The 143,371-nt window shown below is 51.8% G+C and overlaps 2 protein-coding genes across 4 annotated transcripts in view; one reads left to right on the forward strand and one right to left on the reverse strand.

The window, feature by feature from the left end:
* Positions 1–30,327: 30,327 nt before the first annotated feature.
* On the reverse strand, positions 30,328–118,341 carry SLC45A4 (solute carrier family 45 member 4). 3 transcript variants are annotated; one of them, XM_037803634.1, is made up of 8 exons: positions 118,318–118,341; positions 73,638–74,259; positions 42,000–42,188; positions 39,535–39,714; positions 37,770–38,842; positions 36,770–36,869; positions 35,490–35,701; positions 30,328–32,044 (listed from the first exon to the last, which is right to left on the reverse strand). In XM_037803634.1, exons 2-8 carry the CDS (start codon positions 73,873–73,875, stop codon positions 31,700–31,702), a joined length of 2,337 nt encoding a protein of 778 aa, XP_037659562.1. In that variant the 5' UTR covers positions 73,876–74,259; positions 118,318–118,341; the 3' UTR covers positions 30,328–31,699. The 3 variants fall into 3 exon arrangements, with proteins under 3 accessions (XP_037659562.1, XP_037659561.1, XP_037659563.1); XM_037803633.1 differs by lacking the exon at positions 118,318–118,341 and adding an exon at positions 91,628–91,733; XM_037803635.1 differs by lacking the exons at positions 73,638–74,259; positions 118,318–118,341 and adding an exon at positions 62,174–63,073.
* A 24,663-nt stretch (positions 118,342–143,004) lies between these two features.
* LOC119508914 (translation initiation factor IF-2-like) overlaps positions 143,005–143,371 on the forward strand; it is a 4,231-nt gene continuing 3,864 nt past the window's right edge. The window contains exons 1-2 of the mRNA XM_037802621.1: positions 143,005–143,039; positions 143,230–143,343. Of these exons, the coding sequence (XP_037658549.1) occupies positions 143,005–143,039; positions 143,230–143,343 (149 nt within the window). The remainder of the gene's footprint in view (positions 143,040–143,229; positions 143,344–143,371) is intronic.

The following is a 143,371-nucleotide window of genomic DNA, read 5'->3' on the forward strand; positions in this document are numbered from 1 at the left end:
AAGTTCTGGTTTCAGAATGGCTTTCTCCCAGGACATTCCTCTCTAGCAAGCTTGCTTCTCTTCAAAACGTCACTCACAGCTGCACTCCGTTCAGTCTCTTTGAGTCAGCATGTTTTATATGGCTCCACTGATCAAGGCCCACCCTGAATGGATGGGGTCACACCTCCATGGGAGTATCCCACCAAAGTCACCACCCACAGCTGGGTGGGGCACATTCCAAGCAAATCTAACCAGCACCAAAACATCTGTCCCACAAGACCACAAAGATAATGGCATTTGGGGGACACAATACATTCAAACCGGCACAAGATGCAACAAAAGACTAGGAAACCAAATCCAACTGCACATTAAAAGGATCAAACACCATGATCTAGTGGTGGTTCAACATAAAATGAATGTAATGTACCACATTAAGAAAGAAAAAGAACACATGATCATCTTGTTCGATGCAGAAAAGACATGTAACAAAACCTAGCACCCATTCTTGAAAAAAAAAATGCAGGAAGCTAGGCATAGAAGGGAACATCAACATAATAAAGGGTATATATGAAAAATCCACAGCTAAAATCATATTCAATGGTGAAGACAGGAAGCTTTCCTCCTAAGATCAGGAACAAGACAAGGACATGTGCTATCACCTTTGCTATTCAACATTGTACTGGAAATGCCAGGCAAGATAAAGAAATAAAGAGCTCCCAAATTGGAAAGGAAGAAATAAAACTATCCCTGCTCACAGATGGCAGGATCCTACATATAGAAAATCCAAAAGAATCTGCAAGAAAGTTACTAGAGCTAATCTCTAAATTCAGCAAACTGCCAGGGTATAAGATCAATACATAAAAATCAGATGTGTTTCTATATACTACCAATGAACAATCTGAATAGGAAATCAAGGAATGAAAACAGCTCCATTTACAATAACTGAGAGAATCAAATATCTAGGAATACACTTAACCAAGGAGGTAAAGGGATTTGTATCTAGGGAACTACTAATCATTACTGAAAGAAATTAAAGCAAACCTAAATCAATAGAAATCTATTTCATGCTCATAGAATGGAAGGCTTAATATCATTAAGATGTGCTGGTTTGTATATACTATGGCCCCCAGAAAAAGCCATGTTCTTTGATGCAGTTTTGTGGGGGCAGACGTATTAAGTGTTGATTATGTTGGAATCTTTGAGTGTTTCCATGGAGATGTGACTCAATCAACTGTGGGCAAGACCTTTGATTGGATAATTTCCATGGAGGCGTTATCCCACCCATTCAGGGTGGGTCTGAATTAAATCACTGGAGCCATATAAAACAGTTCACAAACAGAAGGAGCTCAAGAGCAACTGAGATTGACATTTTGGAGAGAAGCTGCAGCTAAGAGACAGATTTTAAAGATAGCCGTTGGAAGCTGACACTGACATTTTGGAGAATGCCATTTTGAAATCACAACCTGGAAGCAAGCTGATGCCAGCCACATGCCTGCCCAGCTAACAGAGGTTTTCAGACGCCATCGGCCATCCTTCAGTGAAGGTACCCGATTGCTGATGCCTTACCTTGGACACTTTATGGCCTTAAGACTGTAACTTTGTAACCAAATAAACCCCCTTTATAAAAGCCAATCCATTTCTGGTATTTTGCATAATGACAGCATTAGCAAACTGGAACAGATGTCAAAATTCCCCCTAATGATTTATAGATTTAACACAACCCCAATCAAAATTCCAAATGCCTTCTTTGCAGAAATGGAAAAGTTAATCATCAAATTCATATGGATGGGCAAGGGACCGCAAATAGTCCAAAACATCTTGAGAAGGAAGAAAATAGTTGGAAGATTCACATTTCCAGATTTCAAAACTTATTACAAAGCTAGAGTAATCAAAAGAGTGTGGTACTGGCACAAGGCAAATATATAGATCAACAGAATATAATTGAGAGCACAGAAATAATCCCACATATCTATAGGCAACTGATTTTTGACAAGGGAGCCAAATCAACTCAATGGGGAAAGAATAGTCTTTTCAGCAAATAGTGCTGGGAAAACAGGATATCCACATGCAAAAGAATGAAAGTGGGCCTTCACCTCTCAGCATACACAAAAATTAATTCAAAATGGCCACAGACCTAAGTATAAGAGCTGATACCATAAAACCCTTACAAGAAAACATAAGGAAATAGCTTCAGGACCTTGTAGTAGACCATGGATTTTTAGACTTTATTCCAAAAAGCATGAGCAACAGAAGAAAAAATAGATAAAATGGACTTTCTCAAAATTTTAAAATTTTTGCATCAAAGGACATTATCAAGAAAGTGAAAAGAGAAGCTACAGAATGGGAGAAATTAGTTAGAAATCATATATCTGATAAGGATTTAATATCCAGACTATATAAAGAACTTTAACTCAACAGCAAAAAGACAAACAGCCCAATTTAAAAGTGGGTCAAGACTCGGGCAAGATGGCGGCATAGAGAAGAGTGGAAGCTAAGTAGTCCCCCTGGAACAACTACAAAAAACCAGAAACAACTAGTAAATAATCCAGAATAACTGCGGGGGGACAAACGAGACCATCCACTCATCCTACACCAGCCTGAATTGGGAGGAATGCCCGAGAACACAGCATAAAATCTGTAAGTAAAACCTGCGGAACCAAGTCGTGAGACCCCCTCCCCCATAGCCCAAGCTGCAAAGCCGTGTGGTGCCAGAGAGAAGCTCTCTCCCAGCAAGCGAATATGGCTCTGCTGAGCTCCAACTGGGGTTTTAAGTAGCGAGTGTAAACTGCTCACTACAGGTACGCATCCCCAAAAAACAGACAGAGGCTATGGGTGACGACTAACCTGGGAGAGCCGGAGGGTCACCTTGGACTGGGTCTGAAGGGGACTATCTGTTTCTTTTTTGGCTCAGTGGAGAAAGCCCCAGTCATATTCAGTTTCCAGGGCTGTGACTTGGGGAAGGGCGGAGACAGCACAAGCAGAGAGTGAGACCATTGAAATGCTAATGACCTCCACCTGGGGGGTCTGTCTTCTCTAGGAGGAAAGGGGTGGGGCCCTTTCCATTCAGAACCAGACCCCAGAGCCTGGGGGAACACGGCCATACCTCCTCACACCAGTCAAGAATTATAGGCTAACAGGCGTCACCTGCTGGGCAGAAAAGCACAGTGACCCGAGGCATCAAAGGGTGGAGCAATTTTCTAAGACACACCTGCAGGGAAACCAGATACTGAATATTTCTTCCCTCTGGGACCTGAGCCTGTTCTGGTCTGGGAAAACCTGATTTGGATAACCAAGGAAACCATGCCTAGACAACAGAAAATTACAACCTACACTAAGAAAAACAAAGTTATGGTCCAGTCAAAGGAACAAACGTACACTTCAACTGAGATACAGGAATTTAAACAACTAATGCTAAATCAGTTCAAAAAGTTTAGAGAAGATATTGCAAAAGAGATAGAGACTGTAAAGGAAGCACTGGACATGTATGCGGCAGAAATCAAAAGTTCAAAAAAACAACTAGAAGAATCTATGGAAATGAAAGGCACAACACAAGAGATGAAAGACACAATGGAAACATACAACAGCAGATCTCAAGAGGCAGAAGAAAACACCCAGGAACTGGAGAACAAAACACCTGAAAGCCTACACGCAAAGGAGCAGATGGAGAAAAGAATGAAAAAATATGAGCAACGTCTCCGGGAACTCAAGGATGAAACAAAGTACAATAATGTACATATCATTGGTGTCCCAGAAGGAGAAGAGAAGGGAAAGGGGGCAGAAGCAAAAATAGAGGAAATAATTAATGAAAATTTCCCATCTCTTATGAAAGACATAAAATTACAGATCCAAGAAGCGCAGCGTACTCCAGACAGAAGAGATATGAATAGGCCTACGCCAAGACACTTAATAATCAGATTATCAAATGTCAAAGACAAAGAGAGAATCCTGAAAGCAGCAAGAGAAAAGCGATCCATTACATACAAAGGAAGCTTCATAAGACTATGTGCGGATCTCTCAGCAGAAACCATGGAGGCAAGAAGGAAGTGGTGTGATATATTTAAGATACTGAAAGGGAAAAACCGCCAACCAAGAATCCTGTATCCAGCAAAGCTGTCCTTCAAATATGAGGAAGAGCTCAAAATATTTTCTGACAAACAGACAATGAGAGACTTTGTGAACAAGACACCTGCCCTACAGGAAATACTAAAGGGAGCACTACAGGGTGATAGAAGACAGGAGTGCATGGTTTGGAACACAATTTGGGGAGATGGTAGCACAACAATGTAAGTACACTGAACAAAGGTAACTATGAATACGGTTGAGAGAGGAAGGTGGGGAGCATGTGAGACATCACAAAAAAGGAGGAAAGATAACGACTGGGACTGTGTAACTTGGTGAAATCTAGAGTGTTCAACAATTGTGATAAAATGTACAAATATGTTCTTTTACGAGGGAGAACAAGCAAATGTCAACCTTGCAAGGTGTTAAAAATGGGGAGGCATTGGGGGAGGGATGCAATCAGCATAAACTACAGACTGTAACTAATAGAATCATTGTATTATGCTTCCTTTAATGTAACAAAGGTGATATACCAAGGTGAATGCAGATAAGAGGGGGGGATAGGGGAGGCATGTTAGACACTTGACATTGGTGGTATTGTCTGATTCTTTATTCTACTTTGATTTAAGGTTATTTTTCCTTTTGCTGCTTCCTAGCCGTCATTTTTTTTCCTCTTTCTTTTGCCTCTCTACCTTCTTTGACTCTCCCTCCTGCCCTGTGGAAGAAATGTAGATGCTCTTATATAGATAGTGGTGAAGGTGGTGAACACATAAATGTATGACCAGGCAGAAAACCACAGATTATTTACTTGGGATGGAATGTATGGTGAGTGAACAAAACCATATTAAAAAAAAAATGGGTTGATGACAAAACCTCGAGGGCAATATACTGAGTGAAATAAGCCAGACACATTAGGACAATTATTACAGGGTCTCACTGACAGGAACTAATTATAATATGTAAACTCATAGACATGAAATATAAGGTACGAAGATATAGGACGAGGCTTAAGAATGGGGAGTGGTTGCTTAGTATAAGCAGGATGTTCAACTAGGATGAACATAAATGTTTGGAAATGAACAGGGGTGTCGGTAGCAAGATGTGAGAATAACTAACAGCGCCAAATGGTGTGTGAATGAGGTGGAAAGGGGAAGCTCAGAGTCATATATGTCACCAGAAGGAAAGTTGGAGGTCAAAAGATGGGAATGTATAAAACTGAATCCTATGGTGGGCAATGTCCATGATCAACTGTACAAATACTAGAAATCACTTCCATGAACCAGAACAAATGTATGACAATGCAATTAGAAGTTAATAATAGAGGGGCATGTAGGGAAGAACTATACACCTATTACAAACTATATACTACAGTTAGTAGTATTTCAACATTTTTTCATAAACAGTAACAAACGTACTATATCAATACTAGGAGTCAACAATTGAGGGGGGTTGGTTAGGGATAGTGGAGGATTAGAGTTTCCTTTTCTTTTTTTCTTTTTTCATCTTTCACTTTATTTCTTGTCTGGAGTAATGAAAAGTTTCTAAAAATTGAGCAAAAAGTGTGATGGATGCACAGCTGTATGAGGGTACCCAGGGGCAAGTGATTGTACACTTTGGATCTTTGGATAATTGTAGGGTATCTGAACAATCTCAATAAAAATGAAAAAAAAAAGAAAAAGAAAAAAAAAAAGTGCGTCAAGGATTTGAATAGACAGTTCTCCAAAGAAGATATTCAAATGGCCAGTAAGTATATGAAAAGATGCTTAATATCATTAGCCATTACAGAAATGCAAATTAAAACTACAAAATACCATTTCACACTCACTAGGTTGGCTTTTCACTGAAAATAACAAGTGTTGGCAAGGATGCGGGGAAATAGGAACCCTCGAACACTGTTGGTGGGAAGGTAAGATGGTGCAGCCACTGTGGAAGACAGTTTGGCGGTTCCTCAGAGAGTTGAACGTAGAATTACTGTATGACCTGGCAGATTCACACCCCAAAGAATAGATGTATACCCCAAAGAACTGCAAGCAGGGACTTGGTCAGATATTGTACAACAATATTTTTTGCAGCATTATTCACAGTAGCCCAAAGGTAAAAGCAACCCACGTGTCCATCAACAGGTGAATGAATTAAAAAATGTGGTATTTACATGTTATGAAATATTATTCAGCCATAAAAAGAAATGCGTATTGGTACATGCTACAACATGGATGATCCTTGAAGACATCATGTTGAGTGAAATAAGCCAGACACAAAAGGACAAATACTGTATAATTTCTTTTATATTAAATAGTTAGAATAAGAAAACTCATAGAGACAGAAAGCAGTATATTTGTTACCAGGGGAAGGGGAGGAAGGAATGGGGAGTTACTGATAAAGGAGTATGAGTTTTGTTTTGGGATGATGAAAATAATCAGGAAACAGTGATGAAAGTTACACTGTATTATCAATGTACTTAATGTCAAAGAATTGTCCACTTAAAATTATTTTTATGTTATATTTTACCACAATTAAAAATGAACATATAAAAATGGGCAAAGGACTTGAATAGACATTTTACCAAAGATACAAATGGCCAATAAGCACATGAAAAGATGCTCGATATCATTAGCCATTAGGGAAATGCAACTCAAAACCACAATGCGATACCACTTCATACCACTAGGATGGCTATTAATTGAAAAATGGAAAACAACAGGTATTGATGAGAATGAAGAGAAATTGGAACAACCGTCCATTATCAGTCAAATATAAAATGGTGCAGATGCTTGGAAAACAGTTTGGTTTTTCCTCAAAAAGTTAAGCATAGAGTTGTCATATAGTCCTGGTAATTCCACTCCTAGGTGTGTACCCCAAAGAACTGAAAGCAGGGCCTCAGACACCTCTTTGTACCCCAACATTCGCTGCAGCATCAGTCACAACAGCCGAAAAGGAGAGACAACCGAAGTGTCTATCGACAGATGGGTGCAGAAACCAAATTTGGTGTTCCCATGGAATGCTCCCCAGCATTAAAAGGAATGACGTTCTGATACATGTCAGTACAGGATGAACCATGAAGACTTCACGCTGAGTGAAATAAACTCAGAAAGGGACATACATTATATAATTCCACTTACATGAAATAGCTAGAATATGCAAATTAGAGAGACAGACGTGGGTGAATGAACAGAGAGTTAATGCACAGTGATGCGGAGTTCCTGTTGGGATGATGGGAAAATTCTGGAATCATGACAACTTGGTAACCCACGAATGTGACTAACCCCACTGGATGGTGTGATGAGGGAGGCTGAGAGGAGAATGCTTGTGTTCTGTATGTTTCCACCCAGACTGACTGAAGAGAGGATCCTGGACTGGATCTAATAATGGAGGAGGAAACGTCCAGAAGAGTGTGTTATGGGACATATGAAAACACTGGAAGGCAGGCTGTAAGCTTTCTATCAGTGTTAAATTTCTTGAAGTTGATCGCTGTACTCAAGGGAGTTACATAAGTGAATATCCTTGTTCTGGAAATGCACATGGCAGTATTCAGTTCTCAAGGAGCAGGATGTGTTCCACCTACTCTCAGATGTTTAGAAAATAGGTAGATAGATAGGTAGATAGGTGGACAGATGGGAGGAATGGTGGGTGGGTAGATGGATGAATGGAAGGAAGGAAGAAGGGGAGAGGGAGAGAGGAAAGGAAGGAGGAAGGAAAGAAGGAAGGAAGGAGATGGTAGGAGGGAGGGAGGCAAGAAGGAAGGAGAGGAAGAGAAGGAAGAAAGAAAGAGGGAGGGAGAAGGAAAGAAAAGGAAGGAGAGGGAGGGAAGGAGGAAGGAGAGAGAGAAAGAGAGAGGGAGGGAGAAAGAAGGAAGGCCTCTGCAGTCGTGGTGCCGTGAGTGCCCAGCTCGTGTGCTCTGGTGGGCGATACGCTGAGGGGCCCCTGGGTACTGCGTGCCCGCTGCTGAGTGCCGGGTGCCACCACAGGCCTGGAAGATGCAGGACTACATACACCCCTCAATGCAACCTGCAGGGCAGGGATTATCCCCATTTTACACCCAGGAAGGTCTGGCTGAAGTACCAAGAGCAAAGCGGGAGGCTGAGGGGCTGGAACTCGGCTGTTTTCCCCGAGAGGACTCCGAGCGCTGGCCTTACTCGGAGTGAAGCCGTCCCTGACACGCGTGTTCTGGCCTTTATGAGGCAGTGGCGGGGGCAGGCAGAGGCCGGCAGCCTGCAGACAGGTTGGCTGCCCTGCCTGGCTTGGGGAGGACCCTTGGGTGTGGGTGAACTCACTTTACTTTGGTGACAGAGAAGAGTAAATGTCACCAGCTCTGCATCTCTACCTGACGTCAAGACGGTATAATCTGTGGCCACAGTCCCTGGACTCTGTGGGTTGGCTAGGTTTGGTGGCCATCAGCCAGGGGTGGAGGCCAGCGCTGTGTGCAGAGATCCGAGGGAAGCACGAATGACACAGGTGCAGTTAGCTGAGCCTGGGCAGCACTGACATTTCCACACGGACACCAAAAAAATATGTGATTTACCAAAAAGAAGACAGGAAAGGAGGAACTGAGGAAAAAAACAGATGCAACAAATAGAAAACAAAGCAAGATATAGAGTTAAGCCTGACCATATTGATAATTATATCAAGTGTAAGTGGACTAGAGACTCCAATTAAAAGGCAGAGACTGTCAAACGGTATAAAAAATAAGACCTAAGTATACATACATCACATACAAGAGATGCACTTCAAATATAGAATCACGGATGGGATAAGAGTAAAGGATGACAAAAGGTATATACCAGGCAGTGAGCACAAAAAAATGTACTGGCTGTGTTAATATTAGACAAAGCAGATTTCAATTCAAGGTATATTATAAGAAATAAACAGGGATATGCATACTGATTAAAAGCTAAATTCATCAAGAAGACATAATAGTTTTATATGTTCATGCACTTAATAATGGAGATTCAAAATACTTAAAGCAAATATGCCAAAACTGTATGGGGAAATAGACAAATCTACAATCATAGTTGGAAATTTTAACACGCGTCTCTCAATAATTGATAGAACAAGTAAATTTTTAAAAATGTGCAAGGATAAAAGAGATGTAACAACACTCTCAACCAGCATGACCAACTGGCATTTACAGACCCTGCACCTGGCAGCGGCGGAGGGTCTGTTCTTCTCAAGTGCACAGGAAATGTCCACAAGCTGAGCCACGAGTGGATCCGACAAGAAGCAACAAAACATTCGGAAAGACTGAACTCTAACAGAATGTGTTCTCTGACCACAATGCAAGTTAATTAGAAATCAATAGCAAAAAGATACCCAGAAATCCCCAAATTAAAATTATGTTGGAAATTAAACAACATATTTCTAAATAGCCCACGGGTCAAAAAAGAAGTCACAAGGGAAATTAGAAAATATTTTGGACTAAATGGCAGTGAAAGCACAATATATCAAAATTTGTGGAGTACAGCCAAATCACAGCTTAAAAGAAAATGTATATCTTTAAATGCCTGTATTAGAAGAAAGGTTTAAAATCAATTATCTAAGTTTCCACCATAAAAAGTTAGAAAAATAAAAGCATATTTAACCCAAAATAAAGGAGGGAAATAGTGAATATAGACACAAAAGTCAGTGAAATGGAAACAGGGATTCAACAATGCCAAAAGCTGGTTCTTTAAAATAACTGATGAACTCTAGCAAGACCAATCAAGAAAAAAATAGAAAACACAAATTAGCTACATCAGGAATGAAAGAGGGGCTGTCACCCTCCATCTTAAAGTCCTCACAGGATAGGGGTAACAGGAACAACTTTATGGCAGTAAAATTGACAATTTAGATGAAATGTATCAATTCCTTCAAAACCAGCTTTCTGAAACCAACACAAGAAACAGAAAATCTGTGTAGTGCTGTATCTACTAAGGAAACTGACTTTGTAGTCAAAAACCTTCTCACAAAGAAATCTCCAGGCTTGGTTTTGTTCATTAGTGAATTGAATAATACAATTTCAGAGAAGCTCTTTCAGAAAAATGGAAGAGAAGGGAATACTTCTGGACGCATTTTTAGGAGACAGCATGGCCTGTACCAAAACCCAACAGGAAAAGAAAATTACAGCTCACCTCCGCCGGTGAAGAGATGCACAATTCCTAAGCAAAATATCAGCGTACTGAATCCTGCAACGCTTTCAGAGGACAGCGTGGCACGACCGAGTGGGGACTGTCCCAGGAAAGCAAGGAGATTGTAACATTAGAAAATCCAACAGTACCCTCCAACATATTAGCAGAATAAAGAGAAAAACCACAATGATTCTCTCATTAGGTGCAGAAAAAAACATCTGACAAAGTTAAAATATTCATGGATGATAAAAACTCTCAAAAAACTAAGAAGAGAAGGTGTCGTGGGTTTAACCACCCCCCGAAAGGAACCCTGGTACCTGCAAGTGTAGCCTTCTATGGAGACGCCTCTGCAGGTGTGAGCGGGTTAAAGTGGGCGGCCCCAGGCCCCCGGGCGGTGTCCTGGGGAGGAGGCGGAGAAAGGGGTGCAGCATAGCCGGGAAAGATCCACCCCACAGCCCTGAGGGGGTGGGCCCCCGACACCCCCACACCCTCAGAGGGAACATGGCCCCCGACATCCCACACCCCTCAGAGCGCGGGCCCCGAAACCTCCACAGCCCTTGGAGCAGGGCCCCCGACACCCTGATTTCGACTTCGGCTCCAGGCTGTGAGAGAATACGTTTCCGTTGTTCTAAACAACCCGAGCTGGTGCTCTGTCAGGGCAGCCCCAAGAAACTGAGGCAGAGGGGAGCTGCCTGCAGCCCACAAGGAGCGTCCACGGGAAACGCGGGAAACACAGCAGACAGCCTCCAGACCCCTGGGGACGATGGTCCCTCCAAGCTGGGGAAGAGGTGGGACGCCCAGGACGCGGTGGAGGGTCTGGCGAGGGCACGACGATGGGACGTAAATCCCAAGGCCCCGTTTTAGTACAGACTCAGGAAGCACCACGAGTGAGGCCATGGGGTCCAATCACTGCATCTCTACAGTCTAACAGCAAAAAATTAGAAAGCAAAAATTCAAAATGCCACTTACGGTCACATGAAAAACACACCAGACATGCAACGAGGTGAATGGATCCTGTACACAGCATTTTGAGTGAAGTACACCAGAAATAAAGGCAAACACTATAATGCCTCACCAATATGGACTAACTACAATGTGTAAACTCAGAATTGAACCTTAGAACAGTCTAAGAGGGGAACGATTATTGTAATGGTCCCTAGATCATAAGCTCTTACAGCAGTCACATCTATTCCTGAATTGTAATAGCTATCTCCAAACTCTGAGATGCTGATCCCTTAGTATATAACCTGAGTGGTCTCTGGAACATTGGGTGTCTGTGTGACACCTGAAACTCAGAGCTAGAGCTCGGCAGATATGAATGTCAGTATTAGTGCATACAGCAACTGTTAAAAAAAAAAAAAAAAAAAAGCTGAAAAAGAGCCCAGACTTCAATTAGATATATAAACGAAGAAGATCTCGTTAGGACTAGGGCAAACCGGGCCAAAGGATAAAGGTCAAAACTGACTGTGTTTTAAAACTTCAACTTCCATGTGAGCCCAAGGGAAGAGATGTCTATTTGGTGCAGGATCTATATTTTCTAAACAGTATAACTCTACAGTCGGTTTGTTCAAACGCCACAATTACATGGAACTTTGAATAAGAATTGAGATAGGGTGGGTTAGTATAGGTTAGAGTGAAATAGTGACACATCCCAAAGTAATTTGGGCAGAGAATAAAAAAATATTTACAGGGCCCCCTGAGGAGCTGGGGGAAAGTGCGGAAGTGTTGGGGTTCCTCACCTGGACTGGTGTTGATGTTGTCACAAACATTGGGACTGGTGGTTTGATGTGCTGAGCCCTCGATCATGGGACTTGCCCTTATGAAGCTCGTTACTGCAAAAGAGAGACTAAACTTGCATATAATTGTGCCTAAGAGTCACCCCCTGAGTACTTCTTTGTTGCTCAGATGTGGCCCTCTCTCTCTCTAACTGAGCCACCTCGGCAGGGGAACTCACTGCCCTCCCCTCTACATGGGACCCGACTCCCAGGGGTGTAAATCTCCCTGGCAATGCAGGATATGACTCCCGGGGATGAATCTGGACCTGGCATCGTGGGATTGAGAACATCTTCTTGACCAAAAGGGGGATGCAAAATGAGACGAAATAGTTTCAGTGGCTGAGAGATTTCAAATGGAGTCGAGAGGTCACTCTGGTGGACATTCTTACCCACTATATAGATAACACCTCTTAGATTTTAATATATTATTATAGCTACAAGTAAATACTTGAAACTATCAAATTCCAACCCAGTAGTCTGGACTCCTGAAGACAATTGTATAACAATATAGATTACAAGGGGTGACAGTGTGATTGTGAAAACCTTGTGGATCGCACTCCCTTTAGTGTATGGATGGATGAGTAGAAAAACGGGGACAAAAACTAAATGAAAAACAGGGTGGGATGGGGGGGATGATTCGGGTATTCTTTTTTACTTTTATTTTTTATTCTTTTTGTGATTCTTTCTGATGTAAGGAAAATGTTCAGAAATAGATTGTGATGAATGCATAACTATATGATTGTACTGTGAACAGTTGATTGTACACCATGGCTGATTGTATGGTATGTGAATATATTTCAATAAAACTGAATTTAATTTAAAAAAAACATCAAAAAGGAGTACGTTTAATGAAAAACATGAAAGACCTGTTACTGAAAACTCATAACCACTGCCGATTGAAAGGAAAGACCTAAAAAGATCCAACAGTTATGTTCATGGATTCAAAGACTCAATATTGCAAAAATGCCAGTTTTCCCAAATTGACCAATAGATTCAATTTATCCCCAGTCAAAATCCCAATATGGATTTTTTTTTTTTTTTTTTAATTTTCAGACCACTGTTTTAATTCAAGAGGAAATGTATATTTTCTGGCATTTGGTATTCAGAATAAGACGAAATGTTTTCATAATACAATTTTTTTTGTTAAGTATCAAAGCAAGGCAAGTGATAGAGTGACTGTTCTTTCCAAGTTTTACAACAAGACAGCTTTTTAATCCTATGAAAGGATAAGGAAAATAATTCAGAACATGAGAGAAATGTCATTCTTTCCATATCTCTTTTGTGAGGGCCCGATACACAGATAGTTAAACTTTACGTAAATGGGAGAAATGCTTTTCCTGTGAAAAGATGAGCCACACATTTCTTTTTGGATGGCTCCCTTCATTAATGAATTCTAAATGATTCCATTCACATGGGAAGTTTTAGCCCCATGCTTCTTTTATTTTTTCATTTTTTATCTTCATTTTATTGAGATATATTCACATACCACACAGTCATACAAAACAAATCATACATTTGATTGTTCACAGTACCATTACATAGTTGTACATTCATCACCTAAATCAATCCCTGACACCTTCATTAGCACACACACAAAAATAACAAGAATAATAATTAAAGTGAAAAAGAACAATTGAAGTAAAAAAGAACACTGGGTACCTTTGTCTGTTTGTTTGCTTGTTTCCTTCCCCTATTTTTCTACTCATCCATCCATAAACTAGACAAAGTGGAGTGTGGTCCTTGTGGCTGTCCCAATCCCATTGTCACCCCTCATAAGCTACATTTTTATACAACTGTCTTCGAGATTCATGGGTTCTGGGTTGTAGTTTGATAGTTTCAGGTAACCACCACCAGCTACCCCAGTTCATCAGAACCTAAAAAGGGTTGTCTAAATTGTGCGTAAGAGTGCCCACCAGAGTGACCTCTCGGCTCCTTTTGGAATCTCTCTGCCACTGAAGCTTATTTCATTTCCTTTCACATCCCCCTTTTGGTCAAGAAGATGTTCTCCATCCCACGATGCCGGGTCTACATTCCTCCCCGGGAGTCACATTCCACGTTGCCAGGGAGATTCACTCCCCTGGGTGTCTGATCCCACGTAGGGGGGAGGGCAGTGATTTCACCTTACAAGTTGGCTTAGCCAAAGAGAGAGGGCCACATCTGAGCAACAAAGAGGCATTCGGGAGGAGGCTCTTAGGCACAACCATAGGGAGGCCTAGCCTCTCCTTTGCAGCAACCGTCTTCCCAAGGGTAAAACCTATGGTAGAGGGCTCAACCCATCAAACCACCAGTCCCCTATGTCTGTGGTCATGTTAGCAACCATCGAGGTGGGGTAGGCGAATATCCCTGCATTCTCCACAGGCTCCTCAAGGGGGCACTACATCTTTTTTTGTTTTTCTTTTTTTTTTTTACTTTCCCTTCTTTTTTAAATCAACTGTATGAAAAAAAAGTTAAAAAGAAAACAAACATACAATAAGAGAACATTTCAAAGAGACCATAACAAGGGAGTAAGAAAAAGACAACTAACCTAAGATAACTGCTTTACTTCCAACCTGTTCCTACTCTACCCCAAGAAAGTTATCTAATATAGTAACATTTCTGTGAACTTGTTCCTACTATATCCATCAGAAATTAACAGACCATAGTCATTCCTGGGCATCCCCAGAACGTTAAATAGCTTATCTGTTCTTCTTAGATTATTGTTCCCCCTTCCTTAATTGCTCTCTATTGCTAGTTCCCCTACATTCTTTTTTTTTTAATCTTCATTTTATTGAGATATATTCACATACCACGCAGTCATACAAAACAAATCGTACTTTCGATTGTTTACAGTACCATTACATAGTTGTACATTCATCACCTAAATCAATCCCTGACACCTTCATTAGCACACACACAAAATAACAAGAATAATAATTAGAGTGAAAAAGAGCAATTGAAGTAAAAACGAACACGGGGTACCTTTGTCTGTTTGTTTCCTTCCCCTATTTTTCTACTCATCCATCCATAAACTAGACAAAGTGGAGTGTGGTCCTTATGGCTTTCCCAATCCCATTGTCACTCCGCATAAGCTACATTTTTATACAACTGTCTTCGAGATTCATGGGTTCTGGGTTGTAGTTTGATAGTTTCAGGTATCCACCACCAGCTACCCCAATTCTTTGGAACCTAAAAAGGGTTGTCTAAAGTGTGCGTAAGAGTGCCCACCAGAGTGACCTCTCGGCTCCTTTTGGAATCTCTCCGCCACTGAAGCTTATTTCATTTCCTTTCACATCCCCCTTTTGGTCAAGAAGATGTTCTCCGTCCCACGATGCCAGGTCTACATTCCTCCCCGGGAGTCATATTCCACGTTGCCAGGGAGATTCACTCCCCTGGGTGTCTGATCCCACATAGGGGGGAGGGCAGTGATTTCACCTTTCAAGTTGGCTTAGCCAGAGAGAGAGGGCCACATCTGAGCAACAAAGAGGCATTCGGGAGGAGGCTCTTAGGCACAACCATAGGGAGGCCTAGCCTCTCCTTTGCAGCAACCGTTTTCCCAAGGGTAAAACTTATGGTAGAGGGCTCAACCCATCAAACCACCAGTCCCCTATGTCTGTGGTCACGTTAGCAACCATCCAGGTGGGGTAGGCAAATACCCCTGCATTCTCCACAGGCTCCTCAAGGGGGCACTACATCTTTTTTTTTCCTTGTTTTTCTTTTTAACTTTCCCTTCTTTTTTAAATCAACTGTATGAAAAAAAAGTTAAAAAGAAAACAAACATACAATAAGAGAACATTTCAAAGAGACCATAACAAGGGAGTAAGAAAAAGACAGCTAACCTAAGATAACTGCTTTACTTCCAACCTGTTCCTACTCTACCCCAAGAAAGTTACCTAATATAGTAACATTTCTGTGAACTTGTTCCTACTATATCCATCAGAAATTAACAGACCATAGTCATTCCTGGGCATCCCCAGAACGTTAAATAGCTTATCTGTTCTTCTTAGATTATTGTTCCCCCTTCCTTAATTGCTCTCTATTGCTAGTTCCCCTACATTCTACATTATAAACCATTTGTTTTACATTTTTCAAAGTTCACATTAGTGGTAGCATATAATATTTCTCCTTTTGTGCCTGGCTTATTTCGCTCAGCATTATGTCTTCAAGTTTCATCCATGTTGTCATATGTTTCATGAGATCGTTCCTTCTTAACTGCCGTGTAGTATTCCATCGTGTGTATATACCACATTTTATTTATCCACTCATCTGTTGAAGGACATTTGGGTTGTTTCCATCTCTTGGCAATTGTGAATAATGCTGCTATGAACATTGGCGTGCAGATATCTGTTCGTGTCACTGCTTTCCGATCTTCCGGGTATATACCGAGAAGTGCAATTGCTGGATCGAACGGTAACTCTATATCTAGTTTTCTAAGGAACTGCCAGACTGACTTCCAGAGTGACTGAACCATTATACAGTCCCACCAACAATGAATAAGAGTTCCAATTTCTCCACATCTTCTCCAGCATTTGTAGTTTCCTGTTTGTTTAATGGCAGCCACTCTAATCGGTGTTAGATGGTATCTCATTGTGGTCTTAATTTGCATCTCTCTAATAGCTAGTGAAGCTGAACATTTTTTCATGTGTTTCTTGGCCATTTGTATTTCCTCTTCAGAGAACTGTCTTTTCATATCTTTTGCCCATTTTATAATTGGGCTGTCTGTACTATTCTCATTGAGTTGTAGGATTTCTTTATATATGCAAGATATCAGTCTTTTGTCAGATACATGGTTTCCAAAAATTTTTTTCCCATTGAGTTGGCTGCCTCTTTACCTTTTTGAGAAATTCCTTTGAGGTGCAGAAACTTCTAAGCTTGAGGAGTTCCCATTTATCTATTTTTTCTTTTGTTGCTTGTGCTTTGGGTGTAAAGTCTAGGAAGTGGCCACCTAATACAAAGTCTTGAACATGTTTTCCTACATTATCTTCTAGGAGTTTTATGGTACTTTCTTTTATATTGAGATCTTTGATCCATTTTGAGTTAATTTTGGTGTAGGGTGTGAGGTAGGGGTCCTCTTTCATTCTTTTGGATATGGATATCCAACTCTCCCAGCCCCATTTGTTGAAAAGACCATTATGACTCAGTTCAGTGACTTTGGGGGCCTTATCAAAGATTGGTTGGCCATAGATCTGAGGGTCTATCTCTGAATTCTCAATTCGATTCCATTGATCTATGTGTCTATCTTTGTGCCAGTACCATGCTGTTTTGACAACTGTGCCTTTATAATAAGCTTCAAAGTCAGGGAGTGTAAGTCCTCAGACTTTGTTTTTCTTTTTTAGAGTGTCTTTAGCAATTCAGGGCATCTTCCCTTTCCAAATAAATTTGATAACTAGCTTTTCCAAGTCTGCAAAGTAGGTTGTTGTAATTTTGATTGGGATTGCATTGAATCTGTAGATGAGTTTGGGTAAAATTGACATCTTAATGACATTTAGCCTTCCTATCCATGAACATGGAATATTTTTCCATCTTTTAAGGTCCCCTTCTATTTCTTTTAGTAGAGTTATGTAGTTTTCTTTGTATAAGTCTTTTACATCTTTGGTTAAGTTTATTCCTAGGTACTTGATTTTTTTAGTTGCTATTGAAAATGGTATCTTTTTCTTGAGTGTCTCTTCAGTTTGTTCATTTCTAGCATATAGAAACATTACTGACTTAAGTGCATTAATCTTGTCCCGCTACTTTGCTAAATTTGTTTATTAGCTCTAGTAGCTGTATCGTCGATTTCTCAGGGTTTTCCAGATATAAGATCATATCATCTGCAAACAATGACAGTTTTACTTCTTCTTTTCCAATTTGGATGCCTTTTATTTCTTTGTCTTGCCGGATTGCCCTGGCTAGCACTTCCAGCACAATGTTGAATAACAGTGGTGACAGCGGGCATCCTTGTCTTGTTCCTGATCTTAGAGGGAAGGCTTTCAGTCTCTCACCATTGAGTACTATGCTGGCTGTGGGTTTCTCATATATGCTCTTTATCATATTGAGGAAGCTTCCTTCAATTCCTACCTTTTGATGTGTTTTTATCAAAAATGGATGTTGGATTTTGTCAAATGCTTTTTCAGCATCTATTGAGATGATCATTTGATTTTTCCCTTTTGAATTTTTAATGCGTTGTAATACATTGATTGATTTTCTTATGTTGAACCATCCTTGCATGCCTGGAATGAACCCCACTTGGTCATGGTGTATGATTTTTTTAATGTGTCTTTGGATTCGATTTGCAAGTATTTTGTTGAGGATTTTTGCATCTATATTCATTAGGGAGATTGGCCGGTAGTTTTCCTATTTGTAGCATCTTTGCCTGGTTTTGGTATTAGATTGATGTTAGCTTCATAAAATGAGTTAGGTAGTGTTCCATTTTCTTCAATGTTTTGAAAGAGTTTGAGTAAGATTGGTGTCAGTTCTTTCTGGGAAGTTTGGTAGAATTCCCCTGTGAAGCCATCTGGCCCTGGGCATTTATTTGTGGGAAGATTTTTGATGACTGATTGGATCTCTTTGCTTGTGATGGGTTGATTGAGGTCTTCTATTTCTTCTCTGGTCAGTCTAGGTTGTTCATATGTTTCCAGGAAATTGTCCATTTCCTCTACATTATCCAGTTTGTTGCCATACAGTTGTTCATAGTATCCTCTTATAATTTTTTTTATTTCTTTAGGATCTGCAGTTATGTCACCTTTTTCATTCATTATTTTGTTTATATGGGTCTTCTCTCTTTTTGATTTTGTCAGTCTAGCTAGGGGCTTGTCAATCTTGTTGATCTTCTCAAAGAACCAACTTCTGGTGTTATTTATTCTCCTATTTTTTTTTGTTCTCTATGTCATTTATTTCTGCTTTAATCCTTGTTATTTCTTTTCTTGTACTTGGTTTAGGATTGGTTTGCTGTTCATTTTCTAGCTTCTTCAGTTGATCCATTAGTTCTTTGGTTTTGGCTCTTTTTTCCTTTTTAATATATGCATTTAGTGCTATAAATTTCTCCCTCAGTACTGCTTTTGCTGCATCCCATAGGTTTTGGTATGTTGTGCTCTCATTTTCATTCGTCTCTATATATTTAGCAATTTCTCTTGCTATTTCTTCTTTAACCCACTGATTGTTTAGGAGTGTGTTGTTTAACCTCCAGGTATTTGTGAATTTTCTAAGTCTCTGATGGTTATTGACTTCTAATTGTATTCCATTGTGGTCAGATAATGTGCTTTGAGTAATTTCAATCTTTTTAAATTTATTGAGGCTTGTTTTATGTATCAGCAGATGATCTATTCTGGAGAAAGTTCCGTGAGCACTAGAAAAGTATGTGTATCCTGGTGATTTGGGATGTGATGTTCTGTATATGTCTGTTAAATCTAATTCATTTATCAGATTGTTTGGGTTTTCAATTTCCTTATTGGTCTTCTGTCTGGTTGATCTATCTATAGGAGAGAGTGATGTGTTGAAGTCTCCCACAATTATTGTGGAAACATCAATTGCTTCCTGTAGTTTTGCCAGTGTTTCTCTCATGTATTTTGTGGCACCATGATTGGGTGCATAGACATTTATCATTGTTATTTCTTCTTGCTGAATTGCCCCTTTTATTAGTATGTAGTGGCCTTCTTTGTCTCTCAAAACATCCCTGCATTTAAAGTCTATTTCATCTGAGATTAATATTGCTACACCTGCTTTCTTTTGGCTGTAGCTGGCATGAAATCTTTTTTTCCATCCTTTCACTTTCAATTTCTTTGTGTCCCTGTGTCTAAGATGAGTCTCTTGTATGCAACATATTGATGGTTCATTTTTTTTATCCATTCTGCGAATCTATATCTTTTAATTGGGGAGTTTAATCCATTTACATTCAACGTTATAATCGTGAAAGCATTTCTTGAATCAGCCATCTTATTCTTTGGTTTATGTTTGTCATATATATTTTTCCCCTCTCTCTATTAATATCCTTTATTGTACCCATACCAAATCTCTTTAGTACTGAACCTTTCTCCAAGTCTCTCTGTCCTTTCTTTGTTTCCCTGTCTGTAGGGCTCCCTTTAGTATCTCCAGTAGGGCAGGTCTCTTGTTAGCAAATTCTCTCAGCATTTGTTTGTCTGTGAAAAATTTAAGCTCTCCCTCAAATTTGAAGGAGAGCTTTGATGGATAAAGTATTCTTGGTTGGAAATTTTTCTCACTCAGAATTTTAAATATATCGTGCCACTGCCTTCTCGCCTCCATGGTGGCTGCTGAGTAGTCACTACTTAGTCTTATGCTGTTTCCTTTGTATGTGGTGAATTGCTTTTCTCTTGCTGCTTTCAGAACTTGCTCCTTCTCTTCCGTGTTTGACAGTGTGATCAGAATATGTCTCGGAGTGGGTTTATTTGGATTTATTCTATTTGGAGTTCACTGAGCATTTATGATTTGTGTATTTATGTTGTTTAGAAGATTTGGGAAGTTTTCCCCAACAATTTCTTTGAATACTCTTCCTAGACCCTTACCCTTTTCTTCCCCTTCTGGAACACCAATGAGTCTTACATTTGGACGTTTTATATTATCTATCATATCCCTGAGGTCCGTTTCGATTTTTTCAATTTTTTTCCCCATTCTTTCTTTTATGCTTTCATTTTCCATTCTGTCATCTTCGAGGTCACTGATTCGTTGTTCAACTTCCTCTAGTCTTGTACTATGAGTGTCCAGAATCTTTTTAATTTGGTCAACAGTTTCTTTAATTTCCATAAGATCACCTATTTTTTTATTTAGTCTTGCAATGTCTTCTTTATGCTCTTCTAGGGTCTTCTTGATATCCTTTGTATCCCGTACTATGGTCTCATTGTTCATCTTTAGTTCTTTGAGTAGCTGCTCTAGGTGCTGTGTCTCTTCTGGTCTTTTGATTTGGGTGCTTGGGCTTGGGTTATCCATATCGTCTGGTTTTTTCATATGCTTTATAATTTTCTGTTGTTTTGGGCCTCTTGGCATTTGCTGAACTTGATAGGGTTCTTTTAGGATTTGTAGACCAATTGAAGTCCTTATCTCTAATTTATCAGATCTACAGCTTCGTGGAGTACACTTTCTCTAACTAACCAGCAGGTGGCGTCCACGAGCCACCTGTTCTCCACAAGCCAGCTTTGCCTTTTTGGTGAGTGGGGGAGTGAGTCTTGTGGGGTCCAATTGGTGTACCAAGCTTGCGTGTGTAGTTGGTGTTGCCTGCCCTGTATATGGGGCGTGTTTCTGGGCAGTCAGGGAGTGGGGGTGGCTCTAACAATCAAATCTGCCTGGTGATCCTGGAGTTTTAAAGCTGCTGCTATAGTCTAATCCTTCAGTTCAGTCCTGCCACAGTTTGTCTCTGCCACTGACCCACAAGTCCTTGGTATTGGCGTATGGCTCCTGCGACTTGCAAGTGGGTCCCTCTTTCAGGCCATGCACCCCCTGGTTCTCTGTTGAGGGATGACTGTGCTATGTCACAGGTGAGTGCCGTCCCCCTAGGGCGGTTCTGGGCTGCTGGGCTGTGTAGGGAGGCTCCCAGTCTGCTGAAATGATGGCTGAATGGGGCTTTGTTAATTCACACTGCTCCACCTTCCCAACTCTGGGACAATCAGCTGAGGTTGCAGGGAAGGCTAATGTCCACGCCCAGTTTTGTGGTGTGTGCCTGTTATTTGAAGCACTTCTGTCACACTGGGTTTTCTGGGGCAGCTCTGGGCTATGGGGCTGGCCACGGGCAGGAGTGTTTCCTGTCCACCAGGATGATGGCTGTGAGCGGACACCCCCCTTTTCTTGGGAAGTTGTGGTGTTTAGTGAATTTTCTCAGCCACTGGATTATTGCCTTTTATCTCAGAGTTCTCTTAGTTCTGCTCTTGTCTTGACCTGCCCAAATTGCAAGTCTTTGAAGCTTTCTGTATTGGGCTTCTTAGAGTAATTGTTTTAGAAAAAACAAAAAAGGATTAAAAAAAAAAAGGGCCCTCCTCACAGATTTAATGGGTTATTGAAATGCTAAGAGACAAAGCGATTAGGGCCATTAAGGAAATGTCCACAGGGCAGAGAGATCAGCTTTTCTTCGGGATTTGCATATGAGCCTCAGGGCCTGAGCTCTGCCCTTCCCCTTTCTATGTTCACCAGAACTCCAAAAATCCTCCGCTTTTATTTTGGAGTTTTTCGTGCTGTTTTTTCTATGCCTGTCTCCTCTCTGCTGGGCTGGCTGCTCTCAGATTCTCTGGTGTCTGGTCTCAGTCTATCTGTATTTGGAGTTTGGATCAGTAGAATGAGTTTCCGATAAGGGCTGCCACTGCAGTTCTCCCTTCTCATTCCCAGCGCTGATGGCCTCTTCTCCCATGGGACTGAGCCTGGCAGGGAGCGGCGCGGGTCCCCTGGCCACAAAAACTTACAGATTTCGCTGATCTCAGCAGTTCCACGTTTTCCTGAGTGTTGTATGAAGTATGCCCAAAGTCAGATTGCTCTGTGGTGTCCAGTCCACGCAGTTCCTAGCTTTCTACCTACTTTCCTGGAGGAGTAACTAAAACATACAGCTCACCAGTCCGCCATCTTGCCCCGCCTCCCCCAATATGGATTTTTAAAAAGAAATTGAGAATTTGATTATAACATACATTTGAAAATGCAAAGTACAAGAGCCCAGATAAACTTTAAAAACAAGAACAAAACTGGAGATCTCCCAGAACTTGATTTTAGGCTTCGTTACAAGGTGATGGTAATTAAGGCTGTAGTATTGGCAGAAGGACAGATGACTAGAGCAACAGAACAGTCTAGCTGCCCAACTGCACAGCCCGTTGGCATCCGACAGAGGCTCCAAGACAATTCAAGAAGGAAACGGTGCTGGAACAACTGCATACATGCATGGGAAAGAGAAGAACCTCACCCCTTATCTCATTATGCAAAGTTTAATTCAAGGTGGCTCCTGACCTAAACGTAAAGTTAAAAGTTCTAGAAACAAACATAGGAGGATGAATATTTTTACATCCTTGGTATAGACAGACATTTTTTTTTAATGAGTGGACAAAAAAATGCTAACTATGAAAAAAATTGAAAATTGTACTTTATCAAAATACAACATTAAGAAAATGAAGAGAAGCCTCAGACTGGAAGAAAACATTTGTAATACTATATTAGACAAAGCTTTGTTTCCAAAACAGACAAAGAGCATCTACAGACTAACAGAAAGACAAAGCAGCTCAATTTAAGAATGGGCCAGACCCTGGCAGCGAGGGACTGAAAATGCCTACTTGACCAAAAAGGGTGAAAAGAAAGATGTTCTGGTTTGTTAATGCTGCTGTTATGCAAAATAACAGAAATGTTATTTTATAAAGGGGGTTTACTTGGTTACAAATTTACAGTTCTAAGCCTATAAAAGTGTCCAAACTAAGCATCAACAAAAGGATACCGTCACTGAAGAAAGGCCAGTTGCATCCAGAACACCTCTGTCAGCTGGGAAGGCACATGGCTGGCATCTGCTGGTCCTTTGCTTCCGGGTTCTAGTTTCAATATGGCTTTCTCCAAAATGTCTCTGGGCTTGTCTCTCTTAGCTTCTTCAGCTCCTGTGCATCTAACCACCTGGAGGTCCTCTCTTAGCTTCTCCGGAGCAAACTTGGTAGCAAAGGAGAGGCTAAGCCTACTCATAATTGTGCCTAGGAGTCCCCCCCAGAGAGCCTCTTTGTTGCTCAGATGTGGCCTCTCTCTGCAAGCCCACGTGGCGGGTGAACTCACTACCCTCCCCTCTATGTGGGACGTGACTCCCAGGGGTGTGAATCCCCTTGGCAACGCAGGATATGACTCCTGGGGATGAGCCTGTACCCGACACTGTGGGATTGAGAAGATCTTCTTGACCAGAAGGGGGAAGAGAGATGAAACAAATAAGGTTCCAGTGGCTGAGAGATTTCAAATGGAGTCAAGAGGTCACTCGGGAGGGTGTTCCTATGCACTACATAGATATCACCTTTTAGTCTTCAGTGTGCTGGAAGAGCTAGAGGGAAATACCTGAAGCAGTCAAACTGCAACCCAGTCACCTTGATTCTTGAAGACAATTGTGTAACCATGTAGCTCGCACAGTGTGACTGTGTGACTGTGAATGCCTTGAAGCTAGCATTCCCTTTATCCAGTGTATGGACAGATGAGTGGAAACATGGGGACAAAAATTAGATGAAGAATAGGGTGGGATAGAGGGGATGGAAATATTTAGGTGTTATTTTTTGCTTTATTTTATTTGGAGTAAGGAAAGTTTCAAAAATTGATTCTGGTGATGAACGCATAACTGTATGATTGTGCTGTGAATAACTGTACACTGTGGAGGACTGTAGGGTGTGTCAATATATCTCAATAAAACCGTATTTAAAAAGTAAATGAACAATGGAGGGAGGAGGGGAAAGGATGTTTTGGATGTTCTTTTTTATTTTAATTTTAATTTTATTTTTTGGAGCAATGAAAATGTTCAAAGATTGTGGTGATGAATGCACAACTATATGATACTGTTAACTGATTGTACACTTCAGATGACTGTATGCTACGTGAATAGAGTTCAATAAAATTGCATTAAAAACAAAACAAAACAAACTCTGGGCCAGCATCTCAAAGTGGCAGCAGCAGTCTGGGCCTGTGATGGCTCTTTTTAAAGGACTCCAGTAAACTAATCAAGACCCACCCTGAATGAGCAGGCTCAAATCTCCATGGAAACAGTCACTCAAGAGGTCACACCCTAATCAGAAAGATTAATCAACCTGCTCCCACAAGTTTGCATTAAAGAATATGGCTTTTACTGGGGACATAATCTATACAAACGAGCACAAAAGGTAACAAAATAAGGTTCCAGTGGCTAAGATCTCAAATCACGTCAAGAGGCTCTCCTAGAGGCTTCTCTTACGCAAGCTCTAGCTAGACATCCCAAATGGCCACAGCATGCCACGCACTAACCAACAGCAATCCCAAAATACCTAGGTCCCCATCGTAGATTCTATAAAAGTTTCACTCACTAAGTTTATCTCTCAGAAACTTAAATCCACCAGAGTGTTCCTATGCCAGACAAGGCCTAAAACCCAGAGGCAACAGCCTCTTTAAGAACAATCAGATGCAGCCCCTTCCCCATAATGTCGACACCCCCTTTCAATATGAACCAGTTAGGGTGCTCACTGCCTAGACACCCCTGAAGATGGAGAAAGAGTTTAAGTGAGACGAAGGGGCGGCAACAGACAAGATAGTATTCTACAAAGGATTATGAATATTGAAACTTTATATATAAAAAACAGATAGCTAGCTAGATGGATGCTGGGGTGTTGGGATAGCTGGAAGGAGGTAGGTGACATGGTGAACTGTAACCTGTAACATCCTTTGACATTTGCTCTGTAGCTATTTGTTGAATTGTGCTTTGAAAGTCTTCCCCTTTCTGTGTATACCCTATATTGCATAACAAGGAAAGAACTGAAACTGTGGAACTGTGACCCATAACAATTTTTGAAATTGCCTATACAACTGCTTGTTGAGCTGTACGTTGAAAGTTAATACCTTTCTGTATATGTTTTACAATAATAGAAATTACTGAAATTGTGAAACTGTGACCCATGACATTCTTCGAATTTTGCTAAGTACTTGTTAAATCGTACTTTGAAAGTTATCACTGTTAGGGATATATGTTGAAGTTCATAATAAAAAAAAAATGCATTAAAAATGGGCCACTTTACCAAGAAAATATGCAGATGGGCAGTTTGAAGAGATGGTCAATATCATTAGTCACCAGCGAAATGCAAGGGGAACCTGCGATGAACCACCCTGGAGGCCCACCAGAATGGCTGATATTTACAACTCACGATAGCAGACGTAGCTGTGGGGGGGGGCGGTGGCACCTGCAGACGCTGCGGGGCAGCCCTGGCATAACCGCTTCCTTGCAGCCGTGCCTGCCTTGCCGCTCACTCCGCAGAAATGAAAACAAACGTGCCGAGCCCTTCAGGGGCGCACCCGCAGCGTCTTTATTTCCAGGAGCCGTCAGCTGGAGCGCCCCGGGGTCCCGCAGCTGGCGCGTGGATGTGGCGCACCCGGACAGCCGCTCTCCAGGGCCGTCACGAGGACCCGGCTGCCGACACCCAGGCGCCAGGTGCTGAGCGCAGCGGCCGACGCCGAGGCCACCACCTGTGTGTGCGGCTGTTCCTACTGAGTTTTCAACAGACAAAACCAATCCCTGGGGGAGGCAGCATCAGTGGTTGCCTGCGCAGGGTGAGGAATGAGCTGGAAGGAGTCGAGAGCACTCTCCAGAGTGAAGGAAATATTCTGTACAGACTGGGTGATGGCTGCACAGGGGTGTGCATTTTCACAACTCATGGGTTACACCCTGAAGATCTGCGCATTCTGTGTGTAAATTTATCTCATTTAAACATCAGAAACAGGTCCTCATGATCCGTCCTCTAGGCATTAAGGAATGCAGTAAATACAGGCGCTCATGAGAAAAGATGAGCACGACATTTAGCTAAAAATATGTACATTGCAAAACTATATAGTGTGGTACAATTGTTTGTGAGAAAAAAATTTTAACAGCCTACGCAGAACGAACGAGTTGCAGTGCGAGGTGGGGAGGGCGTTGGGGCTCGCCCCTCTTCTACTTCTCCCCGCTCTGCGCCGCACCCCGCGTCGGGGCCGAGCACCTGGGGGGGACGCGGGTGCGCGGGGTGCGGTGCACCCAACCGACAGTAGGGGGCGCGCGCGCTCGGAACCCGGCCCCCGGCCCCCGCCCGCGGTGCGCCCCTCACCGCGCAGGCGCAGGAACGCCCCCACCCCTTGAGCTCCCAGGGCGGACCGCCTGTCACCGCTGAGGTCGCACCCAGGCCCGGACCCCCCGCCCCGCTGTCGGCCTCCGCGCTCAACCCCACCCCACCCCCACCCCAGTCAGAGGGGTCTGCACAAACCGGTGGTCCCCAGGCGCTGTCAGCCAGGCGTGTGAACTTGGGGTGCCTGGGCTGCTCAGGGAGGACCCGCCGGAGCCCCCTTTCTCACCTGGCCTTGGGCTCGGGGCTCCCAGCTTGCACTGCCTCCACTTCCTCAGTGCCCACTTGGCCGTGCCAGCCAGGCCCCCTCTCCACCTCCCACTGGGTGGGGGCTCCCCAGCCTGTAGCTCAGAGCCACACTGAACGGGACCCCAGGTTTGCCGCAAGAGCCGGGGAGGGGTCACCCCCAGCTGCTCAGCCCAAGCCCCCGCCCCTTGGAGAAGGGCCCCCGTTTGTGAACTGGGAGCCTACCACAGTGGGCTTGGGCCTCGGGCGCCCCAGGCTCCAGGAGGGCAGGGCCGTGCGGGAGGAAGGCAGACGCGCTCACACCGTCCTCGCGTGGGGAAACGTTTATTAGGACTCAGCGCAGAGAACAGCCAAGCCGGGCAGGGGAGCCGGTGCCAGCCCGAGTGCAGCACATACATCACATAAACAGCATGGCAGGCAACAAACATTTGTGAGAACAAAACAAAACAAACCCCAAGGGCTCTGTGCAGGAGCAGACAAACATGGGCACTTCTCCCCACCTAATAAAAAAATTAAGTCATGTGCAAAATTATTAGTCTTTATAATCCCTTTTTCTTCATAAAACTTAACATGTGTTTAACACACATTTGTATCATTGCTATAATCAGCAAGAGCTATTATAGTGCTCCAACTTAATAAGTTGATAAAAAGTTGTCCTGTGGCCAGTTCACAATGGAACTAAATAGCTTTGTTCTGAGATGCCTAAGGGACTTTCTCCGGTTGGCAAGAGGCATTTTCAACTAATGGGTCCTTCTGCCACCAACAAGATGGTGTTGGTCCATGTCACACTGGGAGGTGCCCTAGGCAGCCAGTGGACAGGGGCCACCCCCCAAGCTCTCCTGGAATTCCCAGGGGAGCCCAGCTGGGCCCCAAGGGCAGGCAGCCCCAGGGACTGACGCAAGGCCAGGGGCTCGGTGTGGCACAAGGCGGTGACAAGAAGTGCTTAGGCTGGGATGTGTGCAAGGACTGGGCCCCAGGCAAGCACCAGCAAGAGCCCCTCCCAGCTCTGGGCAGGGCCCCCTGAACTTGACAGTCCCTCCCAAACAGGCAGGAGACGGCGAGTCTCCAAAGCAGCCACTTCCAAGTATCCCATGACAAGAAAGACATGTCCATTTCTGCAGCACATTTTCAGAGAATGACCCATCAACAACTGACATGTGGACACCTACAGTTTCGGTGGCTAAAGACGGACCAGAGCTTAGGAAGCAGCAAAACAGCTTGGGAAAAGTACCATCTGCGTACGGCTTTCCCGAAGCTGGTCAGTGTGAACGGCAGTGTTTGGTGTGTTACAGAGTCGGCCAGTTAGAGGCATGAACCATCAGCCACAGAACCAGGGGACAGTTGGCATCTTTGAGAGCATTTTCCAAACATGGCCCCTGGACATCGCAGGTTCCGGAGGCCTGTGCCATCCCCGGGCGCCTGAAGAGGAAAGCTCTGCCCTCCAGCCCCAGCTCTCCCGACCGCTCTGTCCCACATGACCCTGCTTCTGCAGCCCCTTCACGTGAAGCTCTTTTGTCTATATGCCAATGCATTCGGGGAGCTGCTGCCCATCAGAGAAGGACCCAGCTGACGGCTGCCCCTTCCCCAGGGAGGGGACACTGACTGTGCTAAGTGCTCTCGCCCGCCAAGGGCAGTGGCCGAGGCTGCAGAAGCTGGCTGCGGTGTTTGGAGACAGCTGGACGCCCGCCCCGGCTGAGCCACCTGTCCTAGGCCGGGCAGAGCAGAAGCTCCGCTGCCAGCTCTGCGGCCACACGTGACTGTCCGCTGCTGTCCCGCCAGCGGCACAGGGAAGAGCAGAGCACAGGCCTCCCCTCCCCCTGCCATCGGCTCATGTCCCTGCAGGGCCCGTGGCGCCTTGGAAGATTCTTTATTTAGTTGACTTTTATAAGGGGAAAAAACCCTCTGCGAACCAGACAAAAGTAACCCCTATTTTGGTCATGTCTACATCACATGCACTCAACCAACCGAAATGCTGCAAACGCTCTCCGATTCCTCTGCTCAGTCACGTTGGTGGTGCCCCCCAGCTAACTCCCATGCGTGCCCCCTGTAGCACCCGCCTCCAACCTGCTCTGGGCCCGCGGTCCAGGGCCCGAAGCTGCCAGCCTTTCCTTCCAAGCTAGCAGACCGCAGACCGGCTGACAGGGGGCTTCTCCAGCGCGTTGCGCCAACCCTCCCTGCCATTTGCCCCCCGGGCACGACAGCAGGCAACGCAGCCCAGCGCCATGCTCTGACCGCCCGAGCCGCAGCCTCAGTTGCGCGCTGGGGCAGCCAACGCCTTCTCTCCACCTTCTCAAAACACGAGGTGACGACGCTGCCAATCTTGAAACAAGCTCTTTGTAAGGGAGGGGCTGAGGCGGATGGATTCATCGAGTTGGCTCCCCCTGGACAGGGACCCCGGGCTGGCACCCACCCTGAGGGCCAGAGCCTCTGGCTGACCTGTTTGGAAAGTGACCCAGCTGCGAACCTTTGCTCATCCAAACCGCAAAGCACGCACCCTCCTCTGGGGTCCAGGCACTGGCTAGGCCTACAGCCTTTGGTTGCAAACATCCCAAAGGGTTTCTAGCTCTAAAAATCGACTGTGGGCGGCCACCATGTCCGGCGCTGGCTTTGATACCTGGACAGCCACTGGCACATTGCTTTTTGGTGTACTGTGATTATTACAGCAACAGCGACTCGGGCAAGGCCTAAAACGTGAACATGTTGCTTGGTGTGTTTGTTATTTTGGGTCACGGTCCAGTTTGACTTTCAAGGGCTTGTGCACCACTGGAGTGGCTGCCAGCCCCAGGGCACAGGCCTCATCCTGTATCTTCTCCACAGGGCCACAGGCCAGCTCTGAGCCGCTAGTGCACATGCCTGCCAGGGGGGCTGGCTCCTGTGGCTGCTGGATCCGTCTCCGGGGCCAGCTTTGGACGAGCCGGGCCATGCGCCCACTGCGCTCAGGCCCCTCCTCCCTCCCGCCCCACCTGCCATCTGGTCTGCCCGGGAGCTCTCCCAGGAGCAGGGCAAACACAGAGGGTGGCCCGACCGGGCCCTGGTAACCTGAAACCATCCGAGAGCTGCCATAGGAACTGCATCACACACAGGTGACCGGAGGACACCTGGCAGAGCTGAGGGGTGGGAGCCTGTCCCTGGGCCCAGCACCGAGAGTGAGCCAGGCCAGAGGCACCCCGATGGTGGTGGGCGGCAGGCACGTGGAGGGGCTCCTCCCCACCCAAGCACAAAACTCCCACTCCCGCTCTCCAGTCTCGACATTGACAGCGTGCGGGCTGAGCCGGCCCTCAGGCCGTGGGGAGCACCCTCCTCCCCGCGACAGCACCCCAATGTGCATGGGAGCAGAGTAGCCGCTGGGACACGGAACCTCCCACCAAAGGTCACCAGGACCAGCAGACGGGGCAAGACCAAAGGCTAGTTCAGGGCATCAAACATAGTCATTCTTCTAAATACAGAGAAAATTCAAGTAGTTTATTGAAAAACGGCTTAGTTTCATTTTGAAATATATATATATATATTTGCTTTAGAACGATCATATTGCAGCATGATTCTCATGCATTTAAAGTACTTTATTTAAAAAACATCAGCTTGAGGCAGCAAGAGTGTCACAGTCGTCTCCGTTCATCCGCTTGCTGTACAGGAGACGCCCTCTCCTCCTGGAATTCCAGTAAGAAGAGCATAAACTGGTATAAAGAGGTTGTGGTTTGAAAAGCATTTCCAAACAGCGGCAGCATTTGGTGACTGCACTCCCCTGAAGTCCAGGCTCCGCTTGGACGCTGGGATGGACACACGGCACCTGCCTGTGCCACACGCCTCCGCCCCAGCCTCGGGCAGGGTGGGCAGCGGAGGAGTCGGCGGAGTTCACAGCGGGAGGGGGTGCTGCGGGGGCGCACACGCCCCCCGAGGTAGGCCTTGGTGTGGGGCTGTGGAGGCCACGCTCTGCCTGGGGCTCGGCTCGCGTGACTTCCCCAACAGATGGTTGAAAGACAAATGAAAGTGCAGGGAGAGGAGTCCGATGACAGGGTGGGGTGTTCAGACAGACAGGATCGGGCCGGGGCTCGCACGCTCACGCACACACACGCACTTGCATGCACGCCGGCCGGGGGCTGGGATCTCCTCTGCGAACAGCTGTCCCCCCACTCGAGTGAGACCTGCCCTTGCCCGAGGTCGGGGCCGCCCGCGCGCACCGGTCAGACTCCGAGGAAAGAGGAGATGCTGTTCTTCTGAGAAAACCGCATTACGAAATAGTTTTTTTCTAAGATAATCATAAAAATACTCTCCAACAGCTGCAGCACCAACAAAACGTGGTGAGGCTGACACCCAAGGTCCAAATGCCGGTGGGCGCCCAGAGAGCAAATCTGATGACAGTGTTTAGTCACCGACTGCGCAGCTGTTACCCGAAGGGTTCAGATGGGACATCGCGAAGGACGTCAGAATTGTTTTGCTTTCAATTATAATCTTAGAAATGCAAAATCTTATTTTTTTCTAAATAGCTTATTGTCTCTACTGTAAATCTGTTTTACAATTTTAAAACATGCAGAATAATATGCCTGCAGAAAAAAGAGTTGAAATTAAAAGACCTTTTTCAATCAAAAAAAAAAAAAAGGATTTCAAATTTTTTTTTAATTGGGGAAACAGGAATTAGTGTGGAATTTCTGCCTTGTGGCTCAAACCCACCTACGACTACTGGATTTCAACCGCAGCTCGTGGATGAGCTCTGGCCTGGGGGTGCCTTCAGCAACAGCAAGTGCAGGCCGCGCACAGGGCCTCGGCCTCCCTCCCGACCCGCCTGCCCTGGCGCGGAGCGCGCGAGCCGAGCGCCTCAGACCATCGACTCCGTCTCCACCGGTCCCTGGAGAACCTCCTTCCGCGAGAGCTTCAGGACGGTGGGCTTCTCGTCGCCCGTGGGCTGGGAGGACAGGCCCTTCTGCTCCTCCTTGGCCTCCTCGGACACGTCAGGGTAGATGACCAGGAAGGTGGCCGTCAGGAAGCCCAGGAACGAGCCCACAGAGGCCACCATGGGGATGACGCGCACCGTCCCCACGGCATCCACCACGCTCCCGAGGGCCGACGCCACCAGGATCTGGGAGATGTACACCTGGCAGGAGAGGATGGCGCAGTCGATGCCGAAGCCCCGCTTGGAGTTGCCGGGGCTGTGGTGGACGTACTGCAAGAGAGAAGGACACGGTGAGGGGGCAGCAGAAGGTGGTCAGTTGCGCACCACTTCAGGGACTTGCAAGGGCTGGGAGCAGAACCTTCCCAGCAAGCACTGCCCAAGTTCCTCCCATCCCCGCCCCGGCTCCAGGGAGGCCAGTTCACCAACCCAAGTGCAAACGGACTCTCCTCCAGGACAGGCAGCAGGACAGTGTTCCCTGGCCTGTGGTGCTGTGGGCAGTGTCTAACAATTCCAACAGCACGGCATGTGCAGGCCTGGGTACCACGTCACGGCTCAGCTGCATGTGAGCCTGGGGCTGCGTGTCATGGCACAGCCGCGCATGAGCCCGGGGCCGCGTGTCACGGCACAACCGCATGTGAGCCTGGGGCCCATGTCACGGCACAGCCGCGTGTGAGCCTGGGGCCGCGTGTAACGGCACAGCTGCGTGTGAGCCTGGGGTCGTATGTCACAGCACAGCCACGTGTTACAAAGCAGGCAGGCAGGGCCAATGGACAGTCAGCATCTTCATTTTTGTTTCTTGAAACACTGCAAAATAAATCTGGTGTAGCTATACTATTATTTACTAGAAGTAGGATCTATTACACAAAGTTTCCTTTTTTACAGAGGAAACTATTCCTATAGATAACAAAAAATAGATGAATCCACCCAGAAGATAAAAAAATTCTAAGTATGTTTGCACACACAGTCTCAAAATAGAAAAGGAATTTGACAGACTACAGTGAAATAGACCAAACGAGAATCACAGCAGGAGATTTTAATGCACTTTTCATAAAACAAACAGACAAAAGCTCAGTAAGAGAAGTAGGCCAGCTCGGGACAGCCCAGGGCGGGTACACACCTGACTGGTGCGCAGGGGCCCCGAGTGCAGGGTAGGCCCCTCTGGGCCCAGGGAGCCCCTGCAGCGTCTGCAGAGGGAGGGGCTGCAAGGGGAACCTTGGCCAACTTCAAGAACTGGAGCCACACTGAGTATGTTTTCTGCCCATTGTGGAATCAAACCAGAAATCATTAACAACATGAATGGATCCCCAAATGCTCGGAATTCATTAATACCCTTCTAGCAATTCACAGTTCAAATAGAAATCACAACAGAAATTATAAAACACTTAACTGAATGAAAATAAACAATGTATTAAAACCTGCAGAATGCAAGCAAAGTTATGCTTAGAGGGAAATTTATAGCCTCAAATGCAAATAGGCTAGAAATCAAAGTAAGAAATCAGAAAATAGCAAATTAAACCTAAAGAAAACAGAAGGTAGGAAATAACAAAAGAAAGTACAGCGATTAAAATAGAAACCAAACCTAAAATAGAGAAGATTGAGAATGCCAAAAGAGCTTTGAAAACACACTGATTAATTTCCAAGAAATTAACATCAGGAGTAAAAAAAGGGTATCACACTACAGGCTCTCTCTATATTAGGAAGATCATAAGAGAATATTATAATTAATCTAATGTCAGTAAACTTGAAAGTTCAGATTAAATGACAAATTCCCAGAAACACACAACTTAGGGCATCATCTTTTTTGGTAAAATGTCAAATATTTCTCCCTTGAGGCCGAAAAACCACTTCTACTCAGCATTGTAGTGGACATTCCAGCCATTGCAATAAGGCAAGACAAATAAAATGTATAAGGATTTGGAAGAACTAAATTTCTCATTATACAAAGATGACATAACTATATATGTAAAAAATCCAAAAAAATCTCAAGATAAGGTATGAGAGTTAATAATAACAAAAGGATATACCATATTTATGGATAGAAAGGATTATTACCAAAAAACCATTAGCACTCCCAAAATTTGATCTGTATAATCAATATTTCCAATAAACAGCCAAGAAGTGATTCTAACGTTTAGATGAAAACGTAAAGGGTGAAGAAGAGCCCAGAAAATCTTGAAGAGCAAAGTTGAAGGGCTTATATTGCAAAGTTTCACGATTTACTATAAAACCACTTGGAGACAGTGTAACACACCGATCCATGGAGAGACGGGTCTGGGAGAGAAGCAGACCCGCACATGCACGGTCACTCGATTCAGGCAGTGATGGCAACGCGGGGCCGGGGGAGGCACCGTATTTTCAGTACCTGGTGCTCGCTTGTCTGCATGGCCACATGGCGGGGAATAGCCTTGAAGATGACATAGGGGAGCATTTTCATGAACTTGGGTCAGGCAAGGGTTTTTCAACTGTCCATAAAGAACAAGACTGAAAAAATAAATGGTCCTAAAATTAGGAACTTTAAAAAAAATTAGGAGCTTGTATTCATCAAGACCCATTAAGGGAGTGAAAATGAACACCACGGGGTAGAAGAACATATTTACAACACATACAGCTGTCCAAAAAGCTCATGTTCTAGAATAAAAAACTGCTATGAGTCCCTAAGAAAAAGAGAACTCATCAGAAAAATGGGCAACATAATTAAAGCAGGTGCCTCCCCAAAGCAGATATCCAAATAACTTATAAATGTTAGAAAAGGGGACACAACCTCATTACAATCAGCAATCATTAAAACCAGGAGACACTGCTACATGTCCACAGACTGCAAAACCACAGTGCTGGGGGCAGAGTGATCGGTACCCTACACCCAGGGAAATGGGCATCGTCTACTAGAACTGAGAAGACACCCCTACGGCCCAGCCCTTCCCACCCCCCAGGAGACCCGAGGGCCCCGGAGGACCGGTGAGAACCTTCCTTCAGGCACCACCTGCAGTAACTCTGAACAGGGAAAACCTGGATAAACCAACTGTGGCCTCGAGCAGAGCACGGAAATGAGTGAAGTGCTGCTGCGAGCAACCACATGGAGGAACCGCTGACATAATGGGGCACGGAAGCAGCCAGACATTCCCTGGGTGCCAGGAGTCGGACGCCGACCACCTGTGGGGAGCAGGAGGGCGTCTGGGGCTGCCAGGAGCTGGTGATGTGGGGTTATTGGACAGGGCCGGCTCCCAAGGGCGCTCTCCTTCACGAAAGTCCATCAGTCACTTTTCTGCATTCACCTTGCATTCCAAACAAACAGCACAGTTTAAAAAAATAAGGCTGGGATTTAGATCTTCATTTGTATTGCATTTGGTACGCATCTAACAGTAAATTTATTTTGCCTTCATAGTTGTGTAAGAGATTAGAAGATTAAACACAGTTTGGGTTTAGGAGGAAACAGACGTGAGCTTTGGGTTTTTTCCTCCTCGAGTTGGGAAGCAGGACCTGTGCCTGGGAGGGGGCGCAGCTGCTGCCCGCGGGCTGCCTGGTGCTGAGATGTTCGGAGACTGAACCATAAACCCCACCTTCCAAAGACTTTGGAACAACGTAAAATATTTCAGCAATAATTTTCATGTTGGTCGCATGCATTATATTCATATTGATTTCTACTAAACACCCAAGGGACACAGCCCTGCCTTGGGGGTGTGGCGGGGACAGCCCGGGGGGCCGGGGCCCGACGTACCTGCTTGGTCTCGTGGTACTGGCCCAGCAGGGCGTAGGGGCAGTACGAGATGCTCATGGAGACAACACCCATGGTGCTGATCATGGCCATGGCGACGTAGACATGGGCGAACATGGCCATGACGGCCGTGCCCACAGAGAAGCCCAGCGTCCCCAGCACGTAGATGACGCGGATGCTCAGGTCGTAGTTGTCCAGGTACTTCTGTAGCAGGGCTGCAAAGGGAGGGCAGCTGCAGGAGAGGCTCGGCGCTGAGTCCCACCTGGCTCAGGTGCGTGCAGCTACCTCCCCTTGCCTGCCCTGCCCCCAGGTCACGCAGGCAGCGCCGCCCCAGCCGGAGCCTGCTCCCTGACCTCCAGCACCTTGCAGCGCCCACAGACTTCCTAGAATCTCGGCCCCTTGGGACATCCTCACTCTGGACCCCATGACCTGGCCCCAGCCTGCAGCTCCCTGGGGCTCCCGGCCCACGTCCAAGGCCAACAGGGGACTGCCTCAGGCGCCCAGTCCTGGCGGTGGGACCCAGGTCACTGCTAGGATTCCACAACTGCCTCTCTGGGTCTGGAAGGGCAAACTCCTACTCACCATTCCTGACCCACCAGCTCAAATGTCACACCTGCTGGGACGCATCACCAGCACGCTCCCGAGAGCTCCCCTGGCAGAGAACTGACTGCCGTGTTTCTCACACACGGGCTGCTGGCCACACTGTGTCCCTGAACACGGGGCCATGCGGCGCTGAGCTTGTCATCCTCAAGCCCGGCTGAGTCCGAGGCAAAGCCGGCCTCCTCCCTCTGCCTTTTAGTGGAGAGCGGGCAGGAGAGCCAGAGCCCGGCCCCAACTAGGAGTCACGGCTCCATCCGTTTCCAAAGGCCTGTCGGGCTGCCCCCGGCACCCCCAGGGGAAGCCTCTTCACAGGCTGAGGGCTCCCACGGCCCCTCAGATGTAGCGTCTCCCCCAGGAGGGCTGGCTGTGTCCTCTGCCTGCACCACCCTCTCCCCAGGCTGCGTGAGGTGCAGCTCCTGCAGGCACTGCCCTGTGCTCCCCAGCAGCGCGCCCAGCTCTGAGCCCCCAGAGCCAGCAGGTAGGAGGAGGACAGCCCCACTAAGGCACAGAACCCCCTAGCTCCCACCCGCAGGGCTGCTGCAGCTTTTCTCCACAGTACGAGAACACATGAGTTGGGAAGCTTCTCTCCCCGAGCGGTGGCCCTGCTGGTCGGAAGGCAGAGCTGACTGTCGCCGACCTTCTCAGGATTTCCAGCCCCCAGGCACTGCCGGGGGACCACTTACCTGAGCAAATAGCACCAGTGGCAGCATAAATGACCAAGCCCCAGCAGCCCATCTTCACTCCGGCGTTGTAGGCGTGCCAAGCGGTTGAATTTGAAGGTGCCTGTTCAGGGACAGAGATTGGGGTCTGAGGGGGGTTGGGACGGCTTGCCATGGCCTCTCTAGGTAGAAGAGATCATTCGACATTTCAGCCACAGGCAGGCTGTTTATCGCAGAAGAGGTGATGAAGACTCCTGACAGCGAGAATCACAATCCAGGGCAAGAACCTGGGAGGAAGTTTTCAGTCCCCCCGGCAACCCCTCCCGGCCCCGGCCCTTTCTGGACGCGACTCTGCCATGTCCCTGTGGAGACGCGGGATCTCCCCCCACCTCGGCTCTCAGAATCAGGGCATCTGCTGGCACTGCAGCTGAAGGGCACTCTCTCCCAGGCCTCCCTGAAGGGCCCCAGAGCTCTCACTTTTGTCTCCTGGGGGTATGGCCATCATGGGAGCAGCTCAGACCAGATGCCCAGAGGGGAGGGATGGGCCAGGGCCATCCAGACGCTCCAGCCAGACCCACCGGCGCTGGGGCCAGAGGAGCCAGCAGCTGAGCCCAGCCGCAGACATCAGTGCGGCACGACTGTAGCCACCATGTGTCGGACTGGTCTGGGGCACGGCCATGCAGAGCGACCGCCTTGTCACGTGGACGCTGCCAGCACCGATGCCTGCTCGACTGAGATCCGGCTTAGGTCCCTGTCACAGACCCGCACCACACACCCGCCCACACGGCAGGCCCAGGCTGGCGGGCTGCCCTCCACGGGTCCTCTCGGCCCTGCCCGCAAAGCACAGCACTGCCGCCCCCCACGGCACACAGCGGGTCAAGGACATGCGGGCTGGGCAGCCGGCAGGAAGGCGCCGCGAAGGGGGTCTGCAAGCCGGTGTCGCCCGTTTCCGGGGCAGCCCACCTGCCGCCGTTTACGCGGCTTTCGACGCCTCATCTCCTTCGGTGCCCCCGTCCCGGCTCACCTTGGGGTCCCCCTCGAAGATGACCTGGCCCATGAAGTCGGTGTAGAAGACGGCCTCGGCGATGACGGAGAACCAGGTGAGCAGGTGGCAGAGGCACAGGCGCAGCAGCTCCCGGGGCATCTTCAGCATGGACAGCCAGAGCAGCCGCACGCTGGTCTCGCCCTCGCCCTCCTCGCTCTCCGTGTCCCCGCTCGAGGTGGTCGCGCCGCTCTGGTTCCGGTGCCGGCGCCGCTGCCGCTGCCGCTGCCGCAGGTCGTAGAGGTCGTTCATGCTGCGCGAGGGCTTGGCGAGCACCACGGCGTTGGCGCGCCGGAAGCGGTAGCAGTGCGAGCCCGTCTTGCCGTAGTAGGAGAAGGTGCTGGAGGCCTGCCGGTGGGACACGTGCCGGCGCCGCCGCGTGCAGCTCGCCGCGGCCGAGGGCTTCCCGCCCACCCTGCCGTGGCCACCGAGGACGGCTCTTGGCGGGGAGCCACTTCCGTTTGGGACTTTAGCTTCGTTCAAGTGAGTATTGAGCAGCGCGTCGTCATCCCTCGCGCTCTCCCCGAGGCATGCCGACAGGTGGGGCAGCCTGGCCGCAGCAAGCTCCTGGCTGGTGCTGCGGGGAGTGCTGGGGCAGGAGGCGTCGTGGAAGATGGACGGCTCGATGTCGTGCAGAAACAGCAGCTCGGGCTCCACCTCCAGGGCCGCGTCTGGCACGTGGAGCACCGAGTCGCTCTTGCTCCTCACGATAGCCACGTCGAGATAATCCAGGCCAAGCTCATGCTCCGACTGCACCTCGTCTGAAAACAGAGACGCGCCGTACGGCTCACCCCCGTCGAGGGCATTGGCACGGGCGGCAGAGGGCGGGGGGCCGGGCTTGGCGCCAGGTGGCACGTCGGCCTCGTCGGCGCCCCGCTCCTGCTGGGGGCTGTACTGCTCCTCCTCGATGCTGAAGAGGTGGAGGGCCACAGACACCGTGAAGACGACGGCCGCGAAGAAGAAGAGGACCTGGTTCTGCGTCTTGAACCAGTCGCCCAGGAATGTCTGGGTCCAGTCCAGGCCTCCCAGCACGTAGCCAACGGCCCCTCCGAGGCCTGGGGGTGACAGGAGAGAGCAGAGAGCAGCCCATGAGCAACACAGGGACAGCTCTTGCGGGAAAGGTCTAGGAGGCTTCCACTGCCAAATGTGGCACCAGGGACACTTCTCAGCTGCAGTTACATTACAAGTTAGGACACATGGTTTAGGGAAAGAGAGTAAGAAAACGGTAAGGAAAAACGAAACAAGAAAGTAACAGTAAAAAGCTGCCTCCAGGCTTGAGAATTCTAACCTAATACCTTCTCTGTTAATGAATCAAGAGCAGCCCAAGTTCAGAGCTGCATCCTAGACACACCTCCCTGGACAGGTGACACCGCCGCGTCCACCCCGTGACCTTCTGCTCCTGGGGAGGGTCTGTGCGGGACTCCCGGGGAGCACGTCACCACCAGGGCCAGTCTTACCTGCCCTCTTCCCACCCCCAGCTCCCACCGTGCCCTGGTCCTGCTGGGCCTTGGTGGTCAGCAGCAGACGCCACTGGCCGCCTGGCCCCAAGACCCTGTGGCTCGGATGCGCACACCCCTTCCCACTGCCCTGACCAGCTGGCTGTGGAGGCTCTGGAACAGGCCAAGCTCACAAGCAGGCTGGTCAAGACGTCACTCCTGCAGCCCAGACCCTAGCCCGCCTGCCACCCCCGTCGTCCCCGCACAAGGTTGCAGTGATGGCTGCCATCCCAGTGAGGGTCGAGCTTTACCGGCAGAGAAGGCATGGATGTTGAGGGCCATGTCTTGTTCCTCGCTGTCCACCACGTCCAGCAGGTAGGCACGGATGGGCCCCTCGGTCGCATCTGCGCTGAAATCCAGGACCACCACCCCCAGCACTGTGAGGACGATGCCGATGGGCTGCCGGGTGGGCACGTCGCCGAGGGCCAGACCTGGGCAGAGCACAAGGGACAGGACACAGACCTCAGGGCCTGACAACAGGCTCCGAAAAGAGACCGTCAGACCCGTGGGGGGGGATGGCCGAGGGGTCAGAAAAGTCATCTGTGTTCTTTGGCACGGACTCTTGGTAAAGAAGCTGGGTTTTGTTTTTTCCATTTCTGTGGCTGGGAGGGTTATTTTTCCTCTTTACTTGATGCAGATACCCACAGAACCTTAAAGAGCCTGTCTTTCTTACTTTTTTAATTGAAACAGGGGAAATCGACCTTTCTACCCCACCCACTGCCAGGAAGACGGCTGCTGGGCTGGAGCGCCAGTGAACAAGGACAGCATCCGCACGCCACGCTGTCAGCCCCCAGCTGGGCCCGGGCGGCTCTGCCTGCCTCTCTGCCCTGCAGCTGGCACCAACATGCGGTTGGTATTTACTGGCAAGTAACATGTGCTCATAATCACCCTAACAGTGGCTTGGAAGCGGTGGTTCGCAGGCCACCCAAAAGGAATACCTGGGCCTGGACCGGTCCTACTGACGCTGTACCAGCAGCACGGATCTGGTCATTTGAAAAAGGATTAGTCCCTGAAGGCCAATGCTGATAACACTGTATGAGTCCAGCTACCTCCACGGCATCCAATGCAAACCTGCGGCTACCTGTCCAATAACCTGAGGGATTCCAGACCTGTAGTGAAGTAACAGCTAAAAAGACTAACTCCTTCCACTGGGAGATTTTCAAGCTAAGTCTCTGATCAGCCTGGGTTTCCAGAAGGAGACATGGCTCTGAAAAGAAAGATCCAAATGGTCTCAGCTCACACACAAGGCCTTCTTAAGTGGGTTTGAAACACACAAAAGAAACTATCATGATAAATGAGATCACCTACCGCTGAGGAATCTGCTCCTGAATGAATCCAGAGAGCAAGCTAACCCTGAAGGATGGAGCTGGAGCTGGATGGGGCTTAACTTACTGCCAGTGAGACTCAGCAGAACTCTCTGGCAAAAAGAGGGGGCGGCAGTGGCTGCAGGTGCCATCTGGGGCCCAGGACCAGTCTGCTCAAGAGCGCCTGCCCCACCAGAGGTGCAGCTACAGGCCGTGTGGCTGGGAGCCCCTGCCTGCCACCTCGGACCCCTGCCGCCTGGGAGAGGCAGGGTGGGCCTGAGATGGGGCACCTGTCAGCCAAGTGCGGGATAGCCCTGTTGGGTCACTTTCCAGTGGGATCAACCCCCCTGGATGTGCCTGAAAACAACAGCTCGTTCTCTCTAAACCCCAGTTTTCTCCTCAGTGAAAACAGGGAGTGAAGGTGACACCCCAGGGTGCAGTTAGAGTGAGCAAGCCAGTCGCCCCGTTCCCAGCGAGTGCCAGAAGGACTGCTTCTGCCCTGGCTCCGCCGAGGAGCAGGCAGGCCCTGGGCTGGGGGTGCGGGGGCAGGAAGGGGGCCCCAGGGAAGCTCTTCCCACAGCCCATCCCCACAGGGCCTCCAGGGAGCGGAGCAGCTCTCGCCATGCTGCTGCGGGGTGTCCACGCACGTACTCTCCGTGCACCACGGCTACTGGCTGAGCTGAGGCAGGCCTCGAGGCAAAGCCCTGTGCGTCTCAGAACACCACACGATGCTGCCCGTCTTAAACGCACAACTGTACAATGGTCCTGTGAACAACTGTTTGTACTTTGTACAACTGCATGGTATGTGAATATATCTTAACAAAATTGAATTTAAAAAAAAAAGTAGTTGCCAGAAAACAAGGCTTTATTTTTAACAGTTTTGATAGGTGCCCTGAAGGCAAAAATTGTTTTCCCACATAATAGTTGCTTTAATTAAAAACAATCACAAGAAAAGGCAAAACAAAACAAGACACAGGCACGTGACACCAAAAAAAAAAAAAAAAAAAACCATACTGAACTAGGTTCTGGACATTTTCAACACTAAATCTAAGAAAAGGAGAGGGAAAAAAAACGAAAGATAATTTCTGAAATAATGCTGGAAACAGGATGTGGTGTCAGATACGCATTAAAAACAAATGGATCACAACAGGAAACATTTCCCTGTGAACAGGTTGCTGCGGTTTTCCCACATGAGCCTGGTCCGGCGCGGCCGAGCCTGCCGTGCCAGTGACCAGGGCAGGCTCAGGACCCGGCCCTGCGGCCCGTTTCTGAACGGAGGGGCCAGCCCGGAGGCCCAGGCGGGTCCATGAGGGGACGGCCTGAGTTAGTGAACACGACCCTCGTCTCACTGAGTGAAAAGCTCCCCCAGGTCAGGACTCGGCTGAAAATGTTTTGGGACCCACAGCACTCACCGATGGCAGAGCCATTAAGGAAAAGCGCGATGCCAAAGAGGACACCGATGCAGAGCGCAAGAATGAACGGCCGCCGGCGGCCCCAGCTCAGGGTGCAGCGGTCACTTGCGGAGCCGATGAGGGGCGTGCAGATGAGGCCGAAGATGGGGCTCAGGAACCAGGTGAGGCTGTAGTACTGCTCCGGAAGGCCTGGAACAGACACAGGGGCCAGTTACACACACACAGTCAGACATGGACACGCACGTGCTGGTGACATGGATTCACACGCAGACACATACAGGCACACAGATAACACCACGGGCCGGTTACACACACACAGGCACATGTAAACACACACATTGGTTACACACAGGAACACTCAGATACACACACACGAACTACACACAGGCACACCTGGACACACACACACAAAGGTTACACACAGGCATACTTGGACACACTGATTACACATACAGGCACACGCTCATGCTGGTTAGACTCTGCTTTCATTGCTCAGAAGCACTGGGACAGGGTGTTGTGTACATACACACACTCTGCTCAGGCTAGACTTGCTTTTACCTGCAAGGTGTGGTTCTTTTAAACTAACTAAACCTGACTGGGAAGGATCAGTGGCCAGGGGCCGTGTGCCGCAGGGGAGAGCGCTGGGGTCTTCCTTCAGGCACAGCACCACAGCTGGGTACAGAGCCCAGCAGGCACACATGATGGACACACAGCAAACTGCAGACGGGGTGTCCACACCTGTGGAGAGAGCCTGGCCCTGAGTCTGCACCCAGTAGGTGCCTGTGGGGGCTGCGGCAGAAGCCAAGGCCCTCTCCACCCATGGCGCTGACCACGCTCGGGGCCCAGGGGCTGTGGCAGGACATCTCAGGGGTCCAGCACTGCCTGGGGCAGACTCTCCTAAGCTGGGACACTGCCCGTGAACAGCCCTGGACCAGAGCAGGACGGCCAAGCACAGCTTCAGAGGGGCAGCCAGAACTCTAGCCCACAGCTTTCCGGGCTTTGCAGGCCACTCAGGCACTGCCATCGATGCGCTCAACGGTACCACAGCAGTCCATCGGTGGGTGCTGAGCAGCTGCTAAGTGGGGGTGAGGGGGAGTGTCACTGCGTGTCTGCCTTGGGCCCCAGGGTTGTGAATCTTCCCAACCACCCGGTGGGCAGTGGGGAGCACCTGTCGCATAGACATGGAACCTGTCTATGCCACAACAGTGCAGATGGTGAGCACAGACGGGGAGCGCACGAGGCCAGACACCGAGGGGGCCGCTCTGTGATTCCACCCAGACAGCGCTCACAGCAGGGCCCCCGTCGCTGGGCTCCTCAGCACGGACGGACGGAGGAATCAGGGGCTGGTATGGCTCTCCATGACGTGCACGGCGGATAGCAGGTACGTTCACTTAGCGACAGCCCACCGAGCCGGAGCCGTCAGGAGCAGGGAGCCTCTGCCTGCTAAACTTCAATACAAAGTTCACTTGGGAAACCGAGAGCGGCATGGCGGTGAGTCACCTGGCCAGCGTCTAGCCAGCACCGAAGCAGTGAGAACCGGAATACTGTGCTGAATTAGTAAGAAAAATAAGCTGTGTAGGAGGAGGAAATCATTTTCAAAGAAGGGAAGCAACTTCCAACATTCTTGCTCACTTGCCCACTAAAATATTGATGCATTCAGCCAGACTTTCAGGTGTTAGCTTTGACCTTGACACCACACAGCTTTAGGAAGGCCGAACTTTATTCCGATTTGAAGTCAGCAGGACGTTTCAGGAAACAAGAAGTTTGCTGACGGTGCTCCAGTGGGAGGTGCTCCTGTCTTTCACCGCCTGAGCCGCGCAGGGGGGGTCGCAGGGGCCGCATCTGACACCATGGACGTCGGATGTTGTATTTCTCAGCCCTGATTCTCTACTATTGTCCGATACCATCGCGTTTCAGAAAGAAGGGGCGGCATCATTGCCCCCAGCATGCACAGCCTCCAGCTTTGGTCTGTACTTGTCACCGCTGCCCCGAGGAGCGCCAACTGGCTGCAGCACACTTGCTCCTGGCTGCCGCCTCAGCCTCCGACTTGCGGGAGTGCTCCCCACCCCAACGCCAGGCTGATTCTCATCTCTGCTGGAGTGACCACCAGTGCAGTGCCCTTGCCTTACCTGAGCGGCCTTGGTCGCGGTGTTTCCCACATGGCACGGACACCGTCCCCACCCCTTCGGGAGACTGTGACTTCCTTGAGGGCAGTGGCTGGCTCGGCCTCCTTCCCCTGACCACTCCAGGCCTGCCTCTGCAGGCACACACGGAAGCCGGTGCCAGGCGGGGACACCCCCACATACCACACAGGGTGTCAGGTGTGCAACCCCCGTCTGCCCGGCCACACTGCTGGCCTGCTGCTCACTCCCTTCCCTGACTGTGCACCTGTCACAGGGCAGCCACGGACCCCCGGCTGAGACCCGCTGACTCCTCACCCATGTCCCCACCCCAAGGGCCCTTGTCCGCCCAGGCCTGGCGGTTTGCCCCAGGTTGTCAGGCACCGTCCAGGGCCCCGTCTAACCCCCGGCCTCCCAGGCCCAGCCCAGCCACATGCACGCACCACTTCTGGCACCTGTGATCTGGACACCTGCTGACCGGGTGATGGTGGCCCAGGTGCCCGTGGACTGGTGCCCAGGACAGACAGACGTGTGGCATCTAGGCTCCACACTGAGGACGAGGCGGACAGAAGTGGCAGGCCTGCCCCGTCCTCGGGCCACCTAGCCCAGGGAAAACAGGCCTCAGCTAAACCATGTGAACGTGCTGAGTGTGGACGTGTGTCACAGGACTCCAGCTGCCCTGGGAGCGCTGCAGCACCACCGGGCTGGAGGAGCAGCAGAAAGAGCTTCTGGCGGCAGCGGGAGTGGGTGTTCACCCACACCGGGAGACAGGGTGGTTGAGAGGCCGGGGCTGTGCTGGCAGCACTTCCTTCTGGGGCAGACACAGGCAGCACACAGAGGGGCCTGGCCCAGGGGCAGGCTTCCATCACAGGGCCCGCCAGCCTTGGGTGGGCCCTCTCACGGCAGGACAGGTGCCTGCAAGTGGACCCTGCATCATTCCAACACGACTACCTGGAACATAAGTTAGGAAGTTGTCAGAAGTCAGGGCTGTCTCCAAGCTGAGGGACATGTCCTCCGGGCACCCTCCCGCTGGACACGAGCACCCAGCAGGAGGCCAGCCGTCACCCATCTGTCCTCACCCCTGCTGTTTAGAGAAACTTCCATGGGTGCTTAGGACTTCTCTAGCTCTCCACATCCAAGACTCTAGAGCAGGAGCTCAAACTATGGCCCGTGGGCCAAATCTAGCCTGCCACCTGTTTTTGTGCAACCTACAAGAATGGTTTTTACATTTTTAAATGATTGAAAAGAATTAAAGTGAGAATATTTTGTGACTTATAAAAATGTTATGAAATTCACATTTCCGTGTCCATAAATAAAGTTTCACTGGGGCACAGCCATGCTCATTGTTTACTAACATCCATGGCTGCAGTTGCGGGACATTAAGAGTCCAGGCGGTCCATGGAGTCGGGACGTTTCCTCTCCGGCCCATCACAGACAAAGCTGGTTGAGCTGCTCTGGAATGTGTCAGGTCTCTGTGTGGCTGAGCACTTCTTTGCCTCTTCTGGTTTCTGCTTAGTTGTCCTCCACAAGGGGCACTACCGACACGAGACGCCTCCTCCACCCCGCAGACCCTCAAAAGACTCCAACCGTGCTCCCGAGGCCCAAGGTGCTTGCTTGAGTTTGCCACAAGTGCGTCAGCAACGTCTACAAACGCCTCGCTCGAGCTCTCCTCCGGGCACTGGGCGGGGGGGGGGGGGGGGGGTAGGACGATGGTTCCAGAAGCGACAGCTGTATCCCTGGGTGCCACGTGCTTCGTGAAGGAGCTGCCACTCTTCCAAGAAGGCGCAGAGTTCAAGGAAGAGGGCGAGACGGGCTGGCCCAGATCTGAGCTCCACTGCCCAGCAAGCCCCCGCCTGGCAGGGTCTGAGGTTCCGCTGCAGGCTCCCAGCGCCAACACCCCCATTCCACATTCCGTTGGGCCCCTTGGCAGGGACTGGGGGTGCCGGCCTGCCCCGGGAGGCCATGCCAGGGTCAGCAAGCCCATGCAGCGGTGCTCGCGGTGTGCCGAGGTTGCAGGCCAGGGGCCCCTGCCCGTGACACTGGGTGGCAGTGCACTAGGGTGCTGGCAGAGATGACTCTGGACATTCCCTCACTCTTTTCCAGAAAAAGAAACCTGAACCTTGCAAGTTCGTTAGGACTCTGTGGAGACGGCTGCGGGTCAACAATTCAGGCCAGAACTTACACTGTCTGCTGCCTGCCCGGGAAAACTGTGGGCAGCAACGCTGCATTTGGGGCATCCTGGCTGGTCCTAAGGAGGGGGCTGCCCGTGGAACTCAGACCCCGGCTCTAAAGCAGGCTGGTCCCGACAGGTGGCCCCTTGGGAAACAACATACCCCCGCCTCACCTGCCCCTGGACTTGGGCAGCTCCACCAGATGACAAGTGATGCTTCTAACCCAGGGGGTGCCCTAGGGCCAGGGGTTGGCGCCACCTGTCCAGCCTCCAGGCCCAGGGCTCCTCCTCCCGCCATCCCCTAGGCCTCTCCCTCCTGAGCACCTGCTGCTGGGCCTCGCAGGAAGACTGAGAACAAAGTCCCCCACAACACCCTACCCCCATGGGGCTGACAGTGTCCAGCCCCACCGGCCCCACAGGCCAACTGGACCCAAAACAGGAGAGCGGTCCCAGGCCCCAGACTTTGTTTCTCCTCAGGATGGTGATCCCAGGTGACAGCAGATTCACTATGGGCTGGGGGGAGTGTGAGCAGTGTACTGTGGGGCACCTGTCAGACACTCTCATTGGAGCCCCACCTGGGACCCCTGAGGACACGAGGCTGGGTTGGGAGCCTTGGGCCCCCTGGGGACACAAGGCCGGGACAGGAGTCCTGGGCATCCTGGGGACACGAGGCCACGACTGAGAGCCCTGGGATCCCCGGGGACACAAGGCTGGGACAGGAGGCCTGGGCCCCCCGGGGACACGAGGCCAGCAGTCTGTGTCCAGCCTGGCTCAGGTCCCTGCCTCAGCCCCTGCCCCACCTCCAGCTGAGTCACCCAGCGAGCCCGACACAGACCAGGCGGGCCAGTGCGGCCATGGGACGGCACTCTCTCGACAAGCCTGCCTTCCTGCTCACAGGCCCCAGTCAGTGAAAGCAAGAGCAGTGCAAGGGGAGCACAGGATGCCCTGGGGTTCTGCCAATAGCCTACTAGGCTCCAGGGCAAACATCCCTCACCTGGAGGACACCCCCTTGACCAGAGCACAGCCCCACCCCCGCCAAGGGTCCGCCCCATGCTGGGTGCTGGGGAGACATGCCTGGACCAGCCCTGAGCCAAGGGTGGAGGCCACGAGGACACCTGCCTACTCCCCACTTCACCCAGCCACCAAGGTAACGATGCCAAATGGTCTACTGCAGGGGGTGTGGTTTGTTCTGTCATCTCTGTTCACGGTTACCGGGGACAGTGCTGGGCAGGGCCTCCCACACTGCTACCAACCAGCCCAGGTGCTGCCAGTGGGACCACTGCAGAAGGCCCATGAGTTCTCAGCCCACTAGGGAGGAACCCTGGGCCCACCATGCTCCAGAAGGGGAAACTGAGGATCACACACGGGGCAGAGCAGGGTTCCCACCCGGAAGGCTGGCTGCAGAGGCTGGGCTCCTAACCAGCGTAGTGTGTTACCCATTTTGTGGGTGGGCCCCACTTCCCCAACAGACCTCAGGCTCCTTTTCAGGGCTCCCTAGCACAAAGCTGACATGCAGACAGGGCCTGACGAGCTCCACAGACCACACCAATCCAACAGCCCCGGCCCACGCAGGTGCCCAGAGGCCCTTCCTGGGAGGGGGAGGGCTTGGGGTGGGCATCCACACGCTGACAGCAGGCAGCAGGTGATAGCCTATGGGGGCAGATGCCATCCCAGAGGCTGGGGATGCTGTGACTCCAGCCTGCCCTGTGCACCCCGGAGGGGCTGAGAATCCCACCAGAGAGCAAGAGGTCAGGAGGGCTGTGGGACAGCCAGGCTTAGCACTCCCAGACTCCCGCGGTGGCTGCAGCAGAAGGCAACGGAGCTGGGTAGGCTGGGGACAAGCCCCAGGAAAAGCCCACACCACATGGGCTTTCTCCTCATTTCTATTTTCTTCTCAACTCACCTGAAAGTAACTTCTAGGTTGCAAAAAAAGCTCAATCCCACCAAGCACTCAAAGCTTCAGTTCTCATGCCTGGTGCCTGGACTCAGCCACAGGGACAGCTGGGGGAGCTGGGACAGCGGCTGCCTGCCCCCACCCTGCTCCACGCAGCACGCCAGGCCTGCGGGAACTGGGCACAGAGTGGACGTCGGTGGGTACTGCGGGTCCCGTGACGACTTCCTCCGTCGGCAGAAAGACATAAGCGTCGCCCCTAACTTCTTCAAGGGCACCTTGGGAGAGCACGAGGGGTCGCTGCCCCGCACCTGTGCCCTCTGCCGCCCGCGAGGGACTGCGCTGGGACGCCTCGGGCACGGCACTTCCCACGGCTGGGAACAAGCAGAGCACCAGCCCGCAGTAAATAACTTGTTGTTTTCCAGGCAGAAGTTGAACAACAATGGTGGGAGCAGACGGGCTCGCCGTTCACAGGAAGCGCGGGGTCACCGGCGGGGCGCAGGCACGCGCGGGCCCTTCACGGCGCTGGGGGGCCGTGGGGAAGCCGCCCGTAGACGCTTAACAAGAGGCCCGGACTGGGAACGGAACGCGCACCCTTTCCCTCGGTGGACGAGGCCTCCCACATCCAGACACGTCTGTATTCTCAGACCAGAGTGCACGGCGACTGGCAGCTCCTGAGAACGCTGCGGACCAGCTCCTGGCGGGAAACTCGGCAGCCTGAGCAACCTCTGAGGACCTGTCAATGACCAGTGACCAGGAGCCACGCAGGCTCAGGGCTGCAGACGTGCGAAAGCAGCAGCCCCTTCCTTCAGAACGCAAAACCGCCACAGGAGCCAGAGGCAGGCACAAGTGCCCCCCGCCCCCCACTCAGGCACCAGGACCCACAAAGGGCCAAGCCACAGCCTGGGCACCTTCCTGGGCAGTGAGTCTGCCGTGGCTGGGTGGGGTCCAGACACTGCAGCCAACAGGCCACAGAGCTGCAAGGAACATTCCTGAGTCCCCGGAACCATGGGAATGTAGGGAGCAACGAGAGGAAGGGAAGGAAGTGCTGATGCTTTTTCTGGGACACCTCCTGGTGCTTGGAATGAGAAGGAGCAAGGCTGCACATGCACCCCCTTTCTGCCACCACAGATTCACCCCAGACCTGTCCACCACCACCAGGCTGCACGGATGAGGCCAGGAGCCCCTTTCGCAGATGACAGGCCCAGCAACTCCCATGGACCCCTGGGGGGAGCCTCCAGGAGCCGGGACCTGGGGCTCCTGGGCAAGGCCGGGCCATGGATGCTTTTCCTGGGAGCACCCAGGAGGCGCTGCCCACATGCCCCTGTCCTCCTCCGATGACGTGCAGGGGCAGCTCTGAGAAGGGGGCTGGCGCAGCACCCCGCGGTGCTGGAGGCACCTCCCGCCTGCTCTCCTGTGGCCACTTCCCTGTGCCTCGTCCCTGAGAGTCCCCAGGGGAGGCGGCAGCCATGAAGGGCGCTGTGGGGGCCACGTCAGTCCCGTGCTCTCAGTGCGTGCTACTGCAGACCTGCTACCTTAGGCTGGGCAACAGTGGATGCAGCAGGCGGCTTCAAACGGTGGTTCTCCAGCCTCCCAAGGGCTCCAAAATTTAATTCCAGTCGTTTCAGAGGATCTTTCTTCTGGTGCACTGGACACGCACAGGGCCTGACGGTGGTGCCTGAAGCTGGGCTGAGTTTCCAGGAAGCCAAGGACACAGACCTGCCTGCCCCCGCCCCAGGGCCTGACAGGGCTGCGGCTGGGGCTCCTTCCACCTGCAGGGGAGGAGGAGCCTCACGGACCCACTCACCTGGCCAGACCCAGCAGGCGCCACACCTCCCGCTCTCCTGGCCAACGAGCTCCTCTGGAGCGCGGCCCACTGCGAGCCGGGGCATCGGCTGCTTGCTGCCACGATGCCTAAACCAACCACCCATCCTTACAGCTCCCAAAAACCAATGTTGCAACAAGCCAACATCCTCACAATGACACAAGCGACGGTATCTTAGTTTTACAAGACACTGCATGGCTGCTGGCTTAAGATTCCAGAAGCTTCCCGAAGAGCACAAACGCTTTGCTCCAGTGCCAGAGTCTGCTGCCATCTCTGCTGCCCCTTGGCCGTGGGTTCACTGATCCCAGAAGCCAGCTACCACCCCCACTTCGAAGTGGAGAGACCAGGCCTTGGAAGGGAAGGGGAAACAGAAGGCTCCTCAAATATGACATGTCCAGAACCCATCTCCAGGCCTGCCCTCTCCCAAATGTAGACCTCCCTAGAAGACACCACCCACCCCATGGTGCCGGCAGGGGGCTCAGGAACCACCTCCACCCCGACACCCCCACTCTCCTGGAGCCCCGTGCGTCAAGTCCACCATCTCCGCTTTCTCTATGCCCCCAGTCCAAGCTGCCCCTTCCCTCCAGCTGCCTGCACTCGTCTCCTCTGCCTTCCTGCTTCCCACCATGTTTGCACATGCTGTTTCTTCTGCCCACACACTGTTCCTTCCCTCTTACTTGACACCACGTAAAGGAACTGCAGCTTCAGGAGTGCGGTTTTCCCCGAGGTGGTAACCTCTGACTGTCTCTCCTTCCTTCAATCCGCTCACTGCCTGGCAGTGATGTCTCTCTACTGCTCAGAATCTCCCACAGCCTCCAGCATACTTGGAATGAAATCCAAACTTTCTCCACAGCCTGCAGGGGCCTTCCCTACCCAGTGGCCGTGCCAGCCCCATGCCCCAGCCCTCACTTCCTGGGCTCTGGCCACCCCGTAATACCCTCCCCGGGCTCCCCCACGTTCTGCAACTAGGACACACCAAGCTCGTATCCATGCCAGGACTCTTGCCACAGTGGCAGCTCTGTGAGTACACGCCCCTTCATCTGCAGAGCAGCCCCTCGTCATTCAGACCCTCCCACCCACAGCATCCTGTGTGGTCTTCAGAGCCCCCATCACCATCCCAACTTCTCTCTTCATCGGTTTGCTCTCCTTCTGCCAGCAGGGCCCCGTCCACTGCTGGGCCCGCCGAGAATGTGCACGCCCAAGGTGCTCTGCACACACCTGCCGCCATGGGGTGCCTGGCCAAGGCAGCTCCTGCCAGCCTCCCCGTGGGAAAAGCACGCACCCACCTGATGGCAGAGCAGCCTCCACCCAGAAGATGGGGAGGCAGGTCCGGACAAGCCGGAACGCCACCCCGCTGGCTCAGAGCCGAACTCCCTGTGGGCAGAAGGGCCATGGTGGGCTCCGCAGACGGCAGAAAACCTCCTGCTTCCTGCTGGCTGCCTCTGGCTTGTGTGAAATGGGGGCGCTGGTAGAGTGGGCCGCTCAGCACAGTGCTGGCCTGCGGAGCCGCACCTCAGTCCGGGACCCTCCCTCGTATGCCTGAGACTGCAGGGCTGTGATTTAAGTGGGCAGTGAATCCAAAATGCCGGAGGACAACTCAACAGCTCGATTACATGATTGTGAGAAAGTTCTCTCAGAGCCCATTTGCTCTCCATAAACAGATCACGTGTAAAAGCCTTCCTCATATTAGATCATCCTCCACAGCTTGGCCGGTGGAATAAGCCTGCTCAGCAGTGGAATTCCCTAGGTGACCCAGGAAACGAGTGCTGATTTCTGCATCGCAACTCAAGTAAGACCATTACGGCCCATCAGGTGCCAGGACTGGAAAGTTCCTTGTGCTCGAGCTACTCTGAGTTCAACTGCAAACTTTCCCCCTTCGATCCACAAGTCCACAGGATAAAAAGAGCGGGGGGGGGGGGGTGCTCCGGAGGCCCCCTTGAGAAGGCCATGCTTACACCCTGGAGCAGCCCGGGGGGCCCTGCACGCAGGAGCCGGCACCCTACAGACCGCAGGGCAGCCCTCATGCTGTGGATTAGCACGGCTGGGAGGGCAAGGGGGGCCCTGAGTCGGAGGCAAGTGGGGAGAAGGGAGAGCAGCAGCAGGGAGGCCCGGTGGGGGCGGGAAGGAGGCCCAGCCCGAGCCCTGAGCCCCAAGCCCTGAGCCCTGCGTCCCTGAGCCTGTAAGCCCTCTTGCCCCAAGCCCCCAAGACCCTGAGCCCTCTCACCTTGAGCCCCAAGCCCCGAACCCTGAGTCCCCGAGTCCTGACTCCCCAAGCCCCCTCACCCAGAACATGCCCAAACACTCCAGCCAGCGACACCATTCCCCCCGGCACCACACACCTGGTACCATTTTCCTGGGACATCGGCCACGTCAATTGCTATTTTCCTTACATTATAGAAAACACTGACGGGGTACGCTGCTGAAGGATGTGTGTCACAAAAACAGTGAGCCTATCCTCCCCACATGGAAACACGGCTGGGTCCTTCTGCCAATGGGATGGCTTCTCTGAGGCCAGCTCTGTTTCAGGAAGGTGTGCGACGTGTGTCCTCCCCGCGATGATGCTGTGACCAGGGCACACCACCTCTGAGAGCCTCGCTTTCTGCTCTGTAAGATGGGAGAGATGCCTGCACCCCCAAGGGGCTCAGTGATGCCTGGGCCACGGGGCTGGCCAGGCCTCCGAGGTAAACAGCCAGGTAACTCAGATCAAAGGACACCACCAAACACATGGGGCATCGGCAGGAGAGGCTGGAGCTCAGAGGGCTGACCAGCTTCCCAGCCGGGTGCAACACCAGGGATGCCGTGGCAACAGCAGACAGGCCAAGGGCTCGGGTTGTGGGGCTGATACTCTGAGCAAGGGGCCGAGGCAAAGACCACGATCAGCTGGTCACCTGGCAGCTCCCAGAGAGAGTGGGTGCAGCAAGCAGAGGTGGAGGCAGGGGCCTGCAGGCCAAGGACGGACAGAGGGACACCGAGGCCCTCCCTGCCCAGCCCCACTGGGAACATTTACAGGCACAGAGAGGAATCACATTCCACAAGTGAAGCCCCGTGTAAATGACTGCTAAACCAGACTTGAGTTCTCCCTCAAAAACCCCTGGCTTCCCTGGATGCAAAGCGCCCAGGGCCTGGCAAGGGCAAAAGCACGAGAACCTGCAAATGTCATCTTGCTGGCAAGGCCTCCAATCCCACGCTTGCCCACCCTCCAGCTGAGCTGGGAGGTGAAGCCCAGGCAGCCGAGGCCCCAGGTCACAAGAAGGTGCCTTGGCTGAGACAGCGTGGCAGGGACGACAGGAGCTCATCTTTCCACGTGCCAGGCACTGTGCCGGGCAGTCAGCTCACTGACCGCATCTGGTCCTCGTGGGAGGCCCACAGACGTGGGTCTTCAGGTGAGGAAGCTGAGAGTCCCAAGGTCGAGCGCTCTGCACAGGGTCCCCCAGCTATAAGGGCTGGAAGAGGGGCCTGCCTTCAGAGACTCCATCTCCAACACACATCCCAGACCCACGAGCCCCACCTCACCCTCCCTGGGGCCTGCACTTGGACCTGTTCAAGGCACACATCCTTCAGCTCTGAAATTCTGGGACTGAACTGGGGGCAAGAAACACATAAAGGAAATACAACCAGCAACTCCACTGCATATAACGCATAACAAGCGGCTACAGGTTCCCCAAGTGGCAAGAGGGGAGTGGGAGGCAGTCTTCTTGCTCGCTCCTAGGATGTCACCTCAACAGTAAACACTGGGCTGGGAGGGGGCTCCAGTGCAGTGCCTGCCAAATTCTGCAGTGTAGACACTCCCGCTGTGGCTGACTGCAAGCCGCCAACACGAGGCTGCTGAACGCGGAGTCGGGAAGGGGCAAGCAGCAGCCCCTCTCCAGCACCCACAGCCCCAAGAGCAGAGGTAACAGTTAACCGAAGTAAAAGAATTAGAAAGCGATGTTTCGAGTATTTATTACCCTTGATTTTAACCTAATTGCAAGTATGTAATTTAACTTTTAACAACAATGTGTTTAACAACCAGCTCACAGAGTCCTTGAAAATTTAACAATCAGCTCTCACAAGCTGGGACAAGCGGCAGATAACTGGAAATTTCAGAATTCGTTATTTATACTACACCCTGCCTCCTTCCACGAAGTCTATTTGGAAGTGGCTTGAAAATGCTGTTAAAAGGAAACGAGTATTTGTAAATCGGGGGGAAGATTTAATTTTCCCCCGGTTGCCATTCCAGAGTATCAGTAAAGACCTCGAGGACTAGGGAAGTGTGCCAGTTTGAATACATTATGTCCCCCAGAAAAAGCCATATTCTTTGATGCAGTCTTATGGGGCAGACATTTTGGTGCTGATTAGAATCGCATGGAAATGCACCCCACCCAACTGTAGGTGATAATTCTGATGAGTTATTTCCATGGAGGCGTGGCCCCACCCATTCAGGGTGGGTCTTAATCAGTGGAGCCATATAAACGAGCTGATCAGCAGAGGAACTCTGAGAGTGATGTTTTGAAGAGGCACTACAGCCAAGAGGGACACTTTGAAGAAAGCACAGGAGCTGCAGATGAGAGACAGTTTGAAGACTGACACTGGAAGCAGACTCTTGCTCCGGAGAAGCTGAGAGAGGACAAATATCCCAAGTGCAACTAAGAGTGACATTTTTGAGGAACTGCAGCCTAGAGAGGAACGTCCTGGGAGAAAGCCATTTGAAACCAGAACTTTGGAGCAGATGCCAGCCACGCGCCTTCCCAGCTAACAGAGGTTTTTCGGATGCCACTGGCCATCCTCCAGTGAAGGTACTCGATTGCTGATGTGTTACCTTGGACACTTCATGGCCTTAAGACTGTAACTGTGTAACCAAATAAACCCCCTTTTATAAAAGCCAATCCATCTCCGGTGTTTTGCATTCTGGCAGCATTAGCAGACTAGAACAGGAAGCCATGCGAACCGCGTCTCCCTCTGCTGCAGCCCTGCCCGGCACACAGCAGGTGCTCTGGAGACACCTGCTCAACAGAGCGCCTCACTCCGCTTGCCTTCCCTCCTCCTGGGCAAGGGCCTGGGCCAGACACTGGGCAGCCAGCAGGCTGTGCCAGCGAAGGGCCCAGCCCAGCACAACAGTGGATCCGAGTGTGAGTGTGACTCTCAGCTCCACACTCACTGGCACTGAACATCAGTTTCCTCACCTGTAACAACCTGTAAACTATCATTATCTCCAGCTTTTTAAGAGGTGTGAGTTATATGGGACAGCAGGCTGCTGGCTCCAAATGTCATGAACAAGGTGTTACCGCCGGGGCTTGCACATGCAATTTGCATGAGCGGGAAACGCCCACCGCCACCTCGGCTCTCTCCCCACCTTTTGAGATCCTCTGTACCCAACAAGGCCTAATTCACATCCCAGCACCGGCCTGCAAAGTGGTGGCTCTGGGAGCAGGTATATTAGGTAGAACTACATGAAACTGCTGCTCTTTGTGAAATGTAGTTGAATATCAACAACCCCACATGGTACAACCTATATTTACTTTTAAGTCAAACTCTGATTCTGCACTCATGGGCCACAGAGCCAGAACAAGCGACTTCACCTTTCCGAGCCTCGGTTTCCTCATGCAAAGGGCAGCCACGCCAGCAGCTGCTCCTGGATCTTCAGGAGGGCTGAAGGGTGACAGACGAACCCCTGGCCAGTGAGGAAAACGAGCTCTTGATGCCCCCACCAGCCCACTCTGAACCCCCCACCACCCCCGTTCCCACGTCTGCTTTCTGCCTTGTGACTCGCAGTGCTGCTCACCCAAACGGGGTACCACAGGGCAGCAGTGTCCACCCGGCGCCATGAGGCAGTCAGGGACTGCTCCAGCCAACCCAGAGCCCTGACGTGGTAGACGGCTGGTCTCTAGAACATTCTCCTCCACACAGCCACACCTTGGGCCCTCACCCTATCCTGCCACGGCCACGACGGGAGCCTGAGCTGACCTCCCTTCCCTCGGCCTGCCCTCCGCACTGCCCCCAGGTGATCAGAACCAGACCCACCACAGCAGGCTCTGTGTGAAGGCGTGAGGCCGCCTCCCACGGCCAGCCAAGCCCACCCCGGGGCACCACTTGTCGGCCCTCCAGCCTCAGCTCCCATCCCCCCTCCACCCAACTACATGTGCAAATATCAAGCACTTTTAATAAACTACTTCCAACACAACGTATTGGGTTCACTTTCTTTAAGTTTCTTCTCTGTAATTTCCCCACAGATAGTTACAAGTAGGAAGCTGTATCATACATCCCTCATTTTTAAACAGCGGGGCATGACATCCGGCAGCCAAAGACAAACCTCATTTACATGTTACTTACATAATTTACAGACGGGCGTAGGATTTAGATAGCTACTTTCTGATGACAAAATTACCTATCTAGAAAACATTTTGCTACACAGTCCATAACGATTGTTTTAAAAGACCACAGAAAGGATGGCATTTATTCTAAAATTTACCGTTAAAAAAGGAAAAAAAAAAAAAACCACTTCTCTCCATGATTTTAGTTTCATTTTTAAATTTTTAAAGAAAATAATTGACCATTCACAATGTGATTCCTCTATGGTACCCTGCCTCGGGCCTTCCCAAGAGACAAGAAGCCCGTGGCGGCCCCCATGGCACCACAAGCCCCCCGGCCCCTCCGCATGGCCTCTGGACAACTGGCTCTTGTCTTATAATTTCAACACTTGCCTGTAACATTTTGTTAAGATTTATTTATTTTTCTACAGGACTAACTGATATGAGTTTTTCTGTCTTCTATCAATCCAAGCATGTATCCGGCTCATGTTCTGTCACTCTATCATAATTTTGAAAATCACAGCAGTCTAACGAGTTTATAAATAGCTACAGTGTAATATATTGCTTTAATTATTAAGAATTTTAGATTATTACCTTGCCAGTGTTCCTGTGTCCCCTACTGAAAGTGGGCGGACTCGCTGTGTCTCCGTAGGTCACCTCCTTGGAATGGCCCCCGTGATCTGCCCCATCGCTCCTCCTCGCACCTCGCCCAGCACTGAGCTTCCGAGGGCACCCCCTGCCGTCCCCCTGCCTTCCCTCTGGCCTCTCCCTCGCCCAGTCTCGCCCCACCCTGCTGCCTCCCACTCACCTGGTACCAGGGTGGCCAGCACCCCCTCCTCTGCTCCCCTGACCTCCTGCCACCCCTGCGCCCGCACTCACCTTTAACAGCCCTCCCTGATCCTCCTCCCGACCCCGAGTGCCCCAGGGAGCCCTCAGTGCCGGCTTGCTGAATGAATGACACCTTCCTCAGTCTCCCCAAACCAGAGCAGTCCCAGTGTTCCCACGTTTGCTCCCAGCCCACTCTGACCACACCAAGCCCTCACTGGACTGCGAGTGCAGGGCTTCTCCGCCTCGCCCCAGCACCTGGCTCCTCGCACCTGGCAGGCAGGGCTCAATAAGCATTTGATGAAAGAACGGTGGGCATACAACTCCTTGGGACCAAAAGGATATAGTTGACATTTCATTGTTTCTAAAACACAATGATTTGGAGAGTGAGGAAATCCAGACTCAACCAATCCAAATACAACATCCTGCACCAAAAAGTTTTTGATCATCTAGTTGACCACGCTGGCCCTGGCCAGCCCTGCACCCGAACTGTACCCTCACTCAGCCTCTAATGCAGGAGCCAGTAGCAACTCATCCCCGTCTGGGCTTGGCAGCCCACCAGCATTTCTGCAGGCCCCACTCAGGCTCCCCAAAGGATGCCAACCCACTGCAGGTACGTACTGGGACAAAGCAGCACCACGTGATCAGGGTTAAGTGGAGCAGGGAGGCCTCTTGTAAATTCTTCCTGCCAGAAATGAAACCTTCCTGGGTAGCTGGCTCGTGGGTCTTGTTTTTTCAAAACAGGAAAACCAACCGAAAGAATGCTACGGGTAGAAGACCTTTGGGTCACTAGATGCCTTCAGACAAAATAAAATGGCTTTTACTGTACCCTTTTCAAAGCATCATTATAAACAGGAAATTCCTAGAGCTGGGTCAAATACATTTGAAGTGCAGAAGTACACTGTTAACGTAATATGAAAACCTCCCAGGCAGGGGAGTTACAATTCAGTAACTTCACACCAGTCAATCTTCCTCAAAATTTTAAACACACTTATCACTTCCTCTTCTTTGGAACACATCCTGCAGAAGGAAGAGTAATTTCACTGAACGAGTCACCTGCTTAGCAGTGACTGCGATTTCACAAGGGGAGCCAGAACACAAACACAGGCTCCAAGATGACAATCCCCCCTCTAGAGCGAGTGTGTAACCGCACTGCTCCTCAGGCACCCACACGCTCGTGGAATGAAGAGATGCATTTTCACCAGGATGGAGCACGAATCCATGTATCTCAAGTCTCGCCAGACTTGCGTTCAAGGACACAGACCCATGGATTTCAAACCCCTAATCCTGAGAAGGCAGGAGGCTCTGGAGAGCGCAGCAAGTTCCTAAGAAGGGCTGGGCCTGTAACATGCCCCTCGGGACGGGCGAAAAGACGGGCTCGATGCCAGGGCCGGTGAGTCTGCAGTGACTCAGTCGCAGCTCTGTGGCCGGTCGCTACCCAGGCCTGCCAGCTCCTGGCCACCCAAGTCCATCTCCTACATGATGCAGGGAGCGGGGGAAATGAGCAGCCCGCAGCGTTTAGCGTCTGTGATGTCTTCCTTCAGGCGGTTAAAGGGCAGGCTTTTCCCACAGGAAGAAAAGGTGGGTTTCAAGTTACAGCAAACCCTACCCTGGGGATCTGGATCCATAGTAAGGTACAATGAAAAAACGGAAGAGACTTTTTTAAAAAATAAAAATAGACATAAAAAATGAACACAAGCTTTAGTCATCAACTCTGCCTCCTGAATGAGGCACACAAAAATGAATCTAATTTTCCATGTGCATAAACGCACAGACACGCCGGGCTCCCTCGTGGGTGCTATGGCGTTCGCGATCTGCATCAAGCGGGAGAGGCACTAGCATCGAGTGCCACCCAGTCCTGGCTCATCACCCAAGCTGGGAGCCCACAGCTAAAGACCCCTTTTCCTCTTCCCTCGGGTTCTACTTCCTGAACCAGAAGAGGACGAGCAGCAGGAGGGGCGAGTGGGTCTCTCCTTCCCAGTGTAGGAAGTGCCAGCGGAGAACACCTGCCCGGCACGCCTGGCCATGCTGAGGGTGACTCGCGGGTGCTTGCTACCCCTGAGAGGCTCCAGGGCAGTTTGTTGCTAAAATATTCCTTCTGAAAGGGATCAGGGGTTTCAACTGGAGTCCAGCTTCGAGACCCAGCTTCAGCACCTGCCCATCACAACATGGGTGCACTGAAGGGGGGGTCCACAAAAGGGCCCCTCCACAGTCCTCCACTGGGCCCCAGAGCTCTCCGGGAGCAGTAGGCCGGGGCAGCCGTCTACTGTACGGGAACAGGAGGCCCGGCTGAGGACACCCAGAGCCCAGAGCACCACCTCAGACCCATCCTCTCCCTCAGGACTGGCAGAGGGTCCAACCGTCAGCGATCCCCTCGGCACCCAAGAGATAGGACCCAAACCCAGGCCTGCAGGTGCCTCCCTGACCTGCTCTGTCAGAACCTTTGAGCCTGGCCCCTGGGAATGCATACGCTTTTAGAAGCCCCCTCAGCCAAACTACTCAACAAATAGTGTTAAAAGTGAGCATATAATAAATGCAGCACCCCGAAGTGGTGAGGAGAAGGTGAGGATGAACTCCTGGACCGAGAGTCTAAAAGCAAGAAAAACCAGAAATGCTGCCGGAATGAAAATTTATAAAAACATACACTGTAGAAAGAGTGAACCCTGAAGCAAACTATGGGCTACAGCTAATTGCATAATTACAACCTTTCAACAACTGTAACAAAGGCAGCACACTAATGCAAAAGGGTTAGTAACAGGGAACACTGCGTGTGCTGGGGGGGGGGGGGGCAAGAAAATGAGACCTCTGTACTTACTGCTGATTTTTCTGTAAACCTACAAGTACACTAAAAAATAAATTAAAAAAAAAAAAAAAAAACCAAAGAATCAGAAAAGCCTTGGGCTTCTCACTAGCAACAATGAAGGCTAAGACACTCAATGCCATCCAAATCCAGAAGACATGCAACATCTAAGCTAGAATTCTGCACCCTGTCAAACTATCAAGGGTTTAACAAAGAATCAAATAAAAATGTTTAATATAGGCAAGGTTTTAAACTCAGAATTGCTCCTCACATACCTTTTCTCAGGAAGCTACTAGAGGAAATACTCTATCAGAACTAGGTAGTAAAACAAAAATGACCCAGGATCCAAGAAAGAGGAATGTAACAGGGAAGTTGCCCAGGAAAGTTCCAGAACAACACCAGGCACTAAGCCTAGTGGGTAGCGAGTCCCAACTGAGAGGAAGCAGAAGTGAGGTGGCCACGAGAATGCCCCTCTCCGAACTCCAAATGGGGGGAGCCCGTTGGCCACGGGCCACCCGCCCTGCTCTGGAACCCAAGGCCATGACCCCAGCGAGTGTCCGCCTCACGGCCGGGTGCACCAAGGCCGATCTACCTCTGGGCAGTCCTCGATGCCCCCACCCCTCTCACCCGCTCGCTGGGGCCTTCTCGGCCCCCTCCCCATCCCCCTCGCACAGGTGCTTCTCTGCATAACCCCCCAGCCCCACTAAGAGCTGCCCAGGAGGAGCGGCCGAGGCGGACGGAGAAGAGGGCGGCAGGAGCTGAGGCCCACGCGGCGTTCCGTGAGCCTCGGGAGCGCACATGCCTCGTACGCGAGAAATGTAAACACAGACAGTCACAGGGTCTAAATTCACACCGGCACTTGACAAGCCTGCTTGTCCTCTTCGTGGAGGAGTGTCCGTGTCACTCCCCATCAGAGGACGCTGGCAGCAAGTGGCTCAGCAGCCCCAGCACCAAGAAGGGAGCAGAGCAGCAGCCCCAGAGCGGGGTCCCCAGCCTCAGCCCCCACGAGGACCACACCACCAGCCCCGAGGCCCAGAGAGCAACACGCTGCCCCTGCACTTCAGCTGAGGACTACAGGTGACAACTTGCAACCAAAAACAAAACCCGAAGACTTGAACTTGACTGCGAAAGGGAAACAGCAAAAACCTGCACAACTAAGAAGACAACTAGGTCGGCCATCAAGGGCCCAGATTCTCCTAGGCCACTCCAGCTCACATGACAAGCAGAATTCGAGAAACGAAACAAAATAAATACAAGAATCATTTCTTTTTTAACTTCCCAAACCTAGATAGCCAGGCCCAGCAGTAGGCCAGGCCCAGCTGCCTCTCAAACCAGGAACTGGAGACTGATAACGGCATGTCTACATTATTCTCCTACAAAGGACGTTTACTCAGGAAAAAAAAGAAGTTGCAATTAAAATCTTGGGACCCAGTATCAGAAACTAGAACACGCACTCCACCACACAGAATGGAAACAGGTACTGCTTGGGTTCGAGAGCTCCCTGGAGGTTCTCACGGGAAGGCAAGTCCGCCTGGCTCTCCGCCTGGCTGGAGCTGGGAGGGGGCGGACACCGCCCCGAGGCCCAGAGCCCGGACTCGCCACCCGCCAAGTGCAGGCAGGGAGGTGACGCAGAGCAGGACCATGTGGCGTCATGTGGCACAGGCACCACGGGCACCACGGGCGTCTCCACCCACCACCACCCGGCCTGAGTCCACAGACAAGCACCATGTCAGGCTGCATCTGAACTTAATCTGGGTCTCAATCGCCACATTTTGTATCTCTAAAAAAGCAGGTAACACTGCAGCGAAGCACAGGGTGTCTGCCTGGCCCGAAGGTGCGAACACGGCCATCCAGCCACCATGGCCTGTCCAAAGCTCAGCACGCCTGCCCGGGGGCTGCTACCCTGCGCCCGTTGTTCAGCAAGGGTGTCCAGCCGACTTTCAAAAGAAGCTGTCTACACTCAGCGACATGTTCACCTAAGAAAATAATTAATTCAACCTAATGGAAAACACATCTAAAATGCCACTCCTCTCGGGCATGCCTCAAAATCACTCTGTCAATCCTAAAGATGCAACAAGGCCACAAGGGCGTGGCACCTCAGGAAGTACACACTTGCCAATGCCAAGAACATCCTGGGGCGTCTTGGGACGAGAGTGGGACACTGGGGGACTGCAGGTGTGCAGGGGGGAGACATGCTCCAGTGAGCTCCAACCCAGCATCGCCCCCCAAAGCCACCATCAGCCTGGCGCCCCTCACCATCTCTGCCACTGGCTGGGGCTCCCAGCTGCTGAAGCAAATCCCACATGATGGGCGGTGGGTGGGCTGAGCCACAGGAATTCTCAGGCCCCCTCCCACTGCCGGCGATCTCTGTGGCTCCCGGGCTTTGCTGTGTTTCTGCCAGCACACATGGGCGGCCTCTTCTCCTTTCTCCTCCTCACTTTCCGGCTGCTCCCGTGGCTTCTCTTTCTGTCTCCAGTTTCCCTGGTTTCGAAGGACTCCTGTCCTAGATCGGGTTACTGCCCAGCCTCCTTCAGTCTGGGCCACTCCTTAACTACCAACATTTACAAATGAGCTCACCCCCATGGGACCAGGGGCTGGGACTGAATATGCCTTCCGTGGGGGGTGGGATTCAATCTCCAACAGCCATCTTACAACCAAGAAAAGGTGGCATTTCATACTGACAGTACTCTCATCTCACCGACAAAGCGCTGGAGAATTCTCACGGCATCTGCTGACACTTTTTTCTGCACTTTGGAGAGTCGGCAAGGCAACCCACAGGGGGGTGACACGGGATCCCCAGCCTCCAGGGACCACAAAGACGATGACGACCGGGACACCCCCCCCCCAACCCGGGGCCCCTCACACCGTTGGCTTGTCTCCTAGGCATCCACCTTGCTGTGCTGTGGTGGTAGTGGGGCGGGCTGGAGTCACTCCATGTCTTGCTTCTCCCCATATCCAAGACGCTAGCCTAGGGGTGTCCAGGCCCTCCACTCAGTCGACCCTTAAATGTTAGATGGGGGAGGAGCAAAAGTCCCCATTTAGGGACCTGGAACAGGGGCTGTGGGGGTCAGACGTGGTATCTATCAGCTCAACTTAGCACACAGCTGAAAGCAATGTCTTTTGTGTTTACAGATGGTTTCATTATCATTAAGTAGAAAGGGCTCTAAAACTCAGCTAATCCTGCTTCCACTGTCAGAAAACAGGCAGCTTACCATCAACTATACTAAAAGGGAAATTATATTTTCCAGACACTTTCCAAGACTTACATATACTCAACTACCCTCCCCACACAGTCAACCAGCTACTCGCTTCGTCCACCGCTTCCTCTGGAGGCTCGGGTGAGGCCAGGAGCTTGTTGTGGACAGCGCCTGGGTATCCGCCGGCCTCTGCGCAGTGCACAAGGGGTGGCTCCAAGGGCGCTCTGGCCAGGCCCTGGGGAGCACAGAACACACCACGCCTGAGCTTTCGCCATTGCACGTGCACTTGGCCCTCTGTGTATCAGGTACGTAAGGCACATCCATCTGCCCGTGGTCAACAAGGCATTCGTTCATTCCTTCAGCAAACACAAGGTAAGGCTTTCCTGCAGGCCCAACTCTGCACCAGGCGCGGGGGCCCAAAGATGAGTAGGTGCAACGCTGCCCAAGACAGCAGGACAGGAGTGAAGAGCCAGGAGAGGGTGATCGGGGCCCCTGGGGCAGCAGCGTCCTGGGGCTGGCTGGACTAAACAGTTCTGGCTTGGCCGGCTTCTAGGCCACTGGATCTGAATGCCGCCCATCTTCACAGCACCACTGTCTCAGAGCCAGCTGGCTGGGATGGAGCTGGGCATCGTGTGGCAGGAGGACGCTGATGAGGCCAGCCGAGGGCCAGACCCCACAGAAAGCAGCAGGGCAAGGGTCACGGGCAGTGTGTGGTGGCGACGGGGCCCAGCAGGCAAGGCCCCGGAAACGCCTGCTGGACTGGGGAGCCGGGCATCACTGGACCTTCAGCAGGAGCACATGAGAGGGGGCAGGCAGAGGCCAGACCAGGGAGGCTGAGGCGGCGCCAGGAAACCGCAGGGCCGGGGGCTCGGGCAGCTGGCCTCGGCACGCTGACACCCCATGCCTCTCACAGGCTGGTGGCAGGGTGTGATTCAGCACATTCAACAATGTGTCTGAGACATCTGGTAACTGAGAATAATTAAGTTAATTACTCACGCCTCTAAATTTCTAAATAGTCCAACAACCCTGTTAACTCTGATTTCAGCTCCACAAAGCAGCGTCTTCACTGGATCCTGCAACCTCACAAGACTCCTTCCACTTTTATACAGGAATTATCAGAAAGCAGAGGGGACACATGCGTGGAAAAGTCTTCTTGGCAGCCCTGTCACACAGGTGTCCTGAACGGGACAAACGCAGCTACTGATGGAAAGAGAACTCAATTGATGTCTGCGATCTGCTGGAGTTCTCTGTGTGGACCCTGCTGGGTACTGAGTGGTATGGAACCACAAACGGATTCTCTCCCAGTTCTGGAGGCCAAAAGTCCACACTCCAGGTGTCAGCAGGGCCTGCTCCCCCTGCAGGCTCTCAGGGAGGGTCCTCTGCCTCCTCCAGCTCCTGCTGGGCTGGTGTCTCCTTGGCATGTGGCCACATTGCTCCGTTCTCTATCCCCGTCTTCCAGGGCCTTCCTCTGTCTGTGTCTTCTATAAGGACTCCTGTCCCTGGCTTTAGGGTCCACCTAATCCAGGATGACCACATCTTGAGAGTCTCAACCTAATCACACCTGTAAAGGTACTATCTCCACATATGGCCGCGTCCGCAGGGCCTGGGGCTGGGATATGGGCATCGGCCTTTTGGGGGAACAATCCAACCCACCAGAGCTATAAAAGAACAGTGCCATGCCCGGCCCACCACTTGCAGAGCCCACTAAGGCTCTCGCACTGAACTACCCTCCCCTTCTGGCCAACGGAGCACCTGGGCAGTGAACAGATGCCAGCTACTGGACTGTCACACAGCTGGTCAGGCCCCAGCCTGGGGGCTCTGGCATGCCCCTCGGGAGACCCCACAGCACCCCGTGCCTCCCTCCTCCCCCTCCACTTGAACCGGGCCCTGCCCGCTCCCTCCCAGGATCCGCCCGCCTCACCGACCTCCCTGAGCAGCTCCCACACCACCACTCCCTAGTCCTCGTTTCCCTGGGCATCCAAATTGATAGCAGGGGGCTTCAGTTGTTTCCTCTTCAATGGTTTCCCCTTGACTCCAAGCAACAGATACCCACAGCTGGAGATTCATGGGGAATTGCTTTTAGAAATACTCAAAACGCAGACAATAGCTCATAGAAAGTAGCCAAGAGTTACTGAGTGGCAAAGACAGGCCAGGCCCCACTTGTGCCAAGGGTCTTACAACACAGTGAACATTTGCCTTGCAGATCGGATGGGGAAACCGAGGCACAGCACACTGCAGGGAACCTGCCCAAAGCCATCTGGCTGCAGGAGGCAGTGGGGGCCCCAGCACCCCACTCCCGCATGCCACAATGTGTGTGTGCCTGGGGCCATCCTGGGGGGGCACAGGGGAAAAGTGACTTAACTTGGTGTTTCAAAACTCTTTCTACCGGCAAGAAACACTTTTGCCGAAGCTATCAGAGGAAGATGGACAAGAGGCGAAAGGGGAAGCAGTAAGAGAAACAAGTGGCTACAAGGCAAGAAGAGCTGCATAACTTCCCTTGCACGCAGGATCAGACTGCAGAGGAGAAGAAGATCAAGCAGTAAGCTCGCTCAGCCACTGGCCTCCTATTCGAAGAGAGATGGCCGTCACTGTCGAGTTTAAAGGCCAGAACCACAGGGTCGGCCCCAAAACGTTCTAACAACTCCAACCAGAGTGAAAACACAATCTTGCAAGTGCAGGGGTGTCCAAGTTACCACACCACGCGGTCAGGGGAGCTCATGCTCTGCTTTTTACCTCCGGCCACCTGTGAAGTCCTGCCGGTTACTCTAAAAAAATAAGGTATTTTGACTAACTCAAAACTGGCTTCTGTTTCTTCGCCCTGTTAAAGCTGCTGTAAGTAAAAGAGGAGACACAGCAGTTTTCTTTCAGCAACCAACGCGCAGTGGGCAGGCTGCCAGGTGGGGAGGGCGACACCCGCCCCAGGCAGACGCAAAGCTCAATTCGCCCTTTCCCAAGCCCCGGTGCCCACTGGCCTGCAACAGCGACCGCCGAGGTCTGGATGCCCGAGACCCACCATGTGGGTGGCACAGCTAATGATGATGAGGACGGCAGCAGTGGCAGCTGGAGAGGCCTGGGTGCTTACCCGCGCCACACTCAGTTCCATGGACTTCACAGACATAGACTCGTCAGTGCTTTGAGAGAAAAAAAGACACTGTTATCCCCAGGGAACAACTAGCCTCAGAGATGCAAAATGACAGGTCTGACCAGTGACTGGTTACAGGAGGTTGCCACCTTCCATGGGCACAAGGGCAGTGTGCCAATTCGGATGTATTACGTCCCCCAAAATGCCACGCTCTGTGATGCAATCTTGTGGGGATCGCAGACGTATTAGTGTTGATTAGGTTGGAATTCTTCGATTGATGTTTCCAAGGGGATGTGACTCAATCAACTGTGGGCGAGACCTTTGACTGGATAATTCTCGTGGAGGTGTTACCCCGCCCATTCAGGGTGGGTCTGAATTGAATCACTGGAGTCCTATAAAAAGTGTTCACAGACAGAAGGAGGTGCTGCAGCTGAGAGAGGCATTTTGGAGACGGCCACTGAGAGCAGACTTTTGCTGACACTTTGCTCCAGAAAAGCTGAGAGAGGACAAAATGTCCCAAGAGCAACATTTTGAAGAATGCACAGGAGCTGAGAGAGGAGCTGGAACACAACCTGGGATCAGCAGATGCCAGCCACGTGCCTTCCCAGCTAACAAGGGTTTTCCAGATGCCTCTGGCCTTCCTTCGGTGAAGATATACTTGTGTTGATGCCTTATTTGGACGTTTTTATGGCCTTCAGACTGTAAATTTGTAATCAAATAAATTCCCTTTATAAAAGCCAATCCATTTCTGATATTTTGCATAACGGCAGCATTAGCAAACTGTAACAGGCAGGGAAGGGGGTGTCAGTGTCACTTGAAGAAATAATAGAAGTCAAAGAGAAAGCACAGACAGGCCTGGAGTTACCACTATGAAGAAAAACAATTCATCAGAAAGTTGGTCCATTCCCACATGAAAGACCCGCCTCGCCGTCTGTCAGGTCCAACTTTCCTGCTTGCGCATGGACTGACCCAGCTCCCCCGAGAGCAGGGGCCTGTGTGCAGACCCCACACGCCCGCAGTGCTGCCCGGCCCTGAAGTCACCCCAGCAGATGACAGACAGTGCTGGGAGAGCAACGGCCTGGAGGTGGTCAGGGCCGAGACCCTCACTCCATTCCAACCGCCACCTTCCACAGGTCCAGGAGCAGAGCAAGCCGCGGTCACCCTGGGGGAAGGGGCATGGCCAGAGTGGCTGGGGGCCCACCTGCCGGCAGCTGGAAGGCACAAAGAGGCCTCCCCAGGCCAAGCAAGCACGGTCTGTGAGCCCCCAGCCACTGCCAACGGGTGCACCCAGGAAGGACAGCTTTGTCCCCACCGACGCTCCAGCTGCATCCGGGCCGCAGACTGGGGGGCTCAGGCAATTCTGTCACTGACATTTTCACACCCAAAGACCATGTGTCAATTGCTGTAAGGACATTAAACATCCTCCTTTGGGGGTAAAATTGTTTTAGTCACCATGTTAGTGCTGGGTCTCCAGCTGCCGCCCCTCAGAGGATGGCACAAGTTCAGTAACCTTAGAGAGCCATCCACAATGAGCTATCTCATGCGTATTCTCCATTAGCTGGTTATTTCTGGATTAAAACAATTTTTCTACTCATTTTTAGAGTAGAACTCACAGAATTTGAACTAATTTCCTTTTGTTTTCACTTTACTGACTTCCAGTGGAAAAGTTTTCTTTGGGAAATCAACCTTACAGAGAAAAGGCAGACATGCCAGGGTTTGAGACTTCTAAACACAAATATAAACTAAGGTTTTATGCTGTGATACTAATCAATATAAATGCGTTTCTTCTGAGCATTTGAACCCCTTTTTCAAACATGAGGAATATTTACAAAGTACATGTCCTGAGCTATAAAGGGGCAGCAGTGCAGTCAGAAATTTGACAAGCCCGACTATTCAGAGCACATGTGCGTTGGTTATCTATCGCTGCACAACAAACGGCCCACAGCTCAGGGCCTAGAGAGGACGCTCCTAGCTCACAGCTTCTGCGGGTCAGGAACCGGGCGAGGCTGGCTGGGTCCTCTGACCCAGGGTCTCCCAGGGCTGCAGCTCCCTCCATTTCTTGCCACGCGGACCTCCCCAACAAGGCAGCTTGCTTCATCGAGGTTTGCAAGCCAAGAAGGCAGCAGCAGATAGAGCCCTCAGAGCCATCTAGTGAGAGAGAAGGCACGACCTTCCATCCCACATCAGAGGTCGTGGAATCCCAACGTCACCACGTTCTATGGTTTAAAGCGAGCCACTTGAGGGGTGGGGGTCACACAGGGGACGGACCACGGGGGCCACCACGGAGGCTGCTCACTACAGACGGGCCCCAGGGCCCTCATGGATGCCCTGCCCCTCCGCAGGCCAGCAACTTTACTTATTAGACATCAAATCGTTTCTAGGAAATCATTTTATTGGAAAAGAAAGGTCTAGAAACCAACAATCTCAAGCTCTGACCCTAAGAAACTAGAAAAAGGGCAAATTAAAACCAAAGTAAGCAAAGGGGAAAAAAGCAGAAACTAATCAAACAGGAAATGGATGAACAAGAGCAAAAATCAATGAAATTGAAAGTTGATTCTTTGCAAGACAAATTATTAAGGCTCATTCAAGAAGCAGATAACTGAAACATCCCTCTTTCTATTAAAGAAATTTAATTCATAGCTTAAAAACTTTCCCCCAAAACAACTCCAGGCCCAGATGACCTCAATGGTGAATTCTACCAAACATTTAAGGAAGGAATACAACTAATTCTATTTGATGTTTTCCAATAATAGAAGAGGAGGAAATATTTTCCAACACAAGTCTATGAAGCCAGCAGTGCCTTAATACCAAAACCAGGCAAAGGTATAACAGGAAAACCATAAACCAATATCCCCCACAAACACAGATGCAAAAATTCTTATGAAAACATCAGCAGACTGAACCCAACCATATTTAAAAAGGATAATTGTGACTAAGTAGAATTTATCCCAAGCATCCAAGGTTGGTTTAACATTCAAAAATCAACCAATCAATTAATTCATCAAACTAGCTGACAAAAAACAAAAACCACGTGGTCACCTCTAAAGAGATACATAAAAAGCAATGGAAAAAATCCAATACCCTTTGATGATAAATATTACCAGCAAAAGAGGAATACGAAGGAACTTCCCTCAATCTGATAAAGGACATCTACAAAAAAAAATCTACAGCTAACATCATACACTTAATGTTAAAATAGTGAATGTTTTCCCCTTAGACTGGAAGAAGGTAAGAATATCTGCTCTTCAACATTGTATGGTGGTCATGGCACATGTAAAAAAAAAAAAAAAAAAAGGCAAGAAAAAGAAATAAAAGGCATAAAAAAAGATAGAAAGGAAGAAGTAAAATTGCCTTTATTCAACACAACTGTCTATGTAGAAAATCTGAAAGACTCTACAAAAAAAGCTGCCAGAACAAATAAGTGAGCTTAGTAAGGTTTCAGGACACAAGGTTATTATGCAAAAATAAAAATGTGTATTACTATATATGGCGATGAACAATCATAAATTGAAATGAAAACAGTACCATTTACAATAGCATAACATAATTAAACACTAAAGATAAACTTAACGAAATAGAGACCTATATACTAAAAATTACAAAGCCTTCCTGAGAAATTAAAGACCTAAGTATATGATTGGAAGACATGATATCATCGTGATGCCAAGTCTCCCTAAACTGATCTGTAGATTCAATACAATCCCAATAACAAGTCAACAAACTTTTGTTCTAGAAATTAAGCCATTATAAAATGTATACGGAAATGTTAAGGACCTAAAATAGCCCAAACGTTTAAAAAGGCCGATTAAAGTCAGACAACATGTATTTCCTAATTTCAAGAAGTACCACAAAGCCGGCGGTAATTTCGGCACTGGGTGGTGAAGGATGGGGTGTAGATCAACGGCACAGAATAAAGGGTCTAGAAATAGATTCACCTACAGACAGGGGATTTCCAGCAGAGGCGCCATGGGATTCAACGGGAGGGGACTGTCTTCCAGAGGGAGAGGGGACCCTTCAACCTTACCCGTATGCAGACAAATGCAAAGTGATCCAAATGTTAGAGCTAAAATTGTAACACATGTTAGAAGGAAACATATGAGAAAATCTTAATGATCTTGGGTCAGTTAAAACAAAAAGAATAATAAAAGAAAAAGCTGATACACTGAATTTCATAAAAATTTAAAACCTGCTTGCTAAAAAGTACCATTAAGAAAATGAAAACAGCCAACCACAGACTGAGATAAAATATTCGCAAAACATAAAGCTGATAAAGAACTTCTATCTGAAATGTATAAAGAACTCTTGCAACTAAGAAGAAAAAGATAAACAACCTGATTAAAAATCAGCAAAAAATTTGGACACTTAAGAAGACTGAATATTCAAAAGGCACACAAAAAGATGCTCAATGTCACCAGTCATCAGGGAAACAAATGAAAACCGAGATACCACTTCACAGCCACTTCAATGACTAAAAGTTAATAGAAGGACAACACCAAGTGCTGACAAGGATGTGGATAAACAGGAACTCGCATACATTGCTGGTTGGAATGCAAAATTGTAGTCACTCTGGAAAATAGTTTGGTCGTTTCTTATAAAGGTAAACCACAGTTGGCACACGACCCCACTCCTAGTGTGTCCCATGAGAAATGAAAACATATTCACACGAAGACATGTAGGTGAATGTTCATAGCACCTTTAGTTGTAATAAATGGAAACAACCCAAATGCCCATCAAATGATGAAGAAACGAACTGAGCTACATCCATTCCGTGGAATACTGGTCAGCACCCAGCAGGGACCAACAAGCGATTCAGGCAGTCACATGGGTGATTCAATCACTTAGTTCACGACATCAAGTGAAAAGAAGCCAGACATGAGAGCCAGGCCACATACCAGGCAATTCCATTTACATATATGAAATTCCAGAAAGGCAAACTGCAGGGACAGAGGCGGGCAGGTGTTTCCTGGGTATGGGGGAGAGGACAGATGACAAGGGGGTGAGGGAGACTCAGGGGGGATGAAAAGAATCTAGGTCTTAATTGTGATGACATCACAGTGCTGAAGACATCTATCAAAGCTGACCAAACTGCATCTTCAGAGTGGGGGAACCGTATTATTTCATTACCAGTTTCAATAATTTATATTAATATGGAGAATTCAATAATAAGTACCATACCCATGGGAATGGCAGACAACTTTTGGAAGAAACTCTGACTCATATCAGAGAACTACACTGGGCTTTTCACGTTAGGTGCTGCTAGTGTAGCCTAGGAAACCCCATGTTCCCTGCTACTGCCGCCCGCTGGACGTGTACAGCTTTCCACGGACACTGTACTGTGCAAAATCGAGAGTGACCTTCACCCCCCTTGTGTCAGTTTGACACAGCCCCTCTTACCCAAGACAGTTCTCCCATTTTCAGTCGTCATTTCTGGAACAGACATGCCCGCAACTTTTAAAAGCTACCTTTAACACATAGCATTTTTATCCAAGATTCGCTAAAATTGACGCCAGTCTCATATACAATACGTACTCAAAAATCAAACAATTAAATGGGCTAGAAGTGGCACGGAAATCAAGACTCATACTCTGCAACGTGGGGACACTCCAGGGTTGTGTCAGTGCTGGGTCCTTAACCCACACACACAGACCCCACCAGAAGGACGGCGTGGGGTAACAGACCCCAATCTCCAACTACTCAGGGCTGCAACTCATTTCTCCCTCACCAGCGGTTCTAAACTTTGTATCTGTCACTACAGACCTGGAGGTGAAACAGAACCACACCACCCGATTTCTACTTCTCACGGCCTCAGCAGAGTCCATACTGCTTTTGTAGTTACGTTAGCCGTGGCGCCAAATCTGAGCCCTTCCACACTGAAGGAACAAAATTAACACTTGGTGAAACCGACGGCACATGACTTCTCCCTCCTGGGGCCTAGCACACAGGGCTGCTCTCCGTTCTGTGAGCGCACAGACCCCTGCCTGTCCTCTGCCCTCTGGCAGCCGGTGCCCCCTCCCCACCCCCACCCCCAGAGAGCCTGCCCCCGACATCCCCTCACAGCGCATCTGGAGAGGCGCCTTCTCGTCCAGTCACTGTCTCCCCTGCTCCCCCTGGAGCTAAGCTGGCCACCCCCAGGAAGGCTGGCAGAACCAGTACCAAGATGAACAAACGGACAGCCTGGGCTCAGCCACGTCTGCGACTCCCCAGCCCTCCAGAAAAGGGAGCTTGACGTTCTCTGTGCCACACGCCCTTGGGCAGTCTACTGAGGCTGCCTCAGAACAACATTTTTAAAGATGCAAAAAATGGGCAAACAGATTCAAATACTGTAATAGAAATACAGAAAGAGTAGCATGTGTGCTTTCTTATGAAGTAACAAGAGCTAGGGATGGGTCAAGTAACCGCCATAATTTTGGAATAATAACGAGCTTAAACAGTATTTCCAGAGACCTGCTACCTCTACAATGTGATAGGAAACCTATGCTTTCTAAAGCGACTGGGGCCTGCTGCCCATGTCCACAACAGAAGGAAACGCTACAATTTCAGACTGGACTTCAGATCCACACACTTCACTGAGCGATCTGCATCACAGCAGGCTTAGTCCCCACTCACTGAACAAGAAAAAATGTTATTCTGTTTGTAGAAAGAAACATTTCTAAAACAACCAGAAAGTAGATTAAAAATATATTTGAATGTTGATATGTGGAATTCTAGGAAAAAAACAACTGTTTTTTAATTGCTTAGTCCCTTTCCCCAGATCTCTTAAAAGGCTAAAGAGTTGGAAATTTGCAAATTTTTAAGAACTTCTTAGACAACAGGGAACGTTAAACAATTTGACAATTCCTCAGTGGTTGTGTGGGAGGGACACCATCTCGCGCTTGGAAATGCTAACTGGAGCATGTCCCTTTCCAGGGTTTCTGGAAAGACTCAGATTTAAATCCACAACAGCCATAATAATAATAAAAGAAGGTGACATCGTCCAGCTGGGGGCCGGCCGTGCCCTGCCTCCCGCACATCCCAGTGCAGTGGCTCAGCCCTGTGGCCTGGGCCCTGAGGCTCAACCACCCCTTCGCCACAACCTGTCATTCCTGTCAGGATCCAAGGATCAACCTTGATAATTTTATTTAATGATCAATGAGACTGTTTTCCTTTGCTTACTTATTCTGACAGACTGTTTTATGTATAACTAATTAATTCAAATGAAAGTATATATAAGTCAAAAAAAAAGATCCAAGGATGACCCCAGGTTTAAGACTGGAGGAAACGCCGTCAGAGCAGGCTGAAGGGACAGAGTACAGAGACTGTCCCTGGGGCTCGAGGACATCTTTCTTTCAACGGCATTCTGTGTGGGCAGAGGAAACGTGCTGGCGTCGGGGCCTTCGGTCGAGCCGCTGGCACCACATGGCAGGGTGATGGCCGGGCACCCGCGGGAACAGCCCTTACTCACCGATCTGCAGCAGTATTGGCGTGACCAGAGCAGTCTCCATGGCGTAACAGAACTCCCTGCCAAACATCACGGCCCCGTGCATCACCCACAGGCGCAGGGGGATCCGGTCGATGGAGCCTTCGCTGATGGTCTCGTCGCGGGTCTCGGCCTCCTGGTCTCCGGGTTTCTGCAGGTTGGGCACGGGCAACTCCTGAACTTGCATAGATTCCGAGTCGGCATTCTGTGGAGCCATTTTCATCACCACCAAAATATATATATATGTATTCTATCTATATAAATAATGCTATCGTATATCTTTAATGATTAATTAAGATGTCTTCTCTTTCTGCTTCAGTTGTGCTCCTCAGGCAAGTAATCCTCTTTGTACAAATAGGTATCTCACAACTTCTCACAATCAGATGAGACGTGCAGCAAAAGAAAGTAATTTTTGGTTGGATTTGAAACATATGGCTTGCTGGTTTACTGTGAATTAGAGTTAAAAATCCATAATTGCCATTCAGTTAATACCAGTTTCATCATTATTACTGAAGAGGTGCTGAAGTTATTTTTCTTGCTACAGAGAGGTGGAGAGGTGACACAAAAAGGCAGTCCGCTGTTACTCCCCATCGAGCGACTGGTTGATCTGCAAAAGAGGAAACACAACCCAGCCAGTCAGGGGGGCCAAGCCTGCCTGTGGTCCTGGGCCCTCCCCACGGCCGTCGGGGCCCTCCTGCGGGCCAGGCCTGGGTCCCTCAGGAGATGCCTGCAGGCCTCTCCCGGGCCTAGTTCTCTGGTGTCTACTCTGGTTATATGTGTGGAAATAGCAAATCGTATTTTCTCGAGAAGCAACAAGGGTACACAGCATCAGAGAAGACAAGTGGGCTGCAAAAAGGCTACGCGGCGTGCTTGCATCCAGCCAGAAACCCACCAGCGTGCAGGGGTCGTGGCACCCTCCAGGCCTGCCCACACTAGGGTGGGAGGGGTGAGGGGAGGTGACAGCAGGGGGGGGCCGGGGGGGGCGAAGAGAACTGGGAAGGGGGGCTCCAATGGGAGAGGGCAGGAGGAACCACTGAGACCCACCGCCAGGCACACCCAAGGGCTTTCACTGCCCTTCGGACAGTCAAGCCAAGGTTACAGCCCCTCTCACCAGAGAAACGTACATACATGCCAAATTCTGAACATGCTACCTGGGGGCTCCCAAAATCTTCCCCACCCCCACCCCACCTGCCGCCGCCGCCAAACCCACTCATGGCGCTCACTGGGGCTACGAGGCCTCCACAGGCCCGGCCCTAAAACCTCTACCACCCATCCCTGTGCCCCGGGCTTGTGACCCAGTCTCTGGAACGCCCTGGTGCTGAGAAGGCGAATAACCACAAACTTCCCCTTGGACACTTTTTAGGACAAGGCCAACCTCCCCCGTCAAGGCACGAGCAGGGCTGTGGTTACACACCCCAGCCCCTGGGATCAGGTCTCCAGCTCCGGAGCTCCGGTCAGTCTGCAGTGCTATAAAATAAATGACCTCAGAACCCGGGACAGAAAGATGCTCCCATGTCCTATTAAGGGAGGGCTGTGGGCTGACAGCTCACTGAAGATCTTTCAACTGGCTTAAATAAAAATATTTCTAGTTCCAGTCACTGACAGATGGCTTTAATGAGCTCCTCCTCCCTGTCTCCCCAGAAGGAGCCGGAACACTCAAGAGCCAGCTTCACCAGGACCCTCCCTCGGGTGAAGTCCTGGGACCGAGATGGCCAGTTTCCAGGCAGGTGTCTGCTGCCGAGATGCCACCGGGACCGAGGGCAGGTGGGAAGGCTGGAGCCACTCCACCCAGGAGACCCTGGAGAGAGTCCTTAACTGCAATCCCCTTTCCACATCTTTCTTAGACTGGCTTTCTGACTGCAACCAAAACTTATCTCCTTGCTGACTCCTTGGGAATAAAGGACCCTCCTGGTAGTGCCACCTATAGATTTGCTTCTTGTGTCCACCAAATTTCACTACGACTCCACCCTGCAGCCCTCATTTGAAAATTCCTTTACACTCACCAAATGCTCTCTAACATATACACATCTTAAATAAACCCAGTTTTTCCAAACTGTTGCCTTCCAAAATCTTTTTAAAAAGCTATTTTATTAGGAAACTATAATATATAAATCTATATATACCTTATATATATTAGATCTTATATATTAGAATCCATATATTCTAAGTTATAACAAAATAAACAACAGCATAACTATCACTGACATTCGCTTTCTTGGTTCCCCCCTTCCCTTTCTGAACCATTCCTACTTGGGAGAAGCCTCGGTTTCCCTTTCCATCAATCTGTCATTCGCACACCAAATTAGTTTCAATGGTCCTACATGCCTTCTTCCACCAGATAAGATGGATTGTTCTTATGTTTCATGTGAAGAAAGTGTTCCACAACTTTTTTTAAGCCGAGATAGATCAGCTGGGCTTTTGGCAGAACATGGTAACTGGCTTTCTAGGGAGTCCTGGTGGCTTGATCACAAACCTCAGACCCTCCAGTCCGTTCACTGCTGCTGCCCCCGAGAGAAAGCAGCAGTCTCTGCTCACAACAGCTAAAAATCAGGCAGTAAACCTCTGTAACAAGTGTACTCGAATTATCCTAGGGCAGTGGTTCTCAACTGGGGACACACACGCACACACCCACACACACCTGACAACACCTGGAGGCATCTATGGTGCTTCCGGAGGCTGGGGCAGCTGTACTCTGGCGCCCAGGAGAGAGAGGCTGAGGGTGCTGCCCAGCGCCCTGCAGCGCACAGGACGATCCCACAGCAAAACTGATCCGGCCCAAAATGCCAGCAGTGTGGAGGCAGAGGAACCCTGCTCCATGCTTACGAAACAGGAAGAGGGTTTTCTTGAAAAATGCTTAAACCCTTCCTCGATTATTACATTTTGAATCAATCGAAACAAACTGGCAAATTTTTTCTATAAAGGCTAGATAGTAAATACTTTAGGATTTGTGAGCCATATAGTCTCTCTCAGTCACACAGTCTTTTTTGTCGCTGTTTTTTTTTTTAAACAACCCTTTTAAATACAGACGCCATTCTTAGCATGCCAGCTGCACCAATCCAGGCCGCAAGCTGGATTTAGCCCACGGGCACAGGTTCCCCCTCTGCACTAGAACACAGCCAGAAAAATCTCAATCCCAGTGCCCCACAGCTCTCCTCTCTACCAGTCAGCAGGCACGGTGGCTGGTAGGGGAGCGATGGGCCGCTAACACCCACCCAACTCCGTGACTGCTGGTTTGACTGAAATAGTCTATCAGAGTCTTCACTAGAAGCAGAACTGAAAAATGCACGAGACCAAGCCACGAGCCCCCTCAACCCTGCGAGCTGAGAAGGTGACCTCTAGTGTCAGGCTTGGAGGGAAAATGGGGCAGAAGATTCCTTTCCCAGTTTACTGAATACTTGAGGCAGTGTCATCTCTTAGCAGCTTGCTTTCAAAGAGAAGGTGAAGCAAGAATGACTGAAAAGTCACAAAGACACATCGTGGCCTCTGCAGTATCCATTCAAGCTTTAGGTTCCAACCAGAGGCCTAAGCTGGCATGTGCTAAGTGGTGTGAGGAATCAGCTAAAGATTTCTGAACAGGGATCTTTTCTAACCCGGGAAAATCTAGGAGTTTATAAAACTTAATACTTAAGGAGGGATGGACTTTGTGTCAATAATAGAACTATCAAATCAATACAAAATACCCTCTAAAACTCAAAGTAGTGTGGTAATGAAAATGTTCAAAAATTAAAAAAAAAAAAATTCAAAGTAAGCTATTGCATTTGAGTTACTTATAAATGGGGTTTCCCTACCAAATTTCTGAAGTTTGGTAAAAATCAGTCTTAGGAAGAAAACGAAAAGGAGGAAGATCAGCATTTTGACATGGAAGTCGAGAAGTCTTCACTTCCTAGACTTCCTGAGGGCTGGGAGTTTCTTAACCGTCTTTCTACCTCCAAAGGGGTCAGGTACCACCAGATGACTAAACAGCCAGCCACAGCTATTAAACCACTTGCAGCATCACACCCAGCACCCTGCTGAGCTACCCCAACAGAGTTAAAATGGCACTCAGGTGCATCCTGGCTGTGCATGGGGCCTTCTTCTAAAAGTGGAACCTGCCAGGGTACCTGTCTCCAGGGCTCCCACCCAGGGGAGAGCTGCAGCCTTTAGTGGATTGGTGAGTGGTCCAGTTCTCGTTGGCGCTTGCACCCTTCAACCCCTCTCTCACGGCTCCTCAGAGCTCAGGCTTTAAAAAGGCCCCTGACCTGGCCCCGCTGGCTCTCCTTCTCTGCAGGGCTAGGCTCCCTGGACCCTGCCCCGGGGCTCACCCTTCCCTGACGGACCTGAAGACCCCTGTGCCTTGTGCAAAGGGTTATCCTACTCATACCAAAGCCCTCCTGGGGGCAGCAGGAGGCTTTCACTTGCTCTCAGACCTCCGACGTTCGCCCTTGGGGGGCAGCTATCAGCTTTGCCGGCCTTGGTTCCCCTCCTCTGCACTGGGCCCGGCTGCAGAGCAGGAGCTCAGTGAGGTATGCTGAAAGACTGAATGACTAAATAAATGAAGGAAGGAAGATCAAAAGCTGATAATTACTAAGAATGGCTGCACGCCCCCCCCGCCCACCCTGCCACCCTGAAGAGGGTCCCATCCAGGGCACCGAGGACCAGCAGCAGTGTGAGGCCCCGCTGACATCCTCCTGACTGGCTGTGAAGGTGCCTTGGGGCTCACCTGCCATTCAAGTAGGCTAGGCATCGACTCAGCAGTGCACACACGGCAGTACTGTAGCTACTCTGTACACAGGTAACTTTGCTGTCATCTATACTGATGAAAACAACAAATTTGTTAGCATCTTCAGTTTGGCTTTTTTAAAGTAGCAGTAAGTGTAAACAACTGCCAAATGCCACCATTTATCCCCATATGTCAACAGTCTGGAGGAGTCACATCAACAAAAGCTAGCAAAATTCCCAACAGCAAGCAAAGCTTTTCAAAAGAGCTCACACAACTCTTCAAGCAGTAACTTTTAATAAGACTAAATTAACTACTAAAACAAAATGAGCTCATGTTAGCAAGCCTTGTGGATGTCTTTAAATCTATGCACTCATTTGGCTAACCTAGTTTAAAATCAGGCTCCTTTTGAAAGGCAACAAACCTTTCAGTCAGTAGGACACCACTGGCCATGGCTACTGCTTCTAGTACTTCATTCCTGCAGAGCCCCAGGACTGCTAAGAGTTCTAGGGGAAGCCACATGAGAATTTAAAAATAAAGGTTAACTATCACACATTTAGAAATAAGGCTCACGTCACCTGGTCAAGGAGCAATGCACAAGTGCCTAAAGATTTCTGTCTGCAGACAGAGAGAAACACCTGGCCCACCAGTGGGGTCCTGGGAGCCACTGACAAATTCAGATACATTTGAAAAGAACACAGAATGTGCATCATAAGCCAGGGCAGGCAGGACTCTTTCTAGGGGATCCACTTTAGATCTCCGACCCAGCTGGAGATTATTCTTGAAGAGGGTGTGAGGTGAAGGATCCACTTCTATCATTTCCCCATGGCCACCCATTGGGTTACACAATATTTATTTAAAAGCCCATTCCCAGCACTTTGAGATTTCTCTTTATTATATATCAAATTTCCATTTGTGCTTGGGTCTACCTAATGCTCAAGTTTCTATTCTGTTCCACGAGGGTGCCCGGCTTCCCATGCTCACTGACAACTGCTTTCAGTACAAATGGCGTTAGTGTACTTTAGTACCTGGGAGCCTAGTCTCCCTCGGTGCTCCTTTTTCCAGCATTTTCCTAATTATTCTTGCATATTTATTTACAAGAACTTTATGAGCAAATGAACTTTAAAAGCTGGTTGATTGGCTCCAGAAAAACACTTTGCTGGTATTTTACTGGGATTCCATCAATTTTATAAATTAACTTGGGGAAAACTGACATCTTTGGGCTGTTGCTTTATCCTATCCAAGAACAGGAGGTATCTTCCTAACTGTCCAAGTTGCCCTCAGGTGTCACTCTGGATTTGAAAGGATTCCTTTTACAGGTCTTGCACATTTCTGGCTAAGTTTATTGCTAATTATTTGATCTTTTCTTGTAGCAACTGTGACTGGGATTTTCTCTTCCCTTTTATACTTGAACCGGCTGGTTTGCATACACAAACGCTGGTAGTTTAACTCAGCAGTGGACTATGTGTCCAAGCTCCTGTATACATTTGTTTGGAATGTGACTGTTCCCCTCCTCAGAGACAGCGGTGGCCTCCGGGTCCTTCCATGTCTGGATTAACCGAGGCACAACACGCTTGCAGGGTCCTGAACAGGGCCCACGTGTATTGCCTCCACCTCTCCTGCGCACAGAAGACTCTGGAAAGGATTTTGAAGCCCTTCCCCTCCCGGCCTCCTGACACCTTTCATTGGTGCTCCATGACAAAGAGAAAGCCAAGCAGCTTCCAGAGGAAGAGGAAAGAGCCCGAGGCAGAGGGGTGAGGCCAGGGAGCAGCGAGGAGAAATAAAGCAGGGCTCGGTCCAGGCGTCCCCGCACCCTAGGAGCTGCCCTTTGGAGGGAGCCAGCTCTGCTGCCTGTAACCGCTTATCACTGAAATGACCTTCTGATAGCATGCAAACGGTTTTTCTCAAGGAAACTGCTTTCTGTAAATGCTGGAGTGTTAACTCTAATATCTAAACACACTGAGATATTTTCTTCTGAAGTACATAATTTAAAATGCCCAAGCTAAAGCATGACACCACATTGAAACCATTTAAGAAAAGATTATGCCACCCCTTCCTGAAAGCACAAACAATTCTGTATTCCTAAGAGACTCCTCCTGAGTTGTTTAAAAATGTGGAGAAGTTTAATAGTCAATTATAACCTATTCCAGAATCTTCTATTCAAAAGACCAGCAAAACTTTTAAGACAGGTTTTCCCCAGCATAGGAAAAAAAAAATTTTCCCCCTTGGAACCTGTTCTAGTGATTGTTGGAGCATTTGGTGACAACAATTTTGTTATGATTTGCAGATGCACTCAGACAAGTGAAACTACAATTGTCCCAATCAACAACTTCCTCTATTGTCCTGTTTCTAATTTAAGGGTAACTGATGCCAAACACGTGACTTCCTACAATTTGCTATGTGGAAAAGCTTGCCTGTAAACTTAATCTGATCAAAATGGCAACTGGAGAATAATTTTTGACAGGTACCCCAAGCTTGAGTTAAAGTTTCGGATTCTACATAATAGTCACAATTGTATTAACATGAATACAAAATGCAATAATCTGCAATTCCTGGGGAACGGCCTAGAAAGGAGTTCATGATACATTTTTGCATCATGTTCTACTCCTGTCACAGCCCCAGACACACTCATTCATGCATGCACACACATGCACATACGCCTAACACAACGTGCTGCCAGCACTGTAGGTGTGCAGCAAATGTTTTACTGCATTGGTTTGTTGCAACAGCCATTTGTTTTGCACATCCACCATATAAAAACAAGCACAGATGGGGGCACCCCACTCTCAAAAGTGCCACTACAAGTAACATTTTTCTAATAAAGGTAACTATTTATCTCAGATGACCTTGTTTACTGTTTCCTAACTCAGTCCTCTAAAATTATCCCCAGCACGAATCTCTCCCCAACGACGGAGGCTATCAACGCCAACCTACAGACAACACAGACGCCAGGGAAACCAGACAAACGGCAGCGGTAACACTGAGTGCAGCTTCAGGGCCAAGAACATAAAAAGATCTAAAATCAAACCAAGCAAATTCAAAGTGTCCTTGGTTAGAATGAGAAAAAAGCATTCTAGCAAATTTGTTTATATGGTGAAGTCCTGAAAATCACTTAAGAAATTCCACTGATTTTCAACACAAAAATAAACTGTTGAATCCTTACATTCTTTAAAAATGAAGGGAAAAACTTCTGGCAAGGAAGGAATCAAGATGGGTGCATCTTGAATGTTATAATATCTAGGATCGCTTTGAGCAACCCTTTCGCACAACTGAGATTACCCAGTCATGGATTTACCTACTGGCAGAAACCCAGGCTGGGTTCCTCTGACTGCACCAAGTGCCCGTGGCCCAGGACAGGTGGGCAAACGCTATGCAAAACTACTGTATTAGCCTAAATGTCAACTAAGCATGTCACTATGTGGTACCCTCAAAACACACAGCTCCCAGACACGCATGAATGCAGATCATGGGGAATCAGCCCGAATCAGAAGAGACTGTGGGGGGGGGGGGGAGCTGGGGGGAGTGTCTTAAAAATGCAGATTCCTGGGCTTTAACCCAGTCTCCTGAATCAGAACTTCTGGGGAAAGAAGGGCCTGGGAATCTGCAGTTCAACACACTCCCAAGCCACCAGTGGGTTTGAGACACACTGCTACAGATACGATGACCACATGTCCTGTTTACATGGACAGTCCCACGTTACAAACGGTTTTCCTGGAGTAATCATTAACAAACACCCTATTTCACTTTCAAAAGTGTCCCCGATTGGATGACAATCTGGCACCATAGATACAAATGATCAAAAGCTAAACTGTGCTTTAAATCTTTTAATAAACTAGCCTTGAGTGTTCTGTCACAAGGTATAGTCAAGACCGCTTCGCTTCCCAAACCAAAACATGCCGTGTGTCAGATTCCACGTCCTTTGTTACTTTTACTTCTTTTGATCAGAGTCTGGGGTGAATCTGGTGTCGGCAGAGGTGGAAGGGGGCGGGGGCAGGGTGACTGTAAGACACATGGGACGCGTGTGTGTAAAATACTCGGAGCACAGAGGGATGAATCAAGGAAAATCTGGGAAGGGCCCCAGGGAGTGAGGGGATCAAAATATTGCTACACTGTAACAAGTCAGCCTCATTACGGATTTCGCAACAGATTACTACTCCAGCAACAAACATGAATGGGCTAAATCCCACAGGCCCCAGGGCCCCTCCTCTGGCCCCCCAGCCCTCCCCACTGATCAGCCCCTCGCGGCCCCCCGCAGGCCTCTCCTCTGCTCTCACCGTGTAGGCGCAACTCATCGCACTGTCGACTCTCCCACCTGGCCAGCGTGGGCCCCACAAGGACACGGCACAGCCGTCACTGCCTCCCCTGCTCCCTGGGGCCCTGGCCAGTGAATGAGTGCTGCCCTCGGCAGGCCTTCGGCCCCACAGCTCTCTGCTGCCACCTGTTTTCACGCCTCAGGGAGCGGTCCGACTCTGAGGCGCCTGCCCCCTCCACTTTCCCTCTGGGCCTTGACAAGATCCGAGCTCCGGGGAACCCACGCCAGCTGCGGTTCTCACCTCTGCCGCATCCTGGCCCCCTCGGGTCATGGCAGGAGGCGCTTCCAGGAGGAGGCAACAGGCCAGCAGCCCACCCCGCTCCGCCACGGGGCAGCAATCCCTCGTCCCCTCTGGGGGCCCGGCACCCGCCAGCACAGGAACGCAGGTGATTTTAAAAGAAATGAATTCATAAGCGCTCAAGTCAGAGCGCCAAGCTAACTCACAAAGGTGTCATTAAAAAAGATAATCAGTTCTAAAAAACATTATTTTACATTCTCTCATGACACAAAGAGAACCAAGTTCGAAAATCCCTCCCCTGTAGCGTGAAAAGCGAGATAGTCATCGTTACGGGTTGATCTGTGCCCCAGCCCTCCCAGACAACTTGGAATCCTCCCTAACCCTGTCCTGTGGCCACGAGCCTGTCCGGCGAGGCCAAGCCGCACCAGGGCCCTGGGCCACCGTCCTGCCGTCCTCCAGGCAGAGCACGTGGGGGACCCAGAGCCGGCCCCAGGCTGCCACAGGCCACGCCAGGACGCTCAGGCTCCAGGGAAAGCGTGACCCCGCCGGCACCTTGATTTTGGATGAAAAAACTCCTGTTGCTGAAACCAACCAGTTGTGCTGTTTGTTACAGCAGCCCTGACACACTAAGACAATCACAGAGCTCAAAGAAAACCCACTTCTCTTCTGAAGAGAAAGCAGAAACCTCTGTGTCAATGCTAACAACAGCACAGATAAAATCCTTAAAAATTCTTATGCCCTAAAACTGGCATACTGAAATTTAAGTAAATCAGGACACACTAACACACATACACCCCTTAAGGACTATTTGATTCCTTTGCAAAAAAGTCACCATATCCTCCAGATGAATCAGAAGAGCTCACAATTTCACACCTACATTTACAATTTCAGGAATTATTCTACTTTAAGACAACAGAGCGCAAGTCCAGTGGTTCTCAGTGTATGATGTGGTCTCATGGAATATGAAACACTTCAGTGTCAGGGCTTATACATATGGTGTGAAGCAAGTGGGAAACCCTGCCTTTCTCACCACCACACCACCATCGCCCTGTCGTGCTCTTGCTACCACACCACCACCTACATCTGCTGCTAATGCAGCTTGGCAGACCTGTCCCAGACCAGCCGGACAACTGGGAGGGTTATGTTCATGTGTCAACTTGGCTAGGTTATGATGCCCAGCTGATTAGCCAAGCCGGCACTGACCTGATTGTTACTGTGAGGATACCTTGTGGATTTAAATCATCAGTTGTTTGCATCTATGGCTGACTGCATCTACAATCAACAAAGGAGATTGTCTTCAGCAATGAGAAATGTCTCATCCAATCAGTCAAAAGCCCTAACGGGAGAACTGAGGATTTCAGCAGACAGAAAGAAGAATTTCTATCTCCACTGCCGTCAGCCAGCTTCTCCTGGGGAATCCATCAAAACCTTCACTGAAGGTCCCAGCTTGTGACCTGACCTACGGAATCTGGTCTTACCAACCCCCCATAGTCGTGCAAGCCAATTCCTATAATAAATCTCATAATCTTTGCATAACGTATCTCCTGTGGGTCCTGGAGAACCCTAATACACAACCTTGGGCAAGGTCATTTACCTTTTGTTGGACCTGCTTTCTCAACCATAAAGATACCAAAAGGTCCTTCCCCAGCCTGGAGGGTGGGTGGGCCGTCCTGCGGGCTGGGCTCCTGGCCTGCCTGCAGCTCCCCTGCACTCCTGCCTCCCTCTGTAAGCATGTTCCATGTGTCTGTCTGCCCCACCCAACGGCAAGACCTGTGACCCCCGCGGCTGGGAGGACATGACTTAGGCAGGGACTCAAAGACTCAAATGGACCTAAAAACATACAAATGAACTCATCTTTGGTACTAATGCTAAAAAAATAGTAAAAGAACAGCAGCTGCAGTGTTACCCCCTAAGAAGGCAACTCACACTGTTCTCGTGGTTGCCACGATGAAGACAACACTCCCAGCCTCTGAGCCCGCCAGCCGCAGTGACCGTGCCCCTTACGGCGGGGAAGCCCACCGGCCCCGAGCTCCCGCTGCAAGGGCACCAAGATGCTCCCGGCGAAAACAACCTTTCAGTCACTGAAGTTAAGAGGCAACAATGGAAGATTACAGCTATCTGGCCACAAGGGTCCTGAATTTTCTCTGCAGGCACACCCAATTCCAGACGCCCTTCTCCCTCGGGGAAGCCCAGGGGTCGCGGCCCAGGGCAAGATGCCCCTCGGCAGAAGACGCCCGCCAGGGTGAGGCGAAGGGGAGCGGCTGCGCGGCAGGGGGCTGGGGGCAGCTCGGTCCCCTTCCCAGCACAGACACAGCACACAACGGGCGCACCCCCACACGCACACGCACACGCACACACAGGGAGGCTGAGCCGAAAGGAACACCGGCATCTCTGTAAAATATAAAATTCTACATCTTCACTGATCCCCCTGAGGTCAAGAATTCTGTAAAGAAAGGGAAAGGCAGCCTCCTTCCCTGACATGCTCTCACTGGAGAGAAATTCACTCAGGTCAAGGGTCATAATCAGAAATACTGCTGAAGTGGTAGGGATAGCCCCAAAAATACGGAAGCCAAAATCTGGAATAGGAAAACTACCAAACCGAGCTGGCTTATGATCCGTATCAGCTGCATTCCAGAGCCAGGCTGTAGGCAAATCCTGTCAGGCCCTCCCTCCAGACAAATCCAGAACCAGACAGGACTGCCGGCAGGCCTTCTGGCTTCCACCCTGGACCCTCGGGGTCTGTTCTCAAAACCTGGCCTGGAAGCTCCCCACTGGTTCCCACTGCACCCCCCTCCTGGCCCTCGGGCTCTCGGCCTCCTCTCCTCCCATTTCCCAGGGCCCCCTCTGCTCCACCCCAGCCTTGCATCTGCCAGGCCAATCCTCCTCCAAGGGCACCTTCTCAGAGGGGCTGCCCCAGCCAGCCCTGTGTCACGCAGCCATCCCTGTAGGCCCCAGGGCCCCCAGCCCACTCCCTGCTAGTGCTGTCCTAGAGCCTGCATTCCAAGGGGACCCCAAGCCTTTCCCTCTTCCACCCAGGGTCAGAGGCCCCTGGCTAGGCTAAAAGTACAACACCAGATTAAAAGTAAAGAGAGTGGTGTATTTTCAGTTAAACAGGCTAAGTCTAGTGATGGTGTAAATGACAGTTAAGTTATTTTTTAATAATTGATTAAATCAAACTATCTATTACTCCACTTCCTAAAATATTAGAGTTTGAAAGGAAACATCCTTTTAGACAGACTCCCTCTTCATCTTCTACTAAAACAAACTTACCTAAATGGGCAGGGAAACAAGACTTAGCACCCCACTTAGAAAGCACCCAATAGACGCTCAATTAAAAGGGAAATTATGTTGAAACAAGGACAAACTGCCCCAGAAGAAAACGCGTTCTGCAATATTAGCTTCTGCTGCAACATACAGTCTTGCTCACTTAATTTTTACCTCTGACCTTCATATAGTTTTCCTCCAGTTGCAAAATCAGCTGAGCAGTTTATTTATTTATTTTTTTTAATTAAAAGGCAGTAAAGGTTTTTTCCTCCCCTTCTTGTAAACGTTTCTAGCGTTGATTTGTTAGTTTAAGCCACTTGAGTCAGAATGAAGCTTTTGCTGCCATGGAAACAACAGCAAGCTTTAAACAGCGCAGCCCCTGGAATCCAGCTAGCTCGGGAAAACTCGGCCTTTAGAAACAATTTAATATACCGAATGAGCAACCACTCCCAAAAGTTCTAGGATGACCTGTGCTTCTCTGCACCTCTAATTACTTTATCCAGGAGCAAGCCCAAGCACAAACAGCCTCGGACTTGGTCTCCACGCTATGGAGAAGGGAAGGCCAGGTTGCACGTTGCCTGACATGACACTCCTAACCACCAAATGGTATCAAGGTAAAATTAAAACCCCTCCCGTGCTTACGGTCAAGAGCTGATCCCACAGACAGATGAAGGAGCAACCCTAAGGACCGCCAAGGTGTAACCCAACCTACAGGCAGAATCAAATCAAAGCTGTTCTAGACCCTGAATTTACCTGGAGGCAAAAAGGGTAAGGATGCAGCATTGTAAAAGTAAAAACGGGAAACAACTCACAACAAAGAATTACTTAAATTATGGCTGCGTTCTTAAAGGGGGGCAGCATGAAATGCCTGACACGGTGACCAGAAGGGCACTAAGGGTTAGTGTCTTGTGCGCCCCCCAGCCCCTTGGGGAGCCCCTTCTGCTTTCTCACCGACCCCTTGGGTAAGGAAGTTCTGGGAGCTCGGGCTGGGGAACCTGCCACCTCAGAACCTCTTAGAAGGGTTATGTATTCCAGAGGGAAGGAGGAAACGGGCAGCCTTCAACTGCGGTCAGACGAGTACCCCTCGACCTGGGGTCCCCACATATTTTCTGTGATAAGGAATCCCAGTTTGGTACTTAAATGAGTCATTTGTCAGCTACTGAGAACTAAATGCTTTCGGGGGATTATGGGTCACTGCAGTTTTTAGGTATTACTATCACCCATGGAATTAATTATCACAGTCCTAGCGCCACTGAAAACGACTTCTTAAAAACTGGAGTCCTGGTCAATATGTATCAAAAGGCTTAAAATGTACATGCCTTTTGATGCTGCAACTTCACTCTTTGGAATTCTTCTTGAGAAGATAAAGCTGCAAGGATGCTTAGTCACCACTAAGAAACCATAAGTGTCCAAAAAGATGGGTTATATGAAGTGTGGCATACCCCTATACAAGATAATGCTGCAGAGGAGTATTAGTTGACATGGAAACAGACTCACCTAATACAAAGTGCAAAAAGCAGTTTATAAATCAAGTGCACATTATAATCACATCAAGATTTGTTTTGTTTTTGTTTTAAGTTTCAGATGCAAAGAAAAAGGTGTTTGTTATTTCTGGGTGCTTTGTAGTTGGGTTCTTCCTGCTTTATTTTTAATAAAAAGAAAAGACAGTAAGTTAGCTTTAAAAATAAGATTTTCTGGTTACCCTATCTAAATATCACTTAAGATCCTGACAGGTGCACTCAGGCGTGCTCTAAGACGATTAAGTCAAGTCCCAGGTGGCCCAGACAGTGGTTTGCAAGGCCAAGCAGCCCCTAAGGGGTGGAGGTAGCAAGGGCACATCTGAAAAGCGGGTAGTAGGACCAGGTTCAAACAAACACCATAGAAGCAGGCTCTAGCCCAACGTGGTGTGAAATAGCTTTCTCGAAACACTCTGATCCGTGGCAGGCGTTCGTGCCTACTAACGCCCTGGCGTGGCCTCTGACCCTTGCGCGCTCTCCTCCGGTTTCCAAGCACTCGCACGTCTCCAGGCTTTTCATTCAGCAACAGCCACCTGCACCCCGGGGCTCTGACTTCCCTCTGCTGTGTCCCAAATTCACAGCCTGTGCTCCCCCCAAGCAAAGTCTCTTCCCTCCTCCCTCTGCCGCAAGCTCTGGAGCGGGGTCTCCCACAAATGCACTGCATCAGGGGGCATTCCTGGGTCAGCGTCAAGGAGAAAGAAGTCAACCACTCTCTTCTCTTCTCTCCAGGCCGAAAGAGACAACAAGACAGAGACGCTGGGACCACGCCCTGGAGAGGTCCATGAGCGCTGGGGAGCTCGAGTTCTCGTCCGAGTGATTTACAGCTGTCCTGCCTGGGCAGAAGCCCACACAGCGCTGGGCTCCCAGGCCAAATGCCCCATTTGGGTTTCTCAGCCGAAAACATCAACAGGCAGCTTTCCAACTCATTAATTCTTGGGTGCTGACGTCCCAGGACTAGGCACTCCCTCCAGGATCAGATTCCCTGTTAGCCGGCAGAAGAATGCCGCCTGCTGCAGATGCCAGGAACACAGCGAAGGGGGCTGGAAAGGAAGTCAGGATTCCCAGTCCCTGCAAGCCCAGAGGGCCCAGTGACGGTGCACATCCAAGGCACGTTCCACACGATGTTCCTCTCCCACGAAACAGGGGCCCACACTAAGTGATGCACGTCCACAGAGCAAACCAAGGGGCGAACAAATCTTTTCTTTCACCATGTTTTGGGAGACCAGCAGACTTCATCAAAATCCACCTCATTTGCAGACTCAAGTAAAATAATTATTGGCAGTGTAAGTATATTCAGATCAGAATATAAATTCAAAGAATGTTAACTGATTTTTCCCTAAATATGAAAACCGACTACTAGGTACCAGACAAAAGTTCATGAAACTGCAGCGTAAGAGTCTTGAAAACCTAGAAAAATAATTAAACTAAACACTGCTGGGCATAACAGGGACCCCCAGTCCACAAATACACTGTACTTGCTTCATGTGAGCTCACAATGATGGGACGACCTCGACATACTGGTTCCAGACAGAAAGCACGTGTCACGAAATAAATGGGATTCAACTATTTTAGATTTTACCTCCACTAGAAACAAACCGTAATTCACTTAAAAGCCGTGGCTGTTAAACACAGCACTTCCCACCCCAAAGCCAGCCATGCTCCCCGCTTTGCACATGCTGACCTCTCTCCCGTGGTCCCAGCACCTGGGGCGTGCGGTCTGCCACTCCCAACACCGAGGGGAGAGGGCTCTGCACACTGGTGACAGGCACGGAGTGTCTGCCCACGAAGATCACCACAGGAGCGCCAGGCGGTGGCAGCCTTTTAGATGCATTAAGAACAAGTCTCATTAGAGACTAGATGCATTAAGAACAGGTCTCATTAGAGACATCCCCCAAGACCCCAGTGCTCTCTCCCATCCCTGGTCAGAAGGGCATGGAGGGCACCCCAGGAGCCCCGGGGCTCGAGCACTGAAGGTGGAAGGAGCCAGGACCCCACGTGCACAGCTGGGCTTCATGCGAGGAGGAAATAAATGTGTTCTCTGCACGTGTGGGTGCACTGGATCCTGACACACACTTGCCATCCCTTGGTTACTAAAACCTGTGAGTGTGACTTCTCAGGATATCTGAACTCAAAGTACATCAGAAAAGACCCGATGGCAGCCCCCCACGGCAGACGGAATGATCAGAAGCTCTCAGTCTTCCCACACGGGGGAGAAATCCAACATCTCAACACACAGAGAAAATCTTTCACCCAAAAAATGATGCTCCACTGCATATGTGATCACTGAGTTTTGAAAGTGTGGAAGTTTTCAACAAATGGTCAAATGCTACTATCTCTCTGAGCCTGTTCTGAAGGAAAAGCCTATGGATTTGAGAAATGGAAGGGACAGGCTTTATCTAGAGACTATTACAGGAAAACTGCCCTTTCACAGGTAATATCAAAACTCTTCACAAAACGTAACAACACAGAGATTCACTAGAAGCAGCTTAAAAAGAACAAGAAACATGCTGCAAAGGAGAGGCTAGGCCTCCCTATAATTGTGCCTAAGAGCCTCCTCCCGAATGCCTCTTTGTTGCTCAGATGTGGCCCTGTCTCTCTAACTAAGCCAACTCGAAAGGTGAAATCACTGCCCTCCCCCCTACATGGGATCAGACACCCAGGGGAGTGAATCTCCCTGGCAACGTAGAATATGACTCCCGGGGAGGAATGTAGACCGGCATCGTGGGACGGAGAACATCTTCTTGACCAAAAGGGGGATGTGAAAGGAAATGAAATAAGCTTCAGTGGCAGAGAGATTCCAAAACGAGCCGAGAGATCACTCTGGTGGGCACTCTTACGCACACTTTAGACAACCCTTTTTAGGTTCTAAAGAATTGGGGTAGCTGGTGGTGGATACCTGAAACTATCAAACTACAACCCAGAACCCATGAATCTCGAAGACAGTTGTATAAAAATGTAGCTTATGAGGGGTGACAATGGGATTGGGAAAGCCATAAGGACCACACTCCACTTTGTCTAGTTTATGTAAGGATGAGTAGAAAAATAGGGGAAGGAAACAAACAAACAAACAGACAAAGGTACCCAGTGTTCTTTTTTACTTCAATTGCTCTTTTTCACTTTAATTATTATTCTTGTTATTTTTGTGTGTGTGGTAATGAAGGTGTCAGGGATTGATTTTGGTGATGAATGTACAACTATGTAATGGTACTGTGAACAAAATGTACAATTTGTTTTGTATGACTGCATGGTATGTGAATGTATCTCAATAAAATGAAGATTAAAAAAATAATAAAATAACATAAACTTCAAAAAAAAAAAACAAGAAACAAACCTCATAATCTTATCAGCCACAACCAGATAAGTAAATAAATGTGATTCAAGGGGAATATCTAGAAAATGACCTGGAAATGCATATCACTGAGAAAATGGTTTTTTTTCCTCCTGCAGGTTCTCAGTGCCTGCCCCAAACAATTCAGCAAACCACGAACTTCTTAAACACAGATTTTGAAACCCAAGAGGCCACTGACATGAACAGTGATGAGGCCCGGGGCAGCCGCAGTGTGGAGGGCAGCAGGCAGGACGCCAGGCCAGAGGCAGAGCAGAACACCCAGGCCCGAAGCGGCTGCACTCAGCACTGAGGACACAGGGCCTTCCAGAAGGCTCTGCTGCACCCCGAGGCGGTTCCAGGGCATGAGTCAGCAGAGTGAGGGACAGCAAAGGAGCAAGAAAGTGCACGCCAGCTGACCAGAGAGGAAGTCCCAGGTCCCCACAAGCCCTCGAACGGGCCCCTGGACTGCGCTCAGTGCACGCCCACGCACCCCACCCGGCCTGGGGCGCCCCTGAGCAGGAGTCCTACCGCTCCACCTCCACCCCAGGCCCCCAGACCCCAGGACAGTGGTCCTTGGCCCTTCTCAGCCACCACAAGGCCAGACCCGCCCAACAGCTTACCTCCGCTCCCCTCAGCCTATTTCCAGAGGGCCCGGGGCGGCCTGGTGGGCGGTGTCCCTCCCCAGCTCCCACTGCACACAGGGCACCCGGTGCTTCAGGGCCCCAGACAGCCCACGTCCCGGCGACTTGCTCCGCACAGGGTCTGCAGGCGCCCGGCTCCAGCCCCTGCGGGTGCTGCTCCCCTCTCCCCTCACCCAGCTCCACACCCCCTCCCCAACCCAACACCACCACTTGCATAATAAAGGGCCTGGCGCAAAGGAATGTGCCTGGGCTCACCCAGCCCTCTGCTGGGCCCAGAGGCATCTCCACACCCTCCCCCAACCTGCTCGGGAAGCTGAGGATAGCTGCCAGGTTCCAGGGAGGATCCCCAAGGGGGCACATTTCACTGTAAAGCACTCATGAAAGGCATGTATTTGTTTTGTTTTGTTTTAAAAAAGGATTAACTTAGCTTCCTTTAGACCTGCAATCTCCTGGACCACACATAACTAGCATCTATCCACATCCTTGTTATTTTCCCCCAAATGGCCACTTTTCCTTAAAAGATGTACTTTTAAGACTTTGAAGGCTGCATGCCGAGGAGGCCCAGCTGTGTCTCTGCAAGAATATACCTCCAGTTTTAAAGTGACAGTTCACAAAAAGTTGGGGCTCTGAGTGCAAAAAGCCACATATCTTAACAGCTTGCCCATCATGGAGCAGACACACCTGAAGGTATCAGTGTCACAACCAGAGGTCCCCACCCCCCACACCAAAGTCTGCCAATAACAAACAAAAACCACATGGATAAAGAAGTCTTCAAAGATAGGCCCAAACAATTCCATCTGTTAACAAAAACTAACTGTTGAATTAAAGGTTGCAAGTTCAAACACAATCTGGCTATTGTAAACAGTGCCTCAGTTTATCACTGTAACAATAACGCTCTTTCAAAGACTAATAAAGCCCTCCGCCAAGGCTCTACCCGCCAGCATTTTTAAGATACTTTGCAGGATAAATATTAGCTCGGGACTTGCCTGCATGAGAAGTGAAAACTGCCAAAGAAGCAGTTTAAAAAGAAAAAAGCAGCAACAGCTGTCTGCTGACGTTTCCAAGACTCTGGATCCTGCAGCCCCCTTCCCCCTTTCAACAACCACAGCTCCACTTCCAGGGATCTTGGCCCACCCTGCAGGGTGCTGGGTGCTTATTCTCATCATAGCAAATCCCCAGGAACCTGCAAGGTGAGCCCACCAGGATGACTGAAATCCCAACCCTGTCCTGCCAGACATCCCTCTCGGTTCCTGCCTTCCCAGCCTGGCCCGCAGAGCCTGCCCCTCAGCACCATGCACGCTCAGCCCTGGGCCTGGACACCCCACACCCAGAACTGCCGCCCCCCTGCAGCTGTCTGCCCCCTCTGGGGCTCTCACGGTGCAGTGCCCTCTGCCCACTCCTGTCCTGGGGGTCACTGTTTCCACACTGAGAGCAGGGCTGTGACAGCGACAGGCACTCAACAAACAGCCACCTCAACCAAAGCCAACAGAAAGGACTCGAAAAATGGACTTAATAAAATTGAGGAAAGATTTTAGGGTAATTGTTGGGATTAAAGAGAACAAAGGAGCAATAAGACTTAAATTTGATTTAAAATTAACTTCTTGCAAGTCATGGAAGTGGCCTGGGGCCCACATGCAGACCGGCAGCCGGAGGGTGGGCTCACAGCCAGCGTGTCTGGGCGACCAACTGCCGAGGTGAATCCCAGATGTCAGGTCCCTGAGCTTCAGCTGTGGGGAGTTCTGTTACGTTTAATACAGCAGCTTGCAACTCAAAGGACTGTGGGCCTCGGGGGCTGTAAGGACGAAGCTAACTCCTGCAGTCCTTGCTCTTTCACACCATGCTACTTCCGCCTCTACAGTGTTCTGACACAAAGCAGGGTCCTGGGCGTTTTCTCCGCGTGGTGTGAGGACACGTGAGGGTCCAGGAAGCTTCCTGGCGCGACTACAGAAGGTGGTGGAGCAGCAGAGGCCTTCCAGCCCAGCCTCCACGTCCCCCCTGTAAACGGGAGCACCTCCTGCACGTCTCGAGAACGTAAGGATGCGGAGACCACCTTCCACAGCCTCCACAGCAGGCGCTCCAGGAAAGGAGCGGCAGCCGCCACGGCCTTCAACTCGAGAGAAAGGTTTAATTTCCATTTCAGTGGCTCAAAAGAATAAAAGGATAATCTAATAATAAGGAGATCATCGGTTACGGGAGGAGTTTTACCCAGAATTTTACTTAAAGAGACAAAATATTTTGTTCTCAGAAACAAATGTTTAGGTCAGTTAAGTATTTCTAATTACTAATCAGAAATTTAAGTGTAGCCTGCCATTTCTTTTTAAAGAAGGCATAGAGTACATAAAAACCTAGACCACCATCACCGATTCTGCCTCCTCTTGTGCAGCTTTCTGAACACTACGAACCAGCTACCCTGTGTCGATTAGGTAACCACGTGGCAGCCCTGAAGGGGGCTCCAGACAGCGGGGCGTTCTCCTCCCCTGGGGCGCCTGTGATGAGCTGCCCCGGGCCAAGTGGGGCGGGGAGGTGGGGGGCAGCGAGATGGCCAGGTGGGGGCGGGGGGGGGGGTGAGTGGAGCAGGTGGTGTCCAACCGGCACAGCCCTTGGCCAGCACTGCGTCCGCAGGAGCATCCTCCCAAGACGTGCTCAGAGAGAAGGGAGGCACAGGGGCGGCAGAGAGGGGCTTCCCCCACCAGTAAGTTCTCAACTTCACTCTAGCTTCCTACCCAGTGCCCCAGAACAGGCAAGGAGAAGGCACAGGGGAAGAAAAATGAGGCAGCTTGACACTGCTCCCCAGGATGTCTCAACTCCCGAGCCCACGGTGCTGCCACCAGCTCCACCTCTTCCCACACCTCAGGACAGTCCCAGAGGGCCCCGCGACAGACCAAGGCATCAGAGGCACCCTGGCGAGTCAGCTTTTGGCTACCCAGGGGCAAGGGTTTGGGGATTTCCCTGCCACAGTTGAACTGCAGCTTGACGGCACCGTAGACCGAGGCCAAGGCTTGCTCTGAGTCAAGAGCAGAGCGCGGTGAGGCAGCGGAGAATCTTCTCTCCACACTGCTCCTTGGCTGCAGCACGATGTGTAATTAAGGCAGGCATCTGAAAAGTGACAACTCCGAACCCTCGCACCCTGGTTTCTAAGTAACGTCATTTCACCCACACAAACCACAAGTGAGTGCCCTTGGAGCAAACACTATATGACAAGGTTTAGAAAGTCAGAGATGGGGGTTTTATGTTCACCTTAACAGTATGTACTTGCTTTACAACTGAAGTAACGGGATTTAAAGTACACATCTGAGCACTTTGCTCTCTCTCTGAAATTCAATTACATGATGACAGTGGACTTCTTGAGAACTAAGTGTACTAGATCCAAAGACTGCAGTTAAATCATGACCCTCATGAAAGGAAACTTTTGGGTTTTTGACCTAAGAAGGAAGTGCCCCTAAAGAGAGCTCCAACTCACAAGGGATGCTGCGTGGAGAGAGCCGTTGGGGCCTTGGTGGTGAGGGCAGGGGCAGGGGCCAGTCTGGGAGGCCTTCCAGGGTGCAGAGCCTGGCCTGGCGGGTAGCGCTGCCCTGCGTGCCTGCTGCAGCTCACGCGGGCTGGGTGTCGGCACACAGCTCACACCACCGTCCTGGAGCGGAGAGCTGGACTGAGCAGCAGGACGTCTGGCATCTATAAAAAAAAGTTCCCGGGGTGGGGGGAAGGCTCGGGAAACAGGCACTCCGAGATCCTTTCATTCTTTTCCTTATTTGCCACTCTGAAAACTAAGCTGCTCTTCCCATTATGAAATGGAATACGGAGACCAGTGACCCAAAGGATAAGATCACCGTGTCAAAATATGACTAGTTTGGCCAGGGGCCCAAAGTGGCTCTATTCTGTTTATCTGGTTAGAGCAAAACTCACTCAACACTAAGCCAGCTCATGTTTGTCTAAGTCCCCAAGAAGGGCTGAAACACAGGAAGCTTTCCAGCCCCTCCTGTTGAGCCCCACTGCATGCTGGCCCCTGCCCTACCCAGGGGCTCATCTGCTCCCAGGACAGCCTCACTGAGGGGGAAACAAACTGCCTGCAGCCCACCAAGGCTCTGCCACCACAGAGGCACATCCGTCACCTGTCCACCACCCAGAGCTTCCCACACGTGCCCCGCACCCAGGGCCGCGGCTCCAGCACAGCCGAGGCAGGGAAGCTGGATGACAGCAGCCCGGGCAGACCGGGCGGGTCCACCCAGCTCCCTGTCACTGGGGGGGCCTGCCTCGTGGGTCACCAATGGCCCAGCAGAGCCTGGCACACAGTGAGTGCTCAACAAAAGACCCCAGCGGACTCACTGCACAGTCCCCACCAGAATTCTGGATAGCGGCAGCAACTGGGACAGTGTCCACTGGAACCACAAACCATACCGACATGCCTGCCTTGTGTGTGGGCACCTCGAGGCTTTCATTTAATATTTCTAGCTTAGACTCCAAGACCTTACACCATAGCTGGTCCCGCCGAGGCTGAAATAAATACAGCTCCCAACTTGCTTCCCACTCACACACGTGCATCCATTACTGAGCCCCTCTCAGGGACAGGCTCTGAGCGTGCCCATTCTTCTGGAGAAGGACCCGCTTCAGAGAAGAACGAGGTGCTACCCTGGGCATAAACCCCACCAAGGCAGCCCACCTCCACAGACCTATCTTTAAAACTCCGAGAGGCTACATTCAGCTCCGTGCACAGCCACATCCACCTGAAGTTACAGGGTTCCCAAGGACATGCAGTCCAGCTGGAAGGGACAGACAGAACAAGACAGAGAGGGAAACACTCCTGCTTCCAGGTGGGGCGCCCTGCGACAGACAGGAAGGAGCAACAAACCCTGCACAACTGTGTGGAAACTTCCTGTAGCCACCGCTGACAGACCAGCTTTTCACTCCATGTTGGAAAAGGAGATTTTAGCCTTTCCCCAGAGCAGGCCCACAGCCGCTCTGCGATGACAGTCTCTGCAATGACTGCGGACGGACCGGGGAGTGCACCTTTCGACCCTTTCAGGCCAGTCCACAAAGGTGGCGCCTCCTTAAGACACTGCTTCTCTGCAAGACAACCCAGGCACAGCAGAGACCCTGGCCCCCTCCATTGCTGACCACAGAGGCCTGGGCGCGGGCATCAAAGGGCCCCACTGCACCTGCACCTGCTTGGTGAGAGGACCCCCAGGGGACGCTGCCAGGTAGGTGCTCCTGCTGGGGAACCAGCATGAGCTGCACCCAGAGGGCCAAAAAGGCAGGAGTTGGGGCTCTGGCCCTCCACCAGCCTGCGTGGGACCCCAGCATCTTGGGCTCTGCCCCGCCCAGCCCCCAAGAAGAGGGGCCTGAGTGCGTGGTTGCTCTTCCTGCGACCCCCACGTAGCACCTGGGACTTGGTGATGGGAAAGAAAGAGCTGGTGATTCCTCACGTCATGACAAGGCCTCTGTCCTCACGGCCGGCTGTCGGGTTCAAAAGCTGGTACTCAGTCTCCCCAAGAACACCAACCGGGGCCACCCCCCCCCCAAGCCCGACACTGCTTCTCAGCATAGGGAAGTCAGAATGGTCACTGCCCAGGTGTCCAAGAAGATTCAGAGAACTACCAGGTGAGAGGGAGGAGCTGTGACTGAGAAGTGAGGATTCAGCCAATGATCTGATAACTGACTCATTAGACAGATATTCCTTTTTCTTCTCTAGCATATTGGAACAGCCAGAAGGAAATACCTGAGATTGTGGAGCTGTAATCCAGTACCCTCGATCTTTAATAATGATTGTATAACTCTATAGCTTTCATCTTGCGACCGTGTGATAGTAAAAACCTTGTGACTGACACCCCCTTTACCCAGTGCATGGGTAGATGAGTAATGAAATAAAGACGCGCATTAAAAAAAAAAAAAAAAAAGAGCCAGCACGCCCCCATGGAGGAACATTTAAGGTGCTAAACGGCACTCTCTGCGCCCCGACCCTAGTCCCCAGCAGCCTGGTCCTCGGCACCGTGGCCCCTCCTGGGGTCACCTGGAGGCCCTACAAGCAGGCAGGGCCTGACTGCCCAACTTCCCTGCTTGCTCATTTACTGTAGCCCCCACACGCCACCTCCTACCTCGGCCACCCCTTCTACCCCGTAAGCTGGCGGGGTGAACGAGAAGCTGTTCTCTGCAAACCTAAGGTTACGCTCCACAGTGAGCCCAAACAAATGAATCGTTCCTCAGGTTCAAGGCCCCTGGGGGGGTTCCTGGCTCACCCTGGGCTTTAGAGCTCTACCTTTAACCAGCCGGGCCCTACCGAGTACTTTAACCATCAACTTTTCTTGGCAGATGAACACAAGCAGCAGGAGGCCAGGGCCACAGCAGGTCTGAGTTCCGGCCCTGCAGTGTGCGAACTCGAATAAGCCACCTAACATCTCCGGGCCGCACGCCGGGCCCAAGTCGAGGCGCCCTGATTCCGCAATGCAGAAAACACAGGCGGGAGGCAGTGCCGTCACCTGGGAAAGGTCTGTGGGGCCCGGAGGAAGCCTGTAATAGACACTATAAACTCATCACCTCACTCTCTCTTCAAAGGGATCCTTCTAACAGGGAAAATACATAACCGCAATGAGCAAAGCCTTTCCTGGAGGATACTAATTTTCAGCGCATGACTCACTGCTCAGAGACCTGGTATGCCAGGCCACCTGCGCGCAAGGATGCTTCAGTTACAGAAAGAAACGCTGGCATGGGGGCGCACAGAGGGGACCGCGTCTGCAAAGGCCCAGGGGGGCTGCTCCCGGCCGTCCCTGTCCCCGGTGCCACAGCCAGGATGCCTGGACACCTCCCCATCGGGAACGCCCCGTCAGGACCCCATCGGAACCACCTTCTCCCCGGCTTTCCGCCTCCCAGGCCCCTGCTAAGCTCCATGCCTGTGCTCCGCCCCCCTCGTTAACCTTTCAGGGCCTCTCTGGACTTTCACATTCCTCTTGGAAACTATTCCCATGGCCTGGACCAACAGCCAATTAAATGCAGTTAACTACAAATATAACAAATACTTAAGTACGTGGTTAGAGGGCATTCTTTCCGGCATCTCCTCAGTCTTACTAAAAAAAGAATTCCAGGCTATAAAAGGTTAAATATGCCAAGAGTGGCCTTTCACCCCACCACCCTTCTTGGAGGGCTGCTCCCCGTCCACCCCACCCGGCAGGATGGTGGCAGCCCTAGCGTCGCTGCAGCACCTGCAGCCGGGCCACCGAGCTCTCAGTTCAGCGAGGGAGGCACGAGGGCCCCCGAGCGTGGGACACAGCAGCAGAAGGCGCCAAGGGAGGAGTGCATGACAGGTGGGGAAGCCAGGGAGCCACCAGGTCGTGAACTCCCAGCCATCAAAACTCTCAGACCTGTCCCACCCACTCGCTCCTCCTGCGGGCACATGGGTCGGTCACTGCAGCCTGTGTGTGTTCAACAGCCCCTCCCACCCGCTCCCAGAGTCCCAAGTGTTCCCAGGGTTCCTGACTCACTCCTCCAGGCAAGCCAGCGGGGTTCCTCCCTCTGCACCCCAGCAGCCCCCTCTCCCCGCCCTGGCTGCCTCAGCACCCAGATGGTGCTCACACACAAGGGGATGTGACAGGTATGGACAGCATCCACAAGAACGCCCTTGTTCTCACTCCAGCTCCTGTTCACCACCCTTCCAAATTCCGCAGCATCTGCTACAACACACATGCGGCCAAGCTCCCCTCGCCAGCGGCCTACTGGCCACCCCTGCTGGCCTCCTCCAGCTTCACGTTCATCAGACCCCTGCGTGGTCCAGCTGGGCCTGCTGCTCCCACCTCTGAGCCGGCTGGGACACTCCTGCAGTTTGGAATGCTCGGCTAACCCAGGCATGCACACCAACCAACATAGGCCTCCACCGAGTCCTCCCAGTCACACCCCTGTTGGATCCCGGCCCCTTTCTCTGGGGAACTGCAAAGCCCTTGTACTTTGACGTCTCTGCAGAAGCTACCTAGTAAGATGCTTTGTGTGGGTACACAGCAATTATAGCTAAAACTCATAAAACACTTCCAATAAGCCAATTACTACTCTAAATGCTTTCTCTTTATTAACTCACTCAATCTTCACACCATCCAGCATGAAACCTAATATCACCTCCACCGTACAGAAGAGGAAACTTGAGACACAAAAGGTTCCATCTGTTGCCCGAAGACCCAGGACTAGACAAACCGCTGGCTGGGGAGCCCACCCTCTCAGCCGCTGCGTGTTATCTCAGCAACCTCGCCACGTCCTGAATGCAGAGGCTGGGGCCCACACACTCACACCGACAACCCCCTTACAGCAGAACAAAAAGAGAAGACACTGAAGGATGGACTGCACAAAAAATTAAGGAAGACGCAGACGAAGAAACCACCACCCTCTTTCTGAAAAAGAAGACACCTAGAGACAAACTTCACAAAAACATACAAGACGCAGACGACGATGCCCCACACCGCACCCCGGAGGACTGGAGGAGGATGGAGCCATGGCCAGCGGCACTAGGCTCGTGCCCCGGCCCTCCAGACTCCAGCAGGGCCCTCTTCTCCTTCTCTGATTTTTAACTGGACAAGGGAATCTGAAATTTCGCCCGGGAAAATGCCAGGAAAACTGTAAAAATTAAAAGTAACTGGCAACTGAACAGCATGTGGTGGCAGAGGGCCAGGCCTGCTAAGCTTTAAAACCCTCTGACACCTCTGTGACCACAGTGGTGTGGTGCCTGCTCCCAAACAGGCAGGAGCGGTCCAGCAGAACAAGACAGAAAACCCAGACACAGGTTCACGGCCACGCATGAGTCTGAGTAAGACAAACGTGGTATCTCAATCCCGTAAAGAAAAGACTCATTATTCAAAATGGCTCCAGGGACACCAGGGCAGTCCTCAGGACAAAGGGGCTGGGCTAGGCACCTCGTTCAACCACCAGGAGAAGTTCCCAGGGGACCAGAGACTTAAATGCAAAAACGAAAGCAGAAATGAAGCAAAAAATGCAAGGAAGTTGTTATAATCACTGCGTTTCTCTAAGATCCTCTAAGATTTCTAGAGATATCCCGAAGGCATTAAGAAAATACTGATCATATGACCAAGGAATACTAGAACATCGCACACAGGAGGGAAAACACCATCACCATCAAAGTCAAAAGACAAATGACAAGCTGGGGACCTGACCTGCCCTCACATACACCGTGCTCTCTCAAAACCTCAAGAACGTTCCTGGGTATTTACACAAATGACTGAAAATGCATGTCCACCACCTAAAAACCTGTAAACAAATGTTTATGGCAGCTTTACTCATAATTGCCAAAAAGTGGAGGATGCAAGACGCCCTTCAACGGGTGAGTAGATAAACAGTCATATATCCATACAAAGGAGTAGTATTCAGTGATAAAGAGAAATGAGCCGTCAAGTCATGAAAAGGGTCCTAAGTGCATGTTGCAAAGTGAAAGGAGCAGTCTGTAAGGGCTGCACGCTGCCCGGTCACAGCTGCACAGCATTCTGGAAAAGGCAACACCACAGAGACAGTAAAATGATCAGCGGCCACCAAGGGTTCAGGGGGAGGAAGGGGGTGACCAGGTGGGGCCCAGGGTCAGGTGGCAGCGGCACTGCTGTGCGTGTCCTGTAAGGGGGACACAGGGCATCGTGCATTTGTGAAACCCACAGGACACGAGTGACCCTCATGCAAACCACGGGCTTCGGCTCCCAATGAACCCTAGGGCCTCACCAACCGTAACAACACATTCCTCCAGTGCAGGATGTGCCTGCAGGGGAAACTGAGGCAGGAGGTGGGGATATACAAGGACCCTTGGTCTTTCTGTGCAACCTTCCTGTAAACCTAAAACTGCTCTAAGTCTATTAATTTACCAAAAAAAAAAAAAAAAAAAAAATTTAAGGAAAAGGCTGACAAGTCTACTACAAAAACGGGCAAAAATATTCTCTATGAACAAAGAATTCAAGGAAAAGGAGATACAAATGGCTATTAAATATACATGTAAAGATGCTCAAGCTCACATGCAGTAAGAGAAATGCAAAGTAGAACTACTTTCAGATGCCACTTTTTCATTCACCACACAGTGATCCACGGCAGTGCCTGGGCTGCAGAAGGCGGCCTCGGAATGTTCCTGGTGGGCTGCACAGGGAGAGGCTGCCCCACTCCTACCCACGTCGGAACAGCCTGCAGAACCACCCAAACTGTCCGGAAGAGGTGTCCGAGGGGAGCCCCACAGCGCTGTCTGTCAAGGACTGGAAATGGCCTCTGCCCCCGTCAGCCCACCTTCCCGAGCGAGCACTGGCACGGCTGCAGGCTGCGCTGCCCGCACCTGCCCCTCGACCACCACCACCACTGCGCCTGCCCTTCCATGCCTGCCCTCCCAGCCGAGCTATGCAATGCAATGCCACGAGCCGGGTGGACAAAACCTGCAGGAATAGGAGGGAAAGGAGCAAGAGTTCCATGTCATTCCAGTTTTGGGGGTGAGAATCCTCCTTATCTCAAGCTAAGAAGTTGAGCAGGCAGCAGGACCCGCGCATCTAGGTTGCAGTCAGAGACCTGAGTCCATAACATAAAGCTGCCAACCCTTGGGCAGGGACAAAATGGAGCAGAAGTGGGAGGGGAGGATAGGGCAGGGGCGGGAGGGGTTAGGAGAGGACCCGAGACCCCCAGGAGGGAAGGTGGAAAGCCAGAGCTATCTTCCCAGGAGGCAGGAGGGAGAAAGCAGCAAGGGCAGTGGACAGGGACCGCTTAAGGCTGGGGGAGCCCCAGGGGAGTGGTGGGCACAAAGCCAGGGCGAAGCAGGGTGGCGCAGGCAGGAGGGGCGGGGCCAAGAGGCAGTGAGTAGAGCACAGGCAACGCTCCGAGAGAACCACAGGCTGCTGCTGGGCAGGTGCAGAGTCAATGAGGGATTTAAAAACTTAGTGTACAACAGCCCTTTCCCTCACTTTGCATTTGTAACATGCAGGCACTGGAATAAAGTCTGAGGAGCCACGCAAAGATGTGATGAGAACCGTGGCTCACCGTTAGAAAGGGTTCTGATCTCTAAGGGCTGCACCAAGTATCAGAGGTGTTCATCCCAAACACACAAAATGTTTTCTTTACTTGAAGCGTATGGAGAGGTGATTTTATTAATAGGGGTGGCTTTGGGTTTCTCCTGGGCTGGAAGAGCTGGGCTGGCCTGCCAAGAAGAGGGTGCCCGCCTGTGCAGAAGCCAGGCGGTGAAGGGTCATGCTTCCAGAAGCAGGCAGAGCCAAGTGACCATGCGCCAGGAGGACGGGAGGGGTCCGGCAGCTGGCAGGGCCTCTGCAGAGAGGCCATCAGGGAGAAGGCTGGGAGCCCGGGACCTTCCGGTCCTCGCCAGGGCAAAAGGCTCTGGGCAAAGCCAGCCCTGCACCGCCCTCCCAGGCCAAGGACAGAGGGCTGCACGGGAGTGCTGGCCCAACCTCTTCAGTGCCGAGTACAATCCCCGACTCAACACTGTGTCCGTGAAAACGACCCACTGACAGTCCGGGTTCCTCCTCCCCTCAAAGAACTTTTAACATCTGCATCTGTTTACTAATTCCACCCCCTTAACCCAGGGCATTCTTCTGGCGATGAGTTAACTCCACATGCAAACAGGGGCGCTGAAACCATCAAAGCCCCACACTGGAGCTCTGTATTACAGTTCTCTAGGGTATCAGACTCAACAGGAGATATGTGTTTGTGTGTGTGTGTTTGTGTTCGTATGTAATGTAAATATTAAGAGATTTATTCCACGAATTGGCTCATTTGACAGTGGGGATGGGCAAGTACAAATTCCATAGGGCAGGACGCAAGCTGGGAACTCCAATGAAGGTTTTGATGGATTCCCCAGGGAAGCTGGCTGGCTCGGCAGAGAAGGAAATTCTCCCTTCTGATGCTGAAATCACCTCTTCTTTTGGCCTTCAGCTGATTGGATGAGACGTCTCTCATTGTTGAAGACAATCTCCTTAGTTGAGTGTAGATACCATCAGCCATAGATGCAATCAACTTGCTGATGACTTAGATCCATGAAATGTCCTCACAGTAACAATCAGGCCAGTGTTGGCTTGACCAGACACCTGGATTCCATCACCTGGCCAAACTGACACATGACCAGCTCCCAGCCTGACCTTCTGGCCCTGGTGCAGCTCAGAGGGGAGAGTTCCACCTCCCCACGCCAAGGCTTCCAGAGCTCACTTCTGCATTTCTCAACATAACACTGTATAATTCTTCTGGACAACCCTGACTTTCAGTGACTATTACTGCTAGTTTTAACTACCCTACCTTGTCCCAAAAGGTGAATTCAAGGTGCCCCACTATCACCGCTTAGGAACAGGGACTCCACTGCACAGGCTTCAGGATTCTGCAGGGGCCTCGAGACAAGACATCCCAAGTCCCCATTGTGGGGCTTTTCCATAGGACATGGGATGAACCAAAGGCTGGGGCCAGCCGCTCTGGGGGGAATCGGACGATGGAACCGGCTCACACCCTCACCGGGCCAACCACTGCCTTCGGGAATCCAGAGACAGGCGGGCAGCTCCAGCCCCACCCTCTGGGGTCCAGAACAGGGGTTCCCAATCTGGGGCCCAGGGATGGGGGGCAGGGAGTTAACTGAGGAGCAACTTCCAGGGATGAGTGTTAGGAGATCCACAAACATTCCCAAAATTACACAAAAAATCAAAATTATACACAAAGTTATACAAAAATTATACACAAAATCAGGTGTATATGCATGTTTCTGAGATGGTCCATAGCTGTTACCAAATTTTCAAAGGAATTCCGTGACCCAGAAAAGGTTAAGAAAAGACGGATCTCAGCCGGGGGTGGGTGGCTGCAGAGGGCGGGTATACACATTCGCCCAATTGGTTACAGGAATTTCTGCTGGGATACAGCTATTACATATCCTTGTCATCTTTTTTTTTTTTTTTTTTTTTTTTTGATGGTAAGTTCTCCCTTTTTTAGTTCCCTTAGAACTGACTTGAGCAATTTAGGTTCATACTTAAAAAAAAAGACAAACAGAGGCAAAGAGAAATAGAAAAACAGCTTCCAAGTTGAGGGAAAACCCGAGGGCCAGCCTAGATTGTTGCAGAGCTAAGATTTTTCTGCAGCTCGCCAAACATACACTCAGTGATGTCAGAAAGCAATGAACTAGAATTTCTAGAAACTGAATTCCAAAGAATGGACAAAAGTATGAACTACAAGGAAAACTACTGTCATTGTATCAAATATAAGTAATTCAGACAAGAAATGGTGCCTGGAGTCAAGCCCCTGGATAAACGGTATTTACTTGGCACACAAGAGTGATAATGAGCTTGTTTTGAACCCTTTGTATACAGTATTAGCTCATTTATTTTGAGAAGTAACCTAGGACAGACCCCAGCTGAGGAAAGACACAGCTAGAAAAAAACAGCGTCAGCAAAACACTGGTTTCACATTACGTAAGGAAAACACGAGCGGCTCTCCAGATTAAACATTACCCTTATCTTCACGCCAGGCTGAAACGAGGAGGAGTCTGGGCATCAGCGTCACCTCTTCCCCTCGGCTCTCAGTAGTGGCCGCTCCTCTAGCTCTCTCAGTATTATTCAAGGACCACAGGCCCCAGAAACCGAGTACGGTAAACACGCTGCCCAACAAGCCCTCCGTGGAGCCCCTGCCCCAATCCAGACTGCTCCCGGGGTGCTGCAAGGCTGCACAGGAGACGGACGGGTGGGAGACAATGGGGGCAACATGCAGCCCTGCATACGGAGCCAGGGGAACGGGGCAGCACCTGGAACCAGGACAGATGAAAGCAGGGTCAGCCGCGGGCCCTGGGCTCCCCAGGCCGGCCGGAGCGCTGCGTTCTCAGCTACACTGTCCAGTGCAGTTCTTTCCCTCAGCACCTTTCCAAGACCCCAAGTTCCCACAAAACTCACAGCTAGTCTCCTCCAGCCACAAGGGACGGTGCAGACCGACCCCCCCACTGTCCCAGGCAGGTGGAGTAAACAATGCGGGCAGGGGTGCGGGGGTGGTGGTGCCCGGGCCCACCTCTTTGTGAAGTCCTTTCATTCAACTCTCCTCGCCCTGTTTCCTGGCAAGAGCAGGGCCTAACTGACACAGCAACTAACATCCCTCCAAGAAACACGTGCACGTGCACCTGCACACTCACGCACGCACACTCACGCACAGCCACCACACTGCCCTGAAGCTGTCAGTGATAAAAACTGCAGCCTCTCTGCAATTACGAAGGCCTAACCCTAAGAAGTTCTTGATCGATGTTATAACATTTAAATAACAAAGCAAGGCTAGGTCATCGTCCGGAAACTGACGCTGAGCTGGGAGACAGCAGCATGTATAGGTAGGCTCCTGACCCCACGGCACTTAGGCAGGGGGCTCCTATGCCTTAAGGGCCCAAACTGGACAGTAATCATTCCAACAGTCATTAGATGCCCACAGAGTTGAATGACTTCAGAACAGTGCCAAGAAAACAACACTCCAGCACAACTCCTCTTAAGCTGGCCATGTGGGCCCGAGCTCTTGCAGAGCAACAACTTATTATAAAGACGGCAAATCTATTTCTATCCCACCCAGGCCAAAGGAAGAGGAAGTCCTTTGGGTAAGATGTACCCAAAAAAGACCCTCTAAGAATAGCCCACGGTGTCACTCTTTGCCTCTGGGAGGTGCAGGGGCCACGCTTAGGGGGACCAGGGGGGGGCCAAGTGATGCCCAGAAGGCAGGAGACAGTGGGGGGGCCACAGCTCAGGAAAGCTCAGTCGGGGCGTGGGGACTGGCTGCTGAGGGCCAGGAGTGCTCTGTGGGGCTCCAGGCACTCATGAACCCCCTCAGTCCTCGCAGCGGACGATGATCGAGCCCATTTTACAGGTGGGGCCCGGGGTTCAGGGGGTTAAGCCATGTGTCCCAAGTGTGTGCGTGTGTGCATATATGTGTGTGCACGCTGTGGAGGCCCCAGATTCCAACCCAGGAGGCCATCTGGGATGCCAGCTGGCCTCAGGCCACACTGCCCCTGGCTGGGATCCCTCCCCAGTGACCTCTGGCCTCCACAAGCCATCCTGAGCACACCTGAATCCCAGTGTCACCATCTTCTCCTTAGGTCCTGCAGCAAATCCCTAATCCCAGCAGAGACAGACTCTTATCTCCCGTTTCAAAAAGGAGGGTAATAAATACCTCAGCTCAGGGTTGCCTGGGCGTGAGAACCACACAGCGCCTTACAAAAGACAGGCATGAGGAAATGCTTCCGAAGGAGGGGTTGCCCAGACAGGGCTCAGGGTCCTTTGTCCTGAGCTTCCCCACAAGCCCCTCTGCTCAGGTGGGAGAGCACAGGAAGCCCTGGGGGCCAGGAGATCAGAGAAAGCAGGCCTGGAAAGCCAGTGGGGGCCCAGGCGAGGGTCGGACACACGGGGGGCCCCAGGGAGCAAAGGGCAAAAGGCAAGGAGGGCGCTGGCCCGCAGTGGGGGAGGGGCGCTGGCAGGGAGCGGGGAGGGGGCTGGCCAGCAGTCAGGGAGGAGGTGCTGGCAAGGGTGGGGGGAGGGCCCGGCCAGCGGTGGGGTGGGGTGGGGTGGGGCGGGGAGGGCTGGGCCGCCAGCCGGTGCATTACATCCTACCTAACAGGAACTCACTCAGTGCCAGCCACAAAGCTCTGTGGAGGGTGAACGCACCAGGGCAGACTACAGAGGGTGGTTCTGCAAGAGTTTTCTCTGGAGACTTCTTCCAGGACTAAGCCCTGATAGTGGATGCAATGAGAGGAGTTAAAGGCCCCCGGATGCCCTGGCAGACCGTGTCAATGTGCACACACCTAAGGGGGCACCCTGACAGCCTCTGAGCAGCAGGTGCTACAGCGTGAGGCACTCACCCAGGCCGGGCCTCCCCCAGGGAGTGTTTCTGGACAGCACTCCAGAGCCAGAGGGGCCCTGGGACCATCCGCCCTCCTCCCTGCCCCTGCCCCACTCTCTGCCTGGTCTCCCTGAGCCTGGTGCTGGAGCCCTCGCCCCTCCCAGGATGAGGGGACAGAGTCCCTCTGACAAGGCTGCCATCCAGGCTCGACCCAACGCAAAACAACTGCTGTCCGGGCACGACATTGTCCCTGGCCACGTACCTGGTGGCAGTGCTGTGGGGAGTCGTCATTTAATCAGGCTCTACCTTCACCTGCCAAAGCAAGACACGCCCTCCTGCTCCTGAGTCCCACCCCTGGCTCCCGGTGGTCGGCTTCGTTTCTGTCTCCACTTCCAAGAACTTCCCTCAAGAGCCTCAGCTAAACCTGATAATTCTCTTGTGCGTTCAACGTATCACCAGCTTCTGTTTACATATTATTCTTCAGCTGCCCCTCCTCTGCCTAGGCTAAGGTTGCCTACCCACCTCCTACTGTCCCTAGTCCACTTTACGGCAGACACACTCAATGAGGAGTTAGAACCCAAGGGAGTCATCCAGGGCCTCCAAGCAGAAGCACAGCACGTCCCACTGAGCCTGCCCATACCAGGCACTGACAAGTGCTTTTCAAGAGGAGGTTGGGATGACCCAAAAACACTCAAGAGGAGAGATGTCTTCAGAGTCCCCAACCCACCCGAGGGCAGTGCCACTAGTCTGCCAGCACTGCGTAATCACAAAGCCCCCACCCCACCCCATCTCCACCACACAGCACTGGAAATACACTGAGCTCGAGAGGCTCCCCCTGGCTTCTTCCTAGCAAACGCGGTTGGTGCTTTTCAGAGTATCCACCCGTAGCTGCCCCCCGCCCTCCCAACGAGTCACTACACACCCCGGGCCCCAGGGACTGCATCCCTCTTGGTCTTCTGGGTGAGCCCGTCCTGCCGGGAAGCAAGAGGGTGCTTGGAGCAGGAGGCAGGCCTGGGCCCCAGGCCCAGCAGAGACGACTCCAAAGCCAAAGCAGAACTGTGTGGGCAGAAATGAAACCCCAGATGAACAGTGTTCTGAGGCGATCATGAGAAAATTGAGAAAAGCCACATTAAAAGTTTTAAACACTACTTTCCAAAACCATATCGTAACCATACAGAAAGCCACAGACGGCATTCACTTGGCTGTCATCCACTTCCCCAGACCCACAAAACTTAATCAGAAACCTATCTGAACTTTACAACCACAAACGGACAGTGTCCACAGAACTCTTATCGCCACACAGCTCTGCTGCCCCCAGAGCTGCTTGAACTGTCAGAAGTTAACTGAGGACCCGGCCTAGTTCGGTGAAAATGCCCCCGAGAACCTCCCCTCCCCCAAACACACTCCAGTTCTCACAGATCTGCTAGGAAATGGCAAAGTACTTTTTTCTCTTCTCACACAATTTTTGAATTGTAACTGTCACTGACTAGTTAAAATTGTTCCAATTTTCATTTGACTACCCTAAACATCACCTCTTGTCATCTTCTGAAGTTACCAATATGTCACACACCAGTCACAGTACTGAACAGGAAACCACGAGATCCCCAAATTGCAAAAAATACACGTATTTCAGCGCCCCATCCACGCAGCTCTTCACAGCAGGAGACGGGTTACCCAGCCCAGCGGCTCACAGGGCTGTGCGGGAGGCCTGGGGCTCCTGGGTTTCAGGCCCTGCCCGCGAAGCCAGCCCCTTCCACATCACCTGCGCCACGCAGCCCCCACACCCCCCTCGTTCCCGCGTCCTGTCTGCAAAGCTCTCCCCCTTTTTCACATGGCTCATTCCCACCTGTCCCCAAAACTCAGCTCAAAAACAGGCAAAATGTCGGTAACTGTTGAAATGGAGTGATGTGTCCATGGGGCTCATTAGGAAACACACGTAACAAAAAGCTTTTAAAAGAACCCTCCATTTAGTTCAACCCTCACCCCCCCAGGTGTCTCCATGGCCACACGCTGATTCCGATGCCCGTCCCATGTTCTGCCAACACCAAGGGCGCGTGCCCCCCCAGCCTCCAGAGCCACCACCTGTACCCCAGGATCACACCCAGTGGCCCCACTTCTGCCGCCCTGCCCAGCACCTGCACAGAGGAAGCAGCCACACTGGCGTCTGGAAGCCTTCCCTAGCTGATGGTCTGACCCTAACGGCAGCAACCAGCGCCAAGACCAAACCCTGGGCGCCCAAAGAACAGCCAGCACGCCGCCAGGCCAGTATCAAGGAAACAACCGGGGCACGTCAGTAAAGGAAACGTCAGTAGCTTCTCCTGACCTCTGCAGGAGACGCAGCTCAGCCTCCCGGGCCTGCTTTACCCGGGGGACTCCAGCAAGTCCCTGGCAGTGCAGGGGGGGATGGACAGTCCTGCAGAGGGACAGACACAGCCCTGGTTCAAGGGCCCCTCCCAAGAACACCTGCCTGGCAGCCCGAGCCACCGCCAAGGGCCTCGGCGGGGAGCCCAAGAAATGCCACCAGCTCCACTCGCATCCCACAGACCACAGGCAGCAGACAAAGGTCATTTTCAAGAGCGGGACAGGGCGTTCGGCGCAGGGTCGGGCACACACTCTGTTAGCCAATGTTATGATGATTCCTAATGGCCTGTGAGGGCCCCCAGTTAAAAGCAGAGGGCAGCTCCGGCCCAGGTCACAGCGCTGGGGCCAGGATGGGTGGGGAGGCTGGCCAGGCCCCTACACCCCGCCCACACCACCATCCTCCTAAGAATCAAAACCACTCTGCACGTCTGAATAATTGAACCATGAGCGAGAAGTGTTTTAGGCAGCCCTGAGCTTCCCTTTACCTCACTGAGGGAAATATCTTTCCCATGGTCTCCGACGCCATGCTGGCCAGACCCACGTGTGCTCTAAGGACCGGCTCCCAGCTGAAAAGCACCTCCCGGCGCCAGGAAGAGCCAGCCGCATCCAAAAGAGTCAAGCTGGGCAGGACCTGGGAAAGGCTCCTCCTACCCAGGGTTTTAATGCAAACAGTTTTACATGAATTAGTCATCAGCACATCCTTGTTCCACAGAGCTGAGGCCTGGGAGGACACCTGCCTGCTGGAGTGAAGCCCCAGGGTCAGGTGGGGTGGGGCCCTCTAGGAACCAGTGAACCCCAGGGGTGCCCAGCAGTATACCTGTGCGGCCAGCAGGGAGCTCCTGCTAACTGTCCTCCACCAGCCGCCAAAGCGTCTTCTCCAGCCAGAGCCTGACGACCTTGATTTCAATACCAATGGCCAAAACCAGGAAAACACAATGCGGCTTTGTTCCTCTGGAGAACAGTTCAATGTGGGCTGCATCTTCCACTTCATCCTTTTCTCCTCCAGCAGCAGGAGCTCAAACGGCTGTATTGTCTGGCCCCATTCTAGTCTTTGCTATTTAGATAAGCCTGGGATTTCTAGACCAAGATCTTGGAACTAGCTGCTATCTTCCTACTCCCCACAGAGGCACTGGCCTGGCAATCTGAGGACAGGGTCACTCCCCAAACACCTGCATGTCCAAATTCACATTAACACATTCTTAAGAGAATACTTAATGGCCAGCCAAGGCTAGAGATGGGCAAATCTTCATGACGACCCAAATAGCAAAATCCAGAGCTGGGGAGCAGCGTGCTTTCTTCCCTCACTAAGCTGGGCTCTACTGGGATGGGCAATTACTCAGGCTCTCCCCGCATGTCAACAAACGATCCCATGACAGCTTCTCAGCTTTCGGTTCAAGGCATGTACTAGTTCGGAGGGTGACGGTATAGTAATTATTTTTTTAATTACTAAACGAACTTTGAGATCAAATTTCAACTGACTTTTAGGCTAACAACACTTTTAGGCTAACAACACTTTTAGGCTAACAACACTAAAAGTTTACACTCTGAGCGCACCTCTGGCTTACCCAAGAAGGGACCAACCCAGGACTTTCAGGCAAATCTGAGCAAGTCCTTGGGAAGGCTAAGTGTTGATGCTTCCGCAAGCCAACCACATCCACCCTTCTCAGGAGCCCCCAGCTTTGCAAACCTCGCAGCCCGGTCTGGTTCCACCTCGGGCCCATGACAGCCTCAGCCACCCCATGGACCTAACCCTAGAGATAACCACGAATGCTACCAGACAACCTGCTTTCTCCACCAAGACCGAAACACACGCTCTTCTCCTCCTGGTGTGCAAACGTGGCTGCCCTGTGAAAGAAGGTGAGCAGAGCAGGGGGATCAGACTCCCAGGGGCCGAAGCCCAGCTGCGTTAGTCTCTTCTGCTTCTAACACAAATTTCTATGAAAGATTTAATTCAAGACGCAGTTCTGTAGGCTTGCATTTTAATACAGCCAAATAAAAACACATCACCACTAACCAAAATCTGCACAGTTATGAAATGTGTCATCTTTAGTATAGCACGTGTAGCAAACGTGTGCATTTAAATATTATACATGGGGCTGTACTCATGTCATAACTTAGTGACGTTGCAACTGCTTTACACTCCACCAACCAAGTACAGCAATTACTACATAAGACAGACTTTGAAGCCCAGTCTGCAAACACGACTGTTTGAGGTATGCTCAGGTGAGGATAATTTTAAGAGAACTAATTCACTGGCCCCCAATGTCCATATAAAACCTTCTCTAGATCAGACTGCCTGACAATTTGGCAGTGATGAAGTTCCAACCCCCCAGTCCTCCCTGCCCCAACCCCCACCTTTACTCTCCCTCTCCCCACTTGACGGAAGGAGGCACTCCCCTCACAGAATGTTCCAGAGGCAGAGGTGCACCGGGCTAAAAAACAACAGTAATTAGAACAGTGTGGTCCTGGCATAAGGACAGACATATAGACCAACAGAATAGAAATGAGAGTCCAGAGATAAATCCGCACACCGAAGGCCAGTAGATTTTCAACAAGGGTGTCAAGTCCACTCAATGGGGAAAGAATAGTGTCGTCAACAAATGGTGCTGGGGCAACTGGAAAACCACATGCCAAAGAATGACTGTGGACCCCACCTCTCACCATTTACAAAAATTAATTCAAAATGGATCAATGACCTACATATAAGTGCTAATACCATAAAACTCTTACAAGAAAACACAGGGAAGTATCTTCAGGATCTTGCAGTAGGCAGTGGATTTTTAGACTTCAAACCAAACAACAACAACAACAAACAAAACAAATAAATGGAACTTTATCATAATTAAAAACTTTTATGCACCAAAGACCATTGGCAAGAAAGTGAAATGACAACATATAGGATGGGAGAGAATATATGGGGACTGTGTATCTGGTAAGGGTTTAACATCCAGAATATATAAAGTACTCCTACAACTCAACAATACAAAGACAGCCCAAATTAAAAATGGGCCAGGGATTTGAATAGACATTTCTCCAAAGATGATAGTCAAGTGGACAATAAGTATATGAAAAGATATAATTAGCCATTACAGAAATGCAAATTAAAACTACACTGGGATACCACTTCATAACCATTAGGATGGCTATTACTTAAAAAACTGAAAATAACCAGTGCTGGGGAGGATGTGGAGAAATAAGCACCTCGTCCACTGCTGATGGTCAAGTAAAACGGTGCAGCCGCTGCAAAAGACAGTTTGGTGGTCCCCTAGAATTAAACACAGAATTCACCATATGACCCAACATGCCCACATATATACCCCAAAGAATTGAAAGCAGGGACTCAGACAGGTATCTGTACACCAATGTTCATCTCAGCATCATTCACCATAGCCAAAAAGTAGAAGCAATCAAGTGTTCAACAGATGAATGGATAAACAAAGCGTGGTGTGTGCTTACAATAGAACATTACTCAGCCATAGAAGGAAGTGAAGTGCTGGTACATGCTAAAACATGGATGAACCGTGAAGACAGCATGTTAGATGAAATAAGCCAGACACTAAAGGACAAATGTTGTATGACTTCTCTTAGATGAAATACCCAGCATAAGGAAATCTATAGAGACAGAAAGCAGAATAGTGGTTGCCAGGGGCAGCTGGAGTGGGGAATGGGGAATTATTGCTAAATGAGTATAAGTTTTGGTTTGGAATGATGAACAGTCCGGAAATAGATAGTGGTGAAAGTTACACAGTATTGCCAATGTACTTAAAGCCAAAGAATTATCCACTTAAAAGCGTTAAATCATTTCTATGTTATGTATTATCTTACCACAATTAAAAATAAATTTAAAAAAAAACAAAAAAAATCAAAAGGGATATAGTTTTACAAAATTATTTTACGGAAGACATGCGCAAACATGTTTGAAGACCTCTGCTTTAAAGCAGTAACTCTAAAACATTCATAATTTAACCCATCACCGATGGCCACCCAGCCAGCCCTCTCCTTAGTTCCAAAATGTTTTTGATAAGGTAAGGGATTTCAAGATCCTCCCCTCAAAAAAGTTGATGGAAAAATACTCCCTTCCCTTTCTTCCCCCAAGGACATTTCTCTGTTTGAGGGGAAAAAGCAAACCAAAAATGAAACTCCTTTTGGATAAATATGTTCTCCTAAAAATGATGATTAAAATGTTGGCATTAAGCTTATTGACTATCAGGCCTTTACAATGTCCCAGTGAGGGCTTAAAATTGTGCATTAAGACTTGTATGCAAAAGTACAGCAACCCACTACATCTGAATAGAGTAAGTACCCTGTCTCAACTCCTCTTTATCATTGATTTCAAAGGTTTATGTATTTCTCACTCAAGATTTTCCTTTCTTTGAAATGGGAAGGCTTTGGTTGCCAGCCAATTCAACCATCTCCAAGATCCCAAGGCAGAAACCCAGCAGATACCTTCAAGCAAAGTACAAAAATTCCAAGCAAGCAGCACAACAGGATCTCATGTTGGAAGGGACTTTTCAAATGCAGCAAAATAAAGCCCCTCTGGGCAGGGGCTTCAGTTCAGGAAGGTGGGGATCCTCTCCCTGGCAGCAAAATCCTTCAACGGACTCAACAGTCAGCCTGGGCTACGGCCCAAGCAGGGGAGGGCAGCGGGGCCAAGCTTTATAACGTGGAGAGTCCCTCCACCTGAGAGCACACTCACGCCTGGTCGGCAACACCCCCTCATTCCTGCCCTTAGGGGCTCCCCACAGGCACTGCAACTGAACGTGTGTTCCAAGACTCTCCCTACACAAGGAAGGAGGGCTTGAGGATGACCTCCAACATAAAGTCATTGCAGCCCTTCTCTTTTGAAAGAGAAAGATCCCTCTTATTCTCACCTTAGGTCCCAAAGCTGCCCAGAAGAGCCAAAATGAACTCAAAGCCCAGGGTTTTGCTGGGTTTCACACAATCTCTCTCAGAAAGACTAGTATGTGCTGAACGGACAAGAAGGAACTAATGGCCACGCAGACTGGGAACCACATTGGTCCATCCGCTGCCCTCAAAGGGCTACTGTGAGAACGCTGGTTTAAAAGGAAAAGGACATTAGTGGTATAAAAACAATAAGTAGGTTATGCTGTTGCCTCCAGGCCTGTGGATGTTTTAATCTTCTTAAAGTGCCTCCATTAAAAATCACTTGCAAAATAAGTCACTTGCCAAGAAAGCAAGTTCATAAACACCACCATGGAAGCCATGATGTATTTCTAATGTTACTTTAACAGCAACTGGTTGAAAACTACTCGTAACTTAGACTAGTGAAGTTTGTTTTCTGGCAAGCCCCCTTCTGAATGAAGACAGAGAAGACATTCCAGGTGGCTTAAAGAAGTCCCACCATCTCCCGGGTTGCTAAAAAACTGTGTCTATTTCATAAAGGCTTAGCATTTGGTAATTCTTAGAAAAGAAAGGCTGCTCAGAGCACATTTTGAGAGACCCAGGTTTAAAAAGATCCTTGCTTACGGATTTTGATGGAGCAATCCGGCTAAACAAGGAGACCTTGTCCTCCGGGGCCGGGGTGGGGGCGGGGGCGGTGCCGAGCCCGGCTGTGTGAACGCACTGCAGACAGCTCCGTGTCCTGCTCCCGGCGAAAGGTCGCTGCTCGCCCCCTAGCTTTCTGCTTCTCACCTCCTACACCTTGCTTCTCGCCCCCTACCGTTCTGCACCGCTGCCCTCCAGCTGTGCTGCTTTCTGCCTCTGGCCAGATGTTCACTGGGCACAGCTAAACCCCCGCCCGGACTCCTGGCTTGCAGTACAGGAAGCCCTTCCAAGGATGTTTCACTAAGTGCACCTTCAGCCACATAACTACATTTTGATTTAAAAAAAAAATCCGGAGAACCATATGAGGCAAGGGCAAGGGAGGAGCAGACATCCTCACCCATCTTTGGCAGGAACACAGTTTCCAGCACATTCCGGCTCCACAAATTACAGACATGGCCGGATCAGTGGTATCCCCGAGGAAGGCACTGGCAATTTGGGGTTGTCTGCCACCTACAGAGCTCACCAATCCCCCTCGCTGCATGCCAGGCTGGGAAGCTGCGAGTCAGGACGTCCCCACCAGCTACCCAGGCTGGACTTCGGGAAGCGCTGTGAGCCTGGCGAGGGTGCAAGGCGGGCTGCAGCCTGATGAAGACGATCAGCAGCCACTGCAAGCTCGATAATGACAGCAGCAGCGACGACCAGAGCCGCGACGCTGCCCCCTCCCCCTTCCCCCCCACCCTTCTCTCCGACAACACAAACAAAATCAATTCAACACCGAGCGAACCAAACACAAGCTAAAATACCTTCTTCGGTTCCTTTCCTCCATCAGGGCTGGGGGGTGGGGAGGTGCTTTGCCGCAGTCCTCTCCTCCCCTGCAGATCTGCAGAGCAGACCAGGCTGGATCTCCGGGCTCCTGCCTGCCCCAGGAGAGGGAGCAGAATCCTGTCTACAGGCTCCTCCTCCCTGCCCCCCCACCCCCACCCCAAGCAAGCCAAGTTACCAAGTCAGAGGGCAAAAAGCCAGGGGATGTGACAAGCTGTGGGACACCTTGAAGATCTGCCAGTCCAACCTGGGATCCGATTTTACGATGCGACACTGGGCCAGAGCTGCGGCACCCAACATCTCTGCAGGAGGTGGGGCAGGCGAGACCGTCCCACCGTGCCGTGGAGCTCGCCCCCAGCCTGACACCTAGTTCCCACAAACCCCCAACAGGATACCTAACATGCGTCTCCATCCCCTAACTGCCACTCCCCACCAAAGTAACAAGTCTGTGTAGGACTAAAATTTCTCAATTTTTATGACTTGCTCTCACCAAGGCCCTGGAGTTCTTTATCAAACCCGAGTCTCAATCCATCTGGAGCCTTGCAATCTCTGCCTCTCCCCGTCCCCAAGCAGCTCCTGTAAGCTCTCTGGAGAATTAAGAAGCTCTACTCGTTTGTTAACACATAATTCAGATCTAACAGAAAACTGAGGAAAGCATTTTGTTTCTGATACCTGACCATGTATTAGACTTCTCAAATCAGTGAAACCAACCCCCCAGCCTTTTATCCTTATTCATTTACTTTTTTTTCTACTACCAGTGCAAAACAGAAGGGCTGCAGGATTCCCACCATGCCCTACCTGTCTGTCCATGAGGGAAGGACAAGGTAAGCCGGCCACTGTCAGGGAAAGTGCAGGGCACACTCAGTAACAGGGGGAAGAGCCAGGGCCAGTTTTTCCCAGTGGAAACAGGCTTCGACTCTGAGCGCCCTGCCCAGGGCAGTGATTTCACCCCGCGACTGCTTCCATCGCTGTCTTCCAACCGTTCCTGCCCCTCAACCTCACCCCAGGCCAAAGCTAGAAAGACAACCCCAACCACCCAGACAGGACAAGGACTGAGTCAGGGAAGCTGAGGCCAGGCTCCATCTTTTGAAAGCAGTGTCCCTGTTTGAAAAACATAAAACTCTCTGGCTCTCTATAAGACTGGTTGCCCCTTCCATCCCTCCCAAGCCGCCCTACTTCTAGAATCATTATGAAGCAGCTAACCAGGATGCTATACTTTTTTTTCAACCCACCCCCCACCCCTCAACCCATCTGGCTCTACTTCCCCTTGAAAAGCCCTTGGCTGGAGTGTTTTCCTGGAGAACCCCATCATCAAGGGAGTCACACTTGGGGAGGAAAGGGTTAAGCTCGAAAGGGCTAAGAGGCTGGAGAGAGCTGGGGAAGGGGAAAGTGAGTGCTGAGATGCAGATAACCGCCGAGACTTCCCCAAAGCAGAGGATCTGAGCGCTGCCACCCTGTCGCACTGGGGCAAGATCGGCCTCAGGAAATAAAGGTATCTTCAGACGAGCAGACTAGAGGGCAGTGCGGACAGAAGAGAACAGGGCCAGACCCGCGGGGCAGGCTCCCGCGCTGGAGGCGCGGGGCACCGGCAGGAGGGCGCGGGGAAGGCCGTGCACGTCCTCGGACGAGAAGGGGAGGCCAGGGAGGGAAGGGCGGCGAGGGGAGGTCCACCCTCGCTCGGAAGGGTGGAGGCAGCGCAGGCAGGGGACCTGCTTCGGAGGAGCGCTGACAGAGGCTGCACTCCCAGAAGTTGGTGATGCCAGGCCGAAGGGAGGGCAGGGTCGGACCCAGAGCGGGGGGCGCCGGGCTTCTCTCCGGGCGGAGAAACAAGCGGGGGCCTGGGCTTGGGAGGGATGCTGACGGGTGCGACAAGAGGAGAGGCTCCGAGGGCAGGTGCAAGCTCCGGGCAGGGCCGGGCCTGCGCCCGGGATGCTCCAGGAGGGGAGCGGGAAGGGCAGGTGCGCCCCGCGAAAAGAAGGGGGCAGGGGGGCGAGGAACGTGGGTGCGGGGCGTCCCGGGCCGGCGCCAGGCCAGGGTCTCGTCTCCCGGGCGCAGGGGAGATGCTGGGGCGGCCGAGCCTCTGCCGGGCGGGACCCACGAGTTCGAGGCCAAGGCTGCGCGGAGGGCGGAATGGGCGGCGGCAGGTGCTCGGCGCCAGGTGCGGGGGGGTCGCGCCGGGGACGGCGGCCGCTCACCTGTCTCCTCCGGCCGGGGCCGCGGGGGCGGCGGGGCGGCCGGGCCGGGCCGGGCGGGGACGGCGGGGGCGCGGAGCCCCGGGCGCACCGGGGACGGCGGGCGGCGGCGGCGGCGTCCCGGGCGGCGGGCAGCTCCCTTGGCCGGCCGGCCGCTCGGTCGGTCAGTCAGTCAGTCAGCGACGCGGGCGCGAAGGGAGCGCTGCGAGGCTGCGGCAGGAGCGCGGGGACAACGCCGCTTTATCGGGTCGGAACAGCCGCTCCGCGCCGCTTCCGCTGACGCAGCGCCGGCCCCTGCGCCTCATGACTATGCAGCAGCCGCCGCCGCGGGGCGGGCCCGGGGGCGGGGCCGGAGCCGTGCGCGCCCATTGGCCGGCGCCAGCCGCGCCCCGCCCCCCGCGGCCTCGCTCCCGCCCGCGCCCCGCCCACCCCGGGCCGCGAGGGGCGCGCCCCGCCCATGCCGCGCCCCCGGGCCCCGCCCCTCGCGCTCCGCACCCTCCCCCCTCCGGGCCCACGAAAGCCCCACCCCCTGGACCCAGCCCCTCCCCTCCCCTCCTCTTGCCCCTCCACCCTCGACCCCGGCGAGGGGGCTTCTCCCGACTTCAGTACCCGCCCTCTCTTCCCGAAAGCCCTGGCCCCCGAAATCCATCCCCAGCCCTCCCGGTGGCCGCAGGAAGGTGAACCCTGCACGCCCCCACCCCTCCTCCGCTCCCTCCCTCTCCCCAGACTTATCCCCAAACACCCTCCTGCCCTCCTCGCAGAGGGGTCCGGCGAGTCTGGTCACCCCCACCCCCACCCCGCCCCTCTGCAGACACCCTCCTTTCGCCGCCTGCTCTCGCCCCCAGCGCGCAGTGGGGAGGGAGGAGGGGCGCAGTCCCCTTCCCGGCTGCAAACACTCTCCTTCCCCACCTCCTTGCCTCCCTCGGCAAACCCCCTCCCTCTCCTGGGTCATTTCCCCTCCCCACCCACCCCCAACCATGTTCCAGCACCCTCTCTCTGAGAAGCCCACCGCCAGGCTGTTCTGCGGGATTCTCTCTGCAGAGCAGAGCGCCTGAGACCGTGGTCCGGAGCCTCCCACACCAGGAGCACCTATGGGTCTGGGGGAAACCCAGTGAGACAAGCTCCCTGAAGGTAGCTTCAACACCTACAGGAAGACTTGACAAATAGATGATAGAAGGGCCGAAGTCACAGAGCCCCCTGCTCATGTCCAGCCCTGAGCCAAATTACTTCACCACCTGTAAAATAGTGACCATAACAGTCACCTGGTGGGGTTGTTGAAGGGCTTTAGAAATAAAGGGTGCACTGCGCAGCCTCCAGAACAGCTAAAATGGGACCATCCGACAGTATCAAGTGTTGACACGGATGTGGAGCAACTGGAACTCTCCCATCCCGCTGGTGGGAATGCAAATGGTACAGCCACTTTGGAAATAAAGTACTGGATTATTTGCAAACCCTGTGAGCCGGCAATTGTACCCCTAGATGCAGGGACTAATGTGACCGTATTTCTGTCCACAGCAGCACCGTGTATAAAAGCCGAAAACTGTAAACTGCCCAAACATCCGTCAACCCTGGAATGGATACATACATTGTTATATAATCACTGTATGGTATACTGTACAAGAATAACCATGAATAATCTACAACTACACATAATAATAGCGATAACGCCCACAAACTACATTTTTCAGGACACGGGGTCCAGAGCTTCCGTCTTTGTCTTGTGACCCCAGCAGTTCTGGGACACCTGTGGAGGAAGGCACGAGGTCCTTGCAACCTTGAGCCTCCCTGACCCAGGTGCTGGGAGGCAGGCAGAGGATGGGGGCTGCTGGACTGGGGAGGGAAGGGTGGGATTTGGGCCGGTCCAGGCTTGGGGGTGGAGAGGGGCTCAGCAGAGCATGAGTGGGAGTAGAACAGCCTCAGCGGTCACCCGTTCTGGGTTTGAACTTGAGCCCTGACCTTACTGTAAGCCAGCCTGGGTGTCTTCCTCTGTGAAATGCAGGTCATCTACCCCGGAGAGTAGAGAGGGTGGACCTCTGAGCAGTTAAGAGGGCAGATGTTGGAGCCACGCCTCTGCCACTTACAGCTCTGTGACCTTGAGTGTCTCTCTCCAGGTCCCTGGACCTCGGTACCCCTAGCTTCCTGGTGGGAATAAAAACTGGCCCTATCTTGTCGGGTTCTTATGAGAAACGAGCGAGTTTATACAGAAAGTGCAGGCAGAGGCAGGCAAGGGCCAGGCCGGCGTCTGACAAGGAACCACTGTCAACCTCTCCGTCGCTGCATGGAAGCCCTGGTTCATCACCGCTGGCTCCAATTTATGGCGATTAGACACAATAGACCACTCATTGTTGAGAGCCTACTGCGCGCCAGGCCCCTTCCCGTCTCTTTAGGTCCCTCCTGAGAACACAGCCCTCAGTGGGGGGGACAGGTGGAGGCTGGGACGGGTGGACCGTCCCTGCATGGACGCCGCCTCTGCTCATTTGCAGCAGATTCCTTTGCATCAGTCACCATGTTTAGCCAGCGCCTGGTGGTTCTGAGCACCGGCCCCACCGGCCCCAGCCGGATGGCACGCACCCCGGGAAGGCGAGACAGTGCCGGCCCACGCCAACCACGTCCGCTCTCTACTCGGGGCCCCCACCCCTTCTCCCTAGTGCCTGGGAGTGTCAGAGGGAGCGCTGAGGTTGGAATTCCAGCTCTTCCACTTCCAGCTGTGTGGACTCATGTCAACTGGGTGAGCCCTGCAGCAAAGTGCAGCCCAGGGTGGGCGTGGGGACCCCCCAGGGCACAGGGTGGAGGGAGCCCCCAGGGGGTGGGGGCAGGGACTCCCAGGAGGCAGGGCAGGAGGCCCGCATCTGGAGGTCCTGGGATCACGGGAGCAGGTCCAAGCGCCCCAGGGGCTGCGACCGAACCTGAGCTGCTGGGAGAGCACCTGCCGGGGGTACCTTCAGCACAGCAGCCACACGGGGCGCTGCCCCCAGGAAGACCCCAGCCTGGGGAGGATCCCCCCAGCTCAGGAGGGCCCCGTGCTGGGTTCCACGCTCTGCGGTGGCCGTCTTGCAATTCCTGGTAACTCGTGTGCGGGAGCCGGCCCTGGCTGTGGACCGGTTGCTTTGCTTTCCCGTGCCTCAGTTTCCTCATCTGTGAAACGTGTCAGCAGACTCAGGGCCACCAGGGTCAAGCCTGGACCATTGTGAGCCGGATTAGTGATAGAGGGTGATGCCACGGGGGGCTGCACACCACCCACCCGGGCCTGGGAAGTGGCCCAACTAGGATATTTTTTAAAATTTGATTGTGGTAACATCCATATAACATAAAATGTGGCATTTTAACCATGCTCAAGTGTACAATTGATTGGTGTTAATTACATTCACAAGGTTGTGCTGCTGCCGTCACCATCCGTTACCTAAACTCTTCTGTCACCCCAAACAGAAACTCTGTCCCTGTGGAGAAATAACTCCCCATGCCCTCTACCCCTGCCCCTGGCAATCTCCAGTCTACTTTCTGTCTCCATGAATTTGCTTATTTCATGTAAGTGGAATCACACAATATGTGTCCTTTTGTGTCTGGTTTCTTACTCAGCAGAATGTTTTCCAAGTTCATCCATGTTGTTGCATAGCTCAGAACTTCACTCCTTTCTACGGCTGAATAATATTCCATTTCATGGATGTATATTTTGTTTATCTTTTCATCCATTGGTGGAGACTTGGCTGTTTCTGCCTTTTGCTGTTGTGAAAAATGCTAGTTTGAACATTGGTGCGAAGTGTCTGTTCAAGTCCCTGTTTTCAGTTCTTTGGGGTGACTAGCTAGAAGCCTATGGTGAGTCTATGTTTACCTTTTTGAGAAATCTGAGCTGGAATCTGAACTCAGGCTGTGAGTCCTTGTTTCCCCAGGCCTGAGGTCCTGGGGTCCTGACAGGGCTGTTGGAGCAGGAGGGGATTGCAGCCCTCGGGAGGGAGGGCAGGAGTCCCCTGAGTCCGGCTGGGCACTGGAGCTGTGAGCCAGGTGACCAGGTGACCTGGAGAAGAGGCAGGGCAGCCGGCCACCCAGGGCAGGTGGCAGAGCGGGGCCTCTGGCTAGAGCACCCCACCCAGGGCCCCAGGGCAGGCCCCCTCGGGCTGATGTCAACAAGGGCAGGGCAGGACCCTGGGATGGCCCTCCCTGTCCAGACGTCCCGCCAGGCCTCAGCTGCCCCCACCTCAGGACTCAGCACCCCCTGCCCTCCTGCCTGCGTTCACAGTACCCTCCTGCCGTGTGGGTCCTCCTCCTTCGGGAAGCCCTCCCAGACCACCCCAGCACATGGCAACTCCTGCCTCCCCCAACACATGGCAAAAACACAGCCAGGCTGTGACCTCTGGGATCATCCTGAGCAGTTGTCTGCACTTCACAGGACACTTCCCCCAGCCCGGCTCCTTGAAGCCTCCCGGCAACCCTGTTGACATGGTCCTTGTCCCCATTTTACAGATGGGCCAGCCGGGCCCGGGAGGCAAGGAGGGTCCTAAGCTTGCCCTGGGGATAACTGCACTGATAGCAAACACTTACTGAGACCTCACGGGAGCCAGGCTGGCCTACCTGATCTCCACTTACTCCTTGCTTTGGCATGGATTGGACACCTACTATGTGCCAGGCTGTCTACCACAGACTCTGGGAAGTGGCCAAGGGGAAAGGAGACCAACAATAGCCCCCCCCACCCCCCCGGAATTCACATTCCAGCCAGAAGACAGATGCCAACTAGGAGCTCGGTGAGTGAGATGGTGCCAGGAGCAGCTGTGAGGGTGTCCACCCTGGGAGCCCGCCTGGTATCCCGCCCCTGACAAAGAGCAGGGGGCCCCACTCAGCCCCCTCACTGCACTTGTCCCGTCTCACATGCCCACCGTAACCCACCCCCACCTGTCTACCTGCCTGTGACCCCCGCTCTCAGCTGCCAGCTCCCCGCAGCCAGGGCCTCAGACCCTCTCCCAGCACACATTTGGTAAACAAAGGCACAGGCAGGCCAGGTGACAGGTGCTGGCCGGCTCACCGTCGTGCCTTCTCTGGGGTACAGGAGATTAGGGGGATTTGCCCTTCACCACAGGCCACGTCGGAACCAGCGCACCTTTCAAAGACCATCCAGAGTGGTATTGCATCCTGGTTCTGCATCCATGCATGCCTTCATTCATTCATTCATTCATTCATTCAGTGTCTGGCTCAGATTCAATGTGAAACAAAGTCCTTGCCCTCAGGGGGCTCAAATACTGTAGAGAAAAAGAGAACAGAGGAGGGGAGAGGTTGCTCTTTCTGGTGGGGGCCAGGAAAGCCCCCTGAGTGGGGTGGGAGTCAACAGGAGTAGCTCAGCAGAGGAGGGACATGATGGAACTTAATTGTTAAAAGACCCTTCCAGCCCCTGCATTGGATTTCCCAAGGGGCAAGGGCAGAGCGGCACCTGCTGGGGCTGCTTCTGCAATAGTGCAGGTGGCTGCACCTGGTGGGGAGGCTGGGGAGGGGGCCTGGCTAGATTCTGGATGAACTCTGGAGCCACAGCACTTACCAGTGGACTGGCCGTGGGACAGGGGAGCTCATGTCAGCCTCCCTGAGCCTTGGTTTTCTCATCCATAAAATGGGGGTGCTGGTGCCTCCTTGCCAAGGCGATGGCAGAAGGAAGCAAGGGAGGGGGGCTGGAGGAACCCCCACTTGTTCCACAGAGCCATACTGCCCAAGACCCTACAAGCGCTGGACCTGCTGCTGCAGGCCCAGGGCATGCATGCAACATGCAATAGGTGTGTCACAAACAGTGGTTTCTTTTTTAAAAGGACGTGGGAGAGGGCCAGGCCAAACCCCCAAGGAGGAAGCTGATGGAGGATTTGGGGCCACAGAGATTGGGCGGAGGCTGTTTTGGATCCAGGGTGGGAGCCCTGCTAGGCAGCTGCTGGTGGTAGGGTCGGGACCGTCTGACCCCGAGGCAGGACAGCCCTTGAGAAGTTGCCGGGGTGACAGGTCCAGAGCCAAGGCTGGCAGGGTGCAGAGAGGGCTGACCCCGTTTCCCGAGGCAGTGGTGCCAGCAGGCCTGTTTTCCACGGTGCTTCCTGAGCTCCTCTGGCTCCGAAGGCGCGCTGAGTGTTTGGGCCACGTTCCCAGGGTCATCCCCTCGGCGGCAGGCTGGGAGAAAGGAAGCCAGTGGGTGAGATGCCACCCCGGGCCGGCTGAGGGGGTGGAGGCAGCAAATGGCATGTGAGTGAGGTGGGCAGCTCAACCCCTCTCTCATCTGAGGTCCTGGGAAACGCCTTCCCATTCCCACCTCAGATCTGGGCACGGAGCTGGGGCTGGGGTGAAACTGAGCTGAGAGACTCTGCTGCAGGCTGTCTGCAGACGGCAAAGGGGTCAGTACTTGGTAAACAGAGTCAAACGCAGGTAGGAAGCAGATTGGGTCAGGGTTTAGTCAGTGAAACTAGAGCCAGTGTTAAGTCTGATCAGGGATCAAGGTGTAACCAGAGTTGAGGTTCAATTTCTGACCAAGTCTCAGAGTGTGAACAAGGATCAGGGCTCAGTCTATGATGAGGATCAAGGCTCAGTCTGTGACAAGAGTTGTGACTCAATGTGTGACCACAGTCGGGGCTCAGGGTGTGGCCAAGGATCAGGGATCAGTCCATGATCAGTGTCAGGGTTAGTCTATCAGTGGGATCAAGGTTCAGTGTGTAAACAGGATTCAGAGTGGGTCAAGCATCAGTTTGTTACTAGGATTAAGGCACAATCTATAGGTGGGATCAGGGCTCAGTTTGTGACTGACCATAAGACTCCATGTTGGGCTGGTGCTCCTAAGGCTGGTATGGCAGGGTAGACTGATCCCTTTTCTCTGCACAGTCTGACCCCATTCATTTTCTCTTTCATTTAAGAATCATCCACCCTGTGCTAGGCACTGTTCTAGGTCCTGCAGACACAGGGTCACTAGGCTGCAATCTCAGCCCTAAAGGACCTCCCGTCTCCCAGGTGGCTCAGTTAAGTCTCAGGTGGACCAGATGCCAAGATAACTTGGCCAGAAGGGGCCAGGGAACTGTTTCTACCTGGGGACTCAGCAATGCTTCCTGGAGAAGGCTCTGAAGTCCTGGTTCGTTGGAGGGAGTGGCGGCAGCACCCGAGGCAGGGGTACTGCTTGTGCATGGGCACGGAGGCCGGCCAGCTCGGGGCAGGGGAGTCCGGTTGCAAAGGTGAGCTCGTGGCCAGTGTCAGGGCCCAGGCCCGGCTGTGGGTGGACAGGGCTCTGTCCCAGACAGCGTGCTTCCGGTGGGCCTCCCTGGAGCGACGAGTGGGCACTCCCTGCCCCGGAGGCTACCAGAACCTGGCAGACCTGGAAAGGGTGAGAGTGCCTGGGGCTGACGAGGGTGCCTGGCAGGAAGGAGATGGGTGGCTGTGAGGGCAGGTGGAGGCATGGGCAGTAAAGCAGGAGAGGGGGGCCTCCCTGGGAGGACAAAGAACAACAAGGGGGGCACGCAGAGAGGCTGCCTGGGGGGCTGGGGCCGGTGGAGCCCCAAGCAGGGTCCCCAGATGAGTTGGCCCTGAGGCCGCCCCTCCCCACCATAGCCTCGACACTCTGGCCTCCGCAAGGTCCTCGGCCTCTGCTCTGTCATCTGTGAGGTGTGGCCCTCTGCACACCCACCTGCACAGGCCTTCCCGGGTCCTGCCCTGCCTACCACCTCGCTGGTCCCCTCCGTGCCCGGACTAGGACACTGTCCTGTGGCTGGCTCACATGCCCCCTCCCTGCTCGTCCCCTTCAGAGCACCCGAGGGCCGGAGGGCGGCCGGAGAGCTGGGGGCTGGGATAAGTGTGGGGCTGTCAGCAGGGAGGGAGGGCACTCAGGCCCCAAAGAAGAGAGGGCTGGGACCGGGGTGGCAGGGGCTGGCTCTCAGGAGGGGCCTGCAGAGGGGAAGGACTGGGACGGGGAGCCAGAGAGCAGGTGGGGCAGGGTCTTTCAGCCCGGGTGGCAGGCCGACAGCAGCTCCGAGAGCCCGCTTCCTTGGACCAGGCCCCATGGTCATTCCCTACGCACAGATGAAGAACCGAGGCAGGGAGAAGTTACCCGACAGGTCCAAAGTCAGCCGCCAAATTCTGACCGTCTGACTGTCTGACATCCCAGAGCTCCATCTCCAAACCCCAAGAGCCACAGGACCACCCACAGTGGGGCTCTGTCTGATTTCAGAGGTGACTGGGAGCTGATGAGTCATGCCCAGCACCCTTCCAGGCCTCCCCAAGGACCCCCTTACCATCTCTGCTCCTGAGGAAATAGCAACATGGCTGACATTTATTGAGCACTTACTACATGCTAAGGCTTTTCTATCCCTTGCTTGTTTCGCTTCATGCCTGCCATTTGGGGTCTGTACTCCGATCCCCACTGTATTGATGCAGAGACCAAGGTTCAGAGTGACCCAGTAGCCTGGCACACTGCAGGGGAATGCAGAGCTCTGACCCCTCTGTCTGTTGCCCCAGGCAGCCCTCAAGGCCAGGAATAAGGTCACCCCAGTCCCGCAGGTAGTGAGGTGCAGGGTGGAGCAAGGCCCACCCAGTTCTTGCCTGACCTGCTGGGTTGGTTTGGCCCTGTCGGTGCCCCACGCCTGGAGAACCTGTCTGCTCTGCCCTCCCCACTGGCTTTCTCTAAGAGCATGAACTTTTGCTGCCATGGCTGGGCTGGCCTCACTCTGCTGTGTGCCATGTGGGCTCTTGGGCTACCCTTCTTAGTTGGTGGAGAGCACTGGGTTCCAGGCTGGCCTACACCCCCCCAGGCCATGGGGCTAAGCCTCAGGCCCACTAGCTCCAGGGGTGAGGCCACTCACAGAGCCCAAGGCAGCTGAGCCCACTAGGGAGGCAGACAGGTGCCCCCCAGCCTGGCCTGTGGCATGGATAAGCGATATCAACGGCCTGAGCCTCAGTTTCCACATCTGTAACACAAAGCAACGAGCACCCTCTCAGAAGGCCGGGCAGGATTCTGGGAAGCGATGGCTGTAAGATCAGGTCCAGGCCTGGCACACACGAGGCGCAGCGCTCTTGTCCTGCGGGACCCCGTGGGGCCAGCCCCGTGGATGCCAGAGTGTCAGCCCACCCTGGAGCCTGCCTTCTGGGGTTCCCCGCCCCAAAGCGGGGGTCAGAATCAGATAGGTACACGGGTCTCGGCTCCACTCCCTGACGACTGCGTGGTGGCTGACAACCTGCCAGCCAATCCGCCCCGCACAGGGCCTCAGTCTCCCCATGCGCACAACTGCATGGATTGTTGTGAGCATTTGATTCTCAGAGGTCAGCGAAGAGAGCCTGTGGGCCCTCAAGTGCTGGGACCCAAGCACAGGCCCGTGTTCCACCCACCGCCGCCCCCACCCCACAGGTGAGCACGCTCACACACGTGCACACACACACACATGCACAAGCACGTGTTGCGCCCACACTCACCCCAGTGCTCACAGATCCACACCCAGACACCTGCCCCTCATGCCACCCACTGCACACGCAGAGCACACGCCCATTCTCCCTCTCGCTCGCACGCACACTCCCTCCATCTGAAACCTGGCTTGGGCGTGTTTCCCACCGTCCCGCCCCTCTGCTCGGGACACCTGCCCGGGAGCTCACGTCCTCCCTGAGGGAGTCAGAGCCGGCCTCGGGGATTAGGCAGCTCAGGAGAAATAGGAACCGGCCAAGGCGGCCGGGCCGAGCCCTCGTTCCTGCCGCCCCTGCCTGGGTCCCGGTGGGGACGTCCCCACAAGCCAAGGTCACCCCCGTCTGGGGTTCCCGGGGGCTGCCCTAGTGAAGTACCACACACTGGGTGGTTTAGGAGCCGCAGAAGTTTATTTCCTCCAGGTTCTGAGGCCTGACGTTGCCATCCAGGTGTGGCCGGGCCTCGCTGCCTCGGAACCTGGAGGAGACGCTCCTTCCAGCTGCTTCCGGCTTCTGTTGGTGGCGGCCAGCCGCCACGTCTGCCTCAGGGCATCTTCCCATGTCTGTCTGTCTGTCCGTGTCCAATTCTCCCCTTTTAGGAGGAACTGGAGCAGGATCCACCCTCATCCAGTTCGGCACCTCCAAAGACCCAATTTCCAAATGAGGTCTCCGACATGTCTTTTTGGGGGACACAGTCCAACCCACAACTCCCACATCTGTTCTCCACCCGAGTGGCCAACAGCAGACTCGTGTCCCATTCGCCCAGGCCTCAGACATTGGGACAGGCAGGCCCAGAGCACCCCCAGGGGTGACCCCTCCTTTTGGGGGTGCAGGCATGCTCCTCCGAAGGCCACAGCCACGTGCTTCTTTCAGCCCATCTCGCAGCTCCGTCAGGCCTCATGACACGGGTCCCCCAGGCTCTAGCAGGCTCCTCCTGAGGGTCTCACTGCGCACGGAGGGGGCAGGGCCCCAGGAGGTGGACGGACAGGCTGTGCCTGGGGTGGCGAGCTGCAAGCACGCCTCCTCCGGGAAGTCCGCTCAGCTCCTACCTCTACGCTGCCTTCATGGCAACACCCTGGGGGGCTGCTCCAGGGACTGCGGGGTGTGTGCTCCCGGTCGCCCCCTGCATGCAGCCCGGGGCCTGGCCTGGGGGGACGTTGGCTCCTGTGGGAAGCCTCTCAGGTTCCTTGAGGCTGATGGGGAGATTCGGACGCCCTGCCTGGGTCTCCGCAGTGGACGCTGTCAGTGACAACGAGGGGTCCCTTTAGGGTCCGTCTCTGTGCCCGAGCCCTTTGGGGACAAGGAGGGGTCTTGCAACTTGCACAGCACCCAGGACTCCCTCGTTGTTGACCTCAGAAGAGTATAGAAAGACCACAAGAAACGACAATCAGTCCCACCCCTGAACCCACCCCAAGACCTTAGCAGGGTCCCCTGTATGACCCCAGGCACATCTGTGATATACCTGCTGCCACCCCACTTCCCAGAGAAAGTGCCAGGGCCTTGAGGCTGAGCACACTTGCCCAGGGCCACACATCACCTGCCGTGGCCTGGCTCTGAGACTCACAGGGTACACGCCACCGACAGAGGATGCCACTCACACAGCTCCACAGACCCTACGAAGCCCCAGGGGTGGGAGGGGGTGCAGATGGAATTGACCCATTTTGTGGATGAAGAGACTGAGGGGCAAAGAGGGGGGGAGGAGGGCACCTGGGGGCTTAATGGCTGCGTCCTGAGACTGATGTGACGCTCCATGCCTCAGTTTCCTCCTCTGGAAAATGGGGACAGGGTCGTAGTAAAGACCACCTTGTAGCTGTATGAGAAGGGCGGTCCACAGGGCAAGGGGGCCACCACAGCGTGCTGCCGTCTGTTTTTTAACAACGAGGGCTCAGGGAGTGAGCGGGAGGTGAGCCAGACAGTCAGCGGGGGTTAGGGCTCTATCGACAGAGGAGACAGGGTAAAGTGTTCTAGCAGAAGGAACAGCCTGTGCAAAAACATTGAGGCCTGGAGTTGTGAGATGTGCTCAAGGCCAGGCAGCCTTCTGGAGGACTGGGGCCAGGGGGTGGGTGCAGGAGGCTGCGGGAGGCTCTCCCTCTGCCCTGTGAGGGTGCTTGGAAGTGGGGATGGCAGTCAATTGTTCCCACGCTCACTAACTACCCTTCCAAACTAAGCTGAAACACAACCTCATTTGCAAAGTCTTTCCTGACCACGTCCTTGATTCTAGAAAGGGAGCAAAGTCATGCACGTTCCGGCTCAAAATAAGGGGTGCCGAGAAGGCCTCACGAGGGATGGTGTCCCAGGAAAGAGGGCGCTGCAGCTGGATTTGGAGGCAAAGGGCCTGAGGGGACGAGGGGAAGGCAGAGAGGGTGGGGCCTCTGCCAGGCCTGAGCCAGCCCCACTGCACCCGTTGCTGCTCTCAGGGCCCTCTCTGAGCCAGGCCCCCTCGCAGGTTTTGAGTCTTACAGATGCCCTTGCCAACACTACCCAGCTCTGGCCGGAGCTCGGCACGGTAACGATGGCTGCTGGCCGCAGGGGCTTCGCAAAGCTCCTCTCGCTGCTGCTCCCGTGGCCTGTACTCTTCTGGGAGCACCCTGGATGTGGGCCCAAGTCGGGAGGACGCTTGCCTGGGGGTCACGGCCGGCCGGCCATGGGGCTGAGCTGGGAGCACACCGGGGGAGCAACACCCTGGCTCTGGGCTGGGACTCCCCCAAGGTGGGGTGGCCGGGCTGGGTGGGAGCTGTGGGGTGCGGGGCCACGGTGGGGGGGGGTGGGCAGGAAGGTCCCAGGCTGGCTGTGTGCAGCGTGGGGTGCACTCCCACAGGCCCATCTGTGGGAACCGTCACCCAGGACCTGGAGAGGAAACATCAATACCTCCGTGGGTCCTGGGGGGCCCTGCCATCTGGGCACCCCAATTAGCCAGGAGGAGGAGGAGGAGGAGGCTGTCACAAGGGCCCAGATTTTGCAATGCGGCCAGGACCGCCTTCCTGTTGAACTTGATTAACCCCGCCAGGCTGGGATCCACCTTCTCCTGGGAGCCTCCCGCCCTCCAGGTGCGGCCGGGGGCCCCAGCCCACCGCAAAACCCTGCTGGGCCCCGAGACGGGGGAGTGGAGGCTCCCTCATGGGGACGTGCCAAGCACAGGGCCTGGCCGGTGTGGGCCTCCGGTAAGTGTGGGCGAGTCTATTAAAATTAAAAAGCACATCACACCCTTGGCAAAAGGACCCCGTGGCAGGCAGGCCCGGAAAAAGCAGGGCACAAGGTCTACGCCTGGGCCCTGGAGAAGGGGTGCCCAGTGGTGAGGGGCACCCAAGGTGACCTACCAGCCACTCCGTGCCTCAGTTTCTCCACCTGTGAAATGGGGCTTAAAAATAACACCTGCCCAGGAGGCTGAGAGGCTCACCTAAGGCAGGAGTCACCAAGCTCTTTCTGGAAAGGGCAGAGAGGAGAGTACACATTTTCTTCTTTGCAGGATGTCCAGTCTCTGTCGCAGCTACTTGACACCGACGTTGTAGCTCAAAGTAGCTCTAGATATGTGAGCACACGGCTGTGGCTGTCTTCCAATAAAACTTTATTTGTGGACACTGGAAGTCGAATTTCACGTCATTTTCATGCATCACGAAATATTGTTCTTCTTTAGAATTTTTCCCCAACTATTTAAAAAATAAAAAGCATTTGTAGCAGGCAGGCCACACAGAAACAGGCATTGTGCCAGATTAGGCTGAGGGCCGGGGTTTTTGACCCTGCCCTAAAGTGTGCGAACCTCTCAGCAGCTGGGAAGCACCTTGCAGGATCCACTTGATTACCTCTGGGCCTGGCCAGAGCTCGTGCTCCTTTAGGAGGTGCTGCCCCGTGGACCCCCCCACTTATGTACCAACGACCAGAGGTTCCCAGCACCTGCTGTGGGCCGAGTCCTGCGTGGGCACTTTAGCCGCCGTCTCGCCCGAGCTGCACCCAGTGGAGTGGTTCCCTTGGCATTGCTCCCGTTTCACAGGTGAACAAGCTGAGGCTTAGAGGGAAGGGGTTCCACCCAAGCCCGGCCAATACCGGCACCATCCGTCTGCCCCATCTCCACCAGCCCAAGCCAGAGGCGGCACAACCAACTGACCCAGGGTGGGCAGGGAGGTGGGTGGGAAGGGAGTGACACGCTGGTGAGAGCCGAGAGGATGACCCTGGGTGAGGGGGAGGCAAGGAAGGACAAGGCACAGGGAGTTGCTTATGCCAGGCCCAGAGGTGGTGGGAAACGTGGCCCGGCTGGGGCAGCCAGAAGGTGCAGTCATTGGTGAGAGATGAGGCTGAGTCGTAGGATGGTCCACACTGGGCAGCGGGTGCCCCCAGTGGGCTCTAACAAGGGAGGGCAGAGCTGCCTTAGATTTGAAAGCCTCCATCTATTGGCAGTGCCAACTAGCCGGGTCCGATAGAAACTTAATGCCAGCCCTGCATGTAGTTTTAAATTTCCTAGGGACCATGTTAAAGACACTGGTGAAATTCATTTTAATGCTGTATCTTATTTACCCCAATTAATCCAAAATGTTATTTCAACATACAATTAATATAAAAAAATTTCTAATGAGCTAATATGCACTATTTTTTTTCACACTGAGTGTGTATTTCCCACCTCCAGCACATCTCAGTTTGGATGGCTCAGGAGCCACGTGGATCTGGAGGTGCCTAACCGGATAGCAAGGTAAAGACAGTGCAGGTGTAGCCAGTGGGTGGTGGGGCCCAGTGGGGGCCTGGAGGCCGGCAGGAGGCCACTGTCTGGGGGGGAGGTGGTGGTGGCCTGCCCGCAGTTGTGGCTGAGGCCCTGGGCTCTCCCCTCAGACGCCAGCCCAGGGGGGTGCCCCGTAGGGACAACAGAGTGGCCCATCCCGGCCTGTGCAATGGGGCAGCTGCAGAAGCAGGCGGAGGCCCCGCTCGGGCTCCCTCGAGTCTCCGTGGCTGGTTGCCGAGCAGCAGAGCAGCTGGAGAGCACCGTCCCCAGCCCCGTTGATGTCCGCCCGGACAGCTGGTGTCCACAGCCCTGTAGGTCAGGCCCCCCCCACACACACACACGCTGATTGTCAGGCTTCCTGTCCCGCTGCAGGGTGACCCGAGCCCTGGCGCTTGAGCCCGGAAGGAAGGCCGCCTCCTTGGTGCGCTCACAGCAGGCGTCTGCGGGTCTTCCCCGGGGATCCCTCCGGAAGCACTTCACACCCGGGCGGGCTCCCTGCCAGGGCGGCCCCCAGCAGCTGCAGGAGGCCAGGGACTCAGGGCCACCCTCCCTGGCCCCACGAGACAGCTGGAGCCCTCAGGGCACCCGCGAGCAGGCCAGCAGCCCGCCTTCCTGTCCGCCCCTGCCCGGCCAGAGGGCTGCGGAGCGCGGGGTCCGGAGCCCGTCCTAGCTGTGCGGCCCAGGGAGGGGCTGTGGGAGCCCCGGGCCCAGGGCATTCACCAAGGGCCTTGAAGATTGCACACAGCAGCTTCGTGACCTAGGTCAGTTGAGGTTTGACCTCTTCTCCTTGTAATATCAGATGCTAACTGTAATCTACCTCCTCCCTGACACTCCCTGAGATAGTCATCTCTAAATCCTCTCCTCCTTCCCCTCGACAGTCAGCCCCTCCCTGTTGCATGACCCCCGCTCCCTGCCTTATGCTCTCATACCCACTGGAACGTCGAGCCCTTATAAGCAGCTTCCAGAAAAGCTCCTGAATTCTGGGCAACGTGACTGACTTCCATTTTTCCCTTGTAAGTAAGCCCTGAATAAAAAGTTCCTGCCTCTGCACACGCCCGGGGTCGTCTTTGGCCTCTCGGCAGCAAAGGCCCACTTGGGCCGTGACAGGAGCATTACCTCCTGGGCTTCCAGTGGCTCCTCTGAAAAACAGGGCACAGGGCACCTCCCACACAGGGGTGGGTGAGAATCCAATGGGCTTGTGGGGGGCGGGGGTGCTACCTGGCACCGCAGGAGAGCCATCTGTGGTTCCTCAGCGGAGCTCCAGGCCCCGGCATCCTCACTCACCTGGGCTAACTCGACCCCCAGGCCTCCCACTAGCCTCCGGGACCTGATCGCTCCCTGTCCTTGTTCATCTTTCCACAGAATAAGCACTCAGGGACCACCAGCTCACCTCCCCGCTTCTCCCCCCCTTCCTTTATTCCTCCCACCAATAATTTATTGAGCACCCGCTGCATGCCGGGCGCTCGCACGGGCACTGGGGCACCACGGGAACAAGAGGGACCGAGCCCTGCCCTCCTGGCCCTGCCAGCCGGGGGTTGGGTGGTGTGATGGTTGGGTTCATGTGTCAACTCGGCCAGGTGATGGTGCCCAGCTGTCTGGTCAAGCAAGCACTGGCCCAACCATTGCTGCAAGGGTGTTTGTGGCTGGTTAATAAGCCAACAGGCTGGTTTATTAAATCATCAGACAATTGGCTGCAGCTGTGACTGATGACATCAACGAAGGGCGTGTCTTCCACAATGAGAGAATGCAGTTGGCTGGATTTAATCCAATCAATCAGTTGAAGACTTATAAGTGAGACAGATAGAGGACCTTCACTTCTTCAGCTGCCCAGTGAAGCATTTCCTGAGGAGTTTGTTGAAGTTGCCATTTTGTTTCCTGAGAAGTTCATCGAACATCTTCATTGGAGTTGATAGTTTGGTGCCTGCCCTATGGAATTTGGACTCGTGCATCCCCACAGTTGGTGAGACACTTTTATAAATTTTTTATTCATAGATATCTCTCACTGATTCTGTTTCCCTAGAGAACCCTAACTAATACAACTTGGTACTGGGAGTGATTCTTGGGAAACAGAATCTTAAAATGGGCTTTTACAATTTGTTTTCTGTGCTGATTAGATTCAAAGGCACTAATGACTCCATTTCCAGTAATCAAGAGGGCACTGACAGCCCATGGCATGATTTGGCAAAGGAGATACGCAAAATAGCACTGTTTGATTCTCCTAATCATACTTTGTACGAAGCAAGGCTCTGGGTGACAGTGTTTTTGACACCTTCACGGAGTTTTGCAGAATTAGGAGGTATAATGATGTTGGCTGGCTGCTCTTAGATACTTTGGATTAAGTTATAAGAGAAAGGGACGAGCTAAAGTCTTCAAATTCAAAACCTAAACGCCGTATGACAGTTGTAAAGGTTTCTGTGTGTGTCCTGAAAGAAAATCTTATTTCCTGTGGCCAGACACAGACTCTCATTGTGCGAGTAGCAGATTTACAACGTAAACTAAAATCTCAACCTCTCAGGGTGTCTGCTGTTAAAGGAAAGGCATTGATTGGAAAAGAATGGGATCCTGAAACTTGGAATGGGGACATATGGATTGACAATAATGTCAGTGAGGACATTGGAACCCTGGATTCTGCTGAGTCATTGTGAGATTTACCTGTAGAGACCTGTCCCGAGGAAACGGCTTCCCCACCTCCAGTCTGCCCTAAGGAGCCTGCCACCCAACCCCCACCAAAAGAGATTAACCCTTCAGTGCCTGCTAATCCTGTAATTACCTCCCCTGAGGAAGCAGCCGTCACTCCTCTGTCTGGAGAGATTAATCCTGTTTTACAAGATGACAATGCAACAGATTGTCCTGAAGTAAATTGCTTGAGGGATAATTCTAACTCTTTTCATGACCCCCCCTCACCACCAGTCTTTGCTTCAAGACCTATAACTAGACTAAAGTCCCACCAGGCCAAGAAGGGTGAGGTGCAAAGTGTGACCCATGAGGAAGTATGCAATACTCTAAAAGAACTATATGAGATTTCCAGCTTATATAGACAGAAACCAGGGGAATATGTGTGGGAATGCATATTCAGGGTGTGGGATAATGGTGGAAGGAATATAAGGTTGGATCAGGCTGAATTTACTGATATGGGCCCACTAAGCAGAGATTCTGCATTCAATGTTGTAGCTCAAGGGGCTAGAAAGGACATTAACAGTTTGGGTGTTTGGCTGAAACATGGATCAAAAGGTGGCCGGCATTACCAGAGGTTGAAATGCCAGAACTGCCCTGGTACAATGTGGAGGAGGGGATTCAAAGGCTTAGAGAGATTGGAATGTTAGAGCGGATTTATCATGCAAGACCGGCTCACACAGCCCTGGAATGTCCGCAGGACACACCTTTTACCAGGACTGTGAGGAATAAATTTGTGAGACTAGCTCCATCATCCCTGAAAAGCTCTGTAGTCGCCCTTCTCTGTAGGTCAGATATTACTGTAGGAACTGCTGTCCCTGAGCTGGAATCCTTAAACACAATGGGGATAATTGGGTCCCGAGTCGGCAGAAGCCAACTGACTGCAGTTAATCGCCACAGACAAGATGGGCGTGGCTACCATAATGGAAAACAGACTCAAAGCAGCAATCAAAATAATATGACTCGCAGAGACTTATGGCGTTGGCTAGTGGATCATGGAGTACCAAGTAGTAAAATAGATGGGCAGTCGACTAAATTCTTGTTTGAACTATAGAAGAAGAATTCTAGGTCGCGTGAACAAAAGTCTCCCTTGAATTACAAAAACAGAGAGTCACGGCCCCTTAATCAATTCCCAGACTTGAGACATTTACAGATCCAGAGCCCCTTGAATGAAGGGAAGGCCGGGTACCCTTGGGGAAGGACCCTGTTACACTGCCAAAAATTTATACTGTTAATCTTCCTCCTAGCCTTCCCCAGGGGGACCTACGGCCTTTCACCAGGGTGACTGCGCATTGGGGAAAAGGAAATGATCAGATATTTCGTGGATTATTAGACACTGGTTCAGAAGTGACATTAATTCCCGGAGACCCAAAACATCACTCTGGTCCACCAGTCAGAGTTGGGGCTTATGGAGGTCGGGTGATTGATGGAGTTTTAGCTCAGGTCCGTCTCACAGTGGGTCCAGTGGGTCCCCGGACCCATTCTGTGGTTATTCCCCCAGTGCTGGAATACATAATTGGAATAGACATACTCAGCAACTGGCAGAATCCTCACGTTGGTTCCCTGACTCGGGGAGTGAGGGCTATTATGGTGGGAAAGACCAAGCGGAAGGCACTAGAACTGCCCCTGCCTAGCAAAATAGTGAACCAGAAGCAATACCTTGCAGGGCTGGGGCAGTGTTTTCCAGGAGGCTGTGTATGCTCTGAATCAGTGTCCACTCTGTGGTGCTGTTTCCCCCATAGCCAGGATTCATGGGTCCAGGAATCAAGGGGTGGAAACAGGAGTGGCACCACTCACTATCACTCTTAGTGATCCCCTAGGTAAGTTTCTGCTTCCTGTCCCTGCAAGCTTAAGCTCTGCTGGTCTACAGGTCTTGGTTCCAAAAGGAGGAGTGCTTCCACCAGGAAACACAACAATAATCCCATTGAACTGGAAGTTAAGACTGCCACCTGGCCACTTTGGGCTTCTTATGCCTCTGAATCAACAGGCAAGGAAGGGGATTACTGTACTGGCTGGGACGATTGATCCTGACTATCAAGGGGAAATAGCACTGCAACTACACAAAGGAGGTAAAGAAGAATTTTCCTGGAATACAGGAGATCCCCTGGGGCGTCTCTTAGTACTACCATGCCCCATGATTCAAGTCAATGGAAAACTGCAACAACCCAATCCAGGCAGGACTACCAGTGGCCAAGAAACTTCAGGAATGAAGGTTTGGGTCACCCCACCAGGCAAAGAACCACGGCCAGCTGAAGTGCTTGCTGAGGGTAAAGGGAACATGGAATGGGTAGTGGAAGAAGGTCGTGATAAATATGAACTATGGCCACGTGACCAGTTACAGAAACGAGGACTATGATGGCATGAATATTTTCTCCTTGTTTTGTTATGATTATGTTTGTGTTTGTCTGTAAAGCAGATATCTTTGCTTTCTTCTCTGTCTTATCCCCCTATCATATGGCATAAGCTGTATTGTTCATTTTGCTGTATTTAAGCTAAAGGAAATCAATTTTAACAGTTAATGTCACCCAAGGACTTGCACCCTATTCTGGAGAGATTTAGTGCATTTCCAATTGTATGCTGCACAGCAGAGTATTGTTAGGTGAGATATACGTCTGTTATTGTTCTCTGCTTAGAGATAAAGTATGGTTTTTGGTGATGTGTATAACTGCCAAGTTGACAAGGGGTGGACTGTGATGGTTAGGTTCATGTGTTAACTTGGCCAGATGATGGTACCCAGCTGTCTGGTCAAGCAAGCACTAACCTAACTGTTGCTGTGAGGACATTCGTGGCTGGTTAATAAACCAACAGGCAAGTTTATTAAATCATCAGTCAATTGGCTGCAGCTGTGACTGATGACATCAATGAAGGGCGTGTCTTCCACAATGAGAGAATGCAGATGGCTGGATTTAATCCAATCAATCAGTTGAAGACTTCTAAGTGAGACAGATAGAGGACCTTCACTTCTTCGGCTGCCCAGCGAAGTGTTTCCTGAGGAGTTCATCGAGCATCTTCATTGGAGTTGCTAGTTTGCTGCCTGCCCTACAGAATTTGGACTCGTGCATCCCCACAGTTGCATGAGACACTTTTATAAATCTTGTATTTATAGATACCTCTTGTTGATTCTGTTTCCTAGAGAACCCTAACTAATACAGGTGGGGACAGACACTGTCAGATGAGAACTGCCAACAATGATCTGTCTTCAGTGCTACAAAGGAGTGGCGCTGGCTTGACTCAAGAGGGAAATAACAGAGGGGTGGGGTCTGGAAGTGACCACCGGGGGCCTAAAGCCTAGGAAAGGGGGTGCGATGGGAGCAGCGGCGCAGATGTCCCCGGGCAGGAGCTGGGTCGCCTGCAGTGTTGCCCCTGCAGGAGGAGACAGGGACGGTGGTCAGGGTCAGCGTCAGCAGGGACTGTGTGTGGGTGGGGGGTGGGGGGTGGACCAGGGCGAGTGCTGAGGGGCTTCGGCTTTTCTCCTGAGGACAGTGGACCCCTGGAGGGGTCGAGCAGGGGGCAGGCAGTCTGACCCCTGGCGAGTCCAGAGGAGGAGGGGCCCGACCTCCCTGGCCCCCACGGGGGTTGGGGCTCCCTCTGCACTGCCCCTGGGCCAGGAGTTAGAGGTGGGTCCCAGCCCAGTTCTGGGGACGACTGGGGACGACCTCTGAGCCTTGCCCCCCAGCATCTGCTGAGTCCGTGGTTTAAAGCGGCACTGGCCTTTCCACGTGCGTCCCTGCTCTATCTGCTCATTTGCTGAGAATTAAGTTGGGGAGCACGGGGCGTCGTGGACTGGCCCTGAACCGCCCCACAGGGGTAGGGAGGAGCGGCGGGGTGGAGGACGGTGATTCTCCGGGACCTGCGCTCCCGTGGGAAGTGGGAAGTGGGGAGGCTGGAGTTCCAGAATTCCACACAGGGGCCGTGTGGCCAGGCCCGAGGCCTGCTGGCAGAGGACCGGGGGGGACTCGGGGGGAGAGGACGAAGGCAGGACAGTCAGCTCTCGGAGCCCAGCTGTGGGCGGTGGTGTCTAGAGGGAGGGACGGGTGGCCTGCGGGGAAGCGTCTTCCGAGCAGGTCGAGAGCTCATTGCAAACTCCCGAGTCGGGGTGAGGGGCGGCACTGCATCCTCACAACGATGGACGGCAAGAGGGAGACCCACCCGAGAGCCCAAATCCCCTTACCCTGGGTGACAAGGCTGGGCCGGGGGCTGTGAGGGCCTTCGGGGGCTAGCCCTCCTGTGCCCCACCATGCCGGGGACCCACCACTGGCGTCCTGTTGTGTTGATCCCATAAGGCTGCTGGATTTTCAGCGTGGAGTGCACACTTGTGATGGGTTAGAGCTGATGTTTACCAAGTGTCTGTCTCGCGGAGCAGGCTTTCCCCTGAGCATTTTCCTGCATTATCTTATAGATGCTGTGCCGGTTTGGATGTACTGTGTTCCCCAAAACACCATTATTTTTGATGCAATCTTGTGGGGGCAGACATATTAGTGTTGATTAGATTAGAATTCTGAGTGTTTCCATGGAGATGTGACTCAATCAACTGTGAGTGAAACGTTTGATTGGATGGTTTCCATGGAGGTGTTACCCGCCCTTTCAGGGTGGGTGTTGATTGGATCACTGGAGTCGTATAAAGGAGTTCACAGAGAGAAGGACCTCAGGGCAACTGAGAGTGACATTTTGAAGAGGAGCTGCAGCTAAGAGAGGACAAAATACCCCAAGAGCAACATTTTGGAGAATGCCATTTTGAAACACAACCAGGGATCAGCAGACGCAAGCCACGTGCCTTCTGAGCTAACAGAGGTTTTCTGGACCCCAATGGCCATCCTTCAGTGAAGGTACCCCCTTAATTTGGACACTTTATGGACTAAAGACTGTAACTTTGTAACCAAATAAACCCCCTTTATAAAAGCCAATCCATTTCTGGTATTTTGCACAATGGGCAGCATTAGCAAACCGGAACAGACTCGGATTAACACTCACAATGGCCCATTTCAGACAAGGAACCAGTAGCTCAGAAAAGTTAGGGAACTTGTCCAAGGTCGCCCCGTTCACGGGTGGTAGACGCGGGGTAGATCCCCACCTCCGTGATGAAGGGGTGGGGAGCCCCCAGCTCTCGCCCGGCCGGGAGCAGAGAAGGCCGTGAACGTTAGCAAGTCAGCTGTGATGGAGGGAAACAGAGGCTGCTCTTAGGGTCCCCCGTCTTGGATTCCAACTCTGCTCTGCCCCAAATGAGCTGTGTCCCCTTGGGAAAGTTGCTTCACCTCTCTGAGCCTTGGTGTCCTCCTCTGTCAAGTGGGATGTTCAGATATGATTTACACAGGTGTCCTGAGAATTCAGAGGAAGTCCTGTGTCTAGAGCTGGGAGGTGTTTTTTAAATAATAGTTGAACTAGGATTTACGTGGACTTCTTGCACGGGGGCACAGAGCAGGGAGTGTGTCCTGGCAGGCCACAGTGGGCCACTGGGGAGGCTGAAGTGGGTCAGAACTGGGTCAGCACTTACAGCCCCTTCCTGTGAATTAGGCAAAGGCTCCTCTTCTGAGCAGATGCAGCCCCTTGGGTTCATGGGCTCGGTGCCTGGCTTGCCCCCTCAAAGCTCTAGAGACCCTTGTCCAGGGCCCCTGAACTTGGGCAGGGCCACGTGACTGCTTCAGGCCAAAGAGATGTGAGCAGAAGAGCCACTGGCCTCCAGACTGGAGCGGCTCATTGCCAGCGTGAGGCCCGCCTGTGCTCCCGCATCTGCTGGGGTGGCAGGGCAGGACCCCCCCACTGACATGGCAGCAGTCTGCATTTCTGACTCCTTGCAGGGCTGCCTGGACCCGTAGCAGGCTGCATGCATGGAAAATCAGTCTTCTGGCTTTGAACCCCTGAAATCTTGGCACAGTTTGTGCTTGGGGAGGACAGATACAGACAGACGCTGTTCTGTGCCCAGAGCCTGGGTTGGTGAGTTAATCGCCAGCTGGATTTTCCGGCCTCACGTAGTCCACAACCTGTACAACTGTACATGGAAACCCTTGCTGTCGGGGTCCCCCAGAGCCCAGAGTCGTGGGGTGAGGGTGAAGGTAGAGACCAGCCCGGGGGCTCACTGAGGGAAAACTACCAACTGCAGCCAGTCCATGATGTCTGTGTTCTGACCTGCCCCAGGAGAGACAGGGAAAGCGGATAAGGCAGGGATCTCAGGACAGTGAGGCAGGGGCTCACTCCAGAACCCAGTCTGGACTCTGCCAAGCTCTCCAGCTTCCCTCCTGACTGTCTGGCTCACACTTCGGTTCACATCCAATGACATGCAGGTACCCGAGCTCTGTCTCCCCTAGAACCCCAGCAAACACTGTGCCCCCACCTGGAACACCTTTTCCCTCCCCCCACTCCTCTGCCTGGGCCTGGTGGTCTTCCTCCTACTGCAGGGGGAGCTGGGCGGGGTCAGGGACTCCCCTCTTACTGCCCTGCGTCTTCTGCTTGCCTTGGACATAATGCTCACTACACGACATCCATCCATCTGTCTGTCCATCCTTCCATCCATCCATCCTCCCATCTGTCTGTCCATCAGTCTGTCTGTCCATCCATCCATCAGTCCATCCATTCATCCATTCATCATTTTGATTATTCAACTCAAATATTCATTGAGCACTAACTCCCTGGCAAGTACAGTGCTTTATGTTGGTCTCTGCCCAACACAGAGACTACAGTCCAACAGAGAGGATGGGGGCTAAGCAAATAATTGGATATTTATTAACTAACTACTTAACAAAAATTGTGATAGGTCCCTCACAGGAAAAGTTCAAGGCTGGTGGGGCCCTGGTACTGTCCAAGGCCCCTGGAGGAAACTATGGGGAAGGTCAGGGCTCAGAGTGTGTCCAGGATCAGGGCTCAGCGTGTGACCAGGGTCAGGGCTTAGGGTGACCAGGGTCAGGGTTCAGCATGTGACCAGGATCAGGTTCAGTGTGTGACCAGGGTCAGGGCTCAGCATGTGACCAGGATCAGGGCTCAGCATGTGAGCAGGGTCAGAGATCAGTGTGTGACCAGGATCAGGTTCAGAGTGTGACCAGGGTCAGGGCTCAGTATATGACCAAGGTCAGGACCCCGCGTATGACCAGGTCAGGGCTCAAAGTGTGGCAAGATAGGGTCAGTTTGTGATTAAGGTCACAGCTCAGTATATAACTGAGGTCAGGCCATGTTCTAAAGTGAGACATCTCAGAGCACTTACCTCCTCTGGGGTATAGTAGCCCAGAACCTGGATCCTCACACTCCAGGTGATCCCTGCCTGGGACCTGGAGGAGCAGGGTCAGTCCGTCTTTGGGTATTGGCCTCTCACCCATGTGGTCAAGGATCTGGATCTGGGATGACAACATGAGCTCCTACCCAAAAGTTGGACCCTTCCCAGCCTGTCACCCATCTTCCCAAGTTCCCGCCCCTGCCCCCACCCCAGGTGTAAATTCTCAAGGCTCCCTCTGCAATCCCACCCCCATGCACACCTTGGCCAGGACGTGGGCTGATACAGCTGGAGAGACGGTTTGGGGAACGAGGCAGCTTGTAGGTGCGTGCAGGTGCAGAGGTGTACCTGAGCATGCATGCCAGTTTCTGGGGGTGGGGGTGGTCCTGGGCCTTGGTGTGAGTCCAGTTTGTCTGCAGCTTGGTGCTGGGGAGCAGGATCAGGAGAGGGTGTCACATGTCCTGGGCTCCACGGAGGGCCTGGCTGCTGCCTCCCAGTGTGACCTGGAGCCCTCAGTTCCCCCATCTGTAGTGTGTCTCTTTCCCAGGGCTCTTGTGCGGATGACGTGTGACCCACCACCTGTCTCACCCTCCTGGACCTGCTCTTCTGTGCCAGACCTGATCTGAGGTGCACAGTGGTGGAAGATACACGGGATGTGGCCCCTGCATCAGTGCCGCTCATGGGGCCCTGGAAGAACAGTCATGAACCCGGTTGATGACCACCCACTATGGCCACAGATGCAGAGGAGGTGAGGACCAGCAGGTCAGAGGAAGCTTCCCAGACAAGATGGTGGCCATGTTGGGTTTTGAGGGATGAGTAAGAGCTCGTGGGGGGAAGGCTTCCTAGGCAGAGGGAGGAGCAGGTGTGAAGGCCTGGAGGCAGCGGGCACAGAGATGGGACAGGGGCGGGTCCCTGCTGCGGGGGGTGGCTCTAAACCTTGTGCTCTGTCCAGAGAGGGCGTCCAGCGGGGTCACACGGTGATGGAAAGGGGCCCGGCCCTGGGTCCGGCTCCGTCTCGACACCACTCGAGTCCTTGGACGCAGGCCCGCAGCCTCACAGCGCCCAGGTGTGGTCCTCTTGGATTTCACTAGTGT

Source organism: Choloepus didactylus, chromosome 14, assembly GCF_015220235.1.
Source record: "Choloepus didactylus isolate mChoDid1 chromosome 14, mChoDid1.pri, whole genome shotgun sequence".
NCBI lineage: Eukaryota > Metazoa > Chordata > Mammalia > Pilosa > Megalonychidae > Choloepus > Choloepus didactylus.

Coding starts and splice junctions, on each gene's coding strand:
- SLC45A4 (XM_037803634.1), bottom strand. CDS start 73,875: ATGAAAATGGCTCCACAGAATGCCGACTCGGAATCTATGCAAGTTCAG. Junction 39,715..41,999: donor CCTTAATGGCTCTGCCATCG/GTGAGTGCTGTG, acceptor TGCTCTGCCCAG/GTCTGGCCCTCGGCGACGTG. Junction 38,843..39,534: donor CATCCATGCCTTCTCTGCCG/GTAAAGCTCGAC, acceptor TGTCACCCCCAG/GCCTCGGAGGGGCCGTTGGC.